The sequence below is a fragment of the Ixodes scapularis genome, unplaced genomic scaffold (genome assembly GCF_016920785.2).
Source record: "Ixodes scapularis isolate PalLabHiFi unplaced genomic scaffold, ASM1692078v2 PGA_scaffold6__148_contigs__length_123643588, whole genome shotgun sequence".
In the NCBI taxonomy this organism is placed as follows: Eukaryota; Metazoa; Arthropoda; class Arachnida; order Ixodida; family Ixodidae; genus Ixodes; species Ixodes scapularis.
In genome coordinates, this window is record NW_024609881.1 from 83,287,565 (window position 1) to 83,431,743 (window position 144,179).

The window sequence follows — 144,179 nt, forward strand, 5'->3', positions numbered from 1 at the left end:
AGCGTATGCTTATACATCCACGAGCAACGGCCACGGTGTGCGCTGAAGTTAGTTTCAAAAGAACCAGAATGCGAGCCTCGTCGCTCGGTGCCTCAGGACGAGCCTGCTTTGTAATTCGCCTGACGACTTCCGTTTCCTGGCACTGAAAGCTTGCAACCTTTCTTGATGTGCTCCACTATCTTACCGCTCGCAACGGGAGCACAACAGGCCTCACAGAATATCCTGTGAAACTTACAGTTGGAATAATGCAACTCAAGATCGAACAAAGGAGGCTTGCGACTGCATATACACGAACGCCATCCAGGATTGTGGTAAGACTTTGTGCATTTGGAATTTCTTTCAAGCTGAAGCACATCAGTGAGCACGTAGTCGCAGCCAGTGGCGGAGTTGGGACAACGCATGCCGGCCTCCTGCAAGAGTTTAGCGAGATCCACAGAAAACGCGTCACCTGCAAGGTCGCTTTCTGACACCTCTTTCTGATCCAACGGACACAACGGAGGGTCATGGCGCAAGACGTTTCCATAGCACGTCGTGCAGTACCAGTGCGGACAGCTTCCCGGAAACACGGGTCTCAGCGACACCACGCCGCACAGGTCACAGATGAGTGGACGAGGAGGCGGTTTGGAGAATCGGATGGGCCTCCAGTCCAGGACGGGTGAGAAGCCCGTCAGCAGAAACTCCTCCGTTTCTTGCTCTTCCGATTGTGCCATCTCAAAGCTCTGCGAGATTGACAAGGGCGAAACTGGTCACCGCAATGCAGGGCTGGGCAGATATACTTCAAAAAGTATGCGGGAATACAAATACTGAAATAGATGTGTTTTAAGGCCCAAAATAGATACTGAGATACATTTGTGTTTTATGCAACGGGATATCCCTGAGATACTTCTGCAAAACTGGCGAAAACGTATTCCGGAATACAGATACGTATAGAAATACATTTGTTACCGAACGGTGCTAGGTGGGCAGGGTGTAGTTCGTGGCAAATGGTAATTTATGCTTGTGCTCCTTTTTTTGTGCCATTTTAAGCTGTTCCCCTTTTATCAATCAGTCCGTTGTGATGTCGCCTCCTGGCTTTTTATCCTCCCTCGGAAAACATGGCGGCGCTCGACGCATGCAGATGAGGATCGGTGAGACGGGGAATCGGACGAAGTGGTCTTTTATAGGTGCCCGACCACCTCTCATACTTCGAAAAAGAAATCATGAAACGGTGAAAACAACTGGGTTTGGTGTCTCTGTACCGTGGTTTCAATTGTGCCCCCCCCCCCCCCCCCCTGGCTACGTGCCTGGGCAGGGTGATGATGCTCACGGAGTGGTATACGGGCGCCGACTTCCCAAGTCCTTAGCCCTAAGTACAAGATCTCTACGGCCCTTTTCGTGGCTGCTTATATTGGGTTTAGCAGCATACTGGTGCCGTGTAGGCAACCAATCATATAAGGTTTATTTAAAACCAATCAGCGGTCCAAAGAGAATACGAACATCATATATGAACATCACACTCGAGACAAAATGCTTTCTAAGCCAAGATCACAAGACCAGGCACGTATAGCCGGCGACAAAAAAAAAAGTACACAAAAGCATAAAAAAATGTGTAATGCACCAAAACGAACCCCACTCAACCATTGGAAACCACTTTCGAATTCCCTGAACCGATAGCCTAGTTTTTTTTCACCACTACCGACGGCCAAAGCTCCAAACAGGACGGTCCGTGTAACAGGATCACATCAACCAGTGATGTGATTGGCCTAAGCCATTTTGGAGCACCTTTCGAAGCAGTCAAAACTGTTTCGGAGCAGCAAAAGTGGCTTTTGGAGCAGTCAAGAGTGATTCGGAGCAGCATAAGTGGCTTTTTGAGCAGATATTTTTAGAAAAACAGAAATATATTTGTTTTAATTGCTGTACAAACGAAGGGCACTTTGTGTTGTGCTGTGTTCTGATGTGACGTGCTGGGACGGAACTCGCTGCCTGTGTTTCTACAGCTAAGACGTCCCACAAGTGTACAGCGCTGTAGGTGTTGCCGAGCAATTCCGAAAAACCGCTTGCCACTGTTATGTTGGTTCCCGACGTGCCAGACTTTCGTCAAGAGTAAGCAAACGTAAAACAATGGATTGCAAGCATCCCGGCGGGTGCCTCTGTCATGCAATCATGTTCGAAGGCACGTGAGGGCAACTACGCCAGGCTTGCAGTTGCGCGTGCTTCGTCACGCGAGCTGAGACAACGGCTGTTGGATCGAAACCGAAACCATGCAACTCCGCGCCGTCGCCAAGTGATTCTCAAAATTCTATGCAAAATGTGACTGTCGAGCATACGACAAAAAACAGGCCAGCGGCGCGCGCTTGCCAGGCGGCAAACAAGGTACCAGTTACACACACAACAAAAAGAAGCTGAGCACATTGATGAATGATATACATGCCTTGCAAGTGACGTCACGCTAGGAAGGACGGAGCCCCGCACTATACTGCTGGTTGACTTCACACCGCGCGGATGCGCTTATTAATGCCGCTAACAGCCCGAACATGCGCTAACATGCACCATATTTTCAACAAAGGAGTTGTGTTACACGTGAACTTGGAAAAACGTGCTCAGCTTACGATGATGACGTTTATCCAGTACGTGCAGAATTTTTCGCCATTGCTGCGATAGCGCTATACGAGCAGAAAGTTCCGAAATGCCGCCGACGAAGTTTGACGCAAAAAGTTGCCGTGTACCCCAAAAAAAAAAAGAAAAAAGCTTAATTGCGCGTTTTACGATTTGACCAGCGGCTCTAAGTGTCGCTTGTAGAAAAATTGTTACGATTTTGCGAAATACTGGTAAACAACGCAATGTTACCGTCATAATCTTGACCCTGAGACTAGGATAATTCAAATAACGGACAAGACAACTCTCATTGTCTCGGGGTTTATATTACGATGTTTCCTAACCGGCTCGCCTGCGTACTTTCGCTCCTTGCAGAGGTTACCGTCTCGCGGACGCTACAGACCGATGACCCGCCGGCGGCGTCTCGGCGAGCTTGCACGCGGGGGCCGCCGCCGACCGATCCGTCTGGCCGGGCTTGCGGCGCGACACTCGCCCGGGAGCGCCAAAGGTGCCCTCGAAGCGTGGGAACGGCGTTATGTAACGAAGACCAAAGTCCATATACACCAGGAACGAGCAAAAGCCGATGCAAAGGCGTGCGCGAACGTAAACAACTGTAGAAAACTGCCGCCGCTCGCCGCCATGAAATGCGTCCCGCAAACCCGATAATCCGCGGCGGGTCCATATCACAAGAGCGAATGACATTTTAGCGAACGGCGACATTTGAGCGAATGGTCGTTTTAGCGAATAACCGGGGCGCGCGTTAACCCATCCGTCGCGCAGCGCTTTACGCCGCTTCGCGGCGACAGTCTGCGGCAACTCATTACAAAAATATTAACTCATTTGGCCCACCCGAAAACTCCGCTTCGCGGCGTCCGACTATTCGCTAAAGTGTCATTCGGTGAAACGTGGGCGTTCGCTAAAACGTCATTCGATCAAGTGAGTGCCTCCCTTTTGGGGTAACGTATGGTTTACAATGTTGATGAACATGCGGCGGTACTTAGTCTCGTTTAGAAAGCGCCATATCTGCAGCGACGTGGGGACGGCAACACCCGACGTTGCGCGACCACGGTGACAGGAAGGCAGGGACCAAATATAGATTTCCCACGGCCGTTGCTTTCAGGAGCGAGTGCTTCAGCTCACAAATTAACTCCCACCGCGCAAAAACACGTGGTTTCGTTTCACAAGGCTGGTACCCGGCAGGCTAGCGTCGGACCGTCCGCACACAACCGCGTCTATCTTTGAAAATATTTTGAAAAAATACGCGAGACGGCAACCACGAGACGACGAGGACGAGGGCGCGAAACGCGAGACGGCGGGATCAGTGCACTGCATGGGATGGACGAGTGATACAGGGTACTTTGTGTCGGGCGGCCGCTTGCGCCACAATAACACACGCATGCTCGATTTCATACTCAGTTTAGTTTCGGTTTCGAGAGACGACCGAAATTGCTTTTTTGGCGCAGGCTTGGTGCATATTACCCATGTTTCGGCAAAATGCAGCAGGATGTAGCAGGGTTAGCCACTTGGCGCAGTTTCGCGCAATTAGTGCAGCAATCACATCACTGACTAACATAACAGAGAAAAACACGGACCGTGCCACCGACACCCCGAGCGGGGATCTTCGCGAAGCGTTTCGAGGGACAGCCCTCATCCACCTCGTGGCGGTGACTAGCGCCCGACAAACAACGGGTGACCCGCGTCGGGGGACCACATAGAAACTAAACAACAAAGCCGCGTAGGCATAACTTCGCCACAATATGTGTGCTTCGAACATGTCAGCGCATAGGTTTTGTATGACCAGTCTGGCAGGGCCGTCAAAACAAGAAAGAAACCTTGGCCGCGGCTTGACAGTAACGAGTAACGACTTCTATTGAACTCAAAAATCCGCTAAGAATCAACAACGGAGATAACTCACATGGGACCAGTAACCACCGCTGCACGCTTCCAAACAGGGGAGCCTATTATAGTGCACTCTTTACCACTCCAGACAATCTCGTCGACAAGCGAAAGCCAGAACCCTCAAATCCGCTCCTCCTCCGGCTGCTGCTGCTGCTCGCTTCGAACAGAAACTTGCGGCCTTGCGGGCTCTAGCGCTCTAGCCAGCTCAAGGCCTCGAGGGCCTCGAGCCTCAGGCTGCTCAAGCGGGGCCGGACAGGGCGGAGCCAGCGGAGCTCAGGAATGGAGGAAAATGTAAACAAAACAATACAAGGTTGTGAACCGCGGGCTAACCTTGGGCGCCATCGAAACGAATCAGGTACCGATAACATGTCACGTGACCTTAAACAAAATTCCGTGGTTCACCACAGCACGCTCACGTGGAACGCTCCTGCTTATCTTATTCGCTCGTCTTGCTCGTTGAAGTCCATTCCATGTAAAACGAGGTACGTCATATAACCCGAATAAAGGAGGAGGAGGAAATTCGCTTGTCTCCAGGCGTCCAGGCCGTCCAGGATCCAGGATCCGCAAAGCTTGTTGTGGCGCCAGACGCATCGGCCGGCTTTGTTCGTGTTGGCCCGTCTAACTTTCGTGGTTGAGCGGTTGAGCAACGACCGAACTGGCTGAACGCGTAACGCGCAAACAGCGGAACAAATCACGTGGGTCTGTGACGTTTGTCTTAAATTTCCTTGCATTCGTGTTTTCTTTTTTTTTTTTATTTGGCACAGCGTTTTTTTATTTGTTACTTGAAACTGGCGTGAGGGTGAGGGTCATTCTGGCCAATCCGATTCCGTGGAAGTGTCAGGTGCTCTTCGTAGTGGTGGAGCAACGCGCCGAGCCAACGGCCGAGCGCGATGTCATGTGATAGACTCGCACCCCTTGGATAGCTCCTAGGGTCCGAAGCGGTCCAGCGTTTCCTCCTTTCTTGTTTGTTCCTTCGTTTCCTTTTCTCTCTCTTTCTCTTTCCAAATACTTTCTCTTTCTTTGAATTCTCCTTTCTCTCTTGTCTTCCTTCTGCAGTTCGCGCCGTCGCCGTCGCCACCGTCGCCCCGTCGCCGTTCGCTTAGTGAGCTCAGTTCGCTGTTGCCACCAGTTGCCACATTTTGTTCGACCAAGAGCTTCAAGCGCGTCTGGGAAATCATTCGTCCGCTTCCAGCGCGCACTGAAGCCTTCGGTGAGGCGAGTCGTTCGGTATAGTATTAGTTGTGTTTTGTGAAAAAAGACCCTTTTCGAGATGTAATGCCATCTAGAAGCTCGACTATCAGGGAGGATTATTGTCAGGAAGCTCCACGCGGTAATGTTTCGCCGTAAAGTTTGTTTCCCTTTCGATTGTGACGAAGAAACTTCCGGTCTCTGCGAAGCGCTGATCTAAGTTGAAGTGTCGGTGCCACGACTGTTTGTACTTTTCGCATGCGCGTAGATTAAATACCTGACGTTTATAACCAATAAACCGCGCGTAAGACTTTCATAATCGCCTACCCGTTATGCCTACTCGGATTTATTATATGTTAAGCCCTACGCGGATTTATTGTTTAGTTTTGCTTTGTTTGGTGCACTTCTCCGAGAGTTCCCCAGTGCTTGTCGGGGTTTTTCCGAGGATCCCCCGCTCTGGATGTCGAGTCGCACGATTCGCGTCTTGGCATGTTTATGTCCTCTCCCCCTGGCTCTGAGACCCTGATGCCGAAGGGGTTTGTTTTTTTGGCACCGCGAAATGGGGAAGAGCCGGTACCCGGAATTCGTAGATAGTTTCCACGTTATCAGCTTGCTTTTGCAGCTTTTTAGACTTTTTTTTTTTTTTTACGAAGCTTTTTATTGTTGCTGACATGTCTTGCAGATGCTTGCCTCTTGTGATCTTGGCTTGGAATGTATTTTGCCTTGAGTGTGATGCTGTACCCGTGATGTTCGTGTTTGCTTTACGCTGCGAGGCCTCTGACTGGTTCTAAAGAATGTTTTTCCGATTGGTTCCCTACACGACCCCAGAACGCTGTTAAACCCAATATAAACAGCCACAAAGGAACCGCAGAGGTATTGCGCTTCTATATGAATTTAAACTTAGTTCTCGGAACCCGGATACCGTCACTTTAGCGTCACCCAGCTTATGGAGGCCTACCTGCACGTCCGACGTGCCGCTCTGGTATCTTCCGCCCGCTGACTTGCAAACTCGGAACCTACCTGTACTCGGAACCCGTTGTTCGTGGGGACTCCTCTTTGTCGAGTTGGGTGGTGGTCGGGGCGCCCGCTGGAGGTGTGGTCGAGGCAGACGCCAGGGGAAGTTGCCAGAGCTTGGGAGTCTTTCGCCCTCAAAGGTTATTCTCGGGTTATGTCCCAGACAACACACAGACATCCGCTGGACATCCAAAGGATGTCCCGACTGGGACATTAGGGACGTCCTGCGCATGTCCGAATAATGTCCAGAAGACATCCGAAGTGAAACACCAAAGGACGTCCTCAGGATGTCCAGGAAAGGATGTTTCCTGGACTTTATTAGGACATATATAGGACATTGTATATTTTCATACTGGTGTACTAATTTACACTACAGTGGGATAAGACCACACAAGTCTCGAAACAAATAAAGCTTTATTATTTTAATGTAAAAAGCAAAGACAGAGAAATAACATACGAGGTGGCATCAATAAGTATCTGAACAGCCACCACTGAACAAAAAGAAAATGCAGCACCACAGTGCGACACACCTGACCCTTCCTAGCAGGCTTGCCAGTCACTGTGTGGTGACAAAATGAATTCCGAGCTGTGCTTGTTTGTTTAAAAGGTATTTCACAACTTTCTGACCGCATAAGGCAAATAAAAGGCTCAAACTGCACGTTTACATCAAATTTCCTGTGAGAATTGCGAAGAACATGTCAAAATACCACACACTCCTCACCAAGCATTTGGTGACCATGATTTAGTAAAAACATGTATAAGTGAGTGGCATGGACATTTTAGGCAAGGCCAAGAATTCCTTGGAGACGATGAAGAGAATGCCCTCCGACAAACATAACATTTCAGAATGCCGAAAAAAAATCTATGTGTTATTTCACGAAGACCGTCGGAAGCGCATTTCGGATATTGCTGAACCATAAATAATGTTGAGTTGTTCAGCAATGTCCGAAATCGTTCTCAGAAAGTGTTACTGAATTAACGAGGATTTTTTCTGCATTTTTAAATGTTAGGTTTGATGGAGGGCATCCTCTTGATTCATTGTTTTCAAGCGATTCTCAGCCTCACTTAAAAAGTCCATGCCACTCACAGATTTGTGTAACCTAGATCAGTCACCGAATGCTTGCTGACGGAGTTTCCGAGTTTCTAATGTGTTCTTCTCAATTTTCACAGAAAATGATGTATGGACGTGGTTCGAGTTTTTCATTTGTGTTTCACGGTGAGAAAGTTGCAAAATCCCTTCTGAACAAACAAGCACAGCTAGAGATCACTCTCGCCCTGCACAGTAAATTTCGGCACAGACTGCAAGCTTGTCAGGAAGTGTCAGCTGGTGTCACACTGCTGTACTTTTGTTGTTGTTCAGTGATGCCAGTTCAGAAACGTTTTGATGCCCCCTCATATTATCACAATATTTCACTAGAATGCTTACTTCTGCATATCACTCAAACATTTCCTTTGAAGTGTAGAAATTTAACATAGAATATGTTATCACAGTATTGTACTAGAGTTGTTAATTATAAAAAATAACGCATTATCTAAAACTGAAATACAGTTATGGCAAGGCATAGAAGCAGTACATGCCAAGTACTAAAAATGCAAGTTGCAGGACAGTAATGCCAGTAAAAATGACTAACCCCCTTTCAGCTTAGGTGCCAACAGTGTATAATGATTGTATGCAAGTCGTGCAAAAGAATTACTTTGGCAAAATCTAGAAAAAATATTGCCATGTGACCAAGGTCAGCAAGACCAGACATCTACATTAAATAATGCACAAAGTCTACAATAGCAGTCGAGCACTGAATAGCTAAATTTATACTAAAAGCAAGTGACATCAGTGACTCTGAACTTGCTTAATACAGGAAAAAATGCATGAACTGCATAGAAAATAGTGTAAACAAGTGTGACAAATACATCTTGTATAAAGTATCACGAAACTGAAATGCCAGAATGGCTGTTAGAATATTGAATCGATAGTGAATTGCCAAAAAAAAATTGGTGCACATCTTACATACAGGGCACTTCAAAGGAACTGTATAAATTGTTGTCTTAATGTACTGTGCTACAATTTACGACACTGGTATCCGTAGGTGGTGAAATTTTCCATCCAAATTTCAATGAATGGCTTTACCTGAGAAGAAAGTTAAAAAATAGGAATGTCTTCTCCTTATCTGCAGCATTCGCCTAACGTCACAAGTCTGGCTGGTGAAACAGCCGACATACGGCCCCCTCGGTCAAAGCAGACGGTCTTTCCAAACCAAAAATGCTATGCGAGTATTTTATTTGTGAACTGCTGCTGCAGTTTATCAGCTGTTGCTACAATCAGATGTGTGCCATAAGCAAACAAACACCATATGTAGAGAAAAGCATTCAGACTTTTAAACTTTTACTCAATTAAGTTGTTTCTTTGAAAATGTAGCTCTCCAGATACATTACCACACTCCCTGCGGGCACCGCTGTTGCAAATTGTAGTGCAAAACGTTAAGAAACAGACTTGCATAGTTCCTTTCAAAGGGCTGCCCTGTTGAAGTGATTTCTTAGTCTAGTGTAAATGGTGTGCCGTCCTTCCTTCCCATGGACTTTTTTTCTGCCGCTGCCCGCTCAGCAGCATGACGGAGCCACGACATGCCTGCTTTTTCTATGTCCTTCTTAGTTGCCTTGGCTTCTTCCAAGTTTTGACGGTAGGTGAGGGTGCCTGCACATAAAAAAGTTGTTGTCAAGTTCAGCAAGATATTTTAGACTGGCAGAAAAAATGTGAGCTGCATTATGCAGTCAAGCTAACTGCCATATCAACAACTTCAGGCGAAGTATGCATAAGCAGGAACCAATTTCATTATTCTTGCAAACAAACCAAATGAGAAACACAACCCTTGCAGCAAATTTGTTTTGATGTGCCTGCATCACTCTACAGCAGTAGCAATCAGTTCATTGAATGCTATTTCATTGACAGATCCTTCGACAGCCTCTTCTTCGCGACATAGCCTTGCATGTACTTCTTTGGTGGCCTGGATGTTGTTGGCATGTAATAAAGCGGAGCCTCTTTGCCGACATTCTGTTTCCGCCATCCCCATTACTATCCTAGCCTGCTAAGCCTTTGGCGATTCCAAACAGGCTTACCAAAGGCGGGAGCCGGAGGGGATGTTAAACTCCCAAGCGGAGTGAAGCAAGGGATGACAGTGCACAACGCGGTCTGTTAGAAAGCCTAGCTTGCCGGAATCAGCAAAATAAAGCCAAAAGTCCAATGCAATCCACCTAGCCAAATAGTAAGTGACTAGCTCAAGATGCTAGTAACTGGTACTACTCTCATGAACAGAAACTAGTTGCAAGCACTACTTCTAAATAAAAACTGGTGCTCAAAGTAGCCAGAACAGCTAGATGATGCAGCGGCATGTGCTTTGTGTAAGCAGTGTCAATGAAATGTGTGTCAATAAAAAGTTGTCAGTGAAACGTGCATCTATGAAATGATACAAAACCCTTCTACAGGTAGCCATCACATTCCCGGGCATTGATTATGTGGAAAAGCCGATCCACGGTACCTGAAGGCTACGTCTCGTGGATCTAGGGCCGTTACTGTGTACCATTTTAAAGAAATAAGAACATGTCTTTTCTTCTTCGGTGGTTGGTTGTGGGACAAGTGCAGGTGCCTGTTATAAACTGCTCTGCTGTATAAGAACATCAATGTAACACTGGGAAAAAAAAGTGACTTACACACTGGAAAATATGCTCTAATTATTTCATTTGTTACACTCTTATATCAAGTTATATACCTAATTTTCCAAAAAGGTTTTGCACTATTCTTTTATATTAGACTTCAGTACATACTAAGAATTGCACTTGTGCAGGTTCAGATATCTAACTTACTACACAGGAGCTTGCAGATGTTGAGATCAGAAAACGTGTTTTCCCTTGGCGCCACACCAGCTGTACTCGGCTGCGACACTTGAAGATAGTATACTTCTCAAAATTCGGGTGGTCCGTTGTTTAGGTGTATCACCTCCTTGAACTAACATGTGTTGTCTCTGGTAAAAAAGAATCAAAACAGCAATCAGATCAGAAATATGGGCTAACATTAAACTACTAACTCATTTAGAATTTTAAGCATATCACAATCTTAGTGTGGTTTCATAAGCATAGTGGTTCTCAAGCGTTTTATCACCACTGGCACATAAAGCATTCACATTGTTAAAACACTGAAAAATTTTCAAAATGTGCCGTAGTTCTAATAGCTATGTTGAGATATCGATTTTGATGGCATAGCAGGAACATCTTCCCTACGGATGCACATAAATCTTAGAAACAAAACCACATGCTTAGAAGTATGGGCACTATGAGATCATTTCAGCCCAATTTTGACTCGCTTTCTCGGTACTGTAAGAGTGACCGACATATACACATGATGCAAATTAAAGTTAGGTATACATCTAAACTTAAAAAATAAGATTTTATTGACTACACTGAAGTACCTGTTCAGGAATTCAGTCATGAAATGTGATTACTAACACGAAATTGTGTTCATGCATCTAATGAGGTTCTATTATAAGCTATGCTTGTAATTGAACTCTGGCACCTGGTAAGCAAACCTTTATCACCTGAATATTTACAAGGTGGAGTTCCAAAAATACAGTTGCTCATAACAAAAAAAAAAGTTCAATCATGCATAGATGCAAAATACAGAGCTTAGTTTAGAATAACCATCATTTACCATACGAAGTCTTGCTCTCTTGTCGACCTCCAGCTCTTTGTCGAAGTGCACGAAGTCCTGTTCTGTAGAAAAAGGCAAGTCTGGCAGGCCCTCTGGATCAAGTGGGGCATCTTCCGTGTTTCTGAGCAGCAAGCTAAAGTACTCGGAGTGGGTCTGCTGTGTCACCTTGATGGAATTCAGTGCCAACAGGATCCTTTCCATAAACACTGAAATGGACAGAACAGAGCTCCATCTTGCAGCCACAGTAGCATCCTCATTGCAGAACTGTTGACATAACATGAAATAGTAACTCTCCGTGATATAGCAAAGTTAAAGGAGTACGAAAGCAGTTTCTGAGAGTTCTTTAGTGACAATAACTCAATCTAAGTGCTCCAAGCGTTCTGAAAACCCGAAATTACACAATCAGGCGTGGCCCATTCTCCTACTAAAAACGCGATTAAAGATTGTTACACGCCCCCTTCTCTGAGATGAATATTATTGTGAGGCAGCCAACAAGGGGCGCTTGTCAGCCAATTGCTAGCGATGGCTTTTCGTGCAGCCAACGAGTGGCGTGATTTCTGAACGTGTGGATCGGACTTCTTTTCAAAACAAACTATAATAGTACAAACAGTCAAAATCTCCACACATTCAAGTGTTTTCATTGCTCTAGTGTGTATAGTATGCATGTATTTCTGTTGCCTCGAGATACATAGGCAGTTTCGTAATTTGGCACTGGATATATTCATTAACTGGCACCTATAAAATAACATCAAGAACAATCTTATTCAGAAACCACCTTAGTGCCTCTTTAAATAAAAACACTAAGATAAATACTGCTTCCTGACATATATTGTATGTTTTAGGAAAGCCATGCCCCTCACGACAACTCACACTCATGAGAAAAAAACGTTTCTAGACACAATACCTTTTCCGAATCGTCTTTGTCATGCACATAGCATAAGAAGTAGAAGCCCAGAAACCACTATCGCAAAATTTGTTTCTGATTGAAGATCTAAATAGATATTACATACCAGGCACCTGTGCGTCTGTGTTTACCCGTCCAGTGCCAGGGTGAGACATGTTCATAGGGGTTACAGGTGCATCTGAAATTTTATAAAATGCTGTTCTTGTTACATCGAGTCGGTTCACAGGAGACCACTGGTCAAATCGGTTTAATCAATTCGGAGCCCGGCGTTCGTCAGCCCGCGCTCCCCGAGCCTCGAGCACTCAGTGCCCACGCTCCTCGAGTGGCCACGAGCTGATAAGCGCCAGTCTGTCAGTCAGTACATAACAGTTCTCAGCTTTGATGTTATTTCGAAGGATATGAAAACTTTAGCATTCACAAAATAAAACTCACCGTGGTGTTGCTGCCACAGTGTTGCCGCCGCTAGAGGGACATCATTGGCACCTGAAATTGACAAGCAATTTTGTACAAAATGCTGAATGCTATAAAAATATTTAAAAAAGGTGAGAAAGAAATGAGTCAAATCTATCGAATGCCACTTAAGCTGCAAGATATACCTGCAGGCCGGATGCTTGAGTGAGGTGTCCTGCTCCTGTATAGAGTGTGCACTGGGGGGACGCTGTGGACACCTGAAACCAAAGAGTTTTTTTACAAAATGCCGAATGTTAAAGAAAATCCGAGAACATGCGAGAAAAAAATGTGTCAAATCCATCAAATGCAACTTCCGCTGTAAGATCTACCTGTGGGCTGGATACTTGAATGGGGCAAAATGTTCGCATATGGTGTGTGCACTGGTGGACCCAAGTCATCACCTGAAATTGAAAACAGATTCTCTACAAAATGCTGAATGTTAACAGGAAATTCAAGAACATGTGAGAAAGAAAGGAGTCGAATCCATAAAACATATCTTTAGCTGCAAGATCTACCTGTAGGCTGGATGCTCGGGCGGGACATCATCCTGTTCGTGTGGGATGCGTGTACAAGCGGGACATTGTCGAGACCTGGAATCAAAATTAAATTATCTACAGAACACTCACCTTGTGCACAAGCAGTTACCTATGTACTGTGGCTGCATGCGTGAAGACTGGGCATGTGCTTGGGATGTGGCTTGGGACGTGACAGTTTCGTACAGGGCTGCAGAGGAATTAGTCACACTTACTCAATCCATGTACCTGAACATGCACTGAAGAGACATAAGGTATACACACCAGAGTGGTGCAGAGGTGACTTAGAGAAGTTGGCACCTGGAAAAGGAGGAATAGTTGGTAGTAAGCCGTTTGAAGTTACACTAGATGTTTTCAAAGAATTATTTTTTTCAACCGTCCTAGAGCATCGCCAACAATGCACGATGCCATACCTGTTTTCTTCCGTGGCTGGGGTGGCGTGGGTGGTTTTGGTGGTTCATATTCATCGTCGGAACCTGTAGTGTCGGTGCTGTCATCATAGTCAAAAGGAAAGGTCGGACGGCGTTTTCGCTTGCCACGACCTAGCTCTTCTTCACTAGTGAAGTCTGACGTATACTCCAGAGCCTGAAGTTTCTCCAGCGCCTTCTCATATGTGTCTGAAAGAAATTTACGCATTGAGAACTGGAAAGAATTTAGAGCAAAAAAGCACTTACCAGCCCAGTTCTTGATCAGGCATTTGACCTGCATCCAACTGTCTTGTGGTTTGACGCCTTCGATTGTCATTCGACGACGCTTGTTCGGATTTTTTTCCTTAGGCCAAAATGTTGTTTCAGTGTTTTCAACGAGCCATGTTTTGTGAATAATGGCCAAGCTGTGATCTTCTTCAGGAAATGCTACAATAGCAAACTTGTCACCTGAGCGAAGCAGGAAAGGCAAGCATTTGCATGTCCACCGAGTTATTTTTCCCTCTTTAATGCAGCATACTAAAACCGAACTGCTTGTCCAGTTCATCCACAAACGATATCATAAACTAGATTATTAATAAACAAGCAGCCATAAAAAAATTTCACTGTAGGTGCACCATTGGAATACCGGCAAATTTGTTTGCCAATCGGAGTCTCACACATTTCACTGCAATTTCTGAAAGTGGCCAGAAGTGAATGTCAGACAGTTCAGATGCAAGGAAGATGTTCAGCAATGATGAACTGCAGGGATAGCTGTACAGGTCTTCTAGACTCTGGTACCTCCTTCCAACCAACACTGGTTGATAGTTCACTGCAGTGCGTGCAATGTTTTCAACCTTGATGATACTCTTGTCTTTTAACATGCAAGTGCAGTCTTTTTTGTTTGTTTTGATGGTGATGCCAGCAGGAAACGTCACGGTCTTGTACTGAGGTCCAATGCATCCGAGCGGCAATGGTCGACCTTCATGCCTTGCTGTCAGCTTGAAACTTTCTCCTCCAAGGAATACAGAGGAGACGGGTGGAGTCGACGCTGCCGACTCTCCAGTGTTGACAGCAGGAGATGCAACCAAAAATCGTTCTTCTACGATTCGATTGTAGACTTGCTGCAAGGGCCTTTCTGGTTTGCGTACATAGCTTTTGAGTTTACACATGTAATTTTCGAATGGGAAAGCACTATAGTTGTGAAGAGGTCCATGAACTCTTACGTCGCTTGCCACATGAATCAAGCCATGAACATTGTGAGAGACTGCATGTCTACCATATAGTGTTATGTAGGTCTCAACAAAATGCCTTAAGAGCCTTTCTGCATACCCTAAGTGCTCTCTACAGAGTAATGGGCTGCAAAGTATGGTGACTGCACAGTGAAGTGTCATGAAGTTGTCCATCAGAGGCTTGGGGATCCTTGACCTCAGCACCGCTGGCCCCGTGTAAAGTACAAGCAAGCGAAATTCTGACACTTTCCACCTATCAATGTCGGACAAGCTGCGTGGCTTCCGAGACATGTCTGATGGTACAGAGTGCCTCATTTCAATGTTAGCTCCCGACACAGAATCTCTTGATGCACTTCCAATGCGGTAGGTTTTATCACCTTTCAGCCAAAGGAGTACAAGCTTGCGCACAACACCCAGACAGATGAGGTGCATATAGTCAAGTGGCACCTGGTCAACAATATCTATGGGAAGTTCTTTTAAGATAGTTTCCATGATGTGGTGGTCCTCTTGCTCTGCACGCCTAAAGCTAGCATTTGTTCGTAATGGAGCATCAAGACCAGGGAAGCACATTCGTCCCCGCACAAATTCTCCTTCAGTCGTGCACTTTGAGCAACTGAAGTAGCTGCTGTGCCCTTTGGTGCCAAGAATGTATGACTTGGCAGGCGCGTCGCAGATTATTGCTCCAACTTGCACTCGGAAGACCCTGTTGCCAATAGCAACACCTTCAGAGAGAACACCTTTCAGGTCAGACACAAACGGACTAAGGAAGACATTTGACTGAAGAGCCTTACACTGGCCATGATAGACACCAACTGGAAATGGGTCACTGCCTGCGCAGTTAGCAGCTTGGCAGAGAATGGGCCAGAACTGATCCCACGTGCTTTTCGTCAATGGTAGTCCATCTACATTCACATGAAGGATTATTGGATCCGGTATATTGCGCACAGGTTGCAGCGCTGCCCTGAGCCCCTCACTCAAGCCTAAATGGCAGTAATGGCCGGAATCCATGGGCCTCACATTATCAGTGACTCTTGGTGTAGACAAAAGTGCCCTGGCACATGTTGGGAGGTCTGAGAAACAAGAATGTGAGTGCAGTATCTTCAGGAGCTTTGTAACGGTATCATGAGGAACAGCCCCCTCTACGCTCCACCGCCGCAGCTTTTCCTTGAAACGTGAAACGTCGGATTCCTCTGATTCAGACAATTCATCCAACACGACATTCCTTCGACTGTCTCTTTCTAAATGGTGTTCACGACTGTAAGGCAAGCCTTCCGAATCTACAGGGACGCCTCGTCTCGAGTGAATGGCGCTTGCACCGAAGAGCGGTTCCGGAGTATCAGGCACAGTCTCAGAACAACAGCACGTTGTCAGGACATCTTGCTGATACGAGAGACGTGATGGTTCTGCAATTAGTTCCGGCGATCCCGCGTGTTTTTGCGGCGCTCCTGCAACTAGTTCCGGCGACCCAGCGGGCCTTTCTACAGAAGCCTCATCCAAAGCTTCAGCTGAGCATATTGCATTTTCTCTACTAACTGAGAGTATAAGTTTGAGATCGCTTTCCGCCGCACGACGAACGCGCCGATAAGCTGTTGTTCTGGGTAGAGCAGCCATATTGTCCATATCTACGATCTTCGAGTGGTTCGCCTTGTCATGCAACAGCCAAGCTCTGCGAACGATGGAAATGTTGTAACACTTTCATTACTCGGCCTAAAGTCATGTCACTTAATACGGAGTATTAGCAAAGCGTTACTGTTGGCTATTACGAGCGCGGTAGCCCTCTGGCCGCGCGCTGCTTCAAAGGGGGAGTGCGAGCCTCAATACCGCTGTGGCGGATCAGGGGACCGGTTTGGTAAAAATCCCGACTGTCGCTCCAAACAAAACGTTAAGTCATACTTACTTCCTCCAGCCATGGTGGCTAGTGAGTTGTCAGGTTAGCGCAGTAGCACGGTAGCACGGTAGCACGGTAGCACTCCGGGCTGTAGTCGGCTGTAGGGCTGCCGTTGAGGGCTGCAGCTTTCCCGCGCGCACGCTATTAATGATGATGATGATTGCACAGCGGTGGCGATTGAAAGCTCTGCCTGAATTACTTAATTTCACTAATGTAATTATCTATGTTTTATTAAAAAAAATAATTTGTAAAAATATATAAATATATAGTATAAAAAATGATTAATGTGAAATTAAAAATGGAAACTAACCGAGTTTTAGGACCGTTTCGGTTTTGCCATAGTTCCGCTTTCGAATGTATTTAAAGCGGTTCATTTTTTAACATAATTTTTGTTATTGTGTGCCTGAGAATTTAAAAGAGCTGCCTTTAGGCTTTTTACTATCGCTCTTGCTCTTGGTGTGTCTGCGAAGCAACGCGAGTGATTCTGTTGGCGACAAGACTCAAGAAATACGATAGGTCGCCTTTTCTGTTTTTGGCTCCCTCCGTTCGCCGTGGTTGCACGCCGGCACATTTATTGCGGAGAAAGGGCGGTGCAATTTGTAGGGGCGCGTACGCCGACTGTACGGCAAGCGCGGATGATCAAAACCCAAAATAACTTGAAACTGATTTTTCTAACGGCTGAACCAAAAGCGACGATTGCAATACGAGCCACGATATTGTGCGGTGACAGTGCGTGAAGCCGCTGCTGTAATCGTAAAAAAAAAAAAAAAAAAAAAAATGCGTGTCCTGATCACAGTCGCGCTGGGACGTGTTCCGGATTATGCCGCCCCGGACATCCGTGGGACGTCCGCAGGACGTCAGCAATGGGACGTGGGACGTTCGCACGTTTTTAGGACGTCCGAGGGACGTTTGGTGTTGTCTGGGGTGGTGTCTTGTAAAAGAATTGTTCTTCTGATCGGTAAATTAATAGTTGTATATTCGTATCAGTATCGTCATGGACGGAAAAGAAAGAGCGTTCCAGTTTGTCGGTAAAAACTTTATTGAATGCCTGCAGAGCTTTCGCTGGCCGGGCCTAAGTCACCCGCTTGGGGCGTTGCCGCTGGTCCTCTTCGCCCGTCTAGGGGCGTCGAAGTCCTGCCGCTTCACCGCCTCACAGGCCTGCTGGACGGCCCAGAGTTGATCGTCGAGGCTGGGGCTGCACAGGGCAGCGGACAGCCGCGGCGGGAGGGTTCCGGAGTTAGCACCAGGGACTCAAACCGAAAAATATAACGTTTCGGTTACGGTTACGGTTACCGATTCCTGTTGATAACGGTTTCGTTTCGGTTTTTTACGGTTTTAATTTTTACGGTTTCGGTTACCGGTTACACGTTCATAAAAACCGGTTTATTTCGGTTTTTCCAATAATTTGTCTAATTGAAATGCTAGACAGCCATTTTAGAAAAAACTGTTTAGTCTCAGATATCCAATAACGTGAAATACAAGGAACCTAGAAACGTCTTAATACTTCTAATTGGTCAGAAGTTGCACACGTTCCTAGCTCCAACTCTTGTTCACTACATCTACTTACATTATTTAGTTTGATGCCCGAGCATACATGTTACTTCTAGTACTCGGGGATCATCGCGTTCTATATAATAAAAATTAAAATAAACACCGCTACTCTGTTGTTTGGCACCATTTATAAACAATTACCCTAAGAAAGTTCCCACTTGATGCTGGAAGAACCATTCGCACTTTCTCGTCGCTACAGTTGATTTCAACCTCATACATGCAGGCGAGTCTTCGCTTCACTGAAGGAAGGAACAGAACTACAGCCATCCACTAGTAAAATACTGCTAAGTGGAATGAAGTAATAAAATTGAGAGCTGGGCTGGGCGGGCCGTGAGGCAAGAAGCCTTCGTGCAGCGAATGGAAACTCCGCCGTAGTCGGGCGGCCCGTGAAAACCACTTGCCTCACTAAACACTGCCCAGTCGACTTCAGGTGCCTGCTGGGTCGAGTGGACTGGCGGTGTAGGTCCCGTCGCTTTTGACTTGTAGGCAGTGCTACCCAGGTCCGACTGAGAGTCTTCGACGACGCTTTGCTTGTCTGTAGTGTGTTCCTTTGTGTTGGTGTGGTTTTCCTCCTTGCCATCGTACGTGTCGAAGGAGCCGTCATCGGCGTGGGGCTCAATGACTGTCGGTCCTGCTGAGCCACTCCAGGATTCGCTCGGTGGCGGTGGTTGTCGAGTCGGAATCCATTGGGCCATTTTCTTCGATCCAAGATCAAGATCGGGCACGGTCGGCCGAGACGCCAGCCTCGCAAAGAGCATGGGCGAGAATGTCCTCGACAGGAAAAACGCACAGGAGCGTCGAGGAGACGACTGTGCCGTCGATGACGGCACTGGTGGGTTTCGAAGACTCAGCGTAGCTGCCGGACTCACGATTAGGGGGCCTCTTCGACTTGGTGTCTGGGCGGTAGCTGGTGTGCGCGGGAGCACGAGGCGTGTGGCGTCCGCGTCAAGGCTGGTTGGGTAGCTGGTCGGGGAGCTCTCTGAAAACCTCAGACTCGAATCCTCGACGTCTGGTATAGGACTGCCGTCCTACAGTTCCCTCTCGCGACGACGTGGAAGAGTTCCAGTCTATCGAAAATGAGGTGTTGGTGTTCGGGGAGCATGTCATCCCAGTAGAACCGATGGCGGAGGAGATGCCTGATCTCATGGACATCTCTTGTGGAGAAACCTATGGTGTCCTGGGCGAGGTCGCTCAGAATGTCGTAAGCATGACGGACCCTCGCTCCGGCATGAGTGGTGGGGGCTCTATCAGAGGTAGTTGGATTGCGCTGGTGGCTCTGGTAGAAATGATTCTCGTAGAAGCCATACCTCCGGCGGTGGCAGGGGGAGGCCTCCGGCGATGCTGGAAGCGATCTCTCGGCGCGTCTGTGGATGTTCGAGCTCACCGTGCCGACGTTCGAATAGCTCGCGTTCACAGTTTGCGAGAGAGACTGTTGAGACTGCTGGCCGTGTGGGGCGAGATTGGCCAGGCCATCGACGATTGGAAGCAGGGCAGCTCCCAAGGTTCAGGCGAAGGAGGCAGAAATTGCATCCCATGTCTGTTGGACGAGGGTGGCGCGTTGGCGCGTTTGACGAGGAGGCATCCTTCTCCTTGGCTTTTTCTTTTGTCATGTTGAGAAGCTGAGAGGCGTGGCAGTGCCGGCGACGGTAAAGCCCCTCTATCCTGGGAAAAGTGGCGCCGTTCATTGTTGTTAAATGCTCGAGGCACGTGCGACGCGCTACTTCTGGGAAATTCATGCCGTCTGAAATAGCTAAGTGTTGCGCTGTGCCGCCATGATCTTCCCAAGGGCTGCACGTTGCACGTGCCTTGTGCATCGACGAACATTGCGCTACTTTTGAAAAATGAAGGGGCTTTAGGCGGCGGGTGCCACTCGGTTTGAAGAAGGGTCTCGGCGCGGGAAGGAAAAGAAAAAAACTCGGACACCCTTCTGACGTTTCCTCGCTCCTTCCACCACTCTCAGCCCGAGCATATATATATATATTGTATATATAATACAAAACGCCAATGTCAAACCCCTGACTTTTTTTTTTCTTTCTGTGTTGTTTCAAAATCGTCACTCGCGACACGTTTCACACTAAATAAACAACATAAACATTATTAATGAACAGCAGCGCCCATTAAAGCCCTTTCATGTTTCAAAAGTAGCGCAAAGTGCGTCGATGCACGAGGCACGTGCAACGTGCATCCCTTGGGAAGGTCATGGCGGCACAGCGCAGCTCTGAGCTAGATTTCAGACGCCATGTTCTTTCCAGAAGTGGCGCGCTGAACGTGTCTCGCGCGTTTCCACAACAATGAAGGCGCCACTTTTCCCAGGATACAGGGGCTTTAGGGCCCGTTTGCTCGAAGCGCTAACCGCGGCTAAAGTTAGCCGCAGTACCTAGGAGAGGGATTCTGAGATCATGTGAGAGGGATCGGTAGGAATGCGGGAAAACATGGCGGTGCCCCGCAAAGTGAGCGCCGCTCGCTTCGGAACTAATATGTCGTTGTACACACTAAACATTTTCACGCCCTTATTGGTGTAAATGGCATGGGTCACAACTCACCCCCTTATTGGTGTACAAAAACGCCCTAGAAACATGGTGTTATTTCTCACACCCTCAAAAACCGGTGTAATCCCTTACACCCTACACAGAAAGGAGTGATTCTGCTCTACACCTATTTATTAGGGTGTGATGGCAGCAGTACACCCTACCAAAAACGTGTACTGCAGCTAGAAGAGCATGGTGGGTAAACCCCGAGACTAGTGACAAAAAAATTGGGAAAACACAATACTGCCTCAAAATGTCTTGAGACGTGTTGTGTTGTCCCGATTTTTTGTCCTAGTCTTGGGTTTTTTTCACCATGATCCTTCACCAGCTCGCCTGCGCAGTAACTCTCACTTCATTCAGCTACAAGAAGTTATACTAAATGTGTAACACAGCACTTACACATATAATGTGTAACACAGTTATACTAAATGTGTAACAACATCAAAAAGTATTTACAGAGAAATGATTGCTAACAAATTGAAACATGTGGAACACTTTATTTTTTGAATCCAGAAAAAACGTGCATGGACCTCATCTAATTCTTTCGCGAATTCGCGAGAAACCCATGTCAAACCTCAAATGCTGGCATTTGTGACCTAGTGTTAAGTTTTTGTGACAAAGCTACAAAATTCTTAGAGGCTTAAAATAAATGCACTCAAACTTTAAATAAGGCTTTCCTTCGCCTAAACCTACTTTAAAGCTTTCTAGCTCTGCTGACGTAGGCAAAACTCGACAGGCTGGCAGAGACGGAACGACCGGGAGTTGATTGAGGCGTAAGCAGCAGTTCATGCTTGTAAACAGTAAAATGGTCTATTGAGACGGAAGCAGGACTACTACCAGAAGCATGCTTGCAGAGTACTTACAAATAAAACACCGATCTTATGTAATCCGTGATAGTTGCATAATCCGGTTCGGGCACCACAGAAAAATTCGCAAACACAACGTCCAGGATGAAGGCGGTTGCTCACATTCAACGGAACTCTCGCCGTCGCCGATGAGCAGCTCTCTGTCGTGATAGATGCACAATCCGACTAGGGCAGCACAAAACTACGCAAACACAATGTCGAGGATGAAGGCGGTCGATCACAATCAGCGGAAGTCTCACGAGCGCCGACGAGCAGTTAGTTCTTTGTCGAAACGCGTCCAACAAACACAGCACAATAATTCTATGGACTCCGACGAAATTCACAAATATTACCAAAAAATTAGTATGAACGTATTCCGGCCGTTCAAGACGAAAAACCACGGCTGCGACTGCAACACACGAAAAACAGAAGAACACTGACGCCTGACGGAAGCTTTTTAGAAACCGGACCTACGTGGCCCCTACACTCACCGTAATTTGGAATACGGCAAAGACTTCGGCCCCAGTGAGCCCATCAGCGCGTCGGAGCGAGTCACGTGACATATTATAGTCCAAGCGTCCCTGTCCCACGGAGAACGGTCACGTGTTACACACCACCCCTCTGATTTGCTAGAAGCGGCCTTCGCACTCGCTCACAGCCACACGAAGACACAAAAGAAGGTGTGGAGGCTTATCAGAAGACGAGGTCAAAGAGGGGTGGACAAAGCAGCTAATCTCCCTCTGCGGCTTTGTATAAGCCACCTGGGCTGCCCAAGGAGGGTCGCAAAATGGGACACGTCAGGACTTGCTTCACGCAGTGGCGTGCGTGCTCTGATGCCGACCGCGAAATCACGAAATAAATAACACAAAACAAATTCGAACGCATGAAACAAGAGATGCAATTTCACCCGTACGAAAAAAGAAAAAAAAAAAAAGGAAAAAAAAAGCGTCGGGAGGCTAGATATTTTGGTGTCAACTAAGGATCGCGTACTATAGCCGGGGTGTCATAAATTCGGCACTTTCGATTGTCTTGCGGAATTGTTTCGTTAGAACTACACACAAAAATAAAATCTCAGTGAAGGTGCTATAAGTAGTGCGAGGGCCAGTCAGGTGAGTTTGTAATACACGAAATGAGGGCGCCACGGCCCATAGTTTGTTCAGTGGTTCAGCGCAGGAGGTCTTTCTCTGGTTAAAAGTAAGCAGATTCCGTTTTGCTTCATCTTGTTTTTCTTTTCTTTTTTAACGTCGGATTTTAGGCGGTTAAGAAATAGACATACCTCGCCGGCATAGGCCATTCATGCGGGAATCTTGACGCTCAACCAAAAACGGCATCGCCTACGGTATGTCAGGATGGCGTCGCCGCGACCCATCCTTTTTTTCACAGATATTGGCTGGACCAAAATGGTAACGGCGCAATTTTTCATATTTGATCCTATATCGGCGCAATGCTGTGTGCTGTTTGGGTTGTATATTGACACGTCTTCGTTCATCTCTTGCGAGTGGAGATGTTTTGTTTTTAAGTCGAAGTTGAACTGATGAAACTGACGCACACGCGACACGTAATTTTCGGCTCCTCTCGGACGAAGAGTTCGATCGGAGTTGCAAAAACTATACTCCATCACTTCCTAACCATACGCGACTTCGTGTAGCGATTAATTATACTGGATGTTTATACCGCCGTACATCAGCAACAGTTTCAGCAAAGCAATAAGCATTACCGGATATGAAATCATGGGTGTATTAGACTGGCATCACCATAACGCCCCTTTCACACCGTGTTAATACAGGGCGTATAATTCGCCCATACACCCTTTTTACACGATTTCAGACGCCATCGCAATAAGCGAGGTCGTAAAAAGGGTGTGGAAGGGATGAAAAACATCAGCACACCATTTTTACACCCACCGATATTCAAATATCGTGTAAATGAAGTGTAAGAAGGGTGTTTTTCCTAACTTACACCCTTTTTACACGATTATGGGTGTTATAATGTTTAGTGTGTAGCTGCAATATCGCGCGCGTTAGTCAGTAACTAATGGTGCAGGAGGCTTTCGCTTTGCCTTACCTCACTTAAATCGCAAAGCATGAGCAGTGACCTCGCCGCATTTTTTAAATAGTATTTCGATTCTGGCCATTCTTAAGCCTAAATGAACACGATAATTGTCGGCATGCATGGAAACGTCTCTGGAAAGTGGATTGCCTTGACTCAATCGGCCTTGTATTGATAGCACACAAATTTCCCAAGCACCGAGGTGCATGCTACGAGTGTAGTTGCAGGCATTGCGCGTGCTGGCGTATGCAGTAGTAATATACCCGTTGCTCTGGGCAGGGGGCGCGAGCGCGTCCGGAAGACTTACGCAAGACGCGACCAAGTTTTGCTGGCTGCATCATCCGTGTGGCGCTGTAACGTTCGATTTTGCACGTGCCACGTTCGAATACAAGCCGCTGTCAGCATCTGTAGATGTGCGGTAACAAAACGTCTAAAAAAAGTTAAAAAAAAAAAGAACAGAATTATGCTGCTTGCGGCCGCAGCGTTCCATTAAACATTCCTTTCATATTTGCTTTCACTTTACGTGATAGTGAAGCCGAAGCTACTCGGAAAAGCGCGTCATCCTGAACGATGCTCGCACTGCACGAGCGCGCGTGCTTGGCAGGGACGCGGAAAGCTCGCAGCTCGCTCTTGTAGCCTCTGCTACGCTGGAACTTAGAATGGAACTGAGTAGAAAAAACTCTAGTGGGGAAGCGTATTGATGCACGTTCGAAACGCGAGCCAAATATTCTATTTTGCTCGCCTGCAGCGCTGCTCAAAACTTGTGAGCTACGGGCCTATCGTTCTAAAGGAAAAAGTCTAAAACAAATTTTGCCTTGCACGCGCGTTCGTCCAAGTCTTATAATGATTATTTACTTCGAATCTTTTATAAGAGGAAGGACAGCGAGCGCGGACCATAGAATTACACTTCCAGCGTTCTTCTCGATGCTTGGGTAATTTAGAAAAAGGTCTGTCGGGGCGGGACGCTGGTCTTCTTTTGTGTACTATTAATATCCGGTCGATTGAGTCAAGGCAATCCGCTTTCCAAAGACGTTGCCATGCCGACACTTATCGCGTTCATTTAGGCTTAGAAAGGCCAGAATCGAAAGACTATGCAACAAATGCCGCGAAGTCATTGCTCGTGCTTTGCGATTTAAGCGAGGTAAGGCAAAGCGAAAGCCTCCTGAACCATTCGTTGCTGGCTAACGCGCCCGATAGTGCAGCTACAACGACATATTAGTTACAAAGCGAGCGGCGCTCACGCACCGGGGCGCCGCCATGCTTCCCGGCATCCCAGCCCCCAGTCACGTGATTTCAAACTCCCTCTCCTAGGTACGGCTGCTAACTTTAGCCGCGGTTAGCGCTTCGAGCAAACGGGCCCAGGTTTCTTTTCCGCCAGCTCTGCATGATGGCCAATTTACCTCGTTTCTTTATACTGGCTACTGCATGTCAGGAACATCGGTGGTTTTGATAGAACCGAGTTGGATGGACATCTGAGAATTCGAACTTATTAGTTAATACACTGAAAGCGACACATACTGAATACATGTAGCGATGTAGGAGTGTGGCAGATGTAGAAATATAGAATTTTTTTAATTATAAGCTCGACCACTAATTCAATCTGAGTATTCTTAATCCTAAAGTCAGATTGAATGGAAATATGTAACCAGATGCACCACTCGCTGACAGTAACTCTGTCAAATGGCCACAACAATTTAAGATCCCTCCTCCAGGCCATACTTCAGAAAAACTAATAGTTTATTTTTCGGTTAATATTGGTTAAAACCGGTTACCGGTGAATAATTTGCGGTTCCGGTTACGGTTACGGTTTTTATAAGTATCAAATAACGGTTTTGTTCCGGTTACGGTTACAGAAAAAATTTCGTTCCTAAACGGTTTTCGGTTTCGGTTACGGTTACGGTTTGAGTCCCTGGTTAGCACCGTGCGGGTCTTTGGTGCAGTCCCAGAGCATGTGGGTTAACGTGGCTACCTCTTTGCGGCAGACCTTACACGTGTTCGTCGCGTATATTTCGGGAAACATTCTGTGATACGGCCGCCAATGTTAATCTGAGCCATGCACTGGGCCTGGCAAGGCAGAAGATACGAGCTGAGTTCCGGATATCGTTAGAGTTCGGTTCGGCTATTGTCGTCATGGCAGCGATTGGACAAGAGCCACTAGTCGAGTGCTTGTTAAGCTATCGCAGAAGGGTTTGGATTTGGGCTAGCTGATTGAACATGTTTAGGGACGTTAAAAGCGCTAAAAACGACGCACGAGTAGAAGAGACACACCACAGAGCGCTCTGTGGTGTGTCTCCTACTCGTCCGTCGTTTTTAGCGCTTTTAAACCCTAAATAAACTTGTTAAGCTCTTGATTAGTATGAGCCCATATCGAGTGCTCACGCAATGCTCGGGTCGAATCTATGAGCCGCATTCAAAATACCATCTCTCGGGGGACTAGCCAACACTGCGACCTCGGATCTACGCCATTAAGTTTTGCAAAAATAAAAAAAAATAAAAATATCGCTCGCTTTTATTTTTCAAATTATGCCGTAGCAAATAAGCTTGTTGGTCATAGCCGATTCACACGACGGACCGAATCGCGGTTTTCGTCCGCGGACCGTCTACCACGTTATAGCATTGCCGATTCACACGACGGACCAAATCGCGATCTTCGTCCGCGGACCGCGTACCATGGCCGATTTACACGATGGACCGAATCACGATTTTCGTCCGCGGACCGTGTACCACGTTATAGCATTGCCGATTCACACGACGGACCGAATCGCGATCTTCGTCCGCGAACCGTGTACCATGGCCGATTTACACGATGGACCGAATCTCGATCTTCGTCCGCGAACCGTGTACCATGGCCGATTTACACGATGGACCGAATCGCGATCTTCGTCCGCGAACCGTGTGCCATGGCCGATATACACGATGGACCGAATCGCGATTTTCGTCCGTGTACCGTGTACCACGTTATAGCATTGCCGATTCACACGACGGACCGAATCGCGATCTTCGTCCGCGAACCGTGTACCATGGCCGATTTACACGATGGACCGAATCGCGATCTTCGTCCGCGAACCGTGTGCCATGGCCGATTTACACGATGGACCGAATCGCGATTTTCGTCCGTGTACCGTGTACCACGTTATAGCATTGCCGATTCACACGACGGACCGAATCGCGATCTTCGTCCGCGAACCGTGTACCATGGCCGATTTACACGATGGACCGAATCGCGATTTTCGTCCGTGTACCGTGTACCACGTTATGGCATTGCCGATTCACACGACGGACCGAATCGCGATCTTCGTCCGCGAACCGTGTGCCATGGCCGATTTACACGATGGACCGAATCGCGATTTTCGTCCGTGTACCGTGTACCACGTTATAGCATTGCCGATTCACACGACGGACCGAATCGCGATCTTCGTCCGCGAACCGTGTACCATGGCCGATTTACACGATGGACCGAATCGCGATTTTCGTCCGCGGACCGTGTACCACGTTGTAGCATTGCCGATTCACACGACGGACCGAATCGCGATCTTCGTCCGCGAACCGTGTACCATGGCCGATTTACACGATGGACCGAATCGCGATCTTCGTCCGCGGACCGTGTACCAACCACGTTATAGCGTTGCCGATTCACACGACGGACCGAATCGCGATCTTCGTCCGCGAACCGTGTACCATGGCCGATTTACACGATGAACCGAATCGCGATTTTCGTCCGCGGACCGTGTACCACGTTATAGCATTGCCGATTCACACGACGGACCGAATCGCGATCTTCGTCCGCGAACCGTGTACCATGGCCGATTTACACGACGGACCGAATCGCGGTTTTCGTCCGCGGACCGTGTACCACGTTATAGCATTGCCGATTCACACGACGGACCGAATCGCGATCTTCGTCCGCGAACCGTGTACCATAGCCGATTTACACGACGGACCGAATCGCGGTTTTCGTCCGCGGACCGTGTACCACGTTATAGCATTGCCGATTCACACGACGGACCGAATCGCGATTTTCGTCCGCGGACCGTGTACCACGTTATAGCATTGCCGATTCACACGACGGACCGAATCGCGACCTTCGTCCGCGAACCGTGTACCATGGCCGATTTACACGATGGACCGAATCGCGATTTTCGTCCGCGGACCGTGTACCACGTTATAGCATTGCCGATTCACACGACGGACCGAATCGCGATCTTCGTCCGCGAACCTTGTACCATGGCCGATTTACACGATGGACCGAATCGCGATTTTCGTCCGCGGACCGTGTACCACGTTGTAGCATTGCCGATTCACACGACGGACCGAATCGCGATCTTCGTCCGCGAACCGTGTACCACGTTGTAGCATTGCCGATTCACACGACGGACCGAATCGCGATCTTCGTCCGCGAACCGTGTACCATGGCCGATTTACACAATGGACCGAATCGCGATCTTCGTCCGCGGACTGCGTACCACGTTGTAGCATTGCCGATTCACACGACGGACCGAATCGCGATCTTCGTCCGCGGACCGTGTACCACGTTGTAGCATTGCCGATTCACACGACGGACCGAATCGCGATCTTCGTCCGCGAACCGTGTACCATGGCCGATTTACACGATGGACCGAATCGCGATCTTCGTCCGCGGACTGCGTACCACGTTGTAGCATTGCCGATTCACACGACGGACCGAATCGCGATTTTCGTCCGCGGACCGTGTACCACGTTGTAGCATTGCCGATTCACACGACGGACCGAATCGCGATCTTCGTCCGCGAACCGTGTACCATGGCCGATTTACACGATGGACCGAATCGCGATCTTCGTCCGCGGACTGCGTACCACGTTGTAGCATTGCCGATTCACACGACGGACCGAATCGCGATTTTCGTCCGCGGACCGTGTACCACGTTGTAGCATTGCCGATTCACACGACGGACCGAATCGCGATCTTCGTCCGCGAACCGTGTACCATGGCCGATTTACACGATGGACCGAATTGCGATCTTCGTCCGCGGACTGCGTACCATGGCCGATTTACACGATGGACCGAATCGCGATTTTCGTCCGCGGACCGTGTACCACGTTATAGCATTGCCGATTCACACGACGGACCGAATCGCGATCTTCGTCCGCGAACCGTGTACCATGGCCGATTTACACGACGGACCGAATCGCGGTTTTGGTCCGCGGACCGTGTACCACGTTATAGCATTGCCGATTCACACGACGGACCGAATCGCGATCTTTGTCCGCGGACCGTGTACCATGGCCGATTTACACGACGGACCGAATCGCGGTTTTCGTCCGCGGACCGTGTACCACGTTATAGCGTTGCCGACTCACACGACGAACCGAATCGCGATCTTCGTCCGCGGACCGTGTACCATGGCCGATTTACACGATGGACCGAATCGCGATTTTCGTCCGCGGACCGTGTACCACGTTATAGCATTGCCGATTCACACGACGGACCGAATCGCGATCTTCGTCCGCGAACCTTGTACCATGGCCGATTTACACGATGGACCGAATCGCGATTTTCGTCCGCGGACCGTGTACCACGTTGTAGCATTGCCGATTCACACGACGGACCGAATCGCGATCTTCGTCCGCGAACCGTGTACCACGTTGTAGCATTGCCGATTCACACGACGGACCGAATCGCGATCTTCGTCCGCGAACCGTGTACCATGGCCGATTTACACAATGGACCGAATCGCGATTTTCGTCCGCGGACCGTGTACCACGTTATAGCATTGCCGATTCACACGACGGACCGAATCGCGATCTTCGTCCGCGAACCTTGTACCATGGCCGATTTACACGATGGACCGAATCGCGATTTTCGTCCGCGGACCGTGTACCACGTTGTAGCATTGCCGATTCACACGACGGACCGAATCGCGATCTTCGTCCGCGAACCGTGTACCACGTTGTAGCATTGCCGATTCACACGACGGACCGAATCGCGATCTTCGTCCGCGAACCGTGTACCATGGCCGATTTACACAATGGACCGAATCGCGATCTTCGTCCGCGGACTGCGTACCACGTTGTAGCATTGCCGATTCACACGACGGACCGAATCGCGATCTTCGTCCGCGGACCGTGTACCACGTTGTAGCATTGCCGATTCACACGACGGACCGAATCGCGATCTTCGTCCGCGAACCGTGTACCATGGCCGATTTACACGATGGACCGAATCGCGATCTTCGTCCGCGGACTGCGTACCACGTTGTAGCATTGCCGATTCACACGACGGACCGAATCGCGATTTTCGTCCGCGGACCGTGTACCACGTTGTAGCATTGCCGATTCACACGACGGACCGAATCGCGATCTTCGTCCGCGAACCGTGTACCATGGCCGATTTACACGATGGACCGAATCGCGATCTTCGTCCGCGGACTGCGTACCACGTTGTAGCATTGCCGATTCACACGACGGACCGAATCGCGATTTTCGTCCGCGGACCGTGTACCACGTTGTAGCATTGCCGATTCACACGACGGACCGAATCGCGATCTTCGTCCGCGAACCGTGTACCATGGCCGATTTACACGATGGACCGAATTGCGATCTTCGTCCGCGGACTGCGTACCATGGCCGATTTACACGATGGACCGAATCGCGATTTTCGTCCGCGGACCGTGTACCACGTTATAGCATTGCCGATTCACACGACGGACCGAATCGCGATCTTCGTCCGCGAACCGTGTACCATGGCCGATTTACACGACGGACCGAATCGCGGTTTTGGTCCGCGGACCGTGTACCACGTTATAGCATTGCCGATTCACACGACGGACCGAATCGCGATCTTTGTCCGCGGACCGTGTACCATGGCCGATTTACACGACGGACCGAATCGCGGTTTTCGTCCGCGGACCGTGTACCACGTTATAGCGTTGCCGACTCACACGACGAACCGAATCGCGATCTTCGTCCGCGGACCGTGTACCATGGCCGATTTACACGATGGACCGAATCGCGGTTTTCGTCCGCGGACCCTGTACCACGTTGTAGCATTGCCGATTCACGCGACGGACTGAATCGCGGTCTTCGTCCGCGGACCGTGTACCATGGCCGATTTACACGATGGACCGAATCGCGGTTTTCGTCCGCGGACCGTTTTCCATGGCCGATTTACACGATGGACCGAATCGCGGTTTTCGTCCGCGGACCGTGTACCACGTTATAGACGCTTTCAGCGAGTCAGTTACTCGCGCTGCCACCAGTCGGCGCGCCCTTCGCGCGCTTTCCCGGCCGCCATAGCCGACCTTCAGTTTCTCGCCGTTGCTCCGCGTCGTGTGCTGCACAGGCCACTACCGGAGCTTCGTTTTCGTGTTCTTTTACGTTGCGCGTTGAAATCTTGGATTTTCTTTAGGTCCTTTCGGTAATTAGGACTTTCATTTAATCATTTGATATTTATATTTCGACATAGCTCTTGCAGTTTCTTATTTATGAAATGGAATCGGACAGCGAATGGGTCGACGATACAAGATTATGAGGCTTCAATGATCATGTAAGTTCATCCCATTCTTACGTTTTTGTCGCTAATAAAGGGCAGTCAACACTATTGCGACGTATGTAAATTGCAACTGACGCAGTAAGGCTTCTCGCTGCATGAGCGCGCTCGTTTCCGTAAAGCCGACCCGCCATGTAAGCGATTTAGCGTGCGACGAGACGAGCGATGGAGATTTCTCACTGTCGCCCGACGCATCGCTCAGTTTTGGGATTTCTAGAAAACGTCGCTCACCGGCTTGGTCGCTTGCTCCGTCGCTTCCACGCGGTTTGCCTCGTCGCGCGACTGACTGAGCGACAGCGAAGCGGGTCGCCGTCGCTTATCTCGTTGCCCGCCAAATAGCTTACATCCGGTTTATAGTCAATTAATTTCCATGCACACACCATTGAACCATTGGCGCCTCGATATTAAATATAAACCGCATGCAAGCGATTCGGCGAGCAACGAGACAAGCGACGATGACTCGCTTCGCTGTCGCTCGGGCAGTCGAGCGAAGAGGCAAACCGCATGGAAGCGACGGGAGCAAGCGACCAAGATGGTGAGCGACGTTTTCTAGAAACCCCAAAAACCGAGCGATGCAACAGGTGACAGTGAGAAATCTTCGTCGCTGACTCTCGTCGTTGTCGCTCGTCTCGTCGCACGCTAAATCGCTTACATGCGGGTCGGCTTTACGGAAACGAGCGCGCACATGCAGCGAGAAGCACGACTGGATAGCCTTACTGCGTCAGTTGAACTTTGCATATGTCGCAATGGTGTTGACTGCCCTTTATTAGAGCCAAAAACGTTAGAATGGGATGAATTTACATGGCCTCTGAAGCCGTAATCTTGTATCGTCGATGCCTTCGCTGTCCGGTTCCATTTCATAAATAAGAAAATACAAGAGCTATGTTGAAATATAGATATCAAATTATTAAATGAAAGCCCGAAATATTGAAAAGACCTAAAGAAAACACGCGTTTCAACGCGGAACGTAAAAGAACGCGAAAACAAAGCTCCGGTAGTGGCCGGTGCAGCACAAAACGCGGAGGAAAGGCGAGAAACTGAAGGGCGGCTATGGCGGCAGGGTCACGTGACGTCAAGATGGCGGCGCCCATGAAATGTTGCCTGAAAGGGTCTATAGCATTGCCGATTCACACGACGGACCGGATCGCGATCTTCGTCCGCGGACCGTGTACTATGGCCGATTTACACGATGGACCGAATCGCGATCTTCGTCCGCGGACCGTGTACCATGGCCGATTTACACGATGGACCGAATCGCGGTTTTCGTCCGCGGACCGTTTTCCATGGCCGATTCACACGATGGACCGAATCGCGGTTTTCGTCCGCGGACCGTGTACCACGTTATAGCATTGCCGATTCACGCAACGGACTGAATCGCGGTCTTCGTCCGCGGACCGTGTACCATGGCCGATTTACACGACGGACCGAATCGCGATCTTCGTCCGCGGACCGTGTACCATGGCCGATTTACACGATGGACCGAATCGCGGTTTTCGTCCGCGGACCGTGTACCACGTTATAGCATTGCCGATTCACACGACGGACCGAATCGCGATATTTGTCCGCGGACCGTGTACCATGGCCGATTTACACGACGGACCGAATCGCGGTTTTCGTCCGCGGACCGTGTACCACGTTATAGCATTGCCGATTCACGCGACGGACTGAATCGCGGTCTTCGTCCGCGGACCGTGTACCATGGCCGATTTACACGATGGACCGAATCGCGATCTTCGTCCGCGGACCGTTTTCCATGGCCGATTCACACGATGGACCGAATCGCGGTTTTCGTCCGCGGACCGTGTACCATGGCCGATTTACACGATGGACCGAATCGCGGTTTTCGTCCGCGGACCGTTTTCCATGGCCGATTCACACGATGGACCGAATCGCGATCTTCGTCCGCGGACCGTTTTCCATGGCCGATTCACACGATGGACCGAATCGCGGTTTTCGTCCGCGGACCGTGTACCATGGCCGATTTACACGATGGACCGAATCGCGGTTTTCGTCCGCGGACCGTGTACCATGGCCGATTTACACGATGGACCGAATCGCGGTTTTCGTCCGCTGACCGTTTTCCATGGCCGATTTACACGATGGACCGAATCGCGATCTTCGTCCGCGGACCGTTTTCCATGGCCGATTCACACGATGGACCGAATCGCGATCTTCGTCCGCGGACCGTTTTCCATGGCCGATTCACACGATGGACCGAATCGCGGTTTTCGTCCGCGGACCGTGTACCATGGCCGATTTACACGATGGACCGAATCGCGGTTTTCGTCCGCGGACCGTGTACCATGGCCGATTTACACGATGGACCGAATCGCGGTTTTCGTCCGCGGACCGTTTTCCATGGCCGATTTACACGATGGACCGAATCGCGATCTTCGTCCGCGGACCGTTTTCCATGGCCGATTCACACGATGGACCGAATCGCGGTTTTCGTCCGCGGACCGTGTACCATGGCCGATTTACACGATGGACCGAATCGCGGTTTTCGTCCGCGGACCGTGTACCATGGCCGATTTACACGATGGACCGAATCGCGATCTTCGTCCGCGGACCGTTTTCCATGGCCGATTCACACGATGGACCGAATCGCGATCTTCGTCCGCGGACCGTGTACCATGGCCGATTTACACGATGGACCGAATCGCGGTTTTCGTCCGCGGACCGTTTTCCATGGCCGATTCACACGATGGACCGAATCGCGGTTTTCGTCCGCGGACCGTGTACCACGTTATAGCATTGCCGATTCACGCAACGGACTGAATCGCGGTCTTCGTCCGCGGACCGTGTACCATGGCCGATTTACACGACGGACCGAATCGCGATCTTCGTCCGCGGACCGTGTACCATGGCCGATTTACACGATGGACCGAATCGCGGTTTTCGTCCGCGGACCGTGTACCACGTTATAGCATTGCCGATTCACACGACGGACCGAATCGCGATATTTGTCCGCGGACCGTGTACCATGGCCGATTTACACGACGGACCGAATCGCGGTTTTCGTCCGCGGACCGTGTACCACGTTATGGCATTGCCGATTCACGCGACGGACTGAATCGCGGTCTTCGTCCGCGGACCGTGTACCATGGCCGATTTACACGATGGACCGAATCGCGGTTTTCGTCCGCGGACCGTTTTCCATGGCCGATTTACACGATGGACCGAATCGCGGTTTTCGTCCGCGGACCGTGTACCACGTTATAGCATTGCCGATTCACACGACGGACCGGATCGCGATCTTCGTCCGCGGACCGTGTACTATGGCCGATTTACACGATGGACCGAATCGCGATCTTCGTCCGCGGACCGTGTACCATGGCCGATTTACACGATGGACCGAATCGCGGTTTTCATCCGCGGACCGTGTACCATGGCCGATTTACAGGACGGACCGAATCGCGGTTTTCGTCCGCGGACCGTGTACCACGTTATAGCATTGCCGATTCACGCGACGGACCGAATCGCGATCTTCGTCCGCGGACCGTGTACCATGGCCGATTTACACGATGGACCGAATCGCGGTTTTCGTCCGCGGACCGTGTACCACGTTAAAGCATTGCCGATTCACGCGACTGACCGAATCGCGATCTTCGTCCGCGGACCGTGTACCATGGCCGATTTACACGATGGACCGGATCGCGGTTTTCGTCCGCGGACCGTGTACCACGTTAAAACATTGCCGATTCACGCGACGGACCGAATAACGATCTTCGTCCGCGGACCGTGTACCATGGCCGATTTACTCGATGGACCGGATCGCGGTTTTCGTCCGCGGACCGTGTACCACGTTAAAGCATTGCCGATTCACGCGACGGACCGAATCGCGATCTTCGTCCGCGGACCGTGCGCCATGGCCGATTTACACGATGGACCGGATCGCGGTTTTCGTCCGCGGACCGTGTACCACGTTAAAGCATTGCCGATTCACGCGTGACCGAAAAGCGATCTTCGTCCGCGGACCGTGTACCACGTTAAAGCATTGCCGATTCACACGACGGACCGAATCGCGATCTTCGTCCGCGAACCGTGTACCATGGCCGATTTACAGGACGGACCGAATCGCGGTTTTCGTCCGCGGACCGTGTACCACGTTATAGCATTGCCAATTCACAGGACGGACCCAATCGCGATCTTCGTCCGCGGACCGTTTACCATGGCCGATTTACACGATGGACCGAATCGCGGTTTTCGTCCGCGGACCGTGTACCACGTTATAGCATTGCCGATTCACACGACGGACCGAATCGCGATCTTCGTCCGCGGACCGTGTACTATGGCCGATTTACACGATGGACCGAATCGCGATCTTCGTCCGCGGACCGTGTACCATGGCCGATTTACACGATGGACCAAATCGCGGTTTTCATCCGCGGACCGTGTACCACGTTAAAGCATTGCCGATTCACGCGACGGACCGAATCGCGATCTTCGTCCGCGGTGTACCATGGCCGATTTACACGATGGACCGGATCGCGGTTTTCGTCCGCGGACCGTGTACTACTTTAAAGCATTGCCGATTCACGCGACGGACCGAATAGCGATCTTCGTCCGCGTACCGTGTACCATGGCCGATTTACACGATGGACCGGATCGCGGTTTTCGTCCGCGGACCGTGTACCACGTTAAAGCATTGCCGATTCACGCGACGGACCGAATCGCGATCTTCGTCCGCGGACCGTGCACCATGGCCGATTTACACGATGGACCGGATCGCGGTTTTCGTCCGCGGACCGTGTACCACGTTAAAGCATTGCCGATTCACGCGACGGACCGAATAGCGATCTTCGTCCGCGGACCGTGTACCATGGCCGATTTACACGATGGACCGGATCGCGGTTTTCGTCCGCGGACCGTGTACCACGTTAAAGCATTGCCGATTCACACGACGGACCGAATCGCGATCTTCATCCGCGAACCGTGTACCATGGCCGATTTACACGACGGACCGAATCGCGGTTTTCGTCCGCGGACCGTGTACCACGTTATAGCATTGCCAATTCACAGGACGGACCGAATCGCGATCTTCGTCCGCGAACCGTGTACCACGGCCGATTTACACGATGGACCAAATCGCGGTTTTCATCCGCGGACCGTGTACCATGGCCGATTTACAGGACGGACCGAATCGCGGTTTTCGTCCGCGGACCGTGTACCACGTTAAAGCATTGCCGATTCACGCGACGGACCGAATAGCGATCTTCGTCCGCGGACCGTGTACCATGGCCGATTTACACGATGGACCGGATCGCGGTTTTCGTCCGCGGACCGTGTACCACGTTAAAGCATTGCCGATTCACACGACGGACCGAATCGCGATCTTCATCCGCGAACCGTGTACCATGGCCGATTTACACGACGGACCGAATCGCGGTTTTCGTCCGCGGACCGTGTACCACGTTATAGCATTGCCAATTCACAGGACGGACCGAATCGCGATCTTCGTCCGCGAACCGTGTACCACGGCCGATTTACACGACGGACCGAATCGCGGTTTTCGTCCGCGGACCGTGTACCACGTCATAGCATTGCCGATTCACAGGACGGACCGAATCGCGATCTTCGTCCGCGGACCGTGTACCATGGCCGATTTACACGACGGACTGAATCGCGGTTTTCGTCCGCGGACCGTGTACCACGTTATAGCATTGCCGATTCACACGACGGACCGAATCGCGATCTTCGTCCGCGAACCGTGTACCATGGCCGGATTACACGACGGACCGAATCGCGGTTTCCGTCCGCGGACCGTGTACCACGTTATAGCATTGCCGATTCACAGGACGGACCGAATCGCGATCTTCGTCCGCGGACCGTGTACCATGGCCGATTTACACGATGGACCGAATCGCGGTTTTCGTCCGCGGACCGTGTACCACGTTATAGCATTGCCGATTCACACGACGGACCGAATCGCGATCTTCGTCCGCGAACCGTGTACCATGGCCGGATTACACGACGGACCGAATCGCGGTTTCCGTCCGCGGACCGTGTACCACGTTATAGCATTGCCGATTCACAGGACGGACCGAATCGCGATCTTCGTCCGCGGACCGTGTACCATGGCCGATTTACATGACGGACCGAATCGCGGTTTTCGTCCGCGGACCGTGTACCACGTTATAGCATTGCCGATTCACACGACGGACCGAATCGCGATCTTCGTCCGCGAACCGTGTACCATGGCCGGATTACACGACGGACCGAATCGCGGTTTCCGTCCGCGGACCGTGTACCACGTTATAGCATTGCCGATTCACAGGACGGACCCAATCGCGATCTTCGTCCGCGGACCGTGTACCATGGCCGGATTACACGATGGGCCGAATCGCGGTTTTCGTCCGCGGACCGTGTACCACGTTATAGCATTGCCGATTCACACGACGGACCGAATCGCGATGTTCGTGCGCGAACCGTGTACCATGGCCGATTTACACGACGGACCGAATCGCGGTTTCCGTCCGCGGACCGTGTACCACGTTATAGCATTGCCGATTCACAGGACGGACCGAATCGCGATCTTCGTCCGCGGACCGTGTACCATGGCCGATTTACACGACGGACCGAATCGCGGTTTTTCGTCCGCGGACCGTGTACCACGTTATAGCATTGCCGATTCACACGACGGACCGAATCGCGATCTTCGTCCGCGAACCGTGTACCATGGCCGATTTACACGATGGACCGAATCGCGGTTTTCGACCGCGGACCGTGTACCATGGCCGATTTACACGATGCACCGAATCGCGGTTTTCGTCCGCGGACCCTGTACCACGTTAAAGCATTGCCGATTCACGCGACGGTCCGAATCGCAATCTTCGTCCGCGGACCGTGTACCATGGCCGATTCACAGGACGGACCGAATCGCGATCTTCGTCCGCGGACCGTGTACCATGGCCGATTTACACGACGGACCGAATCGCGATTTTCGTCCGCGGATCGTGTACCAAGTGACCGGCACGTCAGCGATTCCTGAGATCCGCTCCTCGTTTGCGGACGCGCGGCCTGATAAAGTCGAGCGCCTTTTCCACTCGCGGATTTTTTGGAGGGAGATTTACTTGAAAAGCGTTTAGTCTAACAACGGTCCATTGTTTTCTTGTTTTTTTGTTGTTTTTTTTTTTTTCTGGGCGATTAAAGCAAAAATGGGGCATCATGTTTTGTGCGTTGCCCGGATCATTTTGTCGCGCGATTCTTGGTTCCACGCGTGAAAGAAACTGCAGACATTAGGGAATTGTAGTTGACCGTTTCCGCAGCCCGGTAAGCACCCGGATAGCGCTCCGTAATCCCCCTCAAGACATTGAACTATGCAGACAAGGCTGGCGGCGCGCATGCGCAGCTGCGGCGTTTTCTTTACCGGTACCGTAGCGGATAAGAAAAACGATCTACTACAACTCCCTATTTTTTCCGGCTGAAAGGCGCCCGCTTCAATTTTCACGATTTGTCGGAGTCGTGCGTTTTGTAGTGTCCTGTTTGGACACCCCTTCACGCTACGCAAGTTTCGGTACTCCTCCGGGTCCGTGTCAAGAAGCTCCCGTCAAAGCTCTTCCAGCACGCAGCGATAATTTTTGCACCCTCAATCAGGATTTCAGCGGGCACGGCCTCTCTTGTGGCTGTGGTGTAGTACTTGAGTGTTGTGCTCGAGCGTGGAGTGCGTGAATGCATCTCCAAACGCCCCTCCGCGAGCCCACATCTTTGTCGCTTCTACGCCGAACCCTTCTCGAGCAGAACCATGGCTGTATTGAAGTCACTGATCCCGTGAGTTTAGCCTGTATAAAGCGCGAGATACATGCGCGAAAAATCCATCCGATCCGACGTCCGATCCGGCAATACGACCGCCTGATCCGAAAAATTTGGACGCCGGATCGGCGATCCGACGTGCGTCCAACGCGCCAGATAGTTTCGCACGGCGGACGGATTGTCGGATGCGTCCAGCCAATGACAGCACAGCTGGCGCGAACGTCATGGTGACATACTGGGTCTGGCGGGACGAAGCGAACGCGATAACGGGACGGGCGAGGGGAAGCCGGACGCGTGAATCCCGCTGGCCCATTCGAGAAAGATGGCCCCAGCAAAGAATGCACGCGCTAGCGAAAACAAGCTCCTAACTTCGCTCGTGCGAGCTAAACCGTCAATCTGGGACCAGAGATCTATGAACGGGGACCTCCGCTGAAGTGCTTGGATCTTCTGGGCGGAGCCGAACGGATCGTCGTGTCGCATGCAAGGTCGGAAGCGTGTGTCTCAAACTGTCGCGAACGGCGATTCGGAGCGGCGTTCGGACTGTCGGATCGGACGTCGGATCGTACGATTCTGCCGTCCATGTGTCTCGCGCTTTACTGTAATTGCTTTGGGTTAATGAAGCTAGTGGCGCTTCGCGCGAAGCCTACCATGGTGTTTTGTCTCGATCTGTACGTAACAGCGGCGTAGGATTCTTTATCGCAGTAGCAAACGTCCATTTCTCTCTTGGACAACAATGCCAGGGTGCGATGTTGAAGTTTCGCGGCACTGTAGGGTGGCGAACGGGTTCGGTCCGTCTTCGCTGACGTCTGCTCGTCGTCTCCCTCGTGTGGATGCACTTGGGAGACGGACGAACCGCGGACATGTCACGTGATCAGTAAGTTGTGTAAATCGGCCATTAGGAAGTTTTAGAATAGCGTACGCAATTTTATTGCACGCTGGCGCTAAATTTAGCGCTTGTATTAGCACATGCAACGCAAGAGAGTTTTAGAATAGCGTTTCTCCGTCGCGACGCAAAAGCCCAAGCAGCTCGCGCTTGCGAGGCCACCAAGATACAGTAACAATTTTTATTTCACACACGAAATGCTGTAACTTCAGAAAAAAAAAAAGTTTTTTTGGTTCAAAGTACTATTTTAGCTTTGTTTAAACGTGAGAATTCGGCGCGAGCGGTTGACCGGTCGTGTCCGCTTGCGTCGCCTCGGCAAGAGAGGTCTCGTGTACTGACCTTCGCACATCGTACATGGCATGTGTGCTTAGGCATGTGTACTTAGGTCCCACTAGTTCCATGAAGCTTGTGCATAGTGAGGCGTCATTATCCTACGCATCGCAGTTTTTTCTCGGAGGAACTAAAAATGATTTGCCCGCAGGTTGAGAGATGGCATAGACTTGGTAGACGTCATGACCATCGCTGTCTTCCTGTAATAATGAAATTACTTAATTTCCGTGCTAAACTTAAGGTCGTAAAAAAATGCTCTATCTTAAACACTCAGACATCCGTATATCTCAAGATTTCGCGCCTCACGTACGTTCAGTTCGTAAAAATGTGTGGGACGCCTCTGCTTCATCTCGGAACAATGGCTCTAGCATCCGCGTCCGTTATGACCACATATTCATCGATAACATACGATATGATAGGATGATGCAACTAACGCCCTAACTAAACGCACTGACCACACTACTACTAAGGCCGCCACCTCTTCCGCTAGTATACGTTGACTCTCGACGTGGTTCACAAAACATTTTTATTTTAAACGTCAATGCAAGAAGCTTATTAATAAAGAAATTTCCAAACTTCCTTTAACTCATTTCCTCCCACTCGGAAACATGGCTGCGCGTGACGGTGTATACGTTACCTAAATAACACCCCCCGGTTTTTGCATAGTGAGAGCTGATAGAATGCACGGTGGAGGCGGTGGTGTTTTCCATATTTTCGCATTCTGATATCAAATTTTTTGTGATACAAAGTCCCTCCGAGATTGAATCAGTTCGGTGCCAGCTTTACCTGGAAAATAAGTCAATAGTGATCGGCGTTGTTTACCGCCCCTTTGCCTTCCCTATTCATGAAATGCACATCCCTATGTAACTTCATGCACTCTCACAATCTATGGTCCTCTGACCTAATTTGTATGGGAGATTTCCAGGCATCCAGTGGTCTTCGTTATCGCTATCTGGTCACGATCGATGCTTTAATAACTAGAGAATTGTTGGACTTTTCTTTGTCTTATGGTCTAAAGCAATTAGTCGAGGAGGGCACCAGATTGACTGCAGTTTTAGATTGAGTGTCTCTTAGCTCATTCTTTTTAGAAAGTGCTATTGAATGTGAGATCATTAATGGTATTTCGGACCATAAGGCAATTTTTGTTTCAATCACTTATTCGGCACCGAATAAACGTGTTCTTTGTTTTTCTACTTTCCTGACCTTAATTGTGCCGGCGATGTTTCTATTATTGAAATTATTGAGTGATTTTTTTTGAAAATTTGTAACATCTTGCTGCTACCTACCAGCTATGTAAATTGCTTGGTCACGTTTTTTTAAAAACTTGGTTTAAACATGTCTCCAGCGATTTGTGCCTCTTAGAACAAAATAAAATGTCTCGATATTGCATCTCTTGCGTCGCGTAGGTAGACTAGGCGTGCCAAACTTGGCGGTAATCCTATAAATCGGTTGCACGCGTGTGAACGGGCCTTTACACCTCAACGCTGCGTCGAGGTATAAGAAGTAATTGGATTGGTTTTTGTTGTTGTTGTTGTTTTTTTGTTCGCTAACACACGGCAGGGTACGAATGTAACTGCAATTGTTAATTATCCGGCTCAAGTAAGTGTAACTTCATTACATTTTAACAGAAACCATTGCAGCAGTGTGGATCATCAACTTTCGCTTGTACTTTTCTCTGTACCCTGAACAGATGGCTGAGACAAAAGAGACCACAGAAACTAGGATGCTGAAGGGTTTCTCGAAGGCCCTAGATTTTAGACCCATGCCATTCTCGAAGCCGCTGCCTCCTCAACACATCTGTGGCCTGTGCGGCGTGGTTGCTATGGCTCCCGTGCTTCCCGGATGTCGCCACTCCTTCTGCAGCTCGTGCTATCAACTCGTCAGCCGCAAAAGTCCTCCAATGTGTCCTCGCGATCAGACGCCCATATACTTGACAAGTTTCGCAGCTGCAAGCTCTTCCATGAAGAGCGCCATCGTGAAAGGGTACGGAATGCGGTGTCCTAACTTTCCTCACGGCTGTGCGTACGTGCTGAAGGGCGACAACAGCATCGCTGATTTTGAGGGTCACTACTCAGCATGCGAGTATTCCGCGGTGTCCTGCCGGGTCTGTGGTACTTCAGTTGCTCGAGGCAAAATCGTGGACCACTTGATGGATAGTTGCAAGACAGCGGCGATAGACAGCGTGGAGGCGGTGGCGAAGAAGGGCGTCCTGGATGACATCGAGTGAAATCCCTTGCGTATTCGCTCCTGCTCTTGTCGCCACATTTCTTTAACGCGTGAAAGTTCAATAAAGTCTGACACCGTAGACCTGCTGGATTGGTTGTATTTTGTTTGTTCTCTTACAACGTCCCGGCGAAGATATGAGTGGCACAGCAACCTTGCAGCACGTGGAGTGAAGGTTCGTACGCCAGTCACGTATACACCTTAGTAACACGGCTACTCCAGGAGCCCTTAAACACGAAGTTGGAGCCGAAAGTTCGCGGAGCGCGCTGATTGGATGTCGGCGACAAAAACGCGAAGTTATTGTCGTGATTGTCCCAATCGGTGCGCTCCGTTAACTTCGGCGCGAACGTTGTGTTTGACGAGTTTAGGGCCCCAGCAATGAAAGTGCTGCGCCATTTGCGCTAAATTGCACGGTGAACGAAAGTCTGCTACATCTTGCGCCAAAGTTCCGTTTTTGCTAAGAATTGCGCCAAACCTACGCCGAAAAGGGCTTAAGCAAAGCAAAAAATAAAAATATGATATTGGTTGATTCTAATATTGAGATAAGTAGTAGGAAAATAGAATGGCACAAATATGCATTTCGCAGCGTCTCTATGGGACCGTTCGGCAGGGCCAGGGGACGAGCCTCCCTACGCTGGGGCGATCCCAGTGGCGCCGCGCCGTGGCCCAAATCCGCCCTACTTAGCCGTACGCTCGTCCCACAGTGGCTCGTCCCATCGCGCTGCCATTTGCAATGGCGGGCACCGCGTTGAAGCTTTCTGTCCGTTAAAAAACTGATCATTTTTTAGGGAGGCGAACCTCCGCAAAGAAAGGTTGCCTGTGTGTCAGGTCTCTAGGGTGGAGCAAATAATCCAGGCATAGGGATATTTGTCGTTTGCGAAGTGTGTCTCGCAAGTGCAAGACAGCGTCAACTGTGATATGCCTCGAGATAAATGCTCTTCGTGGTTTCGCTAGCTCTTCAAAGTCAGGACTATTCGGACAAAGATGAGGATGTAATAATGTTTAAATTGTCGTTTCGCGCACAGCTGGGCTGTTGCATACACACCTTGAACTCTGGTCACTTCTCAGAGTTACCGGCTGATGGAAGCATGCCGCGCCTGTTCTAATTCATCCGATTGAAGTTATAATGACGAGGCACGTACAGCCTGATTGCAACACTGGGTCAAGTTCCATTATAAAAACCAAGACGGTACGTCTATAAGGTCTCCGCTTTTATTTTAAGCGGGTCCAACAAAAAATATAGATATTACTATACGCCGCAACACCTTGCTGTGTTTGCGCGCATCTGTCGCTGCCATCAAAGCGGTAGAATCCCCACTTTTAATTTTATTATTGAAGAAAGGGATCTCCAATCGACTTGCATTTGCGTTGTAAAGCGTCCCCTTTCTTTAAAACTTATTTTTATGTGACCGCAGAATGATAATTTTGAACACTGTTCCAGTGCACAACAAATAAAAAAAAAAATTGCGTCACTATTTGCTTTGTTAGCTGTTTAGGTACAATTAAACTTGATATATCTTGAGTCTGTGTGCCAGGAGATCATCGTCAATATTCCTTCACTCTCTCTCTCTCTCTCTCTCTCTCTCTCTCTCTGCAAGAAAATATTGCTTAATTTTAAATTTCAGCCCTGAATGTTTAGTTATTGGCCTCTGTGACGTGCACTGTCCTCGTCCTTTTTATGCAGCTTTTAATTTACACATCTAACATTGCCAACACGCTCTTATTGGTTGACCGAGGAATGTCCGGGTTTGATGTTTTAGAGTTACTTGGAAAGTTATTATGCCTGTTGTAGGTTAACTACATCATTTTAATAATACAAAAAAAGAACTAGAGTACGGCCGTCAGTGTAAATCTCTTTTAGACTATGCGCTCAAGTCAGTGCTCAATACGGGCTATGATTACCTGCCTCATTGGCCCTCGTGTCTTTCGCTGCTTACTCGCCTTCTTTTGTAAGCTTCGGGGAACAAAATTGATAGAAATTACTGTGAGAGCGCAGGCGAGCCGGCGTGTATATTAACAATTCGGATGAATTGCCCGAGACTGCGGCGAAAAATCTAAAAATATTAACCGTGTATGAGAGATGCCGCTTTCTGTCCACAGTTGATGTTTTTAGTTTCTCGACCCAGTCTCCACTAATTTATGAAAATGAAAAATTGGCTAGTAAGCAAAGTGAGCTGGGTTCTCAAATTTAAACTTTTTTGAATAAATCGTAACTGCATAATCGGGTTTATTCTCTCGACGCCCATGGGGAACCATCTTAGCTATTGCATTAGTCTAACATCGCCAACACGCTCAAATTGGTCGACCCAGGGAGGTTCTAGTGTCTAATTTTGTGACGCCCTTAGGAAGTAATTATGCCTGTTGTGGGCGAACTACATCATTTTAATATTATAGAAAAGCTAAAATACGGCCGTCAATTTCTTTTCAATTATGCGTTCAAGTTATCTGCCTAATTTTCCCCCCAAATCTGTTGCCGCTTACCCGCTTTCTCTTGTTAACATCGGGGAACAAAATGGGCGGGTAAGCAAAGTGAGCTTGGTTCTCAAATTTAAAGTATTTTCTAAAAAAAAAAAAAATGGTAACTGCATATTCGGGTTTCGTTTGTAGACAGTCATGGGGAACCATCGTAGCTATTACATTAGAGACTTATCGTAGAACGTCAGTGTCGGATTACGGGCACCAGCTCATACCGCCCCCAAGCAACGCAAAACCCCGGCATGCTCTCGCACGTGACCTACGAAAACTCCCTATTAATGTGACAAGCAAGCGTAGCTGCATTACTGAATCACGCGACAAGATAGAGAGCAATAATTAAACCTGTCCTCCGCACAGCTGGCGATTCATGCTTCTGGCGATCTTTCTTGAATTACCTCCCAGGAACTAAACAAAACTTTTCGGGAGGCGGATACCTTTCTGTTTAATACGATGCTGTAACATGTGGGTACCCTTTGAATTCGGTACATTACTTTGCGAAGCGCGAGGCCAGCACGACAAGCGCGCCAGCCTCCTGCGTCGTCTGCTCCTCGTACTTCTAACAAATATCGGCGCGCCTTGCCAGGGGGAAGAGTGGCGCTGCGTACGCGCAGCGAAACTTCAGCCACACCTTTCCAAAAAACACTCGACCCCAGGGGCAGCAAACCGTTTTCGAGCCCAGTAACTGAGTTTGAGGCTAGACTCTCACCGGCGTCCCTCCTAACCCTAACCGAGTGGACTGTGATTTCAATTGGCGCAGCCTGCGTAGGCGCAGTTTTAAACGCTGCTGGCGGCTAAATTCTCGTCTTTTCTCGCTATATTTTGTGCTTCATGGTACATGTATTTTCCCGAGGACATTGAGAAAGCATTGTGCCACATTTAAAAAAAGAAAACAAAAAAAAAAGCAAAAACAAAAAAAGACTAAACTATTCTTGTTGGGTATGCGCGCGCAACAGAATGAATGCGACTGGACTGTATAGTTCTAGTTATTTGTTTTTTTCTGACGATAAGCTTTGACGGCGCCGTGGGATTCGCCGCATGTGAAACGACAAAGCGCTTTGCTGTCAAAAATAAATTGCAACAGAAGAGGGCCGAAAGGCACGCATTTTTCACGCTCACAAATAACACGTTTACCGATAGACAGGACACGGACATACAATTGAGGAAGTGTTAACATTCGAACAATATATCGTACGTACCACACGATGCAGCGTTATCCGAAAAGAATTTATTTGAGAAAGATCTCAAGTAACACAGCCACAGTCAACGACAGTCACATCTTGACGATCGGACGGAATCTGCGATGACTTCGTTTTGGGGCACGTTTTGGGGAAAGCTTCCTTTTTCACAACCGCACCAAGGCAAAGAAACAAACGCGACTGACCCGTTTCTCACCCCAACCCGGACAACTATTTTTGGAGATGACTGAGGATTCTACGCGGATTATCTCTGGGAGGGGGGAGAACAATGTTCGCAAAATCGCGTCGAGGGTCGTTCGACGTCCTTCACCTCCTTCGTTTCCCATGAATGTTGAGAAGAAAAGCTTGAATGGCAGGCACTTACCAGCCTTATTTCTCACAATGGAAGATAACACATGAAGAGTATGCAGCACGTATAAACAAAAAAAGTAAGTGGAAACTTGCAAGAGGGGCGAGAAAACGTCGAATGCAAAACCGCAAGAATGTAGGTAGAGAACCGCGCTGAGCGGATCTTCACAGTCCCAGAGGGTGGCAGAAAATTTCTAGCTGATAGAGGGCGCGAGAGTTGCACCAGCCGCATCAGCATCGGCAGCATGGCGGCGGCCTAGGAGCGGTTTTTGGAAAGGTAGCAGTGTAGGGAAGTCGTTGAAAAGGGTACACCGGCCATTTTCAGAGCTACCCAAACAAACTGCAATTTCTGAGTACCCGGGTCTTTACTGTATGCTAGTTATTGTCTCGAAATTCAAAATAGCTCTTGAGAAACCTGCAAATGAAGATGATGCCGAAACCAACATTAAAATTTCCGCCTTGGGTGCAGCTGGGCAGTGAAAGTGGAGGGCGGGGGGGGGGGGGGGGGGGGGGGGGAGGGAGGGAGGAGGAGGAGGAGGAGGAGGCGGGGGGAGGGAAGGAGGAAGGGGGGGGCGTGTATTGTTAAAATTGAGATGCCGCGAACTTTTTGCGCACCTGAGGTTCGAAGGTCGAACCCAGGGGTCCGAAAGGTTCGCAAAGTTTCCAAACGTCGAACCTATTGCATAAAAACATTCGACGCTTTTCGAATTTTCTGCGCTGAGAAATTCTACTGTTTTCGAACTTCCGATTTCTCACGCTATAAAATTCGGCATTTTCGAACTTACTACGCTAAGAAATTCGGCGATTTTCGAACTTTCGCACCTGCTGAGTTCAAAATTTTGACGAACTTCTAACTTCTGAACAAAAGTTTGACAAAGTTCGGACCAAGTTCACCCCCGTAGGTTCCAGCCTCCAGGCAACAAATATAAATAACACGAGACGTCAGTGTGTGAAGTGGAGTTGTAATTGCACTCAGAGTCTTACCGTTAGATTATCGTGCCACAAACGATGCGCTTGTAAAGCGCTGAATGATCGCTTAGGGTGGCCTCGGCCTCGTGCCTCACACCTTTTTCTTTCAGCTTCCGCACAGAGCCTCTCCCGCGCACAACTCCGTAGGTCGCTACGAGGTAAACTGTAGGTCAACAGATCCCTGATCTGCAAACTTGAAATTCAACCGGGGTGATTTGCTGGAAGCGTCCTTCATAGCATTAATTTTTTTTTTTTTTGTTTACACGCAAGTTTTTTTTATTTTTTTGTGACAAGGAGAGGCGCGCGCGGCGAGCGACACCGATGCGCTGCAGCGAACGCTGAATTGTCGCTTATTCATTATAATTAATAACAGGCTGAATTTCAGAGCGGCCAATATCCATTCATCGAGGAAGAAAAGTTCCAGGCAGGGGCAATATGGTTAGCCCGATAACAACGGGTCGTGATCTGATCAGCTGTATTGGGCCGTGTGATCCTCTAATTTAGTCGGGTTGCACCCCTCAACGTTGACTTGTATCGAACTTTGTGCCCGTGTTCAGTGTTTTCTCCACCCCATGGGTCATCCCGCCGAAAACAAACGTCCAGAGCAACAAAAATTATCGGGAATCCTGGATCCCTATGAATGCGTTCTCCTGTATGTTTAGTTGTCTTACGCCAGCATTGCATTTAGGCGATATTTGATCGGATTGCTACTAGTTTGCAAAAACGGACAGGGTCTCTTCTGTTATCCATAAGACGACTTGACCGCAAAAACCCAAGCGCCGATGCATTAAAGGGATACTTCAACGGAATTTGAAATATTCCCGTCGTGTTCAAAAATAGGTTGAATATGATCCACAATATCCGTAAATGACAATCGCACGTTTGTATTTTGAGCCTGGTGGCTGTATGCTTCGTTATAAACGGCCCACTCTAGCAAGCGCTCGGAGAAGGCCCAGCGGAAACCACGTGACATCCAACGCAATCGTGACGTAGGTCGTCTCGGCAGGAGCAAAGCTACGGCGAGGCTGACGTCGAGAGGATGGCCTAGTCGTTCCAGCCACCGAAGCGGCTGCTTTTGTGCGAATTTTGAGTGGCAGGTTAATCTTTTATAGTCTTGTAGGGGGACAATAGCTACCTCTGGAACACACAAAAGGGATTCTCGGGAAGATAGGAGTTCCTCCTCCCCTCTTGTCGTGGCCGGAGGCGAGACAACCTCCGTCACTAGCTGTCAAGGTTCCTAGACGGGCATTACAAGCGAGGCGTTAGCGACATCCACCTGGTGCTCTTTGCTAATCGTTTAATTCCTTTTAAAACTCATTTTCGAGGCTTTTTTTTTTAAGATATTGGTATGTTCGATGTGATACTGCTCCTTAGAACACATACAGACCAAAAAATGAGCGCCGAAATTTCGTTGTAGTATCTCTTTAAAGACAGACGCATAATTTACTTTGTGTCACTTTTTTTTTTTTTTTTTCAAATTCTCTTTTTTGGTATTTTCTTTATATGGTTCATCTTTCTCGATTTCACGCACACCAATTCCTCGAAGTCCTCTTCTCTTTAATTCCTCTTAGTTTAATTTATTGCCTCCTAATTCACTTTGATTAATCTTAATTTTGCTTACGACATTATCTTAGGGATAACATGGACCCTGTGAATTTTTGGCTCACTCGGAGGATTGTGGCGTTGGCTGTGGTCCCGGTGATAGCGAACCTTCGAAGACAGCGCGCTCCCTGACGACGCAGTTTATTTAATTTCGCCTGAGTTATCACGTAAATGTTTTGGTACCAGACGTGTTTTTTCTCAAGGTCTTTAAAGGTCGACTAAGCGATGAGACATATGAAGCTTTCGCCTTAATAAATAGGAATTACGTTCACCTGCCCGCCTCAGTGTTTTTTGATGAACCATTCAACCAGTTCAACGCTTGTTTCATAAGTTACGAAAAAACAAATGGCTGCAGGACAGTCAAGACTGCTTACGTGTGTGAAGGCGAAAGCATTATAGTCCCACGGGAAGATGTTTTCGTGTAATGTTTCTACACACATTAAAGTCAAGGACGACGTATCGAACGACTTCCCAGAGATCGGCGTCAAGTGCGACGTTGGGACTATCTCTAGGACGACGTCAAGAACAGCGTCAAGGACGACGTCGAGAATGACGTCCTAGAGGACCACGTCGAGAACAACATCTAAGACAACTTCTGGGACGACGTCGAGAACTACGCATTTTAGGAGGACAATTAAAGGGCCCCTAAAGAGAAAAAAAAAAAAGAATTTTTACAGTTAATTGGGACACGCGTTTCAAAAAATGAATTTTATGCGAAAAAAAATTGTAGAGCGATATAGACGGCACGAGATTTATTTAAAATACTGGGCGCAAAGTCCATGACGTCTCGGAATGGTCATACTCTCTTTCCACCGCAACGAGATGGTCATACACTCTCCACCTCAACGTGATGGCCAAGCCGATCCGCCAACCAGACTGTTTAAAAGAAAACTTTTTTTCTTTTAAGGGTTCCTTTAAGCATGCTGCTGTGTACTTGCGTAGGTGGCCACGTTTGCCTGCGGAAGCTGCCGTAAGTGTAGACGCTGCTGCCTCGAGGCCGTAGATGTAGACGCGATCGCCTCACAGTGCATCGCACGAAGCACACAGCGAGCACAGATGAAGTCCGAAGCGCATCTTTTGCACACGGCACTCCGGCGGTAACACCGCGCTTGAGGACGTATTTTTATGACCACCTTTCGAGCACAACGCCGCCGCTTTTTCGCGTAATGGGACAAGTAGGGTCGTAATAGAGGTCGAAGACAACTTCTAGGACGACCGCAATGACGACGCCAAAGTAATGGGACAAGTTGGGTCTCCCATTGAGCGGCGCGTGCCGATCAATCGTATTTTTATCGGCATATAGGACGCTTTTTCACTCAATGGGACAAGTAAGGCTTTCTCCTTAAAAGGGCCATGAAACGAATTTTAAGCTGGAATAAATCAATTTATATTGGGATTTTACTAATAGCACATCGTTCAGTGGGCCAAAAGAAAAAAGGTAAAAAGTCAAAAGCCTGACTTTCGTTACAAAAATTTGAAAACTCCTTCCCTTCGTAAGCTCTCTGCCTTTTCACTGTGGTACATCCGCGGTCCCCGCAGCGCGTCACCGGGCCCAAACGCACGTCACAAGGCACCGGACCCCACGTAATCCCTTCACCCGTAATCTGTCATTGTGTTGGAAGCTACGCGCTTGCCGGACCAATCAGCCGCTTCCCTTTCATCACCTGACCTCATTCTCTGCGCGTGGGTATGCGCGAGAGAGCGTGATCACGTGGCAAAAGTGTGGCTGGCCCAACGAGCACGTAGCTTCACCAAGGTATACCTTGGCTTCACAGCACTGTCAGCTTCGGGGTGAACGGGGTGGGGAAAGCAACTTTTGTCAGAATTTTGAGCGACGGACTAACCTTCTATACCCGTTTTCACCTCAAGAACCGAAGTAAAAAAAGTCCGGCTCCTCGCGGAGCATTACTAATTTTCCCTTTTACGAGGAGAATTAATATATATGTAGGTGCATTTTAGATTAGATATATGTTATCTAATCAAGACGTATACGTTTCAAACGCCAAAAGGATCGCTTCTTCCTCCGACAACTAAATCTTGTAAGAACTACTTCGCCCGGCGCATGAACAATGCGCAAAACGTCCTTTTTTCTTGAGGTGAAAACGAGTATAGGGGGAGGATGGACGTGTCCGGATTACACAAGCGAGAGTCCGAGCAAGAGGGGACTCCCCCTTTCCGTCTTCTTGAACTGTTTGGTAGAATGCGCGATTCATGCGTTGAGGAGGAAAGTTAAACAGGAAAAAGTTGGAAAAGCGTTTCATGACTCCTTTAATAACGAGTAATGCAGGTAGTACCGTCAGTACCACAGCACTGAGAAGGAAGGAGTATCTTCACGGTGTAAAAGAAATGGGTAACGTTTTCAGTAAAAGTTGTAGCACATTTCTTTATTTTTTTTAGATGAATTTATAAAAACTTAGTTTGAAACTGCGGAATTTTATTTCCATCCGTGAAATGCAGACTTGGAACTTAAAATCAAAACTTTCGAACTTGTACCTCGAAAAAACTCGAACATTCGATTTTTCGAACTTGAATTTTGAATACATTCGAAATACTCGAATTTTTCTAACTATCTCTAAAAAAAACTTGATATCTTCGAACTCTAACTTTCAGAAACCTTAACACTTTCGAATTATTTGAATTTGAACCTCAATGCTGTTCGAAGTTGCGAACTTTTCCAATTCGAACCTTAGTGAAGTCGAACATTTCGAACCTGTCGTGCTCGACCTTCGGGAGGTTCGCGGCGTCCCTAATTTGAGCGTGTTCGAAAGCTGGCGTCCTGCGTTCGGCGTTCGAACGCGTTGGTGTCTGACATACGATGTTTTTCAGACACAAAATGGTGTTTTTCTCGTGCGAGAGCAAACACCGTCCCTTGATAGTGCAGTGCAATAAAGAAAAGTAATAATCCCTTGACAATTCAGTCGGTAAAGAACTTGGCCCGCAATCTCCATGAGATGGTTTCAAAACCTGCCGGAGAATATCCTCTTTCAAGTCTATGGGCGCAACGCTTTTCGAGATCTCCACGAAAATCTGTTGATAAAACACACTCCTTGTTAAAAGGGGATAATGTTTTCTCAAGGCTTGCATATAAAAAAAAAATCAAAAGGGGCTCGTCTGTTTGCATTGGCTGCAACAGATAAAGCTTCTTCGCAGACTAAACAAAATCAAACTAATTCTTCAAAAAAAAAAACGTATTACGCATTTGTTAACGTTTATACTCACAAGTTTGTTGGGTCTCGTTTTTCACAGAAAGTGAGTTATGCCTTAAACTTTCATCAGCCAGAATGCATCACCTCAAAGCACACTCGGTGAAAGTTCGAGCTTTCTATGTGCAGGCGTCGATTTTTTCGACTCGCTTTACGGCGTAAGGTCCACTGGGCCACCCTTGCACAGAATGTAGATACATACTTCAGACCTTTTAGCCATAGGTTTTCTCTGCCGTCTTTCCCCTTTTTCCCAGTCTTGTGGCATGCCTAGACCTCCGCCTTTCCGTTCACCTCCCCTCCGGTTGTATCCCATCCAGGAGTAGCTTGGTATGTACGGTAGTTCCTCCTCATCTCTAATGTAAGTTTCTGCTACCCCATACACTGTGAAATTTTCAGCCTCTAATTGTTCACCAATCTCCACCCACTTTAGTCTGTTTCTACCCCCCTGTGTGTCTATGAACCCCATATATTAAGCCGATTCGTTCTCTTATTTCTAGGCTTCCTCCTGCTTTCCCTGCTGCTCCTGCAGTGCTCACACTTAGGAGCTCCTCCCGACTCTGATACCGGTGTTCGTTTTCGGGTTTTATATTTTGTTGAATTCGGGGGGTAAAAATCGGGTGCTATTTTTCAAGCTGATAATCGGGGGAAAATCGGGTTTTTTTGTGGACACATTCCGAAATTCGTTGTTTTTTTTTTTTTTCGGGTTAAACTAACAAATGCACTCAATAAAACGTTCGGGTTTTTTTTTTTTTTTTTTTTTTTTTTTTTTTTTGTATAGCGTAATACGATCTTCGTAACGCTAACGCGTTAAAATTAGGGGTCTGTTTCATGCTGGTAATCGGGGGGACATCAGGGTTTTCCAGCTCCGATTGCCGTCGGTCGCTTCAAAGGAAGCACCACCCGCGGAATCCTCCTCTCCCTCAGGTGTCAACGAAAACCCCAACCGTTCTAGGGACAGACGTCTTCGATCAGATAATTTCACTATGGGCTAAACCTGCTAAGTTTTCCCGATCTGTTTACGCGACTGACTGGCTCGGACGTTGTTCGTAAGAAAGGTTAGACGCCAGCGAGATGCCCATGCTACCTGAGAGACCCTGCTGGGTGTCGACACCTCAGCTGTCGAAGGGGGATTGATAGTGCATTTCACAAGCTGCGTGCAGCAGGGCCGAAGCTACGTGGCTTGCCGAGGTGGTTCTACCTGCACAGCGGGGGGACGGAAATGTGTCTCCGAGGCCCCATTTACTCAGCCGGCCTCCGTAGAATGTCACGGTGAGTTAGGCGCGCCCGTTGGGCGGTTGGTTGAGAGTCGTGTAGCGTCCACAGTGCTGCACGCAGCTTGCGAAATGAACTATAGGTCACTGTTGTCCCGATGTAGGGTAGGTAGCGTGTGTGCACCGCAGACTTCGTGCGGCGTAAAAATAAATAGGTTGGCTTGGTTATCTGGTTTTGGAATTCGAGGAGAAATCGGGTTTAACCCGATTCTCCTGAACCATGCTCGGGTGTAAAAATCGGGTAAAATCGGGTTTTACCCGAAAACGAACAACCCTATAAATATGGTATACTGGTATATCTACACCGGTGCCCTTCGGGCTCTGCGGGTCCCCAAAAAAGCTGCAACATGACGACCCAGCCCCTCTCCCATTCTCCTGTCTGTGTTCCGACTGTGGTAGATTCCACCACCGTGTAAAAGGGCAGGAACCAGCCGCATAAACATCCCAGTTTCTCTCTTTCACGCCACACTGAAGTTGTCGGCTCATCCCCTTAATCACTCGGTTAGCATCGATCACCCACCTCTCTATGTAAAGAGACTGTCCCCAGACACGTGGGTTAGTGCACATCTCCACATGAACCCTCTCACTAACCGTTCTTAGTTCACCCAGTCCTGCCTTTTATATAAAAAACGTTGAGGGAATTACTAACGATCTTCAAATCTTTTAAGGTCTGCATATTTTGAGTTTTGGCAGGAAGGGCAACACAAAAATGTCACCTTCGCGTTGCCCTTTACCATACGATTCTTCGAGTATAGCACAAACTACGGGAGCACCACAGGAGCTTCAGAGCGGGTGCTGCATTTTGTTGCCTCTTTTGAGTGAGGATGCAGTGTGTACACCTCCAGTAGTGGGCGAGAGTTCCTACGCTGGAGAGAAGCGAGGACAAGCTCTTTCTTGAAATGCCTCAAGTCTTCTTGAGCTTCGGGACACAAAGAAACGCCAGTCTTCGGCGCGAATCCCACAGTTACTCGGCCTCTCATGCGTCGTGTCTGTTCGCTCCCCGCGCCTCGTAGCAGTGTTGTTGCAGTGGGGGGCTCGTGAAACTTTTGTGGGGGTTTCGGACTCTCCCAATTACTTTCTTCCCCCACCTTTCTACGCCACATGCTTCGCCCTCTTTGCAAATATCAGCTGATCTTCCAACATCTTGTACCTTTTTGTGCTAGAATGTTTGTTTATAGGCAAAACAACCACTAAAATTCAGTTTGTAATTCGAGTAGAAGTTACTCGGGAAAATTAATAAAGTAAACTACTAATTACCGCAATAAAAATATAATTGAAAGTTACTAAGCTACTCGAAAAAGGAGTTAAACTACAGTAACTTGAGTAGAGTAGTTGATCTACTACAAGTCTGTATTTGGAGGCAATGTTTTGTGCCACAATAGAACTAGATGAAGATCTTCGCGCAAAGGCTGGGTTTTTCTTATTCAAGGACCGATTTTGACAAAACCGACCCGGAATTTACTGAAAACATTAGACCATAGTCTTAGGTCGTGCGAAGTGGGCAGAAAGTTAAACCAAGATTCCGTTATCCCCTGCTACGAAGTGGGAGGTATCGCAATCATGTCTTACATTGCGACACTTCGTGTCGCTGAGAAGGAAAGACCTCTCTCTACTATTTATGCGTGCGTTTGAACAAAGGTCCAACACGCAACCAGGTGTGCAGCTCGTCTTCCCTCTCCGTACGCCCTACCCTTCCCCTTTTTTTTTTTTCAACCTGGGGTCTTTTTTTGTGTGCTCCTCTGGTTCCGCTTCTGTTCCTGCCTTCCCAATTTCGGCCTGGATTAATGCTGATGCCTCCCTCTTTCTTTACTGAAAATCCTCCAGCTGGACGCTACTTCTGCTTGCAGCGGCGTAGACTTTCCATTTCCCGGAGTTCTCCCCGGAGGGGGGAGAGAGAGAGAGAAGAGGAGGAGGAGGGGTGCTTTCGTCCCCTTCTCGCCAAAACTGGAGATTGAAGCTAACTAAAGCACGCTGGGATTCAAGTTCCCATGTATTTTGTCAATAAAGGCAACGTGGGCGTTTTTTTGTTTACATGCCACTACTAGAAGCTCGTTACATGGCACGTAAACAGCGTCTCGGTAAAGATCATGGCCTGGGCCCGGGGGGGCTCTGCCCCCCCCCCCCCCCCCCCCCCCAAATTTCACCAGGGGGGGCACGAGTCCCGGTGGCCCCCCGTAGTCTACGCCTATGTCTGCTTGTGCGGCCTCCCTTTTCTCTGCTCATCTGTGTGCTCTAGACGTCTCTTGGCGTCACGTTATGGCTGCCTTAATATCCCACCAACTTTACGGTTTGTGTTTTAAACTTCTTGAAAAAAATTTTTTTTTTAACAGTGTGGGTGGGACACGCGTCATTAAAAATAGAATTTTACGCGAAAAAAAAACTAGAGCAATATTGACGACGCGAGATTTATTTTAAATTCTGGGTGCAAAGATCATGACGTCATGGAATGTTCATACACTCTTTCCACCTCAACGAGATGGTCATACGGTCATACACTCTCTCCACCTCGACGTGATGGCCAAACCGATCCACCTCTCCTCAACGCGCCCGAAATGCCGAGAGAAAGCAAGTGGAAAGGAGGTGACGACTAAATCGAGTCTCGCGCCGTCAAAATTGCTCTAATTTTTTTTTTTTCGTGTAAAATTTATTTTTTAACACACAACCAGACTTTTGAAAATACATTGTTGTTTGTTTTTCTTTTCCGTGGCCCTTTAACTTGGTATCTCTCCAATTCCCTCTCGAAAGTGCTAAATCCTCGTACGTCCAATCTTTCTCTGCTTGCTTGGATACTTTATTCTCAATTCGCTTAGAAGCTTCTAGCAATTGCACATCACTTAAATTAATGATATCCTTTCGATTTTGAGTGAATATTTCTGCTTTTAATGTGCCATATGTGATCTTGATTTTCTTTCCTGGCTTGGCCAGTGTTGCCTGGTCACCAGATGAAAATTATCAAAATTAGTAAATTAATTATTGCAAATACTAGAGCTCTAAAAATCGCGAAACTTGGTGTATGTACTAACTAGCCTATGAGCATTCCATTTGAAGAATAATCTACCCGTCTATTTTCTTTCTACGACATCGCTTATTTTTTATCTTTCTCTCATACACATACTCTATTTTTCTTTTTTCTCTATAGTTGTTTCAGAAAATAGTACTTCTAACAGCCGCCACAACGCCTAGCCAAAGTTCTCACGAAACGAACATATATTTTTCCTTGTGAAACGAAACCGAAACTTAGTGCCTCACGGCACCTTAACGACATCTAGAGGGAACTTTAACAAGTAAAACCCGCAGTGTCTTTGTACCGTTTTCTAAATATGCCTTAATTAATCCAGCCTTTTTGCATGTAAAAAATAACACGTAAGAAATGTTTGTTCAATATTTGTTTTTTACTAGAAACATTGGTCACTTCTTGACTAAATCACCGTAACACCTTATACGAAACTAGTCGAACGAGGCTTCGCCATTGACGAGCAAACTGTTGTGTGCTTGTGTGTGTGTCGCTTATGGCCGTGACTCCGATGTGATAAGCTGTTTTGATTCCAGCCACAATCGTTCGGTAAATCACGGAGGTGATCAAGATGTCAGCCCTCTTAGCGCAGCTCGGGGGCAACCCTTTCAACACCGTGGTGGGCCAAAAAATAGGTGAGCGAGCCGCGAAAAGACCGGGCGGAAGACCACACCGACGATGATCACTCCCTAAATAATTTCGGCGTCATGGTCAGCTGTTTTCTTGGCAAAACATTTCGCTTGAACGCGACGTTTTCGTCCTGACTGCACACCGCCAAATATTTCCTTACAACATTCGAAACCCGATGGTCTTCACCTGTTGTAGACGCAAAGCGCAGACACCTCGTAACAATTAATTGTTTTCTTTTGGCGACATCGTTTACCGCACCTTCGATAACACACCCGCGCCTCACGCCGAAAAAGTGACCCGCTCTCTTGTTTATCACCGATCAAAATGTCGCCTCACCTCTCGTACGCATCGGAAGACAAACCAAGTTACTCTAGAGGTTATCTCGCGTCACGTTCGCAGTTGTGCACAGGGAGACGGACGAATCGTCGCTTTTCTCTTTCTGCTTCTGTCGGATGTACGGGAGTTGATTGCGTAACGGGGATTCGCGTTGCAGTACCGATACGATGCGATACCGGTACCGTACGCTATTTTTATTATTATTTTTTCTCTCCCTAAACACAACAGCAGCTTATGATTGACGTCCGTCTGTTTCCTCAGGGAAATACATATTACATTCTTGTTTCCTTTACTTTGTCACATGAGTGAACTGTACTGTGTTTTACGTTGCACGTAGTGCGTTACGGTAAGGTTAACGCACCGTACGGTACACCTACTTTACGGTTTCCCACCTACCGTGCGGTCGCGTAGGAGGGACCGCCAACAGTAAAACGGACAACGCAAGGGCTGTGCTAAAAATATGACAATCAGTTGATAGGACAGTGAGCCCTCTTCGCGTGCCAAACAATGCCCCGTCGGCGGTAGCTCTTGTGTGTATGAGCTCATCGCCAACTTCTATATTTGGACATTTCAAATGAAGCCGGTTTGGCAAAGCTCTACTTACAGACACTTCTTGCGCAAAGCCAATGCAAACTCGTTTTTTTTTTTTTTTTAGTCTTAAAGGCCGATGTACACTTAGCACTTTCCACTCTTACCCACCTCCTCCTTTCCTCTATCCTCTCCACTTTTTACCTTGCTGCAACTTGGCTCCCCTCGCAGCTTAGGAGTGGGGAACGCAAAGAGGATTACCTTCCCTGCAGAAAACCAAAGTTGTACCTCGTCATTTAAGGTTGTGGAGGAGATTAAAAAGCGAGCAAATATAGTCTGCAAGCTGGTAGTCTCCCAGACTAGTGTTGTGAAGATGAGTCTTGGGGTGCTTATTGCGACCGAGTGAATCAAATAACTTTCACTCTCTGGCTTTTTCTTTTTTCTCTTTTTATACTTTGTGTGAAACGGAAGTGCTATATAGCGTGGGGTGCGAATGGCTCATAGCCATCTGCTATGATCGGATGTGTCAGGCAACGTTTCTATTTCAACAGCTATATGTTCGGCACTTGCTATGACTTGCTATGTGTGAAGGGTGCCGCTAACATTGCTTGGAAACCAACCTTTCTATAGTGCCTTTTCTGTTCTGATGTTAGCCTGAGACTGAGGCAGGAAAATAGGAAGTTTCAAAGTAGAAGAAAAAGGTACAGTCGAGGATACGTCTCTAAATAGAAACGTATCCTCGACTGTTCCTTTTTCTTCTATAGAGACGTATCCTCGACTGTTCCTTTTTCTTCTACTTCGAAAGTTCCTATTTTCCTGCCTCAGTCTCAGGCTAACATCAGAATGGTTAATTTCCACCAGCTCACCTGCGCACTCACTACAATATGCCATTTCTGCCTCTACCGTTTCTCTCTATTTGTTAATATGATGCTGATTTATGTCGGAATATAAACTTAATAGCTTACTGTAGTCTGAATGTAAAGGGACTATGCATTTATTCAGATTCATTATGTATATTGCCTGTGTGCTCGCTTTCGAACTGATGTCAGTTTTTATTTTAACTATTACACTGTGCCATTGCACATCATGCCATCAGTGATTGGTCATTGTGGATTGAGACCCACAATGGCCTGGTAAATGTTTTAATAGAAAAGAACCAAATAGGCATAAATTAATATCTTAGTGTAGACTGAATGTGAAGGAACTCATTCCTTTAGATTTGTGTGTTACCAGGACACACTCCTTCCCACTCAAGTGAGCTACGCCATTTCAAATTATGTGATCAATCATTGGTCAATGTAGGCTGAGGACCGACAATGCGCACTTCCTGGTTGTTGAGTCAGGAAGATTACAGTCCACATATGGTTTGTGCTCTTTGACCCCCGCGTTTGCATTTCTGGTTTTCTCGTGATGCTCGCTTCATTTCTAGCTCCCGCTTTACCTGCTGGTCGGTTTTGAACACCCACTAGCTGTGCTGTTATCGGGATTCCTTCATGGCTAGGGCTTCCAGTTTTCTCGTGTCAGTTCTCGACGGGGTTCGACGTAGTCGTTTAGTATTCGCTTCTTTAGCAGGATAACTGCTGGTTATCGCTATCAATGCTGCAATTTTACACTTCTGGCACATCAAGCTTGTGATAATGTTGGGTAATGAAGCGAATTCATGTTTTTTATATAAGCAAGCAAAAGTGTAGATTCCGTGTGCTGAAAAACTTGGTTGTGTTGTCTTTGTCCCACATGTTTATTCTTTCTGTAATCCTGACCCGCACCAACATGCTCCTCGTCCATAAGTACCCTTCCTTTTATGCAGGAGCTGCCAGTGCAAGCATTAGGTGTCGCAGCAGTGTTGAAATTGCAACAAGCTCGACACCTTGAGCTCTCTGCATTTTCTTTCGTGTGTGCCAATGACAATTAAAGCAGGAGCATCTCGAAAGCGTCAGAGAAGTTGCCGGCAGTTTGCTAACAAACTCCAGAGAGCTAAACTAAGCTGCCTTGTGTTGAGTCTAATGGCGATTAGCCGTTAACGATGGCTGATTCATCATTACTGGCGTCATTGTTTACATGAGCCCAGCAGCTGCAATCTACAAGATGCCAAAAATCGATCTAATTGATGTGCCAAATGTTTCTTTACATTTCTGGTATTACCTACTTTTGTTTTCCACTGATCAGCCGATATTACAGCTGGGGTTACTTGCCTATGCTTCTTAACGAGTACCGTAAATGGTATGACTGCGCAAATAGGTAGGCATTTATTTGGTGGCTGTGTTTTTCTGTAATTTGCACCATCACATGTTTTTGAGAGGGGGGGGGGGATTTGTCTCATCAACTTTTATGTTTCTTATTCTAAAGGAAATGTTAGCCGATATCTCTGCCTTATCTATACCGAAATAAGCAGAAGTGAAAATTGTACTCGCGATGTCCAAAATCTGCAGCACTAGCTTTCATCCCCCATGCAGCTGAGCTGTGTGTCCGCCACTTAACATGTTCAACCGTCGGGAAACACTTTCTGTTGTTCCTCTTGGTGCGCCATTAATGTTTGGTGTTCCCAACATTAACCTTCTTTTGCAGAGCAAGCAACAGATGCTTCCCTGGCCTCTGAAAACTGGGCTCTCAACATGGAGATCTGCGACATTGTCAACGACACCGATGAGGGGTGAGCACTTCTCTCCACATTTGTTTCACTTGTTTTCATTTTGTGAATTACCATAAAAAAAATTGCTAAGGCCCACGTGCTGTAATCCAATCTCAAATAATTAAAGGGAAGCCACAGTCAGTCCAAGAGGACAACAATGTGCTAAGTACAAAACATGCCTCTTTGTAATTTTTTTAACAGTATAAAATTTGTTCTGTAGCTTTCGTCTGCTCTCGCTTTTAATTGGTATTGTAGTGTCTCGTGATGGCTTCATTTGAATGTGCAGTCTTCTCGGAGAATTAACCGACGCACAAGCAATGTAATGGAGTACACGGTGTGCTTCATTTGTTCATTATTTGTGACCGAAACGAGGAATACAAGCGTTTTTTTCGTTAGTAGCGAAAAGTGTATGAGGGAAAGGGGGGCGAGGCCTTTGGCGGTCGATGGTACGGGGCTATGTAAATTATTGGGGTCATGTTCATAATCTGCCTGCCTTTCCGAGCGCTCGACCCGTTTTGCTTTTCGTCCTTCCGTCGGCATCCGACGCCGTCATCTGCCGACGAACATGGCGGGTAAACCGGGAATGTAGGATGTGGGCTTCATGCCTCCCAACTATACTACCTACCTATTTGCAATTTACAGAATTGCAAATAGTGTTGGATACTATTTTCAATTTATGAAATTGCAAATAGTGTTCCATACTATGTTCAATTCATGAAATGCCAAATAGTATAGCACACTATTTTCAACTTACGAAATTACAAATACTATTGCATACTATTTTTAGTTTACGAAACTGCAAATAGTGTATTGCATGCCGTTGGCAATTTATGAAATCGCAAATAGTAGTATTGCATACAGTTTAAGGTAAGCAAAGCTGGACAACGCCTGAGAAAAGACTGTCCTCCGAACACTTGGAGCTGAGGAATTAGGGTAATGTGTCGTTCTTACGAAACATTACTATGCTAGCGATTTCAGAAATGGAATAAATGAACAGGAGTGCCCGAGACATTCCGAAGCCTTGGCTAATCCCAAAGTTCAAGCAAATTACGAACAGCGTTTTAGGAAATTGTATGTTCCCTCGTGTTTCACTGAAATTTTTTGAAAGTCTTGTAAGTTAGCCTTGAAGGGACGTAAAAGAGAAATTGAAGTGGTGGTGTTCTCGATGGTGTTCCAACTGTGATGTATTGTCATGCACAATTTTCTTTCTTTTCTTTTTTGCTGTTTGCTAGTGCTATCATTGCCACCGTATTGGCAATATTTCTATCATGATGCTGAATGCCTGGCCATGCACACAAACGCTCGCTCGCTTATGTGAGCGTAGTGTGCGTCCATAACAACGAGGTAGAGGGCCTTAGAGCGATAAAGTGGCAGCTGAAAGTGACACCCAATGGGCCGTTGCCATGTTGCAAATGATTTACGACTAGATGCATGACCTTTTAGTTTTACGTCTAGATTTTAACAAAGTACCGCCCACAAATAATTGCTTATTGATCTTTAATAGCAGTACCAACGAGATAAGTTATGTTTCGTTAGTTTTAAGTCCAAGATGTGCTCTTTCAGCAAAAAGCTCGGGCAGCTTCGCAATGCCTCCGCTAGATGCCGTCAGCTGCGGTGCTGTATTTTGGGTTTTTATCGGAGCTAGACACTGATTTCTGGGGCTAGCCGTATTGAAAAAAATAGTTTATAATGTTTTTTTACAGCGATCGCAATACAAATCTCGGCTCAGTTTTGCATAAAAGCCTCAGTATTTGGTACAGTCACGTGACTAGTGGTCACAATTGTACAACATGGCAGTAGCCAAGTGTACAATTGCCTGGTGAACGAAATACCAGTTAATCGCTCTAAGCCCCTCTACGTTGTTGGTCCATAGCCATGCCCAATTTCCCGTAGATATGGCCAAGCCGGTTTGCTAGGTTATTTTCGTCTGCTAGTATGCATTTTCGACAACTACCATAAGTAGTTGTCGAAAGTTTCACTTCAGAAATGCGGTAAAACTAATCTTCTTAGACGCTAGGGGTGACTCACTGAGTCTACCGTAGATGTATCGCGCGCTCAGGGATGCTGTAGTTTTTGCCATCTGCTGCAAAAGCGAGCAAGCATCTGGACTTTTGTCTCGTGCCTACAAAAACATGCTGGAAACATTTTAATAATAAAATAAACAAGTTCTAAAAATATGTTGTCAGAAACAGCACTCTAAAATTTTTCGAAAGCTCTTTGTCATATCGAGAGTGAGACAGGTGATTGATGTTGAGGTTAAGGTCAAAGCCATTCCAAGGCAAAGTTCTACAACTGAGTTGATCTGACAGCTTTGCTCCAGTCAGCATTTTGAAGAGCTCCACAGTTTCTTGTGTGCTTGTGTGCCGTGCACTTGCACTACTTTCTTTTTCTGTGCGCATTTGCGGAAACTGTGTCTGCCTAACTTTAGACCGAGCTGATGCTTTGTTATGGGTATGTTTAGAATAACTTTTCACGAGTAAAGGTTTTCCGCCTGTACTACCACTGCACGTAAACCCTGACCTGTCGAAGATTAGATGCATAGCAACGAACAAAAGGTTAGGGCACAAACAAGCTGGTGAAGGTTTAACATAATTTAAGACAAAACCTCGAGACTGGGGAAAAAACGAAGGTCAACACAACACACAAAGTCTCAAACACAGCTGAATTTGCTTTTACAGGAGTTTGTGTTTATACAGTCCAATCTCGTTAATTTGAACTCAGGGGACCGAAGATTTGCTTGAATAAAGCAGAGTTTGAATTATCAAAAGTTTCCTCCCGTAGAGAATCATAGGATGGGACCTGCATGTTAGTTTGAACTATCTGCAAGTTTGAATTAAGAGGGTTTGAATTAACGAGATTCAACTGTATAGGTTTTCGGTGCCTTTACAAACCAAAACAAAAGAGAAAGAAAGTGAGAACACTCTTTACACAAATGCATAAAAAGGATTGAACTCAAAAGACAACTTGCACAGGACTTGACACATAGCCGAAACAAGTAACAAAAGAAGTTGGGTTAAACCTTAAAGGCCCGTTCACACTCTTGCAACCGAGTATGACCGAGAGAGACCAAACCGGTTTTTAAGCCTCTTGCGATCTCTTAGGACCAGCTCCGCTCAGCGCATCCGGTCCCAAGAAGTCGTTCTCGGTCGTACTCGGTCGCAAGAGTGTGAACGTGCCTTTACCGTTTCACCTAAACATCCGGATAAAACACACCAAGAAAATTAGATCAACCCTTTCCCAGAACAAACAACAGGACCATGGGCGAAAACCTCGAACATTTAAACACCCGAACAAACACAAAACCAAAGAAAGGGCACAACAAGATAGACGGCTAGGGCCAACAAAGGAACATGCCCACACTTAGGTTGAAGGGGTGACCTTGCTCGAAAACAAAACCAAACGATCAGATTTGTAGAAATCTTCTCAACTCTGTATCTAAAGTAAGGGATGAAGTATTTACTGCACTACCATGATTTATGACCGTGAGTGACTCTTTCACTAACCTTTTGTGATCATCTTTCTTTGTTAAGATAACTGGGGTGGACTGCCAAAGCGGTACACAATTGTTGCACTCAATAACATGTTTTGACAGTTTTGAATAGGGGTCTTTGTAAAGCAACGTTTGTGTTCGGTTGAACGGTCATTGAGGCAACGCTTGGTTTGCCCTATGTAACAGAGGCCACAGTCAAAAAGGAATTCTGTAGACCACACCCGACACATAATTGACATTTGTGTTTTGTACATGAAGCCTTTGCGGAAACAAACGAGGTCAATAGGTTTGGCTTATAACCACCACAATTTCAAATCTGTTGGCAACTTTTACGGTATTGGCATGGTGTTTAAGAATAAAAAAAAGGAAGAACTACATGTTTGGTGGGTTTGGGAGCCCCCTGACTCTTCTTTTTGAAGGAAACGAGGTTAATAATTGTTTAAAAACATAATCTTCCGGATAGCCATGCCGCACCAAAACTGCCGAAAAGATGTTGTAGCAAGGACTTAGTGGAATGCAAACATGATTTCTTCAAAGCTCTGTTCATGGGGTTTCGGACCACCCGATGCCAGACTTCACATTTTTCGAATGACAGCTGGGTGGTTTCATTTGAAATTGAACATGCTTGAAAGGGAAAGGGAGGGGGGGGGGGGGGGGGGGGGTTCGATTTTTTTTTTTTTTAATATATGTAATGGCCCCATTTCTGGAAAGAACAAAACCGCTTTTCAAAATTTTTTTAAAAAAATATTTCCCTTCACAAAAAATTATTGAGTGGAGCAGAGTGAAAATCTGTTTTTTACTCCGTGATTTTTCTACCTACTTCTGTACGCAGGTACGAATACGGGAAGCATACAAAACTCACAGTAATTTTTTGTGCTTTTGTATGCTATTTGGACTATTTTTTAGTTTAAAGGAAAATACTTTTGTATTTTTGTTTATTGACGTAAAAAATGCCAAACATTGTCTCTTTGACAATCCAGTGACATCTTCAGAGCCTTGTAACTCATGAGTTATTATATTTGTCACTTATTAAATACTATGCGGGTGCAGCCCTATACATAGGCTATCAACAGGCATAAGTTTAGTTTCTTTTATTTTCACTGAATTTTTTTATATAAAATTTGAAATATCGTCAAGAATGAACTTAACCAATATTTTGAACCCACCTTATCGAAAAAGGCCATTTTTTTTTTCGTTCGCTTTTTTATTATTGCTGCCAATCATATTAACTTTCAATTGGCTTGATGCGATTTCCCCCTTTTTTGTTGTATCTTCTCTAGAAGTGATCGAAATCGCTCCCACGTGACAATGCGGTGACAACTTCAGAGCCTTGTAACTCATGAGTTATTATATTTGTCGCTTACCAAATACTATTTGGGTGTAGCCCTATACATGGAATATCGACGGGTATAAGTTTAGTCTATTTTAGTTTCACTGAATTTTTTATATAAAATTTGAAATATCGTCGAAAATGAAATTAATTGATATTTTGAACCCACTTTATCCAAAAAGGCCATTTTTTATTTCGTTCAATTTTTTAATGACTTTCAATTGACTTTCAATTGGCTTAATGCGATTACGGATACGCACAAAAAAAAAAATTGACCAAGAAACATTAGTTGTAAAATACAGGGTTACAAAATTTATCCCAGCCAGTCTAAGAACTTGCGTCATCAGTGACGAGTGACTGGAGGCCGACTGAGAATGCAACAGGGCAGTCTTCGTTTACCAGCTGTGACGGAAGCTTGTTCCATTCAGTAATATGAATGCAATATGAATAAAATATTACAATATTTGCAATGCAATGCATATATAAACAAGAAAATGTCTTACAACCTCGTATACATTGTGCTAATGGTACAGTTGCTGCTACTGTTGACCTACACCTGACCATAAATAAAATGTGCTCGTAAAATTTTATATCTGCTTAACCAAGTGAATTAACACACTCTGCACTATCTAACTTTGCCTTATTTACCTGATGCTTTATCGTACAAACCGTTTGGAGCGGAGGATGTAAGTGCTTAGATTAACGGAACTTTCATAATCATCATAGACTAGATGCACAAAAGTGATATGAAAGAGTCACATTTGAGTGAGCACTGCAGGTTTGGCCACTGGCCACAGTTAGCACATGTATTAAATTTTTTGGAACCTGGGACACTTGAGTATTGAGTTGTTGGTCATGTTTTATCTCGCTACGTTTTCAGATGAAGAAATGCACTGTTAATTGTGGTTTGCTCCTTGTTTTCGTTTGTTTTCCCGTTGGCCTCGGGACATTGGATTCACAGACCAAAGGACGCCATCAGGGCCCTGCGGAAACGGCTGACGCAGAACGCCGGCAAGAACTACACAGTCGTCATGTACAGCCTCACCGTCAGTACCGACCTTTCCACCTTATTCGCAGATGTAGCGGGGCGAGGGCGATGCGAAAATTATCTGCACTCTGGCTGTAGAAGTTACTTTAATCAAAACCTTTTCAAATCAATGCCTGTCATGGATTATTGCATAGGCAAAGCCCTGGCTGACTTGCAGATGATTTGTTGCATCATCCGCTGTCAATCGCCTATTGGACAGGATTGGTTCACGTGCACGCTCAACATTGTCATCAGCCGCGGACGTGGTAGGTCGTCCGGCTCCTTTATGGCTGTCACTTGTGCGTCTTTCCTTGAATTTCTGTAGCCACTCAAACACACTTCTATGCGATGAAACACTTTCTTCATACTGTGCACAAAGCCTTTCATAAATACAGGCATTAAACACACCCTCAGATTACTAAAACAATGGCTTCCCCCACTTGTGCGAATCGCAAGTAGAGCGGCCATTGCGTATCGCACCTTAGTCAGCACTGGGCTGGCTTATCACGTTTGAGCCTGCACAGCAGTGACCAAGCTGCTGTGCAAGTTCGAACGTGATCAACGGCGTCCTCATTCCAAAAACCACCGGTAAGACGGTGCGACCAACAGAAGATTTTAAGATAACCGGAATCCGGATCATTTTTGGACCATCCTCGTAGATAGCATTACTGTAACGAGAGTGCAACGAGATTATGTCATGCATGAAAATATTGTGGCGCAGTGAAGTGAAACCTCACTTGAAGGTTGCTTCACGAGGACTTTGTTTATATTTTATTTACACTTTTGTTTTGTTATTTACTTACCCTCAAAGTCATACAGTCATCCTGCTGGACCCCTTGGTGTATTATGACAGGGAGGGGGGTTTATAAAGAGTTGAAGAGTGAGCGTGGTGAATATTACGATGGAAGTAGTCAGGTAGGTGCTAGGTTCCGACCTCGTGCAGTGGGAACAAGAAGTGACAAGTGATGGTGCAATGCAGTTGCGACCTCGAACGGGTGACCGTAGTCTTGGAGTCAAGTGTGGTGTCTTCAAATAGTCTTGTAGCGATAGCTGTTACCGTCTCTTCCCGCCACTGGAAACGACGCCTGTTGATGTAGTTGTTGATGTTGTGGTTGGCAGTGTAGGTCATCCGTCGCCATTGTTGCCAAATCCTCAAAAAAGATTGCCTGCCGCCCACAGAACTGAACCTGGGTGCACCGTGTGCGAAGCGGAGACGTTACCACTGAGCAGCATCAACGACCTACTTTTAACTTGGGAGTCTTCTAGTACCCAATGCCCACTCCATGCACTCTCTGGAAAAAAAAAAAAAAAAAAAAAAAGCAGATAACAAATTGTTACTGTAGAGTTGTCGATGCGAAGAGCTCGTGCTGGGAGACGCACTTTCACGGATTCGAGAACAAGGAAGAAAGAAAGAAGGGCATTTGGAGCAAAATGGAACAAAACAGACGTTTATTTTCTTCAGAACGCTCTTGTTCACACACTCCGCGGTTACGTCAACTCCCAGCGACTTTGCCGAGACGTCTCGCAGCTATCGCTCTGACCGTATTGTAGATGAATGCAGGACTCAATTTTTTTTCTTCTTCTGGAACTATAACAAACTGTTCAGGATTTGCACTTTGTTGATTTTTATACTGTATTCAGTGAAGTTCTAGGTTGGTAGAGCTTCAGTTGAGTTAACAGTGTCCCCTGGACTGCGGAAACTGCTCCACATGATTACAGTGAGATTTCAGATAATATTTTATGCTGACCACACAAAGTAATTTCGTTACTTTTACATTGTTAGTTAAGGGTGATACGATTTACTGTAAAACCCCTTAAGTTTGCTAGCCCTTAATTTTCGTGAATTGAAAAATTAGCGCAATTTAAGGGCACGCAAAAATTTCAGCTCTTAAGAGTTTCAATGCAGGCCTCTGGAATTCACAAAATTTAGTGGCCGCGATTATGACCTTTGTGTTTGATTCGCGAAAAATAGGGGCTGCCAAAAATAAAAGGTTTTACAGTATATCTTTTTGTCCTCACTGGACGGAATGAGGAGGATAGGTTTTTTTTTTCACATGTTTACTGGTGCTAGATAATCAGTGCTTCTGGAAGTAATCTTTCTTGTTACGTAATTTTCGAGGGTGCAAGGATGCCGTGATATTGAAAAAATATATCACGGAAATCCTCTATTTACTATGTCGCTTGTAAATGTGATTCTAACCATAATGGAACTTCCTTTCTTCATTTCCTGGTCATAGCAAAGCAGTAATTTAATTCTGTGTCTGTGCATTCGAGCAAAGTGGTTTAATCGCGAGCCAAATGAATCTTGTTGTCTGGTTTACTTTCAAGGTCGGAGTGTTTGCGAGTGTGTCTTCATCCTTATCTCATACATATCTCGTTAACGATGAGAGCTTTATTTTCAAGACAAGTTTCCTCGAGGATATTCCCAGAGCTTACCTGCCTTCCGGTGAGGGACGTCCCCTAGATAATTTCAAACGTGTTTTCCGAGGAACCAAGGAAAGTCCATATTTCCCATCCATTTGCAGTTCGCTATCTATTTATACTTTTTCATATCAGACTTGCTATGGTATAGGCATTTTTCTTGGCATGAATCAGAGCGCACAAATCTGGATCATTGCAGTGTTTTAGAAGTCTGGACAGATGATGACTTGGCGGTATAAAATTTAAGTTCCGCTTATGGTGTCCTGTTTATATATTTTTTAATACTTATATTTTTTTGCTGTTAGTTTCTGTTTTGTTTTACTAATGAAAAGCGTCCACTCTTTTTGTTTAGCTTTCCTAATTGTTAGAAAATAGTAAAAAGAACTTTTTTTTTTTTTTTTTTTTTTTTTTTTTCGGTTTGGTAGAGGATGGCAGTTTCACCAATTTTTGAATGCTGCTTTGTTTGAAGACTTTGTTACATTAAGTTTTGGGGAGTCTTATATGCCAAACTAGCAAAGGACATCTCGCACGCCGCAATGAGGGACTGGTAATCAGTTCAGACCACTGGAGAATCTCTTGACTTGCAACCAGAATTTCAGTTACACGGCAAATAGCAGTGTGAGAGAAACGAGTAAAATATAAATAATTGAGCACACTTTTTTCCTTTTTAATCCAGTATGTTCCCACACAAATTGCCATCTTTAGAAAAGGATTGAATGAAAATAGCTGTGCAGTGTTTCGGAGACTATCGCTCCCCATGTTTACTTGAAGAGTTGGTTTGGTTTATTGTATTTTCCAGTCTATAACACCTCTGTATAAGCCGCACTTATAGATTTGTGCGGTTGGCGCAGTGAAACTGCGTTGAAAAGCCTGAATGTGTGTATTCTGATCTCAATGGTATGCATGGGTGGGAGCCAGTTTCAACATTCTCGTCGGCGAATGGAACGAGAAATATAACCTCTAATGCAAATTTGCACAATTAAGGTCCATACCTAAAAAGAAATGTGACGTTCAAACAGAAATACTGTAACAAAAAAAAAAGATTAAACGCAACATAAGCCAGAAAATATGGCAGATAAAAACCTGGTCAAAAGGCTTTGATTCCTGCTTTCCTGCGCAGGTTTTGTGGGACATTTGGTAATTTTTTGACAAGCTACCTCCCTTCCCAGTTTGCTTCCAGTTTACTCACTTTTACCGGTTCTAGTTCTGTCTGACATGTGGTGTTCACCATCGACGCAGGTGCTGGAGACTTGCGTAAAGAATTGCGGCCGCCGCTTTCACCTGCTGGTGGCCCAGAAGGACTTTGTCCAGGAACTGGTCAAGATGATTGGCCCCAAGAATGACCCCCCCACCGCCGTTCAGGAGAAGGTCCTCAGTCTTATACAGGTGAGCGAGCACAGCCGCAAAGACTTTGTGTTCTTTTTTTTTTTTTTTGACTGCCTTTGGCTACAAACAGTCTCAAAAGGCTCCCGAAGGCATTACAGAAGGTGTGCAAAGTACAACCAAATATTATTTTAGTCTGTGTTCAGTGGCAAAGTCTCGAAGAGTTCCTGTAGGCCCTTGCAGAAGGCATACAAGTGCAGCCATGTATTGTTTGCTCTGCACTGAGCAGCAAACAGTCACGAAAGATTTTTCAAGTCCTTGAAGAAAACATGCAAGGTGCAAGCACATATTCCTTTTGTCTTTGCTTAGTGACGAACAGTCTCGTAAGGTTCCTGTAAGCCTCACAGCAGTCATACACGTGCAGCCATTGCTAGATGCAACCACATATCCTTTTTTTTGTCTGCACTTGGTGGCGAACACTTTCAGAAAATTCCTGTATGCCTTGCAGAAGGCGTGCAAGTGCAGCCATGTGTCGTTTGCTCAGCATTGAGCAGTCACCAAAGGCTCCTGAAGCGCTTGTAGAAGGCAAGCAAGGTGCCACCTGTATCCCTTCTGTCCGTGCTCAGTGGCAAACCGTCTTGGAAAGTTCCTGTAGGCCTTGAAGAAGGCATGCAAATGCAGCCATGAATAGTTTGCTCATTATTGAGTAACAAGCAGCCATGGAAGATTCCCCGAGGCTTTGTAGAAGGAATGCTGGGTGCCGCCTGCATTCTTTTTGTTTGTGCTCAGTGGCAAACAGTCTCCGAAAATTTCCGAAGGCATTGCGTGAGGCTTGCAAGTGCGGTCATGTATCTCTTTGTCTGCGCTTAGCAAGTCGCCCCTACGCCTCGCCTCAGTGTGTGCACTCTCAATGTCATCGCAAGAAAGAAAAGTAAAAAAAGGAGGCAGAGCCGACGTTTCAGAGCAGTGCGGCGGCCCCTGCCAGGAAGGCAGCCAGGAAGGCATTGAACTCTTTGTGCCACTTGCATCTCTCACAAAACACAATTTTTCATGCGAAGGTCTGATTGATGGATTAAAATAAAGCTGCAAACTCTCTCATTTATTGCTGCAGAGTTGGGCAGATGCTTTCCGTGTCCATCCGGAGATGCAGGGGGTGGTCCAGGTATACAGCGACCTCAAGAACAAGGGTGTCGAGTTTCCCATGACCGACCTGGACACCATGGCACCCATTCACACCCCGCAGAGGGTGAGTAGCGGCCCTCGCCTTGACACCGTTTCGGTATCGCTCTCGCCATGTGCACCATGCAGGGCCGTAGCTTAGGTCAAGCGCCATGGGCCTCACTCATTTTAAAGCGAAAGGCCTTTCTTGCTCATGTTGGTCTGATCGCATAACACCACAATGTCACGTGACTTTAATATCCCCCGCTAAATTTGGCGGGGAAATTGATGTCGCAGTTTCGAGTCGTATCGAGAAAATGCATCTCCTATCAGTGTTGCGGAGTTGGAATGATTCCGGAATGATTCCGCATTTTCACGACCCCGGAATGGAATGGGAATGGAATGGTGGCAACGTTGAGCAGAATGGAATGGGAATGGAATTAGGTGCCTTTTGCCCGGAATGGAACGGGAATGAAATGGGCACAATTCTTCTTTTTTTTTTTTTTTTTTTTGTGTGTTTACGGTTAGCTAAATTGAGCCAGTCAGTGAGTCAGTTGCTCAGAAATAAAATGAGCAGGAAACTGCTAGCCCGCGAAGAGCCTTAACAGACTTATACGCCAACAAAATGCAATACAAAAAAAACAAGCGTCAAAGCAAAAAGCAAAGGGGGAAAGGGGGGTAACGTGGCGCCTTTCACGGACGCGCAGGCGTCGGGCTTTGATGGTGTTACACGAGAGCGAAACAAGAAACCAAGCACCAAGCAAAAGAAAAGGGAGCGGCAAAGAAAGAAACCGCCATGCACAACTCCTCATCGTACTTCTTGTCATGCTTTTTTTGTTGCTGTTGTGACGGTTTGTAAAATGCACGCGCTCACAGGCTGAGATCTGGGAGTGGAAGCGACTCATAACTTGCAGAGCTCTGATAACTCGTTGACTCGGGCGCCGTCGAAAGATGATCAGGTATTGTTTTTTTATAGTTCAAGGCGCGTTGTTTAGCAGGCAGCCAACCCTGCTGCCTTCCACGTTCATTCGTGCGCACTCCTTTGAAGTGCGAGATGTGGGTTTGCTTCGGCATTAAACCAAAGCGAGATTCACTTCCCTCTTCTCCTCTTGCGCTTTGCTCCGAGGCTTGTTTTTTTTTGTACTGCATTTGTAGTGTATGTCAGCCTATTACTTGGTCCTTGTTCCGATGTTTGTTTTCTGTGTTAAATGTTTTAGTGGGTTGGGGTTACAAGCAAGCTAGCGGATTCCCGCTCATTTCCTTTGACTTTAGTCTCCGCATACTTCGTTTCACCTTGCAATGGACCGCTGCGGACGCTACGAGTCCCCCAGGCAATCCAGCACCGTGAGCGGGACTGCAGGGTCACGCGACACTAAGAAAGCACTGGATTGGTTTCGATGTCTCTCGTGCTGTCTGTTGAGGTCCGTCGTAAGGTGAAGTAGACTATCGCCATTGCTCTTGGTGTGACCAAACTGACTAGACCTGCAGAAAGACCTTCCCGCGCCAGACGAAGCGCGACCGTTGCTGTGAGAGCAACTGAGGAGAGCTGGGTGCTAGCTGCCACTGAGGTTTCGACTTCCGTGCTCCTTGTCCTGGACCCTATTTGAGGCGGTGAGAAGTCAGTTGGACGGTGTTGATGAGGAAACACGGGGAATGTCAATTCGAACGGTGCGGTATTACCCCGTTAATTGTATCTTGCTGTGAAGAGATTTGTCAACGCTGACTTCCCGACTCGTCGCCACTATGCGAACAACCGACACCAAGGTAGAAGAATGAATCGGTTGGTACCGTCTGCTGCCTGAACCCGCCACTCGATCAGCGCAAAGAGGAACATCACAATTCGGACGAGAAGACAAGATAAATACAGATGGAGTCATGGCATCGTAGAAGACATTTTTCTACATTAGTCGCGAAGAAAATAAACAAGCTGCATGCTGAAAGTTGTGCAACAAAACTATACACGGTGCAGTCGGCGTATATCATCAAACTTTATTCGCCATCTGAAGAGGAAACACGAGAATGAGTATGCGAAGGGTGGAAAAGGGGAGGCGAACCAGCCAAAAATTGAATTAAATATGATAGTAAATATCGAGATTCGTAAAGCAAGCGTGTACTTGTGCATTTTAAAACAGGTTTCGTGACATGGTCTATATATACGGTCCCTGGTGCTGTGCCGCAGAGGTTGCATTTTATCAGAGGATGCGTTCTACCGCTGTGCATGGAGTCGCTTCCAGCAGTGTACTAGCCGTGTTGCTGTATTTGAAGAATACAGTAATATAGCTTATTCCTGTGCCACGCACGAACTGGATATTTTTATGCTCTTATCAAACAAGCACGCTGGCCGCTTATGTCTTAAAATTCAAATGCAAAAAAGTTAAAAAAAAGAAAAGAAAATGAGTGGATTTAAGTTTTGCTGTTTGTTCCGAGCCACGTGGTCGCGAGACCGATGTCTTAAACAAGCATTGACATATCAAGGGGCTTTCTCGATGTTTGCAGTACATTGTAAATAAACATTTTCTGCCACCAGCGGTCCACTTAGTAAAAATCAGTGCTTTTTTGAGGAATTTAGCTTTTTGTTTTGCAATTGTCTCTGCGTTTGATAATGTCAGCTTTATGCTGCTTATTCCGGCAACAAAATGTAGCTGTCAAGTGCCAATTTTTACGTTTATGAATTAAAGGAATGGAATGGAACGATTAAGCCATTCCAGGAATGGGAATGGTCTCAGTGTCTCCATTCCTAGGAATTGAAAGGAATTGAATTATCGAAAACTCTAATTCCCCGGAATGGAATTGGAATGGGGGGGCCCATTCCGCAACACTGTCTCCTATATACCAATAAAAAATGGTGCTCGTTAAAAAACCCTACCAAACGCTATTGCACCTTCGTAACGTTTGGCGGAACGTCTAAGCCAGGCAATCTTTTGGCACCATCGTCGAGTGTGGTAGCAAGTATGTGGCATGTCAAAGTTCTCACAACGGAAAGTGTTAGCAGTGCAAGATAATCGGTTCGAGCCCGTTGCGACCTGTATGAGCGTCGCACCCGCTCGTGTTCACATAATCGCAAGTGCTCAATGTGCGTCAAAGACCCCACGCTAGCAGTTGTATGCGCTGGTCGAATTTCCCATCTGCAACTGAGACATCGGATGCCCTTTGGGGTAACTTTCCTCTGCCTAAACTCCCTGCATCAGATTTATTCACTTAAGGCTGCGGTCCCACGGCAGCCATCTTGAACAAGGCGTTAGTTCAACCAATAGATGGCGACACGCACCCGGGTGGCCGAAACATTGGTTCACAGTGGGATGGCTCGAGCACCATCACGTTCCCCTCGTGGCCTTGCTCGCGCCGCTGCCAGCTGTGCTCAGCTAGCTCAAGTAGCGTGGTCAGGCTGTGTATAAATTGTTCTCTGATATAGGGAGATGCGGTCGGCGGTTGTAACGGGCTTTCGCAATAAATCTTACCAAGAAGGAATCAAATGTTGATTGCCGTGTCAATATTCTATCAAATAAAATTTCCTCTGCAGGAATGCACGCTCAGTAGACTCAATCTTCCAAGACACCAGTGGAAGCGGACGTCAAGTAAACTGCTTCGCGATTTACGGTACTTACCTCACCATTTTAATGACGACTAAAAAAAGGTAACGAAATATTATATTTCACGGGGTCCGGAAGATGTTGTAAAGGTTGTTACATTATCGGGCGTTCCCAGAAAACGAATGCCGTTGCAATATTTTCGGAAGTACAGACACACATAATGTTGTAAGTTCAGCTTAGGAGCAATATGATGAAAACCATCAGAAGAAATAGGAAGACGTTTATTTGCGATGAAGACGCTATGAATGAACGGCGCTTAGCGACGGCAAGTTATGAGCGTTCGGGAATTTATAAGTTGACGTGATTGCTAACTATGGACATGCGGACAATGAAGACCAGTTTTGTCGGGAGATGGTGTTGCGGTGATGACCTGATATCGGACGACTCATGGCAGACGAACAAGCAAGTTTCTTCTCAGCAAAAGGTAAGCGTCCAGTGTCAAGCACAACACGTGGCTACCGACTTTGTCGAAGTTTTGAACACTTACCGCTTTCGAAAAAAGTCCTGGCACCTGGGCTAACTTAATGGAAAGACTCGAAGTCTTCCTTGAGTCCAACGCCATCATGAACAGTAACTGAAAACGATCCACTATTCAGTCGGTGGGTGGCGAAACGTATCCACATCTGCGGAGTCATGGGCGATGCGTACTCTGTGGCTGGAAGTTGCAACACGATGCCTGCCACGACGTCCAAACACGTCATTGACGTTCTACGGTCTCTTTTACCTACCTTTGCCCTACCGAAAATACTTTTCTCTGATAACACGCCCAATCTCGCTTCAAATAAAATAAACAAGTTTTTGAAGAAAAAAAAAACGGCTTCAGGCATCACATTAGTGCGCACCATACCATCCTGCAACTAACGGGCAAGCGAACAGATGGTGTGCGAAACGGAAAAAAATCCCTTTTGAAGCTTACGGAAGAAGCAGTTCAGTGAAGAATCGCCAGGTTCTTGTTCCCGCAGCACGCGTCGGTCTCACCCTACACGGAAAAAACCTACCGAAGCAATATTCAGCGGACGAAGAGCCACACCCCTCGATCTCATGATACTATGGCTTACGAACAAAGATCGAGAGATTCCCAGATCGGGAGTAATGGCAGTTTATTCGGTCGGACAACTCGTCTACGTGAGGAATTTCAGCAGAAGTCTGGCCTTCCATGTAAAACTTGAGTAGAAAAGGCTCTATGTTGGTTGACCAGGAGGTGTCATCTCTCTGAATACGTTGGATATGAATGCCCTTAAGTGTAAATATAACTAAATCACAAAACTTTCGTTGTGTATTGTGTAACTTCCCTTGTATTTGATAGTAGAAGCTATGGTGGTGATTTGCACCTTTCACACCAGGCTCCTTTTTCTTATTTTTCGCCTCATACTCCTTTGCGGTTTAAGTATGCTTCAAGAATCTTTTGGAACGGGGACACTTTACGTCAACAAGGCCATTTGTTCCAAGTAGTCAATCAGGGAATGCTGCTAGAAATCCGTCCCTCATATTAACGAGTAAGCCGCACTTCTGCACAGTGCAGTTTTCCTGTTCCACGTACAGTTGTAAAGCAGCATCCTCTTTGATTTTACCATATACTGTTGCGGGTGAAGAAAGTCTTTGGGTACATGATACTTGAAACAAGTCTGGCACTGTACGTTGTGGTTCGACACCCACTAATGTCGTCGTCCTTATAGAGCCTCATCATTTAATCATTACCTCGTCACCTCATATTGCTCTTCATCAACAGTAAGTACAATAGGCTACCACCACATTACAATCCAAGAATTGAAAAATTTAATTGTTCAGTCCTTCAACAAGTGTATTATTTATATAATGTTATTACGTTACATTACCTCAAGACGATCGACGTCCATCGTCGATCTTCAATTACTTATACCTGTATATAAATTAGACGCACAAGGGGGGGGGGGGGGGGGGGGTCGGTGGCCGAGTGCGTGGCCTAGCGCACACCAGCTCGGAGCACTTGGAGCGAAAGCTCGCGCTGCAGAACCCACCCCGCCCCTGCCCGTCTCGATCTGGAAGAGCATCACACCGGCGTGCGGTCGTATATCACTATTGCGTGGTGCACGTTAAAGACCCCAGGTTTGAGGTTGTACCGCGCTGGCTAAAATGCTCATCTACAGCTGAGACACAAGACGCCCACTAAGGCAGACTAACTTCCGGCTGAATAAACATACACACAACAATATAAGAAAGAACACAGCGTGCAGCCTCTTTTCTTTGGATGCCTTTTTTTTTTTTAAACCAGCGCAAGCTCGTGCGTTCTCTCTTTTGAGACAGCTAGAACGGTCGCGTATAAAACCCGCGTTTCTCCTACCCGCCCGCTTCCTCCTCTCATTATGTGTATTTGGTTATAACTAAATAAGCTATAATAATGGTGTATTATTCATATTTACTTTCAGTTTCAGTCAGGGAAAAGGAGTTTCGCGGGAACTAGAGCCAATAAATGAGCTCCGCTTAGAGTATCGGCACTCTCTTCCCCGACAGTGTTGTGAACGCCGCCATTTTGGTGCTTGTGCAGAGCAGGCGCAACTGCCGATCGTCATGATTCAAAAGTGCGATATCCTCAGCATTAGATTCGGTGTTAGGAAGCTCACGTAATGTTGCTTTGCTTTGTCGCAAACAGTTTAAAGTGGAGGACGGAAAAGTGCGTTTCTTGTGATTTCAGATAAAGCTTCAAATAACTGGCAACCATGATTTTACGCCACACTAAGGCCAAGTGTCGCTACTCTGAAGCGTAGCTTATTTAAGGACACTATTCATGCGCTTGTTCAAGAGGCTTGTAATACCTAGGGTGCCTCAATGTCCTTCTGTTTAGGGTGATATGCCACCCTTTGTAGTACCCGATGCCGACAGCACGCGCTCACGGGGAAAATACAAAGAAATCGACGAAAACAAAATGTCGCCATAGCACAATCAGCGCCACGAGCGCGTGCAGGGACACGCTCTTTCACGCGCTTCTGAACAAAAAATAAAAATAAATGTGTGGGACAAAATGGCCAGATGTCGTGCTCCAACCTAAGCAAAGAGCACATGAAGGCACCCTAGTAATACCTGAAGGGGCCATGACGTAAGCCCCGTGGATTCCACAAGCCTTTTGACACCTGCCTCTTCTTCATTGTTCCCGCTTGTGCCAGTAAATTAGCTACGGTTCAGAGTAACGACACTTGGCCATATTGTGGCTTCAAATCATGGTTGCCAGTTATATGAAGCTTTATCTAAAATCACAGGAAACGCTTTTCTGTCCCTCACAAATGTTTAAGCAACCTGCGATAGAGCATTGCAATATTGCATCAGCTTCCTAGCACCGCATCCAATGCTGAGGAGGTCGTACTTTTGGATCATGATGATCGGCAGTTGCGTTTGCTCTGAGCAAGACCCAAAATGGCGGCGCCCAAAACAATTTTGGGGAACGGAGGGCCGATACTTTAAAGCTCATTTAGTTACTCTAGGCATAAAGTGAACTCGGGTGTATTCTTTTCCTCTTCGTCTTCATTGTTTATTGATTTCAATCTTATCGAATAGTTGACACATTATATCACGCTAGGCTTGTGTAATTATTTGTCTTAGATTTATTAGCCTGACCCAGTACTTAAACCATTCAGTTATCGATAGTAAATCTTCCAATATATTTTTTAAATGTGAGGGTAAAAATACACGGAGATTGATGATGATACAGACGCCAACGCCACCCTCGGAAATTTTTTGAACAATAGAAATCAGCAGTTTGTCTGCCATCCGCCAGGTAGCGCAACAAAACACCCAAACAGTTTTTAATTGTTTTTAAAATTGTCTAGGCTCTACACCTATTAAGAAACCAGAGCAATATCATTGTGAAAATTTAATACATCGCAATGTATATCTATTCCGAACAATAAATGTTATTAGATGCCAATAAATCTATTTGATGTCTAAAAAATATATGCGTCAAAACAGGTAAGTTTGAAACGCTCCTGGAGCGTTATGACTTGGGAAATGAAAAAAAGCCATCGTCCACCTCTTGGGCAACCATTGTAGCTCTAAATTTTATAAAAGATTTTATCATAGTTTAATTATTTCCTCAGCGGCATTTGAAGTACCATGACTCGAAGCATAAAAAAGTGCTACGTTTGATATAAAATATCTAAACAAAGAAATTTTACACAACATTAAATTTTTTTCTGGGTATAACCAATTATAAGCACTACATCTGTAGCTAATTTCATTGCCCTAGCGCGTGTCATTAAAAACATATTTGTGCTGAAAAATTTCAATTTTAGGGCAATATTTGGAGGGATGAAAAAAACAAAGTAGTGCAAATAGCAACAAAGTGTATCGTTACATTCTGCTCCGACATCATCTTAACAAAACTGCTATATTGGAACCGTGCTATCTTTAATGGATCGTTCATAAAACATGAACTAGCGGAGCAAGTGAGGGTCCGCGCCATCATATTCGCAACGCCACAAATTCGCATGAGCAGTAAAAACCAACACATACATAATATCAAATGAAAGAGGATTGCATTGCCTCTCGAATGACATCAATCCCACAAAACAGTATTCAAAAGGAGATGAGTAATGACCTGCCAAAAAGTACCTAAACTGCCACATTCAGTGGGACCGTGGCCTTAACATGAATTGCCGAGCGAGCGCTTATTCATTAGCCGGAGTTAATCTTTAGAAAACTCGGGGGCCAGAAGGTAGGGTTGGCTTCACCGTTCAGCACCGGCACGTAAGCTTCATTGCATTGCATTCGCGTGCTCGGAGAAGTGGCTGACGGGGAGGAAAGGAGCGTATCAATTCCACGCAACGTATTTATCCACTTGTTACTTACCATCTCATCACGTGACTTGTTACTTAGATCACTTCTCTTGTAGATCATGTCACCTTTTACTCGCACCACATCACTTATCACTCGTGTCACATGTATGTCACTTATTACTTATCCTGCCACATGCTTTCTGAAAGTGAAGTCTGCATCTTGGACTGCTGTTAGCCTAAACTAGAAGAGATTGCCCCACGGTTGCCGATTGTCCCATCGCTTGCTGTAAATTCGGGCCACTAATCACTCTTGCATCGCCTCACTTATTACATCTACGTGCGTCACTTATTACTCACTTATCCTTTTCCACGCTTTTCGAACATGGAGTGCACATTAGCCGAAGTTGAAATGAACTCGCGGTTGCTCATCGATCCCGTCGCTGTCCGCTGAGTACGCCGCTGACCACACTCACATCACATCACTTATTAGATGCATCACATCTTTTATGTTATGCATCATATCACTGATCACAGACATCACATCACTGATCACATATATCACTTACCCCATGTATCACATCACTAATCACCAATTCTGTGTTTTCGGAGTGTATCTTTTGCGAAATTTGGAGGTGTTTCTCGGAGTTATTTTTTGCTGATAATTCGGAGTTTATCGGAGTTTATTTTGTTCAGATTCCCAATTCTTTGAAATTCTGAGTTTAATTTTACTGTGTTTCTGATTTGTTTAATTAAAAATAAAAGTGACGAATATCTGGACACAAACATACCCTTAATTCATAACTCACCTGTATCACATGATATTTACACGGCTGCATTTCGCATTGGCGCCCTTCCCATCGACATTACAGTGAAAGCTCGTTAATTCACAACTCATTAATTCAAACTTTCGGATAATTGAAACCAGTCGCCATGGTCCGGTCACGCTGCGTAGAGGTACATGTGTAAAACAGCCCGTTAATTCACGCTCGAATCGTTCCCGGCACCGATAATTCAAACTGCGCGCTGCCATGCGTGGAGCTTTTTCGCTCAAGCAACAGGCGGCGCGGTGGGAGCTGCGTCGCCGCGCGTTCTGAACTGCGGCAGGCGCGTTGCAGGAAACACGAGAGTGTCGCGGGTATCCACTGCAGGCCAATAGGGATGCACACATGGATATTTGGAACAACATCGCCAGGCGTTCGAGAGACCAATAGGGGCGCTCAGAGTGGTTTCTTTCGCGCTTTTCGAAGCCCTTCACGTCCCTTTGTTCTCCGCATTACCAGTTCTGCGGTTCTGTTTCCGTGCCTCGTTGATCCGGGCCTACTGTGTTTGAGCCGTTGCGCGATCGCCGATCCATTTGTGCTGGTGACTTAGCTGATGGTGTTGGCCATACTGGCCGTACGACCGGGCTACGTGCTACGCGCTTTAAGACCGCAATGTCGTCACCGGGTATACTGGCCCAAGGAAAGTATTACGCCAAAACGCCCAGAGATAAAGTGGAGATTTTGCGTGAAGTAGACGCAGGAAAAGCAAGCAAGGTCGAGATTGTCAAGAAGCACGAGATCTCGAGGAGTACGTTGTCAACATACAGTAAAACCTCGTTATAACAAAATGGGATATAACAAACTAATGGATATAACAAAGCAATCATAATTCCCCTTGCATGCTAATAGGGAAGAAATGGACATTGGCTATAACAAACTAATGGTTGTAACGAAATAATTACGATCACTCCTTCAAGTTTGTTATAACGAGGTTTTACTGTACGTCCGCAACAGGAAAACAATCGAGGACGCCTATGAAGCTGAAGTTTTTTCCCCATGGCAGAGAAAGACTTCGTTCTGCCAAACACCTGGATTTGGAGAAGGCGCTCATCACGTGGGTTAAAGAGATGAGAAGCCAAGATCTTCCTCTCAGCAGCCCCATCATCATGGCGAAGGCAGCCGAGTTCGCACTACATTTGAAATACCACGACTTCGCCGCATTTGAGGGATGGTTCCATCGCTTCTGTCAGAGGCACGACCTCATCTTCCGTATCGTGTCTGGTGAAGGTAAAGACGTGAGCATGGAAACTTGTGCAATGTGGCGAAATGGATCCCTGCAGGGCTACCTGGAGAGCTACACGCCGCGGGACATTTTCAACGCGGATGAGACCGCTCTATTTTTTAAACTCTTGCCGGACAAAACGATCACGTACAAAGGAGAGAACTGCGCAGGAGGGGAGCGAAGTAAAGAGCGTGTCACCGTCTTGGTCGTGACAAACATGACTGGAACAGAGAAGTTAACCCTGCTCGTAATAGGAAAGTCTATGAAGCCTCGGTGTTTCAAGAACATTCGCACACTGCCAACGGACTACGAAGCCAACAGAAAGGCGTGGATGACTGGCGAGTTGTTTAAGAAGTGGCTTAAGAAGCTCGACAGAAAGTTCGAATTGAGCAACCGACAGGTTCTGCTTATTGTAGACAACTGCTCAGCGCACAAGGTCGACGTGGAGCTGAAGGCGATTAAACTCGTGTTTCTTCCACCAAACACGACTGCAGCACTCCAGCCGATGGACCAGGGTGTGATCAAGAACATCAAGTCCTTCTACAAACGTCACATGCTGGAACGAATGGTTCTTTGTGCGGCCAAAGGGAACCAGACTTATAACGGGACACTCCTCACTGCCATGCACATGCTGGTTCACGCATGGGACCAAGTCACCGCCGCAAAAATTGCGAACTGTTTCCGTCACTGTGGCTTTAGTGTCTTGGGTACGGAGGCGGCTGGCGGTGACACCGGAGAGTGTGAGGTTGTTTTTGAGGGCATGTGTGATCTGCTGCAGGACGTGAGTTTTGCCGATTACGTCGATGCAGACAGTAGTGCGGTGATCTGTGGCGATATGACAGACGAAGACATCATCGCTCAAGTAGTTGGCGAACCCGTCGCGGAAGCGGAGAACGAAGTCGATGACGAGGAGGAAGAAGTGGGGGGGGAAAGAAACTCCGATTCGGCCATCCGTGCCGGAGGTCATGGACGCATTGAACGTGGTGCGTCTTTTCTTCAGCTTTGAAGAGGGCGAAGAAGATGCCTTGCGCTTGGTGCGTTCCCTTGAAAATAAGCTAATGACCATAACTTTCCAAGAAAAAAAGCAGATGAGGATCACTGACTACTTTCGATAATAAAGGTCTGCCATTCCGACCGTTTCCTCTGCAGAAGCGGCCCTTTTTTTTCGTTTTTTTTCGATAGTTAGAATTTTGTTTAATTCAAATTCTTTTTGCATCCCCATGCAATTCGAATTAACAAGCTTTTACTCTACTAACTGTCCCACGAAAAATCTGCAAAAAGTATTGCTTCAATTAACGTCAACTCTTTGAAATTACTAAACACCGGTGGACATATTTGGTGGGAAGCATAGAAGCTCCAGCTGCCCTGACCCCTCCTATGATATCTACTGGTTTGTAGCTTTCACTGTCATAAAAACCCAACCCCTCTTCCCTCTAAGAAGTGCAAATGGTATGGTCCAGATGGAAACCAGAACAGTGGCTTTTGCCGTGACCCAGAAGTATGATGACCTGTTGTTCTGAACGAACCTTGACGAGATAAACAGTACACTTTTTTTGTCAATAGTCCGAGACTTCAAAAGAAACTAAAATGGTCACTCCTCAGGACCGCCGACCCTCTGCTCTCGCAAATTTTGTTCGTAAAACACTGTCTTTTTCTGCTTTTCATTGCTTTTTATTCTGCCATTGTGACCTCGAAATTCAGGGTTTTTCAGAAAAATCCGAATTGAGGAAACACGGAACCCTACTGATCTCACATGTCGCATCACTGATCACGTGCATCACTTCGGTGATCACCTATGTCGCCGACCACGTGTATCGCATCGCTGATCCCAAGCATGACATCGGTGATCAGATACGTTTCCGTCAGTTTTTTCACATCACTTTTTACTCACTTACCCTCTTCGACTTTGTCCGAACGTGAAGCGCGTGTTTTGACACTCGTTAGCCGGAGTTCATAAAGCCGTCTCGCAGTCGCCCGTCGACTCCGTCTCTCGCCGCAGGGCGTGTCCCCGACCACAGTTGCGCCGCATCACTTGTCGCATCCACACATCACTTGTTGCTTAATTGATCCGTTCTGTGCTTTCCAAGCATAAAGTTTCTACTCCGAAGAGCTACCTGAAGTTACTAAAATTGCTCGACGATGTGATGCATTTAGACGGCGGCGACAAGGTCGTCATCTGTTTTCCCGCCAAATTTAGCAGGGAAACTGAGTTAGTGCATAGGTCATGTGATGTAAATTTTTTCGCTAGATTTAGTGGAAAACCTCAATCTGTCTGTAGGTCCCAAGACGTCAGGTCACGCAACATTAATTTTCCCGCCAAATTTAGCGGGAAAACTTTGGTTTACGCTAACGCCTTCGCGAAACCGGGGAACGGGCCACTAACAGCTGCCGCCGTAAAAAGACTGCTTCGCGGTTGCTCACTCACGGAACCCGTTGCCGTTTACAGAGCGTGCCGTTGACCGCAGCGCCCCCGTCGACACTGCCCGGCGTGCGTGGGGTGGCGATGGCTCCGGCGGGGGGCCCCGTGCGCCCCCTGCCACAGCAGGCCGCCGGGATGGTGCAGGTGGGGTCGCTGCCCCCGAGCCCCGTCACCCTGGGTCCCGAGCAGCTGGAGAAGCTGAAGCGGGAGCTGGAGGTGGTGCAGCGCAACATGACCGTCTTCGGAGAGATGCTCTCGGAGCTGGTGCCGGGGCAGGAGCAGCACAGCGACTGGGAGCTGCTGCAGGTGATGGGTCCCCGAAAGCGCGTTTCAGAGCCCTTGGAGGTGAAACTGGCATACTTGAGGGCCCTGGAAACGCTCGAATTTGTGACAGCCCTTGGGAAAATGATTGAGTTTCAACAGCAGTGGCATTAAGAGACATTTTTTTGGTTAAACATATAAAAGAGCACAAAAAAAAAGACCAGGACACGAAGTAAACAGGATAGTGCTTGTCCTGTTTACTTGGTGTCCCTGTTTTTTTTGCGCTATTTTATATGCTTAGCTAAGGTGAACCAACTAGCCGAGCAACGAACCTTAAAATACTTTTTTTTTTTGTTCGTTGAGGGAAGGGGGGGGGGGGGGGGGGGGGGGCAATCTAGTTGTGCCTTATTGAATTTGTTGTTTCTTTTTCTCATTTGTTTTGTTTGTGTCAGATTAAGTGAGCTTTGTGACACATATTAAACAAAAAGTAAGCTATTAGCTTTCATTTTGTAATTATTCAGGAGAATCATTATTGTTCTTATCATGAATAGATTATACTTTCATGGCATAATAGCTAGTTCTTAAAACAAGGGACTTGTGTAGTTTCTGGATTGTTGAAGAAGCACTTTGCATATCACTGTGGGGGATCCTGCTCTGACCCGTTCTTACGGAAGTGGTCTGCCTTAGGTCGCAACGCGCGTTTCGGCCCAATGTTTGCCGTCTTGGGGCGAGAAATTATATTGTTCCGTGGTCTTTTTCTTTTTGGGAGAGGGCATTTCATGAATGCCGATAATCACTACTGTGTTGCGGTGTGACTCCATCTCGCTGAGCCAGAGCCGCGAGCTGAGGAGAGCTTGCCACAATGAAATAGGGCACTACCCGGACAGCACCATCAGGCGCAGTTTTTGCCTTCATAAAGAAAAAACAAGAATGCTAAAGAGCATAATAGATTTGCTTTAGGAATGCTCAGAAGTGCATGGGAAACACAAGCTAGAACACAAAATGTTGGTTGCCATTTTGAGAAGTTCTTTACCGCGTTGATTCATTCATTTCCCTTTTTCTTACAGGGATCCAGAAATGTTGTCACACTTAATTCGCTGCGTTACTAGGGCGCAAGTCGTAGGTTTACCTCGTGGTGTCTTGACCCTGTTTCTTTTGTCTGGGTGCGGTGCAGGAGTTACAGAAGACTTGTCACGCGATGCAGACGAGGGTGGTCGATCTCGTAGACAAAGTGGCCAACGAGGAGGTGACCGGTGAGTGGCGTCTTCATCGGTGTGCTGAAAGACTTTTCTTTTTCTTTCAGCAGCACAAATAATCTTGCAATTTCCTCACCTTGCACTCTATAGGCTGCATTTAAAAGCCTCACAGTTCAGGGGAGGGGGAAACCGAACTAGCTTTCCGCCCCAGAAAATGTGAGGTTGAAATTTAAAATGAAAGAAACCGTGCAGACGTTAAGAAACTAACGAAATAGTTCACGCTCGGCGGTACGCGTCCAGCACAGCTCAGAACACTCCGGGCATCCTGTGCCTCCCAACTTTGTCCCTAGGCTTAAGATGCATCTAATTTTTTGCGCTGTCTTTGCGTCTTGTCGTTTACGTTCTTGAGAAGCAGTGGTTGTCGAACTAGGCGACATGACAGTGCGTCCTTTTCGGCCTTTCTACGTTTGGTTCCTCGGCGGTTCCCAGGAGAGCTGCTGCGGCTGAACGACGACCTGAACAACCTGTTCCTCCGGTACGAGCGGTTCGAGAAGCGCAGGACTGCCATCGTCACCGGCCAGGTGAAAGAAGGACCAGCGGCACCAGTGCCAACCGAGGTATGTTGTCACTTCCGATGGCGTCGCATACAGGGTTGCCAGGGGCTCGCAGATTGACCCGCCGAATTTTCGTCAGATAGTGTAGCCCAAAAGTAGCGAAATGTCAGGCTATAAAAATAGCCCAAAATTTAAAACTTTGTACAACGTATCTGAAACACTTCTTTGATATGCTGATGGCATAATACATGGCATAACACCTGTATTTACAAAACGCAAAAAAGAAGACCAAGCATTACTAGTTTCTAGAAACAGTGGCGTAGTGTGGGTACATCACAGCAGTTAAAATGAGCCAAAAAATTGAGGGTAGTGCTTCAGATAAACTGTTTGCGTCTCCGCGGCCAACATCATTGAGGGCAAACTAAAAGAATTTTCCAGCTTGTGATTTGGATAGTTTTCTTTCCACCTTCTTGAGTTGGTCTTTGTGTTTTACCTTGCTCAAAAATATTGTGTAAAGGCTGCGAAACCAAGTGCTTTGAAATTGTTTGAATCTCTGGTATGAAATAGCCCAAAAACGGCCAAATAGCTGACCACCATATTTTCTCGCCAACTACAAGTGGGCCAATTGCGCTATTTGTAGCCCAACCTGGCCACCCTGGTCACAAACACTACTGGGAACCGAGTGGCATCGAGTCACTGGCTCATAGTTAGGGTTGCATGTTTTTTGGAGATTGTATCCCTTCAAATTTTAGGTTTATTTTAAAGCGATCAGCTCGTATCACAGTAAAGCCGGCGTTGACGGGACGAAAAAATCCTGATTGGTTGATAGGGTCATAACCTGACAGCCACACAACCTCGCGCAGGAATTTGAAACAACCCACAGCGCTCACGTTAAATGTGACATCATGCGTGGAATGAAATAAATGAAAAATGACGTGTAATGTGAATTAAAGGTCGTCGCATGATTCAAATGATTTCATTTGATAAAGTAACTAATTTGCCTTAAAGAAAGAATTTTGAGAATTTTAGGCGGGATTCGAACCCACAAGCCTTCGGTTGCGAGCCAGACACGCTACTGACCGGGCCACGCGGACACGCTTGCACGACTTGGGGACGGGCGGGGTTTATATGTTTAGCTATTGCGTTCCACTCTTAAAGATGAAGCTTAAGCATCCCCCTGTAATTTTTTTCTTGCAGGTTAGGTCTCGTCTCTTGTCGGTGTTAAACAAAATGTGCGCGTTTATCGGGACGTAAAACAGAAACGTGATGCGGACATTAGGTACCCGAACCTCTGTAGTTGCAGACAGCCGGGCGAACAGCAGGGCGTCCCTTTTGGATGCCCAGACTCCCGCAAGTGCTCGTTCCCCTTCTTCGTCCTTAGGCTGTGCTCGCGTGCTCGAAGCGTTATCGAAGGTTAGGAAGCTTGCACTGGAGGCGGGGCATTAGGACCTGCCTCCAGTGCAAGTTCTCAATCCGTCGACAACCACAGGGAATGTGTGCGTCATCCAGGAGACTCGGAAAACATCTTTATATAGGTCCGCAGCAGAAGCGGCAAACGAGGAACCGACGGAACAGGAAAGCAGGTGTCCTAAAGCATGCGACAGAAGTACGATGAGAAAAAGGCCACCTTAATTAACCATTGTCGCAAGGCCGGCATATCTAACGGAACATGAAGTAGCGTTGGGGAGAAAGTGCGGAATTTTGAGAGGAACGGTGACTCCATGTTGGTGATTCGCATCTTCTCGTTGACCGCAAGGGTGCCGGTGCCAACGTGGGTCCGCTGATCGACTTGGGCGAGCCGGAAGTCACCGACGACTTCCAGAAGCTTGGTGAGAGCGTCACTTTAACGTCCTCTGAGAAGATCGCCAGTGTTATCGAGCATTTCACTTTGGCGTCTCTGCGAACGGCCTGAATGTGCGTTGTTTGTTTATCTGCCGTCGGACCTGCGTGAAGGCTGTAGATTGTCCGCATTCCTAAGTGCTATTTACTGTTCGTGAAATTGTTAGATCAGGACGATGAGTAGATGAGCGTGCATAACTTGCAGAAAATGGCCTTTGGATTGTGTGCTTTACGAAAATGTGCCAGGCGATGTGTATAATTTGTTATTGAATTATTGGTTTCGGTTTTGCCCACTGCAAGGTGGGATCTCTGGATGACATTGCAAACCAGAAAAAAACAGTCATGGGGGGCGATCGCATCTGCTCGAAAAAAATATGGCGCTGTACATGCAGACTCCACATCCTAGAATGGGAACAGACGACAGAGCCTCCTCCACACTACAGCTCTTCGTGCTTCGTGATCGCCGTCCGAGTTGCACCCTCTGATGTGTAATGTAATCCCAACAGCATACCCCCTTCCAGCTATCGAAACCGAAACCAGTGAGGTGGTAATGTCAATTACTTACAGTAACTTGATGTATTCTACGTATTGTTTCATCGTTAGTAATGCCGTTGGCATTATTTTGGTTTTTATAAAAAAATGGAGTCCCAAAAGTGCAATGTTTTGACTCCTTTAAGCTTACTGCTCCGAGGTTCGGCTGTTTATATAACTATAGTGTGTAAAGACATGTTGGACTTTTAATTGTGGTAAAATTTTGGCTCTACAGTTCGGGAAATCTTTGGAAAAACTATGATCACTTAGCGTGGGAGTTTTAGAGAATAAATTGGGTTCCACCTGATATGGAACGCAACTTGCACCCTCCAGGTGACTGATGGCCGCTGATAAAATCCACTAGGACACTTAAGAGGTCATCCTTGCCGTGGTTGCGATCAAGACTGGTGGCAGCCGTTCACATCTGCTTGCTCTGCCGGTTGCCAGCTCATGGTTAGCTCAGACGGTAGAACACCCCGCCAGTCTTGGAGAGGTCCCGAAATCTGATCCCGGACCGGGCCGATTTTTTTCGGCTGCCACCAGTTGCCTAGAGGTTGCCGGTCGAGCTCCATTTCAAGCAGAAGCAAACTAATTCCTATGTAAACGTTCTCCCCTTTGGAGACTAGCCCCCAAAAATTCAACATGTCGTAAGTTTTAGCGTAACAGTCATTAAATCTGGAAAAGTTGAGAAATTTTGGCCGGAATGGTTTGTAAGAAGTGAGGGAAACTCGAGAGTTGCAGTTGTGGTGAAATGAAACCCCTCACTTTGTCACTGAAGTACCTTCTCTCCTCTGCCACAGCCCTGGGCGTGACTGCAAGCACAGGTTCAAACCCGGCGGCCAAACCCTCGGGCGACGAGTTTGACATGTTTGCGCAGTCGCGGCACGTCGGTCTCGAGCCGGGCAAGGCCGGGTATGCCGTCTCCTCTTCTACATGCACAGACATTGGTGTTACTGTGGTGCCTCGAATTGGTGTGTTTGTCGCGTTCCAGAAAGTGGTCCCCAATTTTCCGCCCTGGGACGTCTTACGAGCGTCGTGCCGTCGCCGGTTGCTCTTTAAATATCGACAGTCCGCGGACGCTTAGGCAGCCGGGAGTTGGGGTGCCGTGACGATGGCGACATTCGCGTTCGCTCATGTACTAACGCAAGATATGCGTTACGAACGTCGTGCGACGTTTTCTGCAAGAAAACAGTCGTGGGCATGCGTCGTGGAGGAGTGACCCGCTGGAAAGTGTTACGCATATTAAAATTACGTATAAAGTTTATGAGGTTCAAGCCCCGGCAGGGCTCAAACACGGGTCGATGCTATCAATGGCAGTCGGATGCGAGCTACAGTGTAGACCGCATATAACATATGTCGCAGGAGTCGCGAAAATCCGCACTATAAGCGGTACCACGCTATAACCGAAACATCAATTTTTCAGACCAAAATACATGCCATCAGACTACTTACCTTTGTAAAAGAATTTATTTTATGTTAGATGAAAAATAAAGCTTAGTTTGAGAAAATTCAGTCAAGGATAGCGCTTTTACGTGGAACGATGAGCTTCCACCAGGCAGTCTACGTCGACGATCACAACCGACGCCATGTTTGCGGATAGAAGCAGCCGGCCCGCGACCGGCATGTAACGCGCGCGAACACTTCTTCTCGACCTGTGATTGGTCTGTCGTTGCCGTTGCGGTTGTTTCCAATGCAGCGGAGGTACGCACATATGTGAACGGCACGTGCATGCGTCCCTCCGTCGCTATGGCAACTGAAGCCTCTCTCTTCGCTTCTCCCCGCTTCTTTGAGCAACCTCCTTGCCCCGCAATTGCCGCTTGCGGCTTGCGCCGTTATCTAGTGTTGCACAGGGAAGCGTGCTCGCTGCGCCGGTCAGTCGGCGCGGTCACCGGGCTGTTGCAGGAACCGCACTATAACCGGTATTTCCCTTCGTGCGCCTGCATTTTAAGCAGTATGTAATTACATGGAGTTCTATGGGAGGCGAACCGGTGGTTTAGAAAAGCCGCGATATACCCGGTCCTGAGCTATAAGCGGTTACGTTGTAAGTGGTCTATATTGTAATAGTGCAGTTGGTGTGGATCAGTCAATGTTTTTACTTGAGCGCAAAAGTGCCGACGACAATGGCAGGTTTCCGACGAAGAGGAGAAGAGAAGGAATGAGTTAACAGAATAAAAGTAGGTAAATAATAAACAAAAACAAATGAATAAGAAGTAAAATAAATATTAGGCAATGAAACAAAAGTAAGTAAAATAAAATGTTGGGTATAGGATACCATAGAGAATAAAAAGATTAAAAAATATTTCGCAAACGACACACGGAGCGTGGTTTCTGCGGCTTGTGTTATACACAAGTCGGAAGCATTCCAGGGACACTGAGCATACGGCACCATTGTGTCAGGCAGTTGCAAGGTAACAAACTGCACTCAATCACGCTCAGGTGCAGTGTATTTTTTACTTTGTATTTACGTGTGACGTGCATTGTCTCCTCAGAGGGGGGGGGGGGGGGGGGGGGGGGAGAGGAGGAGGAGGAGGAGGAGGAGGGGGGAGGGGGGGGAGGGGAGGGAGGGAGGGAGGGAGGGAGGGAGGGAGGGGAGGGAGGGAGGGGGGGAGGGAGGGGGGGGGGTAATTTGTGAAGCAGAAAAGCGAAGCTGCCGATTACCTCGATGCCGACTGGCTGAGCCAGATGATGATGTCGCACCCCCTAGCTCGACGTTGTTTGGCTGGTGATTGCACAATCATTCATGCACCACCGCTCGCCTGCCCGACTGGTCGGATGTCGTCGGAGAAACGTCTGCAGATATATGGAGGGTTCCGGAAGAGTGCAGGGGGTTAAAAAGCAGGGTTAGCGCCGGTATTTCCATACTAGGAATTGCTATAGAGTGTTACACGTTACGCCAGTTGTTAAACTGGCCTATGAAGAGAGTGTAGACGTTAGTCCCAGAGGAATCAGACTGAAACCTCGGTCCCAGAGGAATTGGACTGAGACCACATATTTCACGTGCAACACAATTGCCCAGCCATTTTTATATTTTTTAAACTATAAACCAACTAGCCAAATTAACCACTTCGCTGCAGTGTGGGAACCAGCATTTAGTAGTGGTCATGGCTCATTCATAGGCTATAGAAAAATGGCAAGAAACATCTGCCGGCATTCAAATTACGAAGTCGCTAAAAACCGACAAACACTGATAAACATTTGTAGGTTTTAAAAATACAGAATCATTAAAATAAAAAAAAAAAAAAGAAACTCAGTTTTTTTTTTTTTTTTTTTTTTTTTTTTTAGTTAAGATTGTTTTTGTAGAAACCCTCTTCTGTTAGACTCGGACTCTTAGTGTGGACTGTTGGGCGAGTCAGTACTGGGTATTAAAAAACATGGTAGCGCATGAGACGAGGACAAAAGAAGAGACTGGACAACAAAGGGTGTCATTTGTGTTGTCCAGTCTTAGTTTAATTTAAATGCTCATAGCTTTTAAATTAGATTCGTTCACCGACAAACCGAAAGACGTCCGCACATTTCCCTCTTGAATAAACGCCGGAAGATTAAGGGCCTCGCCACGCTAGCTAGTCCTCGAAACATGGCGGCGTCTTTCTTCAACGTCAAAGGTCCCCTTCATCATTTCCGCAGGGGAAGTTCGTACGCCGACAACACCAGCGTCGACCAGCTCGGAGTTTCGCTCGGTGCGCTCGCCCAAGTCAGGGGGCAGAAGGTGAGGGTTCGACTCCGTCGATTCATCCTCCGTGTGGGGGTTATTACCGCATGTCCAGGTGCATCCATGCAGTCGCGTCGAAGTAATGAGGCAGTAAACGGGCGACGAAGCTGTTCCTATACCAGATCCTTATGAATTACTGTAAATGACCTCACTTTCGCGAGGACCTTATTTTCACAAACTTTGCGACACTTGAAAAATATTACGAAAAATTGATAGTGCAAGTAGTATGTTACCCCACATTAATGAATATGTAGCATAGTGCTGCCAATCGCAAAGTTTAGTGCCCGCGAAATATTCCTGAGACTTCAACTTTGCAAAGCTTGCGAAATATCGAGCCCGCAAAGATAGAATTGATTACAGTGTACAGGGGATGAGTAGGTTATTAAGAGATAATACGAGCGAATCTCATGCGTGTTATCTGAGCACGAGATAGGTGCGATGACGACAACTTAAATGAGCGTCCGGTTAGCAAGGCGGTTGACCGGTTTGGGCAAAGCCTGGTTTGGCCGCTAGTTGAATTTGCGTGAATTTTATGTAGCAGTTGTGCAGTGGAACACCTTAATGACAATCTTGTATGCAGATCTTACATACTGGTGTCTTGATCATTTATCTTAGCAGAACCCTTCTGAAAACAAGTGAACCCCGTCGAAAGTTGATTTAAATTGGTTTGATTTGCTCCCCTTACTGGCGAGCTCCTCTTAATACTGTTGCACTTTACAAGGCTCTGCCACACAACTATTTCTAGCCTGCAATCCTCTTGGATGAGTCACACTTTGTAACGTGCCACCTTTGACACATACGTTCAGAGGACCCCATTAGAAATTTGCGGTGCACAAGTAGTAGGGCTTATAGCATATTGTGAATCATACAATCTTCTTTTCTTGGGGCTTACGACACATTGCCACGCTCACTGGCATGCCACTGTTGCCGAGACACTGAAGTGCTTTCTGTAGAAGCTTGTTTTTGATGACATATTGTTTCTTGGGCTTTAGTCTATAAAAGGGGCCAGTTCTTGACGGAAAGGCATCCTAGTAAACTTGCAGCATCAGAAAAACATGGGCACGATGTTTGTTTGTTGTTGTTGTTTTTTTTGTTTTTTTTTGGGGGGGGGGGGGGGGGGGGGGCCACCTTTGCTCCCCAAGACCTCCATAAAATTTGACTAGTGAAAATAATTAATAGCGTGGAGATTGTAAACACTACTAATATTACTCTTTTTAATCATGTTGTGCATCCTATTTTGACAGAAAAACATAAAATCTTAGGTTGTAGGAGACATAATACAGCAATTGATTATTCAAAAATGCCATTCAATGGCTCTGTCGTGTGTCTGCTGCAAGACGCTGAAAGAGGGGCGTGTGATAAGCTTTGATTAGGTATTTAATAGGGAAATCGACCACCCACGAGTGTAATTTTGAGTTTTTCAGGGTGCTTCGAGATTGAGTTGCGACCTTAAATAGACAATCTCAGAATCCACTTCAGTGCCCCTTTACCATTTAAAACTTCCAGACGTGCGCAAACATAGCCGTTATAATCGAATAGCGCTGCATCATGCTTAACCTTCACAATGCAAGGAAAAGCCACCATGTACTGGCCCTCTTTGCGGCGTTGAAGCTAGCGACGGCACTGCACTGTTCAATTTGAAGCGACGTTTGCGCAGCCCTGAAAGATTCTGGACGTCTGTTGTCTTCGGACTATGCGTGCAAATTTAAGTAAAGTAATCGGAAAATACGTGTAAGCATCGGAATTCAGAAGCCTATTCGAAACAGACACTCTAGACAACTCCTCATGTTTACCTTTGAAAGCGTTGAAGGGGCGTCTCTGCTCCTTTTCACCGTGACTTGGCGAACGGCGAAAGCTGCGGACCCAGGGTGCCGATTAGTGTGCCGAAGTGAGGCACGTGACGGTGTATAGCAGGAATGGTCAGGCAGACTTACGCAAAAGGTAGTGTTATGTGAATATTCAAGTTTTCGAATAGTAGTTTCGTATAATACGCTATTCGGTATTCGCTTCGAGATGAACCGCGATATTCGTCGTACTACCTTTCAGGGTGTTGATCATGGCGAGTTAGCCCCATTGATTGTGCTTCTCACCGTGGAGCTATGCACAGCGGGAAAGCAACGCTTACAAAGACCGCGAGCTCCGCAGGTATTGCTCCCCCGCAGTGCACGGGTGATCGGTGAGAAGCGGACTCAACGGGGCTAACCCACCGTGATCATGCGACTCGGAGTATCTGTTAGGCAGCAACACCTTTACAGCTCACGTCCATCGTTCGTGCTTGCTTTGTTGTTGTTTTTTGTCAAATTTGAAATTGAAGAAGGAAGATTTGCATATAGCAAGCATATCTAAATATCCCCTCGATCAGGATAGGCTGCGACAGTAGTCGTTTTCATGCCACGGTTCATAAATATAGTGATACTGAAATTAACTGAGCTTAGAACTGGACAAGTTGAAGGTTGGAAACGACCATCACGAGTTCAGCCGAAGTTTCATTTAAGCGTGGTGCACGGTAGTGAAAGGCTTGGAGAAACTATTCTATATACAATTAAAAAATATTCAGCCCAAACCACTGTTCGCTTTGAGCTCAATTTCTCCTATTCAAACATGACTAGCAAAGAGCCATAAAAGAACCATTTTAAGTGAAGAGCTTCAATAAAAAAGTAAAGTGGCAGTTTTTTTTTATTTTTTATTTTTAGTTGTTGATAGGTGCTTTTAAGTTCCACTCATAAGGCAATAGCTTATTATGTTTCTTCATTCTGAGTCCTCATTCATAAAACAAACACTTGGAAGTTTGACTCGCGTGACGTCGTTGCAGTTTTGAGCAACTCGGCTAGGAATGTTTTCATGAGGGTCACACGCTGCTTTGATTTTACCGCCCTCATTGTCGAGAAGAGTGCCGCAGCAGTATGTATGGTGGCATGATTGCCAAAATGCAAGCCGTCTCTCCTTCTACAACTGTATTTCCTTTTGACCTCGCTGGGAAAGGGGAGGGGGGGCAGGCACACGCCGATCGCGGAGCCGCGAGTATCACTTGGACTCTAGTCTAATTGCAGAAAGCCCGTCACGTGCTCCACTCCGTCGCTCTGATTGGTCATTGCCCCGATCACTCTTTGCCAAGCTATGCTGAAACAGAGTATAAGCCCAAGCTGCGTTGCTTGCCGTCGTTTTTGTTTTGTCGTTTCGTGGCCTGCTGCCTGGTGTTAGGCGCGAAGTGGTGTGTGTCTTTTTTGGCGTGGTGCAACTCGCGGCATGTCTGGCGTCTGCTTTGCGCACGTCCGGTGTCCAACATTGCTTTTCGTTGCATTGTCGTGTGTTTGCGGACTGCTTCCATCTCGGAAAGGTTGAGGCGGACGCACTGCACGAGGTGAGCAAAAACAGCCCATCGTCTGCTAGTTACTGTTTGTTTCTACTCATGTTCTTTGTATTTGTATTTGAAAGAATGTACTTTGTTTTATTTATTTTGTATTACTCTTTGCAAGTGTTTGCCAGTTGTTGTGTCTTGGAGCGATTGAAATGCCAATTAGGTTATATCTAAGCTGCAGAGATTCCTGTGGATGATATCGGTCAGTGTCTCGAGGTATCACGCTGCAATTTTTAATGACCGGATGGAGCATGCCTTAATGGCAGGATATTTTTTGACTAAGTATTGAGACCAATGTTCTTCAGTCGCAGGTTTCAAACTAGAATTTTCTTCTGCTTACGAGATTAGAGGGACCATGTGCATATGGTCACGACCCGAGTGTTGAGACGACGCGTTTTCAAAAGACGATCTTTCGAACGACCGTAGAGAGACATCGGGACAGTAGTTCCAGTTTTGGTTGTTTTTTAACTGTTTAAATTAACCACAAACCTTTACAAACTTGTGAAATAAATCTTGATTTTCTGTTGATTACAAGGGAGTTTTGGTAACGTTGATTGGTGGCCTGTCACTAGACTAAGACATTTTTTTTTTAGCAACAGCACTCGCAGTGTTGACAGTTCAACACAGCTGCTGTTGGAATCGCTGAAACATTGCAGCGCTTTGGTGCTTAAACGTAACTCTTTGAGATGTCACAATCTTTTTTATAAACAAAGGCACCGACATGAGGGCCGGCTTACACACATCTGCAGTGACTCAAATGCTCAAACTCTGCACCAACACTAGGTTGCTAGTGTCAGTTTCTCAGAATATAAACTTTGAGCACACAAGTAACTCTAACTTTACAACTATCAGTACCTTGTATTAATGCTTTTTTTGCCTATGAAAGGGATCAGCGGGTGCACTGCAGCAGGTAGTGTTACTCTACCTTGACTGCCGCTGTGATAGACGAGTTTGATGCTGACGTTTTCACTAAAGGGGTAATCTCGAAAGTGTATCCCTGCTCTGATTGCAGCCTCATGCCTCGACAAAGTGACCTAGGCACCTTGTTTGAAGTTTGACCTTATCCTTTGGAATGCTTGTACTTTTGTGTAGTTATAGAAGCATGCTAGTGAAACGTGAGTTCTGTTGATGATGCAGGGCAGCCCATTTTATAACACCCCCACTCACAACAATTAAACATCTGTTATAACAAACTTGTCTGGGGGGACTATCTCACTTGGGAGTATCATCATATGTGTAAATGCCAGCCACTTGATTACGTTGCATAAATCTAACTCTGGGATATCATTTCTTTTTTAAAGTGATTAAGTCAGAATAAAAATTGCGACTCCAGCGAGCAAGCGGAGGTGCCGCAGTATGAATGCAACAAATGGGCAGCACTACCGTGATTGCTGTCTACATTTACATCAAACCCTATGACAATACTAATGTACAGAATGACAGATAAAAAAATGTTAATTAACACTAGTGACTTACAGTATATATCTTTTATTTATCAAAATTATATTTGACATTTGTCTGTTAGTCTAATAAAAACAGGAAAACAGAAACTGCAGTTTTATGTGAGTACAACAAAGCAGTCATTCTTTTTCTTTTTTAGCACTGAAAATAATAAAAAATCTGTCTCATCCTTTGCCGAAACTATCTTTAACCCTTTATTGACGATATAATGTAAGTTATAGCTTTGTGGCCTGTGGGCAACACCGGGCAAAAGTTTGAGGGTGGCTCCCTTGCATAATCCTATGGATCACTATAATAGGTCAATAATATCTGCACAAATGAAAGCCTCAAGTAAAACGGTCACCTATCGTAAAATATTAGTGTCAAGAGAAAAACACTTGTCCATATTTTCCCCCTTCTGCCATTCTCAATCGCCACACTTTTGTGCGCCAAACTTCTTTTTTTTTTTTTTTCATTGACTATTTGCATATCTTTTTTCTAGGTGGCACTGTATTTTCGATCTTCAAGAGTGTTGCCAGACTACTAGATTAAAAAAATGTAAAATGAAACCAAAACTATTAAACAAAAAAAAAAAATGTGGTTTGTTGCCTGTAAGCAATATTCGTCAACAAAGGGTTAAGAACCGAAGACTTAACTTCCTTGTGACCAACAGCGGTTGAATTGGGGTGTTCTGTTTGTTTCTTCCAACCTGCAGACACAGCCCTTGAGTCTTTACCTTTTTGGTTGTGTTGGTTTCATTCCTTGGTTCTCCTTCTACACTTTTTTCTTTCCTTACACAGTTTCATAGGGAGAGGGATTTTGACGAAATGGAGCTGTGGTTGAAGGAGAAGGTATGTCGGCTAGTCTTAGCCAAGCCTAGCCTAGCCTAGCCATTATCATACCAAAGTCATTTAGCGTTTGCAGACATTCTGCCTGTGTAATAGGAGCCTGGCATATCACCAGCTTAAAAAGAGCTTGTCTTGGTAGTATGTGTTCGGTCATAACGAAATTCAGTATGTTTCTAAAATGAGCAGGTTTTAACAAAAGAGACATCTTTGCTTTTATGAACTAAACACAGCAATTTGTGCAATGTGGTTGCACATGGCACACCTATAGTGTTGCCAGGTCATGTTTTTACTAGTTTAGAGAGGCATAATCTGGATGGCTGAACGGAAACATATTGAGGTGTTATTGCCATGTATGAAGCGTTGCTTGCTTAGGAAGTTGTTACTATACTACTACCGTAGCTAAAAGTTTGCTTTTTATTTGAAGGTTGTTATTTCAATACGTTATGTAGTAACCTTTTTGGCACATATTGTGCTCAACCTTAATTCTTCAATATATCTAATCCATTTTGTGTGGTACCACCTAAAAAATTGCCAAGTTTTAGTAGGCTTATGCAGACCGCTATTTTAATAGTAGTTTTAATTGCCCACATATTTCTTTTACTTTTAAGATGGCTTTGTAGGGTTCAGAATCAATTATTTTGGGCGTTCGCGGGAAAATCAAACCCTGTTTTTCGCACCCCAGAAATGAACTACACATCGCTGAGAATTTAAACTCCGTCAGAATGTAGCCCCAGCTATTCGATCAAGATACCAAAGTTTTGGCACTAACCGCTATACTATTCAAAAGTTATAAGTAATTTTCTGAAATTTTCAATGGGAAAATGGGGCCCATTTTCGCCCGTTTTCGGTTTGTATCGCCATAGAGCTCCATGTACTCGAGAGCTCCGTCGGCCGCTGCTTTTCCGTTAAAATTTTCAGAACTTCGCTTATAACTTTTGAATAAGATAATGGTTGGTGCTGAAACTTTGGCATCTTGCTCGAACGGCTGGGGCTACGTTTTGAGAGAGTTTGAGCTCTGCGCAATGTCTAGTTTATTTTTGCGGTGCGAAGAACAGGGCTTGGTTTTCTCATGGACGCCCAGTATATTGCGTAAACAGATTCATGGTTTGCCTTAACTCGATTGGTAAGCCTAACGTTGCTAGCACAATTCTTCGGAGAAAATTGACTCTCCTGCATCCTTGTTGTTTTAATATTATACATTTACGTAATCAATAACAATGTTTTGGGTTTGGAATGACTACCCTATAATTTTCTCTTCAGTTAAACCTAACTTGCCTGAAACTAAGCCTAACATAACCAACTAAGCCTAACTCTGAATAAAGCTGATCATAAGGTTTTACAGTGAAGTACTAAGATGATAAAGCCCTAACCTTGTGCTTTTTGTGTTGTTTTTTTTCTAGCCTGTTGAGCCAGCAACAGGACAAGAGTCTATAACCAGCACCGGTGAGTTGTGACGTGAAAGTCATTCTCTTATTCATGGACACATGTACACTAATGCTTCAAAGCCACCTGAGACGGTCTGCGAAATTCTGTTTCTCAATGTATTGCCTAGTGATTTACTACAGAAGTGCAGCGAGGTGGTGGAAGTTTGAAGTGAAAATATCAATGAACGAACTTGCCTCGGTCAGAAAAGGAATAGCGGCTTGTTTTGAACAATCTACGGCGGCTTTTCGAACCCGACAGCCATGTCAGATGAACAGTGCGCTCATTCAAAAGCAGAGGATGCTGTCATCTGCTTGCTGCGCCTAATGGGAGATGCCGCCGAAAGCATAACCCGCGGTTAGTTTGATTGTCTGCTCGAGCATTTGACGTTGACGATGACAAGGGTGGGCTCATTTTTCGCAGGATGGGAGCTACGCCTTGATATTTCCCTAATTAAAATGCACCTCTAAAATACGCTTGACAAAAATTTAAAACCACTATGATCAGGCACCAATTTCTTCAAACAATTTTAGAGCAAACCCTGGTATTGATTAAACCCTGTATTTTCAATACTGTTTTTACCGGGGTTACCAGGTTATTATGGTGCAGTGCTTTGGTCAGAATCATGTTATGTCCCCATAAAGAAATACAAAACTTGTTTTTGGCTTGAATGGAGTGCCTCTAAAAGTGTGTCTCTGAGCAGACGAAGTCAGGAAATGTCTGTTTTAGTTTGAATAGAGAGTGTATTCCCGCTCTTTGCAAAAACAACTGCCATTAACACTGCTGAAAGCCCCGGTAAAAAATTAAAGCTGTTTACAACTCCCTGTAACAACGAATTAGAGCGCAGATCTTGGGGAGGAGGAGGGAAGAGTACTGAGGGGAGGGTATACCCCTCCTCCTCCTCACCTCCTCATCCTGCCTGCTGCTCCTCCCTCCGAGCGGCGTCAGCGTCGTCATCTGCGTAACCGTGAGGTCACGTGGCCCTCGTGATCTCATGGGTGGTCACAGGACATCACCGGGGTAACGTTACCTCACGGAGGTTACGTGACCTGACAATTACGGCGACGGCGACGCTGCTGAAGCCGGAAACGGGCGCCTAAGAGCTGCACTTCAAAACAGAAAGTGAGGAAGCGTCCATTCTCGTTTTCATACTTCATTTATATTACATTTATTTTTGATTGCCGCCTGTTCATTTGTTGTTTTGCGGGGACCCCGAAACCAGCAGAGTTCGACCGGTTCCTGGCGGAACGGGCCGCCGCTGCGGAGCGTCTTCCGCCGGCTGCGTCTGCAACTTCGGGACCACTCGGACCACCCACCCCCGCACCGGTGTCCATTGGCGGTCCTGCCATGCCACCCGCACCACCGCCATCTAGAAACCGTATGGAGCGTGACGAGAAGACGGAAAACAGCCTGTTCGCCTTGTAAAGTGTTCGCGTGCCGCGTCCGGTCATTTGGGTGGTCTCTCGGGAACCTGCCGGCTGCCAGAGGGGCTATTGCTGTTCCAGTAATGTAGACCACTTGCCCTTTAGTGACTCTTCCGGTGACTGTACACACGGTCCAGTACTGCGCTCCGACGCACGATCCAGCTCACACATCACCAGTGGCTACAAGTTATTCTTTTGCATGTACTGCACAGCCCACTCTGCTGTTCACAGAACTCAGCATTCTGATGATGAAATTTGATGATCCTGCTTGGTGATCCATTAACCCAACTCGCCGGCCGTTTTCGTGCAAAATTCACTTCCCTCGTAGTTAACTCTGCTTACCTCTTGGGACTTCCTTACTAACGATAAACGTTGCCCAGCGTCAATGTTTCTGGTCCTAAAGCTTTTAAATTTGGGGTGGCAAAAATTCAAGGGTAATACAGCTAATAAACTCCAGTAGCATTCAAATTCACCCCTGTGGTAAGTTCTTCAGTGATCCCGATAGTTAGTTCGAACCGTGGAGTCTCCCTAGACCCATGGATACTCGTTCAGATAACTGGCTATTGTATTTGCTTGCTGGTCTGCTGACTGGCATCACTCATCTTGAATTAATTGGGTAATTGAATTTATGGTTTCTGAGTACACTTGGTTGCTGAATGTGACCAGAGACAAATTTGGATCTGGGTACGAGATTGGCTTAGTCCAGTGTGCGTTATGTCAAGAAGGCAGTGTGCAACGGATCTTGTGTTGCAAGTATGTGAAGCGTAAAATTATCCAATACCAAATCTCTTTTCTGTTCCCTCTGGTACTCGCACCACCTGGTGCTGCCCAACAGTATTTAAAGCAAGAATGTGGAGGTATGGAAGGTCATGCTACTTGTTACTTGTCCGAGTTACCTTATAGTGCTGTGGGCAGCTGGATTTGGTATTCTATTTGTTCGTCCCTGAAACATTTCCCGAATCGGTCGGGATCACCGGTGGAAGGTACCGAGATGAGTTGCTAAAGGCTCGTTGGTCTTGCATGACTACAAGGTGTACCAGACTGGAGTTTTGAAGGGGCGGGTAGCGGTAGCAGTTGTCGAGCACCACCCAAATCGAACCCGGACAACATGAGTGAAAGTCGTCCTCGCATCTGTCTGTTTTTTCTCTCCCAAAACCCGTTCCGTTTTGCCGGGACATAGTCTGCCGATCCAAGGAGAGCAGGCCGCTTTTAGAAACGTCTGGGGCTCAAATAAACGCGAGTCGCTCTCAAATGCCTCCATGCCAATCACTGTCATGCGCTTGGGTGGCACAACAATTACGTGGCGTGGTTGCTCAGCATAGCGTGAGTGATGGCGCGTCGGATGTCGTACGGCAAAGAAAGCTTGCAGCGGGGTACCTTGTTTACGGTTGTGTGCATGTTTTTCAGGGCCCTCTGTTAACCGCTTTGCGCTTGATACACCATGTGTTGAAGTTATTTAGCAGTGGCACGACGTCAGGAGCTGGATAACCCCACGCTGCTCTTAATGACCCGAGGCTCTCACTTGAGCTCCCTAAGACTCGTGCTGAGCTATTTCCCTTTAGCTGGTTAGCTGCTTGCTGCCATTTCCTTAACTTTTTTTAACTAATTGGTGTTCAGGTTGTAAGCTAGGAGTGTCAGTTATGTAAAAAAAAATGGTTTAGTGGTCCCGTCTGCATGCGCAGTCTGCAAACTGAAAGATAAATTGCGAGTTCAAAGAATTTCGCTTCGGTGGCCGAACGTTCAGTTTTTGTGGCAAGTCGAGCAACCCCAAGTTGGGCGCCAAATTTCGTCATACAGTTGTCATACAAGGTTTTTTATTTGTCTTTTTTACTGCTGAAACATTTTTTCTTACTGGTTACCCTTGCTGCAAACTTTATTTCCTAATAAAAAAGTTTCTTGAATATCTTATTTATATATTTACACATATTGTCTTTCTAATTTTGAAAGTGGCAGAGTTACAAAGCAGTTGATAGTATCTGGGCCAGGGGTGGCCAAACTGCTGCTCGCAAAGCCGCATGCAGCTCTTCGCTGGTCCAAGTGCGCCCTGCGGCTCCCTGGTAAGCTTGCCCCACTTCCCGTTCTATGTCCCCAAAACAAAAAAAAGTTAATTTAAAAAAAATATATATATTCACTGTTTTGGCAGTTTTGTATTACACTACGTGCATACAGCTGGACTGCATTTTAATACATAGATGTGTTTAGTAACCATGTTTCCTTTATTGTTTTAGAAATAATTTTGAACCATATACACATAATGGGCATCAAGGGTAGTGGTTGGCCAGCGAACCATGCATTCATTTTTGCTTAGCGGTTAAAGAAACTCTCCGCTGCCCGGTGTTATTTGTTGTAGTCGAGGATTATACATCTCCCTTTTAAAAAGGACTGTTCCCTTCATATTGTTTCTTGATAAAGGTAACCCCCCTCCCCCCCCCCCCCCCCTTTTTTTTCCTGCGGCTCTCTGAACTTTTGTAGTTTTGTCTGCGGCTGTAACCCGATGTCACCGTGGCCACCCCTGATCTAGACGTTGCCTGTTCGTTTGTTTTTAGTCAATTGTGGCCTGCTTTTCTGAAGAATTAATTATTATCATGTTAATGGATGACCTTGCAAGATTTCTATGCTAGCCGAGGCTCCGGCCACACAAACAGATTTAGGTAGGTCAGGCTTGGGGGGGGGGGGGTAGGCAGGCATTTTGCAGGTGGGGGGGGGGCGTTACGGCGGAAACGGTGCCCATATCTATTTTGTTGATCCAATATTTGCTATCTCACCAAAATCTAAACTTTTGGCTAATGTATATCAATATTTTCATTAAAGGAAAGTTGACCTGGGGGGGGCATAGAGAGGTCAATCGCCCCCCCCCCCCCCCCTCCCCGAAATTCAATCCTGCGGCCACTTTGGTTTGCAAACACTAGAGTGAGCTTTGTCGGTGTTCAAGCATTGCTAATCCAAATCTTTTGGATTTACATTCAGACAATGCTGTTCCTTTGACTAGTAAATGTTGTTCAACGGCTGGCACCATAGGAGCCTGTTGAGACCATTAACAAGGTGTTTCACAGGGAAAACCAGGGTTGTCAGATTATCTAGCATGGGTGCAGAGTATGTGATGCATTTCTCATTTCGGCTAAATTTGAAAGTGTTTGGTGCTACAAGTCGGCTGAAATGAGGCTTGAATGACAAAACTTCATGTCATTCCTACAACAATTTTTTATGCTTTTATACTTTTTCTTAAAGTAGAGCATTGAAGAATTTTTTAAGTGCTCCAATATTGGTGTTTAACTTGGCTAATTTATGCAAACCTCTAGAGTTGTGGTACAGACTTTCTTTACTTACTCGCGTTTTGAGCTGTATTTGAATTTTGTAGAACACTTTGCGAGTTTTGATTCTCAGAAAGTTTAGAATGTAATAATAATTAAAATATGAAGACTTTTTTTTTTTCACTTTGTGAACAGTAGTCACTAAACATTGCTATCCTCTCAAACCTTCTGAATGACTTTGTTGCAGCACACTTCTCTGCTCCTTAAACTTCAATCTTTAGTTCTTCTGAAGGGTATGGCAGTGAGCCCAGTTGATCAATTTGTATTTTGGTACAGGCCTTTTTGCCTCCCTAATTTTTATTAAATTATCTTCTAAAGAATCCTGAGCATTGTTGCATGACCAGAGGGGACATATTGGTTGCTGGCCTACTCGAACTTCGATAGATACGACCGCGCATTGCTGTGCTCGTGAAATGTATTCGAGAGTTGCCTATTCGCCTCCTGAACATACCTTTATAACAGAATTTTTTTTTTACATTGAAGGATAGAGATTGTTATATTCTGCACACTTATGTCTTTTGTTTTCTAGTTTGCAGGTGTGTATGTTGTCCAACGTGCTCCACTTGTTTTTATGCCTCTTCAACTAGAGGCACGTCATGGTGGCCTGCTCTTTTGAGGGTGCTTGCAAGACTATAACTTGAAAAAGGAAACATTACCTTTCTATCTATTTTTTTTTTTTTTTTTTTGGACTACCTTTGGGAGTTCCTCTCACATTCAAACAATGCTAATCTATATCCTTCAGATTAGCATCTATGAGCTTTGAGAGCCTACCTTATATTACTTGGAATGTACATATTCCAAAGTTCCGGCGCGCGAGGAAAAACATTGCCATGTGCGATCTCCGTTGTTGTTTTAAAAACCGGAACTCGGCAAGTGTTTTTATTGACGTGGTGGATGGCTGTGTCTTTAGTTGCCAGACGGTTTGTGGTGCCGCGAGTTCATGGTTGTGTACATACTACGCGCAGGTGTACAATTGTCTCGGCATGGGTCTGAATGGCTGTGGTTCGTGTGCGTTTAGGCTGGGTTTTCGTAGCAAGTGTTGGGGCATCTAGTGTTTCTGGGTAGGTTGTCCATGTTTGGAAGTTCAAATGGTGGAGCCATGGGTGTTTGAGAAGACGTTGTACAGTTGCTGGCAATGGAGCGATGCTCTTGTGCTTAGAGTGAGCATTTTTTTTCGAGGACATTCATACCCGTGTAGCAGTGTTCCTGTTTGGAAAGCTTAAAACATGTCTATTGTGTATATATATAGAGTAACCTAATATTATCCGTTATGATAGTGTTCCAGCATGTTTCTGTCGAAGAATCCGCTACATTATTGCTTTCTTTGTGCTCTTTTTGGGAAAGATATTTTAGTGAGAAAATTATAAGTATTGGTTTCATATCGTAGGGCATGTCGGATTCTGGACGCCGTACTTCTTTTGCAATGGTGGTTGCCGTCTTTATGTATTAGGTGCCTATTTTTTGCGTGTATGTTTTTAGTGCTGCATATCATTGGAAGAGGTGTTGACATCATATTCGCTTCTACTGAATTTATTTCCTCGGATCGGTGGCTTGCATGTGTGCATGTTCTTTTTTTTTTTTTTTTTTTCTTAAGTTATTTACCAGATTAGCTGCCTCTAGCATTCTTTGTTCAGTTGTCTTTGTCGATGGAGATAATAAACTTTGAACACTCTAAGCTCTATGGAATTTCTTTGTTGCCCTTTTTTTTCTTGTATGAAGATATGTGATTATAGCTCTCAGTGTAGAAAACTGTCCACTCATTGTGTGAGTAACGCCTAACGATCGTCAGACAACAACAGCTGAGACGATGAGCAAAAAGTTTAAAAGAAAACAAGGCACTTCTCTTTTTTTCAGGTGACGTAAGTTGCTTATTTTAGGTCACAAGGCGACACTGGCTTTTTCTCCTTGTTATTTTGTGTGGGCGGTTGGCTCATATTCAATGGACCATTTCCTAAATCCCCTTGATGTTTGTTTTGCGAGTAGCGTTCAATGCATGAGGCATGTCGAGAGTGTTCCGAAAAAGTTATATTGATGGAGCGTAAAAAGTAAGGAAAAGGGATGGAGTGAAATATGGCACCCCCGATAAGCTGGAAAAATGACAGGTCCCACCTTGGCCGCTTCAACGGTCCATAACTCGAAAACAAAAAAAAAAAAAAACGACGAACTGGTCGTTTGCGTCTCCTTTTAATATAGGAGTTGCCCGATAACATGTACTTTTTAAAAAAAAAAAAATTCGACCCAAAATTTGTACCTGAGTTGAGATGAAATCACCCATATATATATATATATATATATATATATATATATATATATACACAGGGTATTTTTTTTTTTTTTTTTAGCTGCAGCAAATTTTCAGAAAAAGGAAACGTGGCATAGAGTAATTTGAGCCCTGGGGTAGTGTTAGCGGCCATGGCAGCCTCTAGAAAAAAGGTGAAATTAGGTAATTATTTAGCTAATTAACTAAAATGTTTTAATTAACTTTTCACTTGAGGGCACGTAATGCATTTAGAGGATTGAAGATCGGCCACAGTATGGTCTAGCCGTGTAGTCAAATATGGATAAAAAAAATTCCTAGTAGACGCTACGGGGTCGAGAAATGTCGCTTTGGTAGATGGCGTCAAACCGAAACTAAACAGGAAGGAGCGTCGATAGAGTTATCGCTCCGCCCTTCCGGGCATGCGATTCGTCATTATCACGGCCGGTGCCACTTGCTTAGGCTCGTGTCCGTGGAAAAATAAATGTGGACACAACACTCCAACAGCTACCGCCATCTATGAGCGACGGCGGCAACCTTTCGAGCAAATTTCCACTCTGGCTTGCCGCCTTGCGGCCGGCCATTACTTCATTCCCACCATAGTACAGCTTCGCTGGCCTTCCGTCTTCACCAGAGTGAAAAAGCTGATTTTTTTTTTTTCCTCTGCGTGATTAGTTTATTCCAGAGTTCTAACTTTTCGTCTAAGGGGCCGGATCGCGGATCTGTTGCTGTTTCGAGGGCCGGAAAATGAATAAGTAAACATAGATAAGGAAAACCGAAATAAATAATCCTAGATAAGTATATTAAATACAGAACTAAAAGTTAAACTAAAATCTAGGCCAAAAAAAAAAAAAAATAATGAGGTGGACGAATACATCTGGGTGATTTCATCTCAACTCGGGCACGGATTTTGGGTCGAATTTTTAAATTTGACGAAAAAATATGTTTTGGGGCAATTCCTATAATAAAAGAAGACGCAAACGGCAATTTCGTCGGATTTTTTGTTCTCAAGTTATGGACCGTTGAAGCGGCAGAGGTGGAAACTGACGTTTTTCCAGCTTATCGGAGGTGCCATATTTCACTCCATCTTATTCCCCTACTTTTTACACTACATCAATATAACTTTTTGGGAACACTCTAGACATAGGCTTTTTTATGCTCATTAAGCGTCTAAGTCCTAGCATTCTTAATGATTTTTTTTTTATTTGTCAAACCGGCTCTCTGCGACGATATTTGACGAAGTTCAGCAAGTTGTGCTGTGCGACCTAATCAACATATTTTTTATGATCTGTATATCACCGTAAAGCTCCAATTAAGCTCTTTCTTTTGAGTATAATTTCAATATTTTGCAATAAGTATATAATGCGCTACATGTGCCTGAAAAACGAAAATTTCGAAATACTGGCAAGTTTGGAGTCGATTTTCTAAAAAAAAACACATTTTATTTGTTTTATTTTTTATTCGCAGTTAGTTAATATAATAGTCTATCAGAAACTGCCAACAGAAATAGTAATATATTGTTTGTATGGCCGCTATTAAGACTCAAATCTCGTGCTTTGAGCGTTTCGAACGGGGCTTCGCACAGGCGCTCTGCTGAACAGAATGTTGGCCTATGTAAGGTTTTCTGTTTACCGTTATCAGTTACCTCAATATCCAACCATAAACATTAATAAAATTTGGAGTAGTGTACTTAAAAAAATTTACTTCGAAGTCCGTATCCATAAGCGCGGACACAGCGCTTACTCCCTCCATATACGGGGGAACGCAGGTCGTTAATGAATTCCTCGAAGGCCTTTTGCTTTCGGCTTTGAGTTTGAAATACCGAACTTGACATGTAATTGTCATATTTGTTTTATGTCAAACAGATATGCAGTGCATATACATATGTACGATTTAGTATCTGACGCTTAGGAAGTACGGTTTATTTTGTGTGCGTACGGACTCTTTCGTTAAATAACAAGCATTTCGTAGCGTGTGAGGCTTCAAATGTGTTAGTCATGTGTTTTCTATTTTCAGTGATTCATGCCGGGTTACTTAGACTTTTTCCTCTTGACTTGAGTTTGTCCGGGAGTCTAGATGTTACGTGTCTTCTCCGTCAATACATAGGGCGAAGCTCACACACCTTGCAAATCACGCCAGTGCCAAGTAAATAAATATTGTTAGGATAAATATTTTTGCTTCACTGGCTTTTCCGCTCAGATATTGAGGTAAGTACTAACTATAAATAGAAACAATTACATAGGTCCAAATTCTGCTCAGCTGAGCGTCTATGCGAAGTCCCGCTCAGAACTCTCACAGCACGTGATTCGAGTCCCAATAGCGGCCATACAAGCAATATATTACAATTTATGTTGGTAGGTCCTGGCAGACTACTATATATTACCTAACTGTAAATAAAAAAATGAAATAAATAGAAGGTGTATTTTTTTTAGAAAATCGACTTCAAACTTGCAAGTTTTTCTAAAGAAAGACTCGCAAGTTTGAAGTCGATTTTCCAAAAAAAACAAAAAAACATCTTTTATTTATTTCATTTTTTTATTTACGGTTAGTTAATATAGTATTCTGTCAGGACCTACCAACAAAAATTGTAATATATTGTTTGTATGGCCGCTATTAGGACTCGAATGTCGTGCTGTGAGAGTTTTGAACGGGATTTCGCATAGACGCTCAGGTGAGCAGAATATTTACCTATGTAAGGTTTTCTATATAATGTTAGTATTTACTTCAATATCTGAGCGTAAAAGCCAGTGAAAGAACAATATTTATCCTAACAATATTATATTTTTGGGCACTGGCGTAATTTACAAGGTGTGTGAGCTTCGCCCTATGTATTGACGGAGAAGATACGTAACATCTAGACTCCCGGACAAACTTAAGTCAAGAGGAAAAAATCTAAATACCCCGGCATGTATCACTGAAAATAGAAATGAAACCTAAACCCATGACTAACACGTTGGAAGCCTTACATGCTACGAAATGCTCGTTATTTACGAAAAAGTCCATACGCGCACAAAACAAACCGTACTTCCTAAGCGTCAGATACTAAATCGTACATATGTATATGCACTGCATATAATAATAATAAATCTCTTTATTTCGTTTCAGAGACGAAAACAGGGGACATGGACAAAAAGCTGCAATTGCAGCTTGACGAAGGTCCGAGCCCCCTCTTACAGCAGGCGAAGAAAAATACATATAAATATAATTACACACATACGGCTAAGAAAAATATATATAAATATAATTATACACATACGGGACTTTTCAATACAAAGAAAAAGAAAATCAAAAACATTTTCGTACCTCAGTCAGTGTCATCCCGTCGATATCAATTTCTTTGGTAAATAAGTAATTTAATAGAGTAGTTAACTGGTAATTTAATGTTTGATTAAAATACAACGTGCGTGATGGTGCAACAAACCATTTTTCTTTTGGTCTAAGTTGGTATGGTGAAGTGAATGGGACAAGACTACATAGACGCATAAAAAAGCTATCTGTAATCAGCAATGATTTCTTATACGTGACTAAAAGCTTATATTCATAGATATTTTGAATAGGTTTAATTTTTAACGAAGAAAACAAATGTTCGGTATGGTGATAATATGAACAATTAGCGATAGCGCGCACAGCTTTCTTTTGTAAAATAAACAGCTTGTTCATGTTTGCTTTTGTCGTATTGCCCCACACAAGGTGACAATAATTAAACTGCGAATATACCAATGAGTTATAAAGTAAAAGCTTTACAGATTGAGGTAACAACGACTTAAATTTTATGAGTAATCCAACTGTTTTTGATAATTTGGATAGAATAAAATCAACATGTGCGGTCCAGGACATAGTTTTAGTAAACCAGATACCCAAAGTTTTAATTTTATCTACAAATTCAATTTCTTCGTTGTTTAAAACCACGGGGCTTGAGATCACAACTGGAATATTGGAACTGCTGAATATGATGGCCTTGGTTTTTTGTGAATTTAGTTTAAGCAGATTGCTCGTCGTCCATCTATTGATTTTATCAAGCAAGTTGTTACATTTGGCTACAAGTGTATTAATATCTCGCCCAGGAAAAAAAATACTAGTATCATCGGCATAGATAATAAACTCGATGTCAGGGTCGCGATTTACGTTAACAATGTCATTTATATAAATAGTAAAAAGTAATGGGCCTAATATACTACCTTGGGGAACGCCACTGGTTATATTTAGAATATGCGACTTAAAGTTAGATATAACTACAAATTGATTTCTATGCTGCAAATATGATTTTAATAACTTTAACGTGTTACCTCGAATTCCAAAACATGTTAATTTTGCAAGAAGTATGTCATGATTTATTGTGTCGAAAGCTTTAGAAAAGTCTAGAAAAATTCCAATTGTTAATAAGCGATTGTCTAGTGCTTTTAATATCAATTCCTTCTGTTTTAATAAAGCAAATTCGGTAGAACGATTTTGACGGAAACCAAATTGAGACTCAGTTATTAAACTGTATTTTTCAAGATGCGAGGTAATTCTCACAGAAATTAGTTTTTCAAGCGGTTTGGAAAACACTGGAAGTATAGAAATGGGTCTAAAATTATTAATATTGCCTAACTCTCCTCCTTTATGTAAAACGCTCACTTTGGCTAGCTGCATTTTGGCAGGGAATTCACCAGTCTCAAATGCGAGGTTGAAAATATGGGTTAAATATGGCGCTAGAATATCTAGAACAAATTTGGCTGGTTTTATTTGCATATTATAGGCATCAAGACTATTACTGTTTTTCAACAAACTCATGAATATATTTTGTACTTCAGTAATATCAGTGGGGAATAAAAATAAAGAATTTGGTAAAGGTACGGGCATATATTCAATTGCGTTACTTGCAAGGGGTGTGGAGACTGAAGAGGTCGAAGACTTTACAAAATGTTCATTAAACGCGTTTGTCATATCTGACTCTGAAACACGAGTATTGTTTATATTAAGTTCGAGCGTGACCAACTTATATTAAACAGATATAAGTTGGTCACCCTACTTATATCTGTTTGACATAAGTAGGGTGACCATATTTCTCAAGCTAGAAAACGGCACATCCTAGCGGAAAAGGGGGGAGGGGAGGGAAAAGGGGGGGGGGGCGTACTAAAGTTTGAAATTGGGAAAAAAATGAAATTCTACATGCGTGCTATATCTACATGAGTCTACATCCGTGCTATATCCAGTAACTCAGAAAAAAATATTTCTACACACGCGTCTTCGCGAGAGTAAAGGTGTTTGTGGGCAAGAACAGTTCTAAATTTTACTCCCTGGGTAAAAATTTTAAAGTAGCTACGGTTATTTTTGGAAAACATACGTATAACAAATAGGCATAGTTTCCGTTTGCTTCTACTCGCTTGGTGCCAATTTCGAAACTATGCACTCCTGCGAAAACGGGATATGATTCTAATTTGAAATAAAAAGACGGGACGGCAGAGGTGGACCTCGAAAACGGGACTGTCCCGGTCGAAACGGGACGTCTGGTCGCCCTAGGCATAAGAAAATATGACAATTACATGTCAAGTTCGGTATTTCAAACTCAAAGCCGAAAGCAAAAGATTCCAGAGGAATTCTCTAAGGCCCGCTTCAGACGGAGCAATTTCACCCAGCAATTTGACGTCGCAACTAGGGGTGTCGCGAACCGGCCGCGGTTCGAGTTCGACCAGGTTCGACTTTTTCGAACATTTAGTGGAAAGTTCGTCGAACCTTGTATTGAGGTTCGACTCGTGTGCGCATGCGCGACAGGCTGGCCAGTTCGCTTCGGATTGGATGGTAATGGCTAAGAGATGAATTAAGTGCAGCGCTGATCGGCTATTTCACTCAATACAGTACTAAAATTTAAGTTATTAACTTCTTCAGTGAATAGAATTAGTTTCTTTTAATTGCAGCTGTTCACACAATAAAATAACCCTTTGCATAAAAAAAGAAATTCTCCAAACCTTGACATGCTTGTATCAAGGTCTGGCCACACTGTCCACAAAGTCGAACCGGTCGAATCTGGTGAAAAGTTCGAAGGTTCGTCGGACCGGTTCGACCCAGTCGAACCCCGAAAGTCCGACCAAAAAATCTGATTCGACAACAGTTCGCGACACCCCTAGTCGCAACACCAGCAACACCGGCCGCCCGCGTTCACACGCGGCAACCGAATTGCTCCGGCTTGCCATCATCATTATGAACTTTGATTCTTCTTTCACTATTTAGACGCCCAGCTACGCGCTAAAAATGCGTTTTTATACCTTTGAACGGCGTTGAGAATACTAACTCATTTTTCTGAAACTGTTTATTTCCAAAAACGATCCATTCCAAACCAGAACCAAGTCTTTAGCTGTCATTATCACCACCACAGGAGTGTCACGTGAAAATATCGCGTCTCTGATTGGCTGCAGCCGCTTCAACCGTCTTCAAATTGCTCCAAGTTGCTTGCTTGTTCGAGCCGGACCCGATTTCAGCAATTTGTGTCGACCTAGGGAAAGCTAGGGAACAACCCGCCAGCAACCTCAAAATTGCTGGAAAAGTTGCATCGTCTGAAGGCCCGTTTCAAGGGGTGTCCAAACAGGACACAACAAAACGCACGACTCCGACAAATCGTGAAAATTGAAGCGGGGTCGTCCGCTTCAATTTTCACGATTTGTTGGAGTCGTGCGTTTTGTAGTGTCCTGTTTGGACACCCCTTCAGACGGAGCAATTTCACCCAGCAATTTGACGTCGCTAACCAGCAACACGGGCCGTCCGCGTTCACACGCAGCAACCGAATTGCTACGACTTGCTATCATCATCATTCACTTTGAATTTTTTTGCACTATTTAGACGCCCAGCTACGCGCTAAAAACGTGTTTTTATAGCTTTGAATGGCATTGAGAATACTAAGGCCCGCTTCAGACAGAGCAATTTCACCCAGCAACTTGACGTGGCAACACCAGCAACACGGGTCGCCCGCGTTCACACGCAGCAACCGAATTGCTCCGACTTGCCATCCTCATCATTAAATTTGATTTTTCTTTCACTGTTTAGACGCCCAGCTACGCGCTAAAAACGCGTTCTTATATCTTTGAACGGCGTTGAGAATACTAACTAATTTTTATGAAACTGTTTATTTCCGAAAACGATCCATTTCAAACCAGAACTAAGTCTTTAGCTGTCATCATCACCACCACAGGGGTGTCACGTGAAAATATCGCGTCTTTGATTGGCTGCAGCCGCTTCAACCGTCTTCGAATTGCTCCGACTTGTTCGAGCCGGACCCGATCTCAGCAATTTGCGTCGATCTAGGGAAAGCTAGGGAACAACACGCCAGCAACCTCAAAATTGCTGGAAAAGTTGCCCCGTCTGAAGCGGGCCTTACTCATCTTTCTGAAAAGGTTTATTTCCAAAAACAATCGATTTCAAACCAGAACCAAGTCTTTAGCTGTCATTATCACCAAGAAGGGGGTGTCACGTGAAAATATCGCGTCCCTGATTGGCTGCTGCCGCTTCAAACGGCTTCGAGTTGTTCGAGTTGCTCGTCCGTTTCGAGCCGGACCCGATCTCAGCAATTCGTGTCGATCTAGGGAAAGCTAGGGAACAACCCGCCAGCAACCTCAAAATTGCTGGAAAAGTTGCTCCGTCTGAAGCGGGCCTAACGATCTGCATTCCCCCGTACTGGGAGGAAATAAGCGCTGTGCCCGCACTTGTGGATACGGGCTTCGAAATAATATTTTTAAGTACACTACTCCAAATGTTATTAATATTTATGGTTGGATATTGATGTAGCTGCTAACGGTAAATAGAAAACCTTACATAGGCCAAAATTCTGCTCAGCAGAGCGCCTGTGCGAAGTCCCGTTCAAAACGCTCATAGCACGAGATTCGAGTCTTCATAGCGGCCATACAAACAATATATTACAATTTCTGTTGGTATTTTCTGATAGTCTGCTATATTAACTAACTGTGAATAAAAAAATAAAAGAAATAAAAAGTGGGGTTTTAAAGAAAATTAATTCCAAACTTGCAAGTTTTTCGAAATTTTCGGTTTTCAGGCATTTGTAGCGCATTATATACTTATTGCAAAATATTCAAATTATACTCAAAAGAAACAGCTTAATTGGAGCTTTACGATGATATAAAGATCATAAAAATATGTCGATTAGGTCACACAGCACAGCTTGCTGAACTTCGTCAAATATCGTCGCAAAAAGGCGGTTTGACAAATAACAAAAAATCATTAAGAACGCTATGACTTAGACGCTCAATTAATATAAAGAAGCCAATGTGTAGAGTGTTCTCAGAAATTTATATTGATGTGGCGTAAAAAGTAGGGAAAAGAGATGGAGTGAAATATGGCACCTCCGATAAGCTGGAAAAACGTCAGTTTTCACCCCTGCCGCTTCAACGGTCCATAACTTGGGAACAAAAAATTCGACGAAATTGCCGTTTGCGTCTTCTTTTATTATAGGAATTGCCCCAAAACATATATTTTTTTCGTCAAAATTTAAAATTAGACCCTAAATCCGTGCCTGAGTTGAGATGAAATCACCCATCTACTTTAGTTTGAAATCTACTATTTAGCTATGACATTACTCATTATTTGGGAGTACAGAAAACTCACCAGGCATGAATCAAAGTGCATAGGAACTTTGATATGTTCCGACATAGCAGAATACTAATGAGAATGATATATCTGACGCTGACAATACGCGACACCACACGGGACACTAAGCGCAATATATATGGGAACGCAAAGGACAGCCCCCGACTTCCTTGACATCAACGCCACGGCGTGCGCACTAAAATGAGAATTTCAACTGAACAGGGGCAACCCAGACCCCCCCCCCCCCCCCCCCTCTGGGCCGGAGCCCTTGGTATCTTGGGCGCCGCCGGCCATTGTTTCCTTGCCCGGTGGCGGCTGTTTCAAGAAAGTAAGAAAAAGGGGGGGGGGGGGGCGCAAGCGCCCCCCCCCCCCCCATCCTTCCGAAACAGCCGCCACCAGGGGATGGGCGTACCAACCGGGGGAGCAAGGGGAGCGAAAGCGCCCCCCTTGCTCCCCCGGTTGGTACGACCATGCCCCTGGTTTAGCCGGATAGTAGCAAACGCGCGTGAAAGACGAGCGCCGCGATTATGTATACTTTTAGCGCTGTTTGATAGGCACTCGAGGTGGAGCGGAGTTCGGGTGCTCTATGGGAAAGGACTCATATTGGCGAGGGAGAGGGGACTTGCATACGAGAATATTTCCACCGTGCTGGCAAGAAAGTTGGGTTCTAATGTCGAAGAAACGAGAGCCCACAGAGAGATATAAGCACCGCGCAGAAATGAACACAAGGACGAGTGTAGAAGGCAAACACAACGATAAGCGACTGTCGTTTTCTTTCGAAACAAAATAGATTTTGTTCTGAATCTATATCAGTATTTCATAACAAAACGGATTGACACAAGAAGGCTGTGACATGTGATGGAAAAATGCCCTGTATAGTATTTTTTTCTCCTTTTCAGACTCGTGACCGTGACTGATTGTGACTCTGATTAAAAAAAGAAAAAACGCCCTGTATAGTTTTTTTTCTCTCTATTTCTTCTTTTGTAACAATCTAGTTTGTCCTGAAAAAAGTGAAAGCCGTTTACAACTCCTTGTAACGCCGAATGGACTACTTCCATAAAGCCCTGCATGCAACGCGGCGCGCGTTGCACTCTGGGAACTAGTTGGCCAGGGAGGAGAGTGGCATGGTTTCGGTTTCGATCGACACGTCGACAAGAGGTGACACACAGAACGTGGACTATTAACGGCCGTTATCTCAAGCTTCCTGGTGCCGAGAGCGTCATTTGTGGTCTCCAAACTAACCTAAATGGCCAGACCTCGAAGCTTTAGCACAACCAATAAGTATGCATACATCGAGCTCGAGCTTTTACATTAGTATTGTTGATCAGTTTGTTTCGTGCGTCCATAGACGAAATATAACTTTTTGCGATCACTGTTTTTCTTAATACGCCTGAGCACGCGAGATAAAACTCGGAGGCACCATTGAAAGTCTCCATTTGAACACACTTCTCATCTCTTACCTGTACTGCCCCACAGCACTGCACGAAGTGAAGTTTCCACCCGCTTGCATTCCACTAATATTCAACATCGCGTATGCGCATAAAGTTACCCTGCAACCATATAGGCACATTTGCACGTACAAACCGTTTTAAGAATGCAAAAGTCGAGCACTTGTGCCAAGCGAACGAAATCATTCAAAGCGCGTTTGTCAATTGCTAATGGCTATAATATTTGTTATGTGTTTGCTTTCTTCCTGACTGAGTATGCCGAGATAATTTCAGACACACCGTTCAGGCACAAATCTTGGGCGTCATGAAAAGCTTTAAAAAGGCTTACCGAGGAGTAGGGGACGCTTGTTAGGGCCTCCGTCGTAGCTAGCCGAAAACTTAATCTTCTATCGGCATAAAATTTGAGTGTGAGATATGTGATGACACGAGGAAGACATCATAGTAACTTTTGTGCAGTAGTGAGGTCGATTTTATTGCGTTTCCTTAAAAGTTCATGCGCCAACGCTGCGCTCAACCTTGATAATCTTATGAAGATGCGGCTTGCTTTTCACCCAATGAAGTAACAAGAAGCGGACGTTTAGCAAAAAAAAAAATACGTGTAGGGCTCAGGGTGACCAAATTTCAGTTATAGTTCACTAGTACTAGACGAGATTTGAGCTGAAATATGCACTCGTGGGGTGCGGTGACTAAGCCACGTCTTATTACGTTTGCATACGCACGCACAATATCTGGTGTTTTGGGAACCAAGGAAAGTGCCGCGGTCTTCGTTTTGTATCGCTCGAGAATGAGTGTATTGTACATTCGTGAAAAGTCAGATAATCGAAAACGCAATCAGCGCGTTCGGGCGCGGCGTGATAGCATGAGATGAACCTGCTCACTCGAAACCGAAACTGAGTGGCCAACTAGTTCCCAGAGTGCACTGCGTGGTATTTCGCCGCGATGGGGCGCGTCGGTTTGGGAGAAGTCTATTTGAGCGCAACTCTTGAGGAGGAGGAGGCAATGGTACGGGGGGGGGGGCGGGTCGCGTGACCTTGGGGGTCACGTGACGATGCCGATGACGTCATCAGTGACGTGACTCATTAGTGACGATGACGATGCGGATACCGATGACGTCATCAGTGATGATGACGATGCGGATGCCGGTGACGTCATAAGTGACGTCACTGATGACGTCATCAGCGATGATGACGATGACGATGCGGATGCCGGTGACGTCATCAGTGACGTCACCGATGACGTTATTAGTGACGATGACGTCATCGGGGGGTCACGTGACCTCGGGGAGGGGTTCACGTGACCCTGAGGGGGGTCACGTGACCTGGTGAGTCACGTGACCTGTTGCATCCAACCTGTTGCATTTCCTCTGAGTTGCTGCATCTCAGGTTGCATACAACCTGTTGCATCTCCTTTGAGTAGCTGCATCTCAGGTTGCATGCAACCTGTTACATCTCATCTGAGTTGCTGCACCTCAGGCTGCATGCAACCTGTTGCATCTCCTCTGAGGCTGCATCTCAGTTTGTATGCAACCTGTTGCATCTCCTCTGAGTTGCATGCAACGCGCGGTTACGCCGACGGCGACGCCGCTCAGGCTGGAAACGGGCCCCTAAGAGCTGCGCTCTAAAAAGAAATGAAAGCCGTTTACAATTCCCTGTAACGCCGGTTAGAGCGCAGCTCTTGAGGAGGATGGAAGCGTACTGAGAGATAGGTGACTCCTTGAGGTCACGTGACCTCAGGGGGGGGAGGGGGGTCGTGTGACGTCAGGGGGGTCACGTGACCTCAGGGGAATCACGTGACCTTAGGCGGGCGCGTGACTTCAGGGAGGTCACGTGACTTCAAGGGGTCACGTGACCTCAGGGGGTCACGTGACCGCTGTTACGCCGACGTGACCCCCTCTCCCCCCCCCCCCCCCCCCCCGAGGTCACGTGACCTCAGGAGGTCACGTGACCTTGGTCAGTCATGTTAGAGGTCACGTGACCTCGCGGTTACGCCGACACCGACAGCGACACCGACGGCGACGGCGCTCAAGCCGGAAACGGGCCCCTAAGAGCTGCGCTCTAGAAAAAACAACCCAGAGTCGCTATACTCGGCGACAACTTTTCTTTGCAATGCAGTGGAAGGTACGTCCCGCGTCCCCTCTCCCATTTTGAGTGTACGCAGGCTCTCCTCCTCCCCCATTCCCGGGAAGGGGAGGACAGCCTGCGTACACTCAAAATGGGAGAGGGGACGCGGGAATGGGGGAGGAGGAGAGCCTGCGTACACTCAAAATGGGAGAGGGGACGCGGGACGTACCTTCCACTGCATTGCAAAGAAAAGTTGTCGCCGAGTATAGTCAGCGATGCGTTTGTTTCTGTCTTCTACTTATCCTTCCGTTCATTTTTGCGCTTTTATTTCTTTGATCATGCACCAACTCACCCTTCTTCACACCTTAAAACAAGAGCCCAACGCCTTAAATCTATGTCAATAAAAGTGCAAAACAAACAAAAAATGATAAAAAAAGAAATGCCAAGTGACGTCAGTCCCTCCCACCGGCACGAGGGGGCCTCGGAATTGCAGTGCTTTGGTATTGACTTAGCGCACAATGTTTATACAATTTGTTTGGAAGACAATTAACACTATATATATACGCTAATGTTCGCACAAGATTCTGAATGCCGCTGTGCGAATATTTGCCAGTTTAATGATTAATCTCGAAATACAGGTCGCGGAAACCTGTATTTATAAACCTGCCTCAACGAACGCATATGCCAATGGTCGTGATGTTCGTTGTCCGAGCTAGGGTCATTACAAGCGAAGAACATATTTCTCGTTGAAGTTGCACGTTGTTTGAACAAAATAACGGAGGAAGCAGTATATTAGGCCTAACACATACGCGTCAACATCATTCGTTAAAAAGAGACAGTGGAAACAAAAAAAGAGGTGATTACAAAAGAGAGAGCGCACAAAACAATTACAAGTACACAATAAACGAGGACACGAAAGCGAAAGAACAGATCGCAGTGTGCGTGTTGAACAATTTACACGCGGTATCTCGGGGCGCACAGTGTGCACATTAAGCTAAACTGCGCGCGTTATTTAGCAGACGACAAAGAATCGTTTGCTATGAATAGGGCTAACTCAAATTAAGGCCGGAGCGGGCTCGGTACATTACGTCCACCAAAAATTAAACTATTAACACACACAAAAAAAAAAAGAAGAAAGAAAGAAACGAGAAGTATGCATAAACAATTCTCTACGCACGAGGGCAGAAACATATACCTACAAGTGTACAGGGTGGAGGCGATGAGGGCGTCAGACACAGTATAACATTACGGCCTCGCAGTTTCTAAAACGGGATTATAGCACGTCATGCGGAACAAAAAACATTTAGGCCTAATGGCCTTGTAATGGTCGCCGACGCGCAAAAATCCCTTCTCTTTTTATTCCCAAATTGTCACCTTTTTTTAATTTTTTCATTACAACCGTTGATTGTAGAAGCGAGATGGGGGGTGCGCGCCTATGATAGCTGGATTTTGATTGATTCCTTTCCGGTAGAAGCTTTCCAGAGCAAATATCGACACAGCGAAGATACGGACATAACAAAGACACGGATATAACGAAGCCGATATCAGTATTACACGCACACACATGAAGTAATGACACCGTCATTTGAGGTAAATTGACTTCAATATGAAGAGGTTCAAGTAGAACCGCAGGACATAGGTCGGGGAAAAAAAGTACAACGTGGAAACAAAAGTGTAGGGCAAATATTTTCCCGCTAAATCTAGCGGGGAACTGAATTTGAGCATAGGTCACAGGACGTAAATTTTTGCGCTAAATTTAACGGGGACACTGAATTTGTGTATAGGTCACGTGACACCATTTTCCCTGCTAAATTTAGCGGGGAAAATGATTTGGCACCGAGGTCACGCAATGTAAATTTTCCCGCTAAATCTAGCGGGGAGACTGAAGGGAAACAAAGGTGGGAAAGGAGGAAAATGACGCTACGCTGGCCTGAAGAGCCTCCCCTCGCCAGCGTTGCGTCCGCTTCCTCCTCTCCCACCTTCCTTTCCCTCGCCCTACCTTCTTCACCTGCAAAAAATTTTACCGTAAAAAAAAAAAAAAAGTGCAGCTTGGGCTGGGGCCGTACCGGTAGTGTTGTGCCGGCGCTGAGAGTCATGTGGGACCAGAGAGAAGAAAGAGAAAGGGATACCGGCGTTTCTCCCTTGCTGGTGCGTTAGAAAGAATGAAAGTCCCGGATGAGAGGCTTCACCGGTGTTGGGTTCATGCATTGCCCGAACTACGTTCGCGCTTTCTTCTGTTTTTAAACTCCCAAATTTAATTCGAGCTACGGGCTTTGATGGCGACAGTCCCCCGGTCATCGGGACACCATTGCTCGCTAATAGGGTGCACGAATAACGACAAAAAGTGTCGAATACTGTCCGATGACCTATGCAGCTTGCACGGAATCCGGCAAGGCGAGTACGGCTACAATGTTTTTAGGCTCCATCGCTTTCCAGATGACCCTTATCTCCGGCGGCAGCGGCTTGTGTCCCTAAACCGAAAATACTTTTCCCTAACGCCATCCTCTCGACTGTGCTCGGAACATTTTGTGAATGGAGCGCGCACCGAACGCTGTATTGCCGGTGAACACGGGTTACGCTCGCAACGTGCGTGTAAGTTTTCTCGTGATAATTGTTGTTTTAGCTTGTAACTTTTTGTAACTGAATTTATCTTAATATTTATATTTTGAAGTAGCGACACTTACTCGATTTTATCTACTGCACTTAGTTGGAGGCTCATTTTAGCCGCCGGGTGGGGATGGAAATGGTCGAAAAGTTAATTCTATCGGTTTTCCTAAATTGCGATCTCCTGCGCGATACCGGAGAGCCGTGAACCTATGTTGACCTTCACAACGCGACTAGAACCTTATTTTCAAAATTAGTACATAATGCGGCTGGAAAGAAGCCTTCAATTTCTGTTGCTGAAATTGTTGTTGTTCTTATGTGCCGCGGATGGCGTTTTTGAACTCATTGAGAACGTTTGTTGCCCCGCATTACAACATTCGCCAGTGCGGCGACGCCAGAAGTGTGGCACTGAACGCGCAACCGACAGAAATCGGAGGAGAGTACTCATAATATTGTATCATTTGATAACGATTGAATTTTCCTTCAGGTTTTTTTGTCGTTTTAGATGCAGTACACCGAGAATGTTTCTTTTTTTTTTTTGCGTTTCGTGTCGTTTACAACAGTGAAATATAATATGAACAAGGATGCGCGATATAAAAAAAAAATTAAAGGCGTTTACAACAACACCCTGTAACGTCGAATTAGAGCGCAGCCCTTGAGGAGGAGGAGGGAAGGGTTCTGAGGGGAGGGTATACTCCTCCTCCCTCCTCGTCGTCCTCCTCCCCTCATCCTTCAAGCTCCTCCCCTCTTTTCTTTGTTATTTATTTCTGAGGCACGTCCGCTTTGACTTCGAGCGGTCTCGCCGGCTTCCTTCACGAAGCATCTGATATGACGAGTCGGAGCCAATGGGAATTTAGGTGCCGTTTTTTGCTGCTACAGACAACGGCTACAGACACCACCGGCTTCGCTCCATGGGACCAGTTAATGCTTTCGCATTAATATTTTCTCCTCGCACGAACAACATATACGGCGAGCAAGTGTTCCAAAATGCGTCTTCAGCTCATCGGCACGCGAGGAGGAGCACGCCAATCACTGGGTAACAGATAACGCACAGGGAATAGGCGATGACGAGACGGTCAAGCGCGTGATTGGTTGAGGTCGGGGGTAAGCAAAAGCACGTGGTGCGTTTGGGGGGTAAAGGAACGCACGGAGTGCGCAAGGAGAAGACTAACTTGCACGTTGTATATCTATCGTGATCGACACTCGCGAAGGGAGGCGGCGTTTTTGGTTGCTATAAAAAAAAGTAACAGAAAGAAACGCATCTATAGCAAAGCAGAATGTACTGCCTATGACTGGACCTCCTCCAAGATTGGGAAGCACACAGCGAACTCTCAGAAGAATATTCCAACCCCATTAAGCATGCTAAAACAAAATTTCTATCTGACGACATGCCCTCAACTCTTCACACACGAATCCAACTCGATTTTGGCAGCTCCTTTTGTCAAACTTTTATTTTCGATCACTGGAATTTACTGACAGCAATAAAGACCCTATAAATGATAGCGACTGCAAAACAGCCCTATACAGCTTGTTTTTTTTTTGTATTCGTGTTGACAGTTGAAATCCTCGACAGGATTTTCTCCCCTCTCTTTGCCAACCGACGATATGCCACCTGCAATGATATCACCCGCCGGAATAAGTTCCCTCATCGATCAACTAAAACTATCATCGTCTGCTGGGGCAGATAACATTATCTCCAAAATTCTTATGAACACTGATATAATTACCACTTCGTACCTTAGCTTAATTTTTTTCTCAATCTATCTCCTCTGACCAAAATATCGAAAAATTGAGAAGATAGTCCCCGTCCATAAAATGGTAACCGATCACTTGCATCTAATTACCGTCCAATGTCTTTAACTATAGGGTTCCATCAAAACGTTTGGAACATCATATGCTCAGCTCTAGCCTACAGGATAATCAATCACCTTAGCTCGATTAATTTTTGTTTAATCTCATCAGCATCCGCGACGGCACTCGACTCGTCTCTCTATAAGACTATGCTCCTTTGCAGGTTGGTTTCTTATCCCTATATAAATTATTCGAGCCTTTCGGCTAAATTGCCGTCGCTGCTGCCAATTGCAGTTGCATTTTTTTGTGTTACTCATCACGATGGCAAGACCTCAAGAAACGTTTCACCAAGCTACGGGATGACATGAAGACTGAATGGAAATTGTTGAGAGAAACGCTAGAGGGAGACTTCCGTTGTGAAATCCCCGTACTGATATACGAGGAATGAAGTCCAGCACGGACTTCATCAGTGCGAGGATATTGAGAAAAAGCTTGAAGGCAGAATCACGGTCAACAAGGAACTAAAGAAAGAAAATACAGAACTCCGAGCAAGGTGCCTTGCGCTTGAAACAAATGAGAGCAAACCAAGGGAGCATCGTTAACTGTGAACAGCACTCTCACGCCTGCAATCTTCAAATCAAAGGTGTTGCTTCCGGTGGCTGAAAACGATCATCTTTATGAAACATTGCGTAAGCTAGGGGAGGCAATCGGCGAACCGATTGGTAAATCGGACGTTGAAATCTGCCGCTGAGCCCGCACACGAGAACGTGGCAAATTAACAAAGCATTATCGTGCAGTTGATCCGTAGCAAGAATCGTGACAGGGTACTTGCAAGCGCCCGAACAAGACTATTAACGAATGAAGACTTGGGCCTTTCCGATAACACGCCTCTCTTTGTGAACGAGCATCTGTGCTCGATCCTGAAGAAATCGCTTGGATAAGGCTATCGCCAAGGAACGCGATGTCGGCTGGAAATTCCTGTGGGTACGAAATGGCAAGATTTTAGCCCGTAAATCAGAAAACGCGCACATCATATAGATTGAACACAGCGAGGATCTCAAGATCAGCTAGGGAGGGACTGCACGGTGGTGATTTGACTAATATGTTAGTACCCAAATATAGGCAGCCTGCAATGCTGTTTGATTTGGCGCTATCTAGCGAAGGAAGCAAGGAATATTGGGTATGCCTGGGAGTGGCGGCTGCATTGTTCAAACGTGAGCTAATACTCCGGTGGCGCAGGTTAGCCCAGTGTCTGAAGCAAGAAATACTGAGTAGACCAGGAAGCCGTGATCGCAAAACATGCTAGTACGGCGGAAGCTACGGCAACAACGGGCCAATGATTACATATCACCGGAGTGCGCTTTTACTGCGAAGAAATATCAAGGTTTTCGCTGCGTCATGCTCCAATATGTGTGCTTTGCGCTCATATACGTAGCGCATATCGAAGCCTTCGGCACGCAATGTGCGGCTTATCGTTCTTTGCCAATTTACAACGAGATAGGGTGTAACCGTGGGCTCTCACTCTGGTGGCGCCTGCATGATGCCGGCTGGCTATGGCAGTACCAGACTATGTGTAAGCTTTTGAAACTGTTTCACTTGAATGAGATCAGCTAGATATAAGTCAGACAATCTTATGCTTCTATTTCAATCATTTAAGTGCTCATTCAGTGTGACTAAGCTTACCGAAACTTGGTACCAAGACGAAACTGATTTTTTTTTACCTTAATATTAACATTTTGTTTTATCAAAATCGTTTATCTGGTGGTGTCGCCATGCTAGTAGTGAGTGATGACTTTGAAATTGTTGGAGAGTATCGGTTATAGAAGATAATGAAATATTATGCGTAAAACAAAACGTCTGTTGCATATCGCCCACCCAGCGGCAATGTAGCTCAATTCTTTACGTTTCTAAATAAACTACTGTTATGCAAACGAATCCAAATGTTCTTTTTTCCGTTAACCACAGGCGTCAGGCGCTACTGACCTGTGGTTATTATTAACGGCAAATCACTTTTTCAATGGCATTACGCATCCCACTCGCACTATACACTGACCAGATCAAAGTTAATTGATTTATTTGTTACAAACTATGATAAGGAAAAGGTCAAGGCTGGCGTAACTTAGTCCGGACATTAGTGACCATTTGCCCATATGTCGACACAATACGAGAACCACGCAAACGTGAAACAGCTACAATAACCTTTCGGGACATTGCTCCAGCCACAGCTAGTAGATATGTTTAGACTGAGGTTAGTTAATAAGGATTGGGAAGATATACTCGGCAGTGCTGACGCTGATAGTGCGTATAACAAGTTTCCTGAAAAGTTTAGCCAGGCTTATTCCAACTGCTTTCCGGTCAAGGCCGTAAAGATCGCTAAAAGAGGAAGGAAGCCTTAAATGGCATGTACACTCTTTAAAAAAAAAAAAAGAAAAACGCAAGAAATATTACTTTTACAAATTATTTCTTACAACTCCAGAGAAAATTTGTTAGACGAGTTTAGAAAGTACAGAAATAAATTAACTGCAGAAATTTAAGATGTTTTACTTTAGTTTATTCGGTGCCGAGTGCCTTGGATTGGGGGTTGTGGGGATATTTATACAGCGTGTAGTTGGTCAGCTATTAAAGTTGCGACGAGTCACACGCTGTAGATGAGCAATTTAGCCAGTGCAGTACAACCGCTAGCCTGGGGTCTTTAACGTGCACCACGCAGTAGTGATACACGACCGCACGCCGGTACGATGCTCATCCAGATCGAAACGGGCAGGGGTGGGGCTCGAACCCGGGGTCCCTGCGTTCTGCAGCGCAAGCTTTCGCTCTATGCGCGTCAAGCTGGGTTGTGCGATTTAGCCCACTCGGCCACCGATCCCCCCAGTGCCTTAGAAAGTCTGATCTGATGTGGAAACGTATCTAGAGTGTTTTTAATACGTCATATGGCCCAAATAAGAGTGAAAGCCTAGAACGGAACGGAGAACTCGTAAGTGGCCTGCACCTGGCGAACGAATTTAACAACCTCTTTGGGAATATAGGTGGTAGCTCTTACAGCTCTAATGCGTCAAAAAGTATTTCATCAACACCACAATCACTATTTATCTCCCCTATGAATGAAGCTGAGGTATATTCCTCTGTTATATGTCTTAGCAACAGTATCAGTCGTGATGCGAGTGATTTACCGATTCTACCTGTAAAATATATTATCTATATTATCGCCCGATGCCTAACGTTTATTTACAATTTTGCCATGTCATACGGTACATTCCCAAAAATGATGCAAATTGCGAAAGTTTTTTTGCTTTCTTTAAATGTGGAAACAAAAATGAATTAGGTAATTACCGGCCTACATCCGATAAAGGTTTCAAAGGCTTTAGAAAAGATAATTCACTCTCGAATTGTAAATTTTTTGTGATAACCACTCCCTCATAACAAAATGCCAGCTTAGTTCCGAAAAAAAAAAAAAAACGATCAACAGAAACAGCGTTATTGGTTAAAAAAAAGTAGACACTTAAAAACTTTGAAGAAAAAAGTTAACGCTTGGAATATTTTTAGACATTGGTAGAGCTTTTGACTGTATTAATCACACGGTTGTACTAGAAAAATTGTTTGTTTATAGCATTCGTGATCTTCCATTCACCCTAATTAAATCATATCTACAATTTTAGTGAAAAACCCGAGACTGAGGTAATGACAGACGATGACAAGGAAGTGAAGGAGAACGTCTGAAACACAGCTGAACCTTTACTGAGGACAGAAGACAAATATGGCGGCTGAGTCCAGGTCGCGTCGGCTCGGCCGGGCCGCCTGAGCAGGTGGCGCGTTCAATTTAACAGATTTTCTTTTGTTTAATGCCCAATTTTATACGTATTTGAACTCAGACGGTTAAGTATAGCCGGTGCGCATAAACTTGCAGAGCATAGTTTTGTTTTCCAAGTGTGCTTTTTTTTCTTTTCATGTCAAACTTTCGTTTCGGAGATTTCGTTCGAAACCGAAACTATGGGCTCTGGAGAGACGGTAATATACTAATCAGTTTTGATCATCTAAAGAAAGCGGCAATGACTGCGGAATTCTTCCACCAACAGTAATTTTCAGCCAACTCGCATGCCTCGACCATGCGACTTATCTGTATGCGAACTCGAGCTTTTGTGCGTATCCGCGTTTAAGAAACAGCTTCAGTCGTCTGCTTGGTCAACAACACAGGCTGCAGGAAAATTACGAAAATTCAGCAAGCGCTTCTTGAGCAAAGAAGCATGTTAACCCGCCGGCACCCCACTAAGCAGCTGATACTCGTATTTCAATTCAGGTTTTAGTAGCAATCGAGAAGTCATTTTGACGAGCGGGTTATGTATTATATTACGTACTATGTCCCACTAAAGCGATATTAGTATATTTTTCGGTTTGAAATATGAGCTTAGGTAACTAGCCATTAGGTGAACTGATGAATGAAAGTATATTTGACATACAGAAAGATACTAAGTTAAACTTAGCCAAATGGTTCCAGCCGGTAGCACGGAGACGAATGAGGACAAACTGAAGAGAGTCTTCATTGGAGATTCACGCAGAACCTCTCTGCATTGAACTTGACTTTGAATCCTGAACGGAAAAAAATGAGTATTTTTGTGGCCGGTCAACCTGAGCAATGAGACGTATCTTGCTGCTTGCTTAATTCGACGGGTGTATAATATAAATATTGGAGGCGCGGTAGATCATAATGCCGTGACAGCTTCTAACGTTGCGAGACGCGCCTCCACCTTTTGAAAACAGATAATTTCCCTCATTCATCATTTGCAGCGAACAGGTTTTCCTGAATCAAGTAATTGCGAAATCAGCCCAACTCCTTTAGAGTGGTCCAGAGGATTTTTTGGCGAAAAGCAACCAAGATGAATAGCCAACGCACCGACGGGCGTGGGTGGCTCAAACTTGAAGCTAATCGAACACAACCAAACTCAAGAAAAGCAGCTATCGAACCTTTCCATTCACTTGACTGCAGCATTGGTGTTCCCTCCAGTGAAATGTCTCGTCTGTCATCCTCCCAATGTTCTACATTCTTATAAAGGAACCCCTTATCAGTTACCAAGTAGTCGTCACTTTGAATGTGATTCGAAACAGACAAGAAATCAAAACGTTTTTCCGCGATTCCTCCCCATCCAAGAAATCGAAAACACGTGGTGGAAGGAAACAATCTACTGAGGCTTCGCCACACTAATGAACACTCAGGCAAACTTAAGAAATTTTCGGACCTTCGTGAAATTACACTGTTCGCCATCGCGCCGACAACACGTGTCCGCGAAAGCAACCAGAGACTCGGAGGGGCGCGGAGCGACCTGGACCGGCTGGTTCCCGATTTTCCCGCTTGGTGGCGTCCGTTTTGCTGGAGTCGCGAATATAGGGTTGAAAAAAAAAGAAAGGAAAAGGAACCCTTCTTCACATCACCTCTCTCCACAAAAGACACGACACCGGGCCTCTAACAATGGGATCAAAGCAACAAAAGAACTGACTGCACCAAAAACGACACATCAACAAACAAACAAACAAAAAAGCACGCTGGGAAAACTACAGATTGCACTGGACCTTTCACTGAGAAAGTCAGCTATAAGTAGGGTTCCGTGTTTTCGGAGCTTATTTTTCGTGAAATTCGGAGGGTGTTATTCGGAGTTTATTTTTTAGCAAATATTCGGTGTTTATCGGAGTTTATTTTTCGTAAATCCCCAATTCTCCAAAATTCGGAGATTAATTTCGCAGTCTTTCCCACTAAAAAATAATAAATATTAATCGGATGCAAACGTATGCCAGATAAAAAATAAAACGCGTTTGTATCTGGCGTTGGTGTAATTGGCAGTACTAATTTGTCCCACGACAAAAGTCGCACACAAGTGTGGCTTCGATAAACGTCGATACCTTAAAATCACTAAACTGCCGAAGGTAGCCGCAAGGAAGCTCGTGTCATCCCAACAATCTATCCCTCTTCCCTATTTTATACAATCTCTATGGTCCATAGCTTTCCCTGTTACCCCCAAAAACATACCCTCTCTTTTCTCTAAATCCCAAATCCCATGGCCCAAACTGGAAACCACAAGAATGGCTTTTGTCGTGACGCGAATGGTACGATAGCCTGTTGCCCTGAAGCAACCTTGACGAGACAAGCCGTAAGACCCTCTTTTGACAACGGTCCGAGGCTTGAAAGATAATTATGGTGTTATTTTCCAGGACCATTAATCGTGCGCTGCTCAAATTAAAAAAAAAAAAAAAAAAAGCTTTTTTTTTTTTTTTGCAACACAACAACAAAAAAGTTTATTTATTTATTTATTTTTCAATTTGAGCAGCCAGGATTAATGGCATGGGCACATAACAATTCGGAGTTTATCGGATAAATCCGAATTCACAAAACTTCAACCGGCGTGTGTTTTTCAGTTTTTCGGATTTATCCGAAAACACGGAGTTCTAGCTATAAGACTACACACACACACACACACACACACACACACACACACACACACACACACACACGCACACGCACACGCACACGCACGCACACACACACACACACACACACACACACACACACACAAATTGGAGATTCAGAAATCACTTCCATTCCGCATATAAAGACAAAGAAGGCTTGTTCACTGCATTCCCATGCTTCGTTATTGCGATTGACTCTTTCAGCAGGCGCTTGTGGTCGTTTTGTTCTGTTACAATTGTGGTTGCCGAGTTCCATAAAGGCACTCAGTTCCTACACTCCTGAATATGCTTCGATACCTCGAAATATGGATCCTTGTTTTTGACACATCGTTTATGTTCGCCTAGTCTATCATTAAGACAACGCTTCGTTTGACCTATATAGCACAAATCACAATCAAAAGGGATCTTGTAGACTATACTTGAAATACATGTAGCACACTTTTCCCTGTGTCTTTTTAAACAACCTTTCTGGGTGGAAGCAACGGAGTTAACCGCTTCAAACTGCTATATGTGCTAAACGCGATGCGCAAACCAAACTTATCACCGACTGATTTTAAATTTTGTGAAATCTTGTTGAAAAACGGTACGACTACAAACTTTTTGTGTTCGGGCATTTTCCTAATTTGTTTGTATTTTGCAACAATGTACGAAAGCTGCTTGGAAATAAATTCTTGAGGATGCTTTGCAACATTTAGCCGGGAAAACACAACTTGAATTGACGTCATTATGGAGTGCCAACCTGACTTTTGAACCGCGTTGTTAATCATGTTTCGAACCAATCCTGCCTTGACATGCTTTGAATGGCAACTATCAAAGGGAAGTACTGGTTTAGCCTTGTCTTTGCCATACGACCAACATAAACCGGGAACCAAATCTGAGCTGGAGGTCTAAATACTGAAGTACGTTGTTGGCTGGCCTTTCTATAGAAAACTGCAACTCCCGTGCCTCCCTGTACATGGTATTCTCGATGGAACCAGCAAGGACTGAGTCACGGCCACATACCAATATGTCATCCACGTATCTTCTAATAAGTGCTGAGCTCGGGTGATAATGTTTGATCATCTCATGCAATTTTAGGTCTAAGCTCCGGAGGTATATCTCTGAAAGGACCGGGGCGACAGTCGAACCAATACATACGCCTTGACGTTGAATGTATTTCCGCTCATCCATAGTTTACCACTGTCGACTTTAGATACAGTTCAAGTTTCCTTAGAAAATCATCGATCTGTGTTTCATGGCGCAAAAACTCCGACAACCATACTACGGCATTTTTTTTTAATTTAATGCCAAATATATTATAAATGTGTCTAAGTTGAAAACATAAAAATCGACTGCAGCGGAACTCACGAGTGCATCACTTAAAAATAGCAGTAAACCTTTCGTCGGCTTATTGTTTCCTGTAGATGCTTACTCTTACCAACATGCTCCTACACAAATTTGGAACCTTAGATTATTTTTCGATCGTTATGAGTTGCAAGACTATTGCCCTATGTCTTCGGTAAAAAAAATGTTTTACAGCAATTTTTTTTTCATTGACACAACATAATTTGAAAATAATAAGAACAATTTGTATTTCAACTTTTGGCGAGCAGTTTTCTCTCGCAATACTTTGCCACCAAGGGGAGTGGCGAAACGGCGCCATGCGCGTCAGTTCTCCTGCAAGAACGACGTTCGATTGCCGCAATGCTCGCATAAAAAATGGCGTACCATTGCGATTCACACGATTGCCAGGCGACCTCCGCGCTTCCCCGTGCCCCGTTGTTCGGCAGCGCCTTGAGTTGTGGAGCAAATTTTACGACAGTGTGAAACGCGGGACATTCGGAAGGTTTTGGTATTTCTCGCCGGACGCGGGACACGATCGAGCCCTGAATGCGGGACGGGCGTGCCATGTCCTACTCTACGCGGCGTCTCAACTCTCGGCTGCCGAAGCCTCAGTGAACTGTCGACCCAGGCGAACATATTAAGTGATATCACCTTAAGTGTCACAAGTGATTCCAAGTGATATCAGTTCTGGTCGAACTGATATCACTTGGAATCACTTAGGAGACTTAAAGTGATATCACTTAATATTTGCGCCCGAGAAGGTGGAGAGCGACGCGTGTAGCAGAGAAGGCGACTGCCACGTCCCTCACTACTACTGTGACACCACCAGGATGGCGGCTGGAGATAGCATGACCGCGACGATGTATGTCGTGTTAGGAGAAGACGAAGCTGGAAGAAAGATAAGAGGCAGAAAAAAGAAACGAACGAGGAAAAGGAAGACGGGGCACCACCCGTGGGGTTTTCGGGACAAGGTCGGCGTGACCTGGCCGACGATCTCCGTAGCCCGAGGAGGCGACCGTCCGGTACCAAGTCCCAGGTCCTTCCCACCCCCACCCCCATCCTCTTTCGGAATCCCTCTACCAGCCAGCCCTCGCACGGGACAGCCGGCCGACGAAAAAAAAAAAAAAAGCCCTGCTTCCCCTCCCCCAGGCCGGGACGACAAGAACCAGGCGAAATTCGAACGCTGCACCCGCCCCGCGTCCTGGGACAGGTCACAGGTGCCATGTACACACTGTGAACTGCACACGGTTCTAAATGTCTGTGTGTGCGCGTGCGTGCGTGCGTGCGTGTTTGTGTTTGTTTGTGTGTTTGTGTATGTTTGTGTGTGTGTTTTGTAAATATAAATTATTTTTAACAAACAGAAAACGGAAAACGCAAATTAGAGTCTCGCCGCTCATTTGTAAAAAAAAAAAAAAGAACCTCGTGACATTGACACTTTTATGACGTCATAAGGCGGAATCGAAAGATCGCTTTTTAGACGCGTTAACCACACCAGGCACCATGCGGCTAGCAAGTCGTCTCTTGCGCAGAATTTGCACTGACTTCAGAACGAGGCCGAGCTCTGATTGGAGTTGATTGGAAGGATAGTGGGTAGACCTCAAGGCAGTTTGCTTTGAGGTCTCCCCATTATCCTTCCAATTTGAGCCAGTCGAAGCTCGGCATTCTGGCGTCGCCTCAACCCCCGCAAAAGAAGCAGACGAACTTGCGCTCCTCATAGCGTTCGCGTTGGAGCAGGTTTTATAAGTGGCAGACCAGTCTGTAAGCAGTAAAATCGATATCGCTTTAGGTTCCCGGCACCACATCTAAAGATCAGGAAGTCGCATTTTCGAATCGTCTTAACGATTGCCGTGCCCGCTCTTCACTTAGCGTAAGTACCAATGAAACGCCAACAGAAAATTCGAAGAACGCAGTGCCGATGCATTAAGCGTATATAGCGTATTTAGTGGCTCTAGCGAAATTCACGCGGGACATCCAAAACGCCGTTTTTCTCCTCGTGATATTTCCCCCGCCAAATCGAATTAACCAGGAACGAAATGGTAAATTTTTGCTCTCCCGCGCCGCGTCCATATTGCTTATTCAGGCTACGAAACTGGCGGCGTCAGCTAAATCGGCTCGAACGTCATTTGTCTTTCGCGTCTGCTGACGAGGCACATATTCGGCTTCATTTTATGACGGCTTACGGGGTCATTAAAACGCCGCAAACTCGCTGTAATGTAATTAATTTTTGGTGGAGATACACGTGGAGGCCACGGTTACCCTCGCAGTTGATAAATTTATTTCTGGTTGAGTATCAAGATTTCTAGCGCCGGTTTATTTACTTGGTTACTTTGTTCACTCGTATAGCAGCAAATTGCACTTCTATGGGAATAAAACTAACGAGAAATAAAACTTTGACTAAATTCCACACTTATCGATATTTTAGTGGGCTGGATTGCTGGTTGGCGGCCATTGCTCGGTGCAAGAAAATTTAATGAGAAGACGGGGTTGCTTCTCGAGTTGCTTCTCGAGTTGCAATTTGGCCGCAACAATGGTTCGAAAGATGTAATAAAACATTCGCGATCGAACATCGGGTAGAGGCTTTTATATACTTGCATGTATATTGCCGTGGCTCCCAATCTCTGCAATCCAAGATAGAGATAAGTGGTGCACACCGTTTCATAATCACGTAGAGTATTCGCAAGTCCGAGGAACACATTGCCCCTATCCAAATTTGCAGCGAAAGTTAACGCGCCCTGGAGGCCGAAATGTGAAACAGAGAAAAGGGGATAAAACACACGAGGCTGGAGTTACGAAGAGTGCGCGGCTTGATTCAGTATTTATTTGATCAAGAACGTTTGATTTGAACGTCCATCGGCACACGTTCTTGATCGAATAAATAGTTGCAGACCAGCAGCGACGCCACCGGTCTGCAAACAACAGGGCGCCGTTTCGCACGGGAGACAAGAGATGGCGCAAGCGGTCGCGACGCCAACTGCCGCCAACGAACGAGCAGACGACGCCGAGAGCCGGCCCTTTTGCAGACAAGGAACTGCAGTTCCTTGCCGTTACCGCGCCTGTCTTTTTTTGTTTCTGCGACTGTCGCTGCCTGCGGAACGCGCGCCGCTTTTGAGTCGAAAAGATCGTCTGCTAGAAAGGCCTGCTCTCGGCGCCGTATGCTTGTTCGTTGGCGGCGTTTGTTCCACCATAGTTGCGCCATCTCTTGTCTCCCGTGCGAAACGGCGCCATGTGCGCAATAAGGGTGCGCAAACACCAGATTCGCGTGCTGTAAAACGTACGCGATGCATGCGCGAAGCCGGCAGCAGCGCCACTGCAGCATCATGGCGTCGAGGCGGCGTGTTCGACAACCCATGCACGACCTGACCAAAACAAACCTAACCAAGCAATAAGATTGTTTTTTTGTTTTTTTAGCCAGGAATTTCTTTTCTTTTTTTTTTTTTCTTTTTTTTTATATTCTGCATGCCGAGGCATATAAGCACGATGCCGGGATGACGTTGACGTAATCTGATCGCCGGTAGCGAGCCCCGACTCCTCCGTTCACCCTGCATACATCTGCGGCACTTCACGTTCCGGCGGCAGACGCCCGAACGCTGATGGGCGCATGTAAATGTCGTCGTAACTCAGCGCCAAGTGTGGCCGAGATCCGACGTCGCTCCAGCCGCTCGTAGCTCCCTCCCCTCTTTAGGTGCAAGCGTTAGCAAACGGGAGTCTGTGGATGTCGCGAACTTTTGTCGAAATTGAGTTTCGACCGGTTCGACGAACTTTCGACCTTTTAGTCAATTCGAATGTACTGAAACTTATGGAAGCGCTGACGCGATAGAAAAGTTTCGCATTTCGGGAGACAAACATTTATGAAGTAGTTTAGTTTATAAATCGAATAACAATGTTTACGCAATATTATGGTGCCTAAAACACGTAAAAATTCGAAAAAACAAACAAACAAACAAAAAAAAAACACTAGCGTACGCGAGGTTTGTTGTCACGGCTGCGTCCCAACTCCAGGCTACCGTAGCTTCCGTGGATTGTCAGCTGTAAAACGATCCGCAGCAGAACAGGCGTCTGCGACATATACCGCCAGGATCGCGGCAGGTGTAAGCGTGACACTTTTATGTCGTCATCAACCAAAAATCAATGGATCGCTTTCTTTTTTTTTTTTTTACGCTATAAAGACGTTAGTCGGAGACGCGCCCCGTGGTACCGTAGTTGGACTAGAGGTCGACTTTTGTGCGCATGCGCGAGAATTTAAAACTAGCTGACGCCACCTGGCGGTGTAAAAGTGCAATACGTATTTATATAATTTCATTTAATTACACCTAAAGGTCCTAACTCACAGGAGCGAGGGTCAGTGGAGCGTTATAATTCCAACAGGGAGGGAATAAAAAAACACCGACCAAAAGAAGGAAAAATATTAATGCATTTACGCCGAAAACACAGGGACAAAAAGTGAGAGGCAACAATGGGCTAGAGGTTCTACTACGTTCAGCTAAAATTTTATTAGACGATACATACACACGTTGCAAACATGCACGCAAGCAAGGGATATGCACCCAGATAAAAAAACACGAACAAAAAAAAAAAAGCCAGACAAAACTAACGCACAGGCTGGAAGAAAAATCAGGATTTTTTATGCATACAAAGAAACCAGATTTCTTTTATTTACTTTATTTAAACCAGATTTATTCGATTTAAATCACCGTATCTAGAAAATAGTCATTATTTACCACTAGATGTATTTTTCAATATGGGAGATTGGTTGATCAATTCGTCCGATCATAACAGTGCGGAAGAAGTAATTACGGTGAATGTAAAGTACAGTTCAATTAACATTATACTCCTGTAATCTCCGCCATACAGAAACAGCTTGATTTGCTTAATCAATCAAAAAATGATTTTTTTTTCTCGCAAACTTGCGGAGGAGTGTTTTTTTTTTGTGTGTGTGTGTGTGTGTGTGTGTGCTTGTGTTTAGCCACATATAAATCTTTGTTGCTTGATGATTCTTTGATGTAAATGCGATACAACCGCACATAAAAATCATCAAATGATAGACGAACGGTGACAAGAGATATATTCAGGATTCTTGTTCCCGGAAAAGGTTCGATGTAAATCATCATAGTAAAATTGATCTGATTTAAATCTCTTTGATTTTTATTCTCCACTCTGCAAATACATGACTGAGACCTACCGAAGGAGTCCCCCCACACAGACGTCGTTCTAGTGTGATCTAATAAAAAAAAAATGGCAAGGACCTTTACCTTCAAATTTCTATAACGCATGAAATGCATTATAGAGAATCGGTGCGATCACTTGACATATATTTTCCCGCTAAATTAAGCGGGGAAACTGAATGGCTGAACACGTCACGTGACGTCGATTTGCCCCTCAATATTTAGCGGGAAAACAGGATTGGTGCCTTGGACACAAGACGTGCATTTTCCCGCTAAATTTAGCGGGTAACTGAATTTGTGTAGGGGTCACGTGACGTCAATTTTCCGTTTAAACTTAGCGGGGGAACTGAATCGATGGTCTGGCCACAGGACGTGGATTTTCCTGCTAAATCTAGCGGGGAAACTGAGTGGACGTATGGCTGACCGACGGACCGACGGACAGGCAAAAGTTTGGGAGTGGGGGATAGCGCGGCTTCCTGAATTTCGAGCTCGAATTTCGTCTCGAAGCTTCCCACCCCTTTCGTTCCATCGAAATTTGGGTGACGGTCGGGTCGGTTGCGGTGTACAGCCAAGCGGGTTTCGCCGAACCATTCGAATCTCGAGCTTCGACGTCCAGAGTGAGGTTCGACGAAGGTTCGTGAGGAGGGAGAGCGGGCAGACGTTGAAGTGGTTCTGACGTCGGCGGTGCATCGCGGACGACAGCTGCCGCGCCGGTCCGTCGAAGCGGATCGCTCGCTCGCTCTGTCTGGCCATGAATAAATGAGCGGGTCATATTGCGTTCCATTTGCGAATTAGGCCTCGCATCGCTGAAAACAAAGACAATTACTGCTTCGGCTCTTTGTTTTAGGTTTATTTAGGTTTCCACCTAAGCTTTTTTTTTGTTGTTTAATGTTTGTTTGTGAGTCCTTGTTTTGTTTCACGAGTTGGAATTAGTTTGGGTAGGTATTTGCTGTCATCGCTCTCGGGGGGTTCGAAACTCACACTGTGCAGTACGCAGTTACCGCAAAAGCGACATGGACGCTTTATTTATTTTTTTTTTCACTTCGAAGGATGCCTTGAGGAGATTTCTGAAATCACCTAAATAAGGCGATAGTTTATTTTTCTTTCTTTTTTTGTTTTCGATTTTCCCTGCCTTGAGGAGATTTCTGAAATCACCTAAATATGGTGATAGCCTATTTTTCTTTCTTTTTTTTTTGTTTTCGATTTTCCCTTTAAGAAAGTAATCAAAAATCGAACACACCGAGGTCATATCCAGCGATGGGACGACATGCGATCAATGAAAACGCCACATTTCATAGAGATTGCAAGCGCTCTTATTTCAAAACGTGTATGCTTTTGTAGATGATAACAGCGAATAAGAATAGTCGAAAAATGTTGAGTTTCCGCGGAGAGGGAACATAACACTGGAATAATCCTCTCAAAAACAACGCACTATGTTGTAGTAGTTGTTTTCTTCGCGGGAGTGATGGTGTCCGGTCGTCAGCTCTCGAGCGCGCGCCCGCATGGGTTGAATCGTAGAGCGGGCTGTATGGACAACGAGCCGCTCGCAATCGAGATAGCAGTCCGCGGTTCCACCGGTCGGAGACACGAGGATTCTTTGCTCGCTATTAGGAAGTTTTCGTAGACCGCGTTTCCCCTTCCGCTAAGCCCCTCGCAACGAAGCAGCCGCTACTGCGCCTGCACGCCGATGGCCTTGACTGTAGAGTCAAGGCCATCGGCTCCCTATTGACTGACAGTGGTCGTGGTTTGCAAATATGCTTCTCCCATCGCCGGAAACGAAATCGGTGTGTTGCGATCTTTCATTGTTTTTTTTTTTTGTTTTTCTTTTGTTTTAGTAGGGAAATCGGCCGCTTATCGTCATAATTTAGGGATTTCTTAAACGCTTAGGGCCATCAGAGTGAGTTATAGTAATATAAATACGTGATCTCATAAACCACTTCAGGGCACTTTTAAGGCCGGGATCACACTGCTTATATACATCATCCAAAAGACAGTCTGCATACAGATTAGAACGCGAGTCACCACGAGATCCGTGCTTCGAATGCCGGGCGCCAAGTTTTCTCTGTGAATTCATTGCCATGCGGCATTCGAAGTCAATCTCCTTTCCCGCGAAGAACTCGGAAGAACCAATGGCTTCAGTCCACGGAGGTAAGTCGGCCAATCACGAGGCTGGATATATGAAGAAAAAAATCAGAAATAAAATAAATCAGATTTATTTTATATAAATCATATTTATTTATTCTCAAGGCCGAGGCATTACAGAGAAGAGTGGGTGAAAAAAAAATTAACGTCAACAAAAATACAACAGCAAGGTTAAATCCAAGTGGTTCTTTATCAGTAGATGTTTTTTTGTTTTTGTTTGTTTTTTTGTTTTTCAAGATGGAAGATTGATTAATGCGTTCAATCACTGAAAGCCATGAGGACGAAAGAGTTAATCTAACCTAAAATACATTTTTGTTATAAACTTTTTTATGTATTTATATAATCCTCTGCCACGCAGACAAAAAGTGCTTGATATTTTTTTTTAACTAGTTGTAAAGTTTTAGTTGATTTTCACTTCGCGTTCAGAATTGCTTGCTATAAGATGTTGCGCCATTGACGAAGGTGCTCAGTGCTCTGATTTGCTCAGGAGAGAAGTGCTTTTTTTCTCGTGTTCAGCTAGGATATAAATCTTCCTTGTTCGGTGATTCTTTGATTTAAACACAAAACAAATACGCATAGAAAGCATCAAATAGTAGAAAAACGGGAAATTAAAAATATAGATCGAAATGTTTTTTTTTTTTTTTTTTTTTTTTGCGGGAAAAGCTTGATTCATATTGTCAGAGCAAAGCTGGTCTGACTTAAATCATGATAAAATTGTTTTTTTAATCATGATTTAAATTAACTTGAATTTTATTCACCACCCTGAGACGTCTTGCGCAATGCTACAACGCAGTTTCTTTTTTTTTTTTTTTACTTTTTAAACACATTTTTAGCCTCATTACACGCCAGGTTCCCTGAGTAGATCGCGGCGGTTGGCTCTCCCAATAGAGTAGACCAGTCTTAAAACTGTCATTTATTCTCGTTGTCACCTAAAAAATAATATTAATAATAATAAAGTATTGCGCGTTGTTTACATGCCGCGCGAAGTCTTCCTTACTAGATTTGGTTGTCGGAAAAAGAAGCGACGCCTATGGCGTTTGCAACCTGTACGTCTTGATAAGGTAACCTACGTACCTACTCTAAAATGCACTCACAAATGTCTTAATTATCCACATAAAGAGAGAATGACATTCCGCAAAAAGCCTACCTTTTTTTTTTATTACGGTATTTGATGTGAAAACGAGTAGATGCGCCAATTATGCGTCGAGTCCGCCATTGTTCGGGCACACATGCTCTAAGCGTATATTGGACACGAAGGTTGCGTCAATGTTCGGCGTGAACTCGACTCAGCTCGTATCAAAAACCGAATGCCACGTCAGCGTTCGGTAAGGACTCGGGATCTAATCGCACGTGCTTCGTGCTCAAGAAATGGCGACTGCCATATATTGCTGGACGGGCTTTTGAAAGGAGTCTATTGCTTCGCGGGTATGTATAAGACGCTTTGCACCCACGCGCTTCGTCTGTTACAGCCGCCATTGCTGACCTTCTCTGGCCTTATGCGGGGCGCAAGTCCGTCTGCTTGTTGCACAGAGGTTGTGATTACGTCAGAGCGTCGAGCTCCTATTGACTGATTGAAACAAATAGTGGGTAGACCTCTTGGCATCTAGCATTGAGGTCTACTTACTACCCTTTCAATCGAAACCAATCAGGGCTCGGTCTCGTTCTGACGTCACCGTAATTCCTGCACAAGAAGCAGACGACTTGCCCTCGGCATTGAGATGCCGAGGTACTGAAGCGGGCGTTGACTCGAGTCTCTATACAAAGGATGCTGGGGAGGAAGAAGCACACAGTCGAATCTAAAATGGAAATAACCTTGTCTCGCTCTGGTAACGATGGAGCGAAGCGATCGAAATAAGAGGAAAGAAAATGTGAGAGTCGGTTAGGGCGTCGCTTTGCGGCTTCCACCGCACCATATATACTCGCTGGCAGCCAAAGAAATTAAGAAATCCGAAACGTGGCCACTTCCTCGGTGTATTTTATATATATTATCGCCCCGCGCAGGCCAATAAGATTTCAGCGTTAGGCGATAAGGATGTTGAGAAGAACCAATCGCGAAGCAAGAAGCGTGCGCGTAGTATAGTTTGAATAGTGTTTGCAAGTCCGGCTTCAGGGCGCTGCCATCTTGCTGGCTGCGGTGCGCTTGGACGCGTCCTAATCCGATTACGAAGCCTTGCTAAGGCGTCATAATAAGATTATGGCCGCGCCCAAGCGCACCCCACTGGTCAAGATGGCGGCGTCCTGCATGAGACCAGACGACTCTCTGACGTCACGTCCCTGCGGTGGCGCTGTTGTCGGCACAGCGCATGCGCAGACACTTCAAGTCGTCCCGAATTCGGTTTCGTTTACACACGCGCGGTGCCCACACTTGGTGTGGGCCCAATACGTGGCCTTGTGTTCTAAACACGAGTTGGTGCGCGTAGACCTTTCGAACGCTTATCACCCGGGCCAAAAAATGCCAATTTGCAAACGCATACGCAACGTTTCGTGTTTTTTTTTTTTTTTTTTTTTTTTTTTGTGAAAGAATGTGTTAGCGCGCAATTAGAACGTGTTACACTGCCCAGGTTTAAGCAGCCTGACGAATAGGATTGAACCCGAAAAACAATATCAATCCTGCAAAATGCGAGGTGCACAGGGGGGCGGGCGTCGACATAAGCCTTTGTCATTGGCTAGAACAATTCTGCTTTTCGCAGTGATTGGATAGCTGTGTGTTAGGCAAGAAAGAGAACGCGTAGGCTCATTTTAAGCCCCGGTCCTAGTGCACATACAGCTCACGAAAGACACGGCGTGTTCGTTTCGCTTGACAACACATGTATGTTTCGAACATCTCGCAGGCAGTTTTAATGTGTTAGCATTAGAACACTCGTTTTGATGAAAACCTGGTAATGTCTTTTGTTTGTTAGCGTCGGGGAGAGAGGGAGAAGGAGGGGGAGAGGGTGACATGTGTGACGCTCCCGTTGGTCCGAAGCGCTGACGTCAAGACAATCAACTTTTCCCTTTCTCCCCGGCGCTGACAAACTGACAGACGCCGCCGCGTTTTGGGCCAAAATGAGACCTTTCGTTTTCGTTGAAGTCACCCGCACAGCTGGCGCGAATCAGAGGAGGAGGCGCCGCGCAGCACTTTTTAGATAACAAAGCGGTATAGTGCTGAATGAGATGGCGTCGTCAGAGGAGGCCAACGCTGCACTCTCAGGAAAAAAGGTGTATTATTACACCCCTTGTCCCATATAATACACCCCAAATCTTCAATTAGACGTACAGCGCCCCATAATCGAAGAGGCGGCCCCAAAGTTTACGAGGGGCTTGATAGCCGTGTGGTACAACTTATTAAGATAGTTGATGCACGTAATATTGACCACAAAAAAGATTATCGCAGTTTTCTTGGCCGTACTGCAAAAGCTCCGTGTTTTCTTTCTTTGGTCTTTGATACGTACTTTAGCAATTTAATAAGTTATATCGCACCGTTATCAAGCCCCTGGTAAAATTTTGTGCCGTCTGTTCGACTATAGGGCGCTGTACGTCGAAATGAAGTTTTGGGGTGTATTATATATGGGACAAAAGGGTGTAAGGTGATACCTTTTTTTTTTAGAGTGTGGGCACAGATTAAAAACGACTGCTGCGTCAGCGCTCGGGTTTGAGTCACGTTTGAGCCAAAGGTTGACGTAATCGTCGTGTCCAATTTGTGCCCAGCGCTGGCCTTCTCTGATAACGCCATCTCAATAAACACTACGGCTTTATTGTCTAGGAGGTGTTGCGCCATGCCGCGGTGGAATGCTCGGGCGTGCTCAGTTGCCGCTCCGCCGTCGCCGGTTGTTCTTCGCTCTGGGTTTCGGTTTCTGTGATGTGCGTGTGTGTAGTTAAAAATGTCGATGCGGTTCCCTCCTCGAGTGATACGGATGCTGTTCCTTCCACGAGTGATATGGATGACCGTACCCAAGGGCGTCGACGTACTCTGACAGGCAGAGAGTTCAGAAAAGGGGGCGAAAAAAAGTGCACGAAGATTTATCAGTAGATTCTTAGGAAGTGCGTCAGCATGACCCTTGGGAAACGCCACACATCGTCCCTCTTTGGGAAACGCTAATACTGACCCCGTAACGAGGTCTGCAGGCTGTCTTTCGTAGGATGTGTTAACAGTGTTACATCGGCTTAGAGTACAGTTTAGGCTTCTAAAAAAAACTCAAAGTAATCTTTTTTTTTTTCGTGGTTAGACGCCTGAGAATTGACCCAAAGGAAAAATGGACACCGAAAACGCAGAACCCAATTTGTATTCTACTGGGATTCTGACATGAATATGCGTATTGAGCGGTCTGAAAGGTGCCCTGGAGGAAGTTTTTGAGATCGCCTAAGTATGGCGATAACTCACTCTGCTGGCTCTAAGCGTCCTAAAAAACCCTAAATTATGTCGATGCGCGGCTAATTTTCCTATTAAAAAAAGAAAAAAAGAAATAAAAGACCGCAAGACACCGGGGTCATCTCCGGTCTTGGGAGCAGCATGTTTCCAAACCCCGACCACTGTCAGCTAATGGCGAGCAAAGGATCCTCGCGCCTCTGACCGTTGGAACTGCGGAATGATATCTCGAATGCGCGCGACTCGTTGCCTATACAGCCCGGTCTACGATTCAACCATAGCCTCCTGTACACTGACAAAGCCTGGCAGGTCGCCACGAGAAGCGGCCGCCGAAATTGAAGAGGTAGAGCGGCAGACAACGGATGAGACGAGAGTCACGTGACGGGCGCTCCGCTGCGGCGAGACGCCGAAACACACTTCTCCCGACATGGCCTCCGAGATTCGCGCGCGCTTCGGGATCTCGGACACCATGCTCCCGAGCGATGGAACGTCCGCTCGTGCTCCTCACGTTCCTCGCGCTACTGCTTCTTTTCTCGTCGGGTTCAAACACCATGTTTCGGGTCCTCGTCGCTGCAAAAGCTGTGCGCTGACGTCCAGGTTCCCCGAGAAATGCTTCCTGCTGCCAGATCCTCGCGCTCCAAATCTGCGACCGGGCACTCTATGGCTCCGTCGTCGAACTGCCAGACTTATGATTCAACCCAACGAGCGCGCGATCGAACTTCGAGCGCTCGAAAGCTGCCAACCAAACACATCACTCCCGCAAAAAAAAAAAAAAAAAATTAAGTTTAGTATGTTTTTTTTTAGACGATTATTGCATGCTTATGTTCCCTCTTCGCGAAAAATTAACATTTTCGACTTTTCTTATTTGCATTTTATTATCTACACCAAAGCGTACACATTTGTTTTAATAATAGCGTTTGCAATCTGCACGCAATGTCGCGTTTTCATTGGTCACATGTCGTCCTGGCTGCCGGAACAATGCTCGTCCCATCACCGGGGATGACCTCGGTGTGTTCGAGCTTTGGTTGTTTTTTTTAATTGGGAAATTGGCCGCGCATCGTTATGATCTATGAATTTCTAGAATACTTATGGCCCGCAGAGTGCGAGTTATCGCCATATTTAAGTGACCTCAGAAACCTGGAAGGGGTGCCTTCATAACTGTGTTGCGAACACAAGAGTCAGCCTGTCCCCGTTCGAATCTCCGAGTCCGCGAGCTGTTTCCCCTGAGCCTCTCTCATTCGAGAACTTCACGTCAGGCACGTATCCAGGGGGGAGGCCCATGGGCCCGGGCCCCCTCCGAAATATTCCATTTTGCTGGAACTTCTCTCCTCCCTCCCCCTCATACAGCATTTTGTCATGGGCGGGTCCCTCCCGAAACAAAATCCGGGCTACGTGCCTGCTTCACGTATTACCCGCCAGGCGGCGGAATATTTAGTTGTGAGTGCGCTCATTGCCCTGACTGGAGTGGACAGCTGCACATTTCAAGCGCTTGATGCCGTCTATTTGGTGTTGCAATCGGCAACGGCAGCGCGGATGGCTGTTGCAATCGGCACGTCGGCCCGCCGATGGGCGTCGGCGGCCTTGGTTCGTCGTCTCATGTTTCGCTCACGGGCGAGGCCCGTCGTCACTTAATTCACCGCCGAAATAACGTGTCTTCGAGGCGTTGAGCCGGCCGAATGTCTGCTCTTCTTGAAACCCAAGTGAGATACCCGGGCAAGGTCAACCCAGCGGACCTCGGACCCGAACATTACGTCAAGCTCTCGCCCTGCCTACCCCAAGACACCTGCAAGGACGACGCCTTCAAAAGAGGCTGGTGCGTTGATGCATGGCGCCGTCGAGTAAAACGACCTCTTCGGTGTGGTATGCGCGGACGTGTGACCTAACTTGGACAGAGGGTCTTTCCGAGAAGGCGT

General features: G+C 46.0%; 2 protein-coding genes and 1 pseudogene across 2 annotated transcripts; 1 reads left to right on the plus strand and 2 right to left on the minus strand.

The window, feature by feature from the left end:
* Window positions 1–8,993: 8,993 nt before the first annotated feature.
* LOC115330278 lies at window positions 8,994–13,443 on the minus strand (annotated as a pseudogene).
* An 842-nt stretch (window positions 13,444–14,285) lies between these two features.
* On the minus strand, window positions 14,286–15,441 carry LOC120849496. Its single transcript, XM_040221730.3, has one exon. The coding sequence runs from the start codon at window positions 15,384–15,386 to the stop codon at window positions 14,286–14,288; it is 1,101 nt and encodes a 366-aa protein (XP_040077664.3). The 5' UTR covers window positions 15,387–15,441.
* Window positions 15,442–57,014: 41,573 nt separating this feature from the next.
* On the plus strand, window positions 57,015–105,782 carry LOC8026242 (TOM1-like protein 2). The gene is made up of 15 exons (XM_040221585.2): window positions 57,015–57,180; window positions 60,605–60,689; window positions 66,450–66,534; window positions 70,176–70,322; window positions 71,371–71,505; window positions 84,242–84,520; window positions 85,650–85,728; window positions 86,161–86,288; window positions 87,982–88,054; window positions 89,396–89,507; window positions 92,220–92,301; window positions 95,642–95,665; window positions 97,903–97,953; window positions 99,351–99,393; window positions 100,598–105,782. Exons 1-15 carry the CDS (start codon window positions 57,117–57,119, stop codon window positions 100,795–100,797), a joined length of 1,587 nt encoding a protein of 528 aa, XP_040077519.1. The 5' UTR covers window positions 57,015–57,116; the 3' UTR covers window positions 100,798–105,782.
* Window positions 105,783–144,179: the final 38,397 nt, after the last annotated feature.

What these genes read in the sequence shown, in the direction of transcription:
- LOC120849496 (XM_040221730.3), bottom strand. Translation starts at nt 15,386, where the DNA reads ATGGAAACTATCTTAAAAGAACTTCCCATAGATATTGTTGACCAGGTG.
- LOC8026242 (XM_040221585.2), top strand. Translation starts at nt 57,117, where the DNA reads ATGTCAGCCCTCTTAGCGCAGCTCGGGGGCAACCCTTTCAACACCGTG. An exon ending in AGGTCCTCAGTCTTATACAG is followed by an intron (nt 70,323 to 71,370) that starts GTGAGCGAGCAC and finishes TTATTGCTGCAG; the next exon opens with AGTTGGGCAGATGCTTTCCG. An exon ending in CCATTCACACCCCGCAGAGG is followed by an intron (nt 71,506 to 84,241) that starts GTGAGTAGCGGC and finishes TGCCGTTTACAG; the next exon opens with AGCGTGCCGTTGACCGCAGC.